General features: G+C 40.5%; 5 protein-coding genes and 1 pseudogene across 5 annotated transcripts; 2 read left to right on the top strand and 4 right to left on the bottom strand.

Annotated features, from left to right (window-relative positions):
• Positions 1–15,067: 15,067 nt before the first annotated feature.
• Positions 15,068–30,953, bottom strand: MS4A7 (membrane spanning 4-domains A7). The gene is made up of 6 exons (XM_004620811.2): positions 30,867–30,953; positions 23,376–23,510; positions 21,108–21,164; positions 18,671–18,877; positions 16,964–17,065; positions 15,068–15,477 (listed from the first exon to the last, which is right to left on the bottom strand). Exons 1-6 carry the CDS (start codon positions 30,948–30,950, stop codon positions 15,409–15,411), a joined length of 654 nt encoding a protein of 217 aa, XP_004620868.2. The 5' UTR covers positions 30,951–30,953; the 3' UTR covers positions 15,068–15,408.
• A 10,628-nt stretch (positions 30,954–41,581) lies between these two features.
• Positions 41,582–43,804, bottom strand: LOC129406060 (glyceraldehyde-3-phosphate dehydrogenase-like; annotated as a pseudogene).
• Positions 43,805–66,783: 22,979 nt separating this feature from the next.
• Positions 66,784–83,376, top strand: LOC101555766 (membrane-spanning 4-domains subfamily A member 4A-like). The gene is made up of 7 exons (XM_004620810.2): positions 66,784–66,902; positions 71,287–71,440; positions 72,663–72,791; positions 76,692–76,748; positions 77,997–78,155; positions 81,438–81,539; positions 83,257–83,376. Exons 2-7 carry the CDS (start codon positions 71,303–71,305, stop codon positions 83,374–83,376), a joined length of 705 nt encoding a protein of 234 aa, XP_004620867.2. The 5' UTR covers positions 66,784–66,902; positions 71,287–71,302.
• An 8,966-nt stretch (positions 83,377–92,342) lies between these two features.
• On the top strand, positions 92,343–103,708 carry LOC101555504 (membrane-spanning 4-domains subfamily A member 6A). Its single transcript, XM_004620809.2, has 7 exons — positions 92,343–92,405; positions 93,853–94,015; positions 95,032–95,166; positions 95,625–95,681; positions 98,702–98,896; positions 102,400–102,501; positions 103,576–103,708. The coding sequence occupies exons 2-7, from the start codon at positions 93,869–93,871 to the stop codon at positions 103,660–103,662; spliced, it is 723 nt and encodes a 240-aa protein (XP_004620866.2). The 5' UTR covers positions 92,343–92,405; positions 93,853–93,868; the 3' UTR covers positions 103,663–103,708.
• A 1,950-nt stretch (positions 103,709–105,658) lies between these two features.
• On the bottom strand, positions 105,659–113,064 carry MS4A2 (membrane spanning 4-domains A2). Its single transcript, XM_004620793.2, has 7 exons — positions 113,003–113,064; positions 111,245–111,377; positions 110,436–110,570; positions 107,853–107,909; positions 107,160–107,315; positions 106,558–106,656; positions 105,659–105,757 (listed from the first exon to the last, which is right to left on the bottom strand). Exons 1-7 carry the CDS (start codon positions 113,062–113,064, stop codon positions 105,659–105,661), a joined length of 741 nt encoding a protein of 246 aa, XP_004620850.2.
• A 651-nt stretch (positions 113,065–113,715) lies between these two features.
• On the bottom strand, positions 113,716–136,370 carry MS4A3 (membrane spanning 4-domains A3). The gene is made up of 6 exons (XM_055143809.1): positions 136,218–136,370; positions 133,762–133,896; positions 132,937–132,993; positions 128,728–128,886; positions 126,056–126,157; positions 113,716–113,808 (listed from the first exon to the last, which is right to left on the bottom strand). Exons 1-6 carry the CDS (start codon positions 136,368–136,370, stop codon positions 113,716–113,718), a joined length of 699 nt encoding a protein of 232 aa, XP_054999784.1.
• Between the last annotated feature and the right edge of the window lie 7,809 nt (positions 136,371–144,179).

Raw genomic sequence — 144,179 nt, 5'->3', positions numbered from 1 at the left:
TGAGGTACAATTACAGAGTTATAAACTTTCATGCTTGCGTTCCAGTCACACAGTGATATAGCACCCATCCCTCTACCCGTTCACATTCTCCCTAATAGATAATCTGCGGGGAAAATAAAGGGAATTTTCTTGAGAGTTGTGGAAGTAATAACATGCAAATATTGTTCTGATACCAACAATGATCGAGCAAAGTCTAGAGGGAAATGGTACATGAGATCCCAGGTGACTCAGCCCCCTTGTACTTTCTCTGATTCCAGTGTGTCATTTTCCTCATGGATCTTTTCTGGGTTATTCACCTTTGAAACCATTGCTCCCGACCTTCACTGCTTTCTTAAAGGAGCTCTGGCTATTGGCTATTAATTTATTGTCAGAAAGATTTGAATACATGCCTGATGCAGCTTCTACACAGCATGCATCTTGATTTTTTTGTTTTGTTTTGTTTTTTGGGTCACACCTGGCGATGCACAGGGGTTACTCCTGGCTCATGCACTCAGGAGTCACTCCTGGCGGTGCTCAGGGGACCATATGGGATGCTGGGAATCAAACCCGGGTTGACCGTGTGCAAGGCAAACGCTCTACCCGCTGTGCTATCACTCCAGCCCCTACACAGCATGCATCTTGAAAGAACAGAGACACTAAGTATTCACCTTGACATTTTTGTCCCTTCTGTGATACCTTATTCTCCCCGGACCCCAACACCCACACATGTTCCAGATGAGTATTTTCTATGCTAATTGGGATCAGTCCAATTCTCTAAAGGTTTATGAAGTTTGCTGTGGTAGAGTGAAGAAGCTGGAGTGAGGTTATGTCTCATCTGTACACCGGAAGACTTATAAGTCTGGACCTTTAAGTTTTAACATATATCAAAGTTCTTATAGCAGTTCTACAGTACTAAGACTGAGGTACAGAATGGTCCGGTGACCTATAGTCAGATATTAAGGGACAGGGAAACAAATTCAAAGTATTTGTCTGCCTCCAAGATTTATGTTGTTTTTATTAAGCCATATTTTTATGCTTTTTTTTTCTTTTTTTGGAGTGGTCACACCTGGCGTTGCTCAGAGGTTACTCCTGGCTTTGCACTCAGGAATTACTCCTGGCGGTGCTCAGGGATGCTGGGAATCGAACCTGGGTCTGCCGCGTGCAAGGCAAATGCCCTACTCGCTGTGCTATCGCTCCAGCCCCAATGTATTTTGTTGTTTTAAATACTAAATCATAAGGGTAAATGGTTTTATAAAACTAGTAAAATGGGGGCTGGAGAGATAGCACAGCGGGTAGGGCGTTTGCCTTGCACGCGGCCGACCCGGGTTCAAATCCCAGCATCCCATATGGTGCCCTGAGCATGGCCAGGGGTAATTCCTGAGTGCAGAGCCAGGAGTAACCCCTGTGCATCGCCAGGTGTGATCCAAAAAGCAAAAAAAAAAAAAAAAAAAAAAAAAAACTAGTAAAACGTATGCATATTATCTTGAGTATCTTCTAGCTTCTGCCAGCCATGGAGGGCAAGGTTTTTCAGCTGTAGTGCTAATAGTGTTTGGGGCCTGGTTATTCTTCATTTTGCAGAGTTTTTTCTGTGGATCCTAGGATATTTGACACCATCTCTGGCCTCTATTCAATAAATTATAATAGAAATCTCCCAATTTTGACAATCAAAGTTGTCTTTACATGTTAGCAATTATCTCCTTGTAAGACAGAACAATTTCAGGTTGACAATCATGAAAATAGAGAAATAATTGCCACCTCTGACTTCCGTTAATTTTATGAAAATAGATTGCCTCTTGTTTTGCATATCCAAACTGCACAGAAGGATTACATTTCTCATTTCAACAGGTAAATTTTAATTAAAGAACCAAAAGTTCAGTGCAGCATTTTTTTATTTTGCATTTTTAACATACGTGATTTCAAGATAAGCTGTAGAGGGTAAGAGGGTAGACCAGAGAGGTAGTACAGTGAAAAAGGTGCTCTCCTTTCACACACTGATCCCAGTTCCGTCCCTGGCACCAAATATGGTTCCCTGAATACCACTAAGAGGATCTTTTAGTATAAAGCCAAGAATAAACCCTGAGCACAGCTGAGTGTGCCAACCCCCAAACACCAATTTCTACTCCTTCCAAAAAAGAGAGAGGGATAGAAAATATTAATGGTTTCTTAGAGATTAGAAAAGGATCAACTCCAAGAGGGAGATAATGGTGTTGGCAGAATGTTGTGTATATTAATTGGTTACATAGCAACAGATTGAACAAGAAAAGTATGGTAATAATGGTGAAAATTATGCCAGAGTATTTTTTTAATAAAATGAGGGAGACTAAGTAACCAAAAGCCAAAATGTACCACAGGTGGAAAATATAGCATCTATACTGTTCTCTTAAGGAAAGTAAAAAGTTATTATGAATGCAAAAAGACAGGAAAATCAGAGATAGCTTCTGTGCCAGAGAGATTGTACAGAGGTTAGGTGATTGCTTTGCATGCACCCACCCTGATTTAATCTCTGGCACCACATATGGTCCCCCAGTACCATCAGGAGTAATCCCTGAACACTGCCAGATATGACCCTCAAACCAAAAATAAATTAATTAATTAGATAAGGCACAAATGTTAGAGATGTGCATTTTTAAAAGTCATAAATAAGCAAGACATAAGGATAACAAAGGGCTTGAAATTCAGTCCCACAAACCATTTTACTGTAAAAATGTATATTATTCTAACAGAAAATGGAATTTACTTCTTTACAGTTTAAAAAATCACAGTCTTTTGGACAAAGTATAGGCAAGATAAATCTTGAAAAACAAAATGTCAAATGCGATAGACATAATGTCAATGAACGATACCTCTAGATGTTTACAAGAGCTAATTTTAAAATACGCTAAATGAATTTATACAATTGATACATATAAGCTCTTTCAAATCTATCCCTAAATTTAAGAAGTCATTAAATCTCTATGGTCTCTACAGCCTAGAGTGGCAGCAGATGGACTGACTGACAGCTTCAGGTGATTCTTTTCTTTTGTCCTTGACTGGTGAGGGGACCTGGCCGAAAGAGGCTGCTCTGTCGGATTACTTTCATTTTGTCTATATCTGATGGTAGGTGCATGAGAGGTTTCTTGTTAATTAGGAAAAACTTCACAAAGTGAAAAGTGAAACGAAGAGGTCACAGTCTTGTACTTCCTTCCTAGAAATGAGACTGACACAGGGTCCTCACCTGCCTGGTTTCCAACCACATCTTTTCTGTGTTAGGATGTTGCATCATCAGCACTTCTGTCATCACACTCCTCTTCTTCCTCACTGTCTGTTTTCTATTCTGAAGCACTCTCAGACATTCAGTCTTCTTTGTCCACATTTATCTGTAGAAAGCTGAAAACTTTCCACTCTCTCTGCAGTATAATCTGTCTGAGTAATATCTGGGAGTTGTCTCTTTCTGCTACCATGACTGAGTAAGTAGGTGGTTAGATAGTAAGCGGAGATATACACAGTGTACTGGATGTCCTGAACAGGGACAGAGACATGAAAGAAACTGATCCCTACTCTCTTCTTTGCAGAAAACCGGTCCTTCTTCATCGCAGCCCTCCCAGGACTCCCCAGTGGGGACACCCCCACCAGCTATGAGAGTGAGCAAGAGCTATATTTTATGAATTCATTTATTTCTTAAAAATCATGCAATGTAGCACTGTAGCACTGTCGTCCTGTTGTTCATCGATTTCCTTGAGTGGGCACCAGTAACATCTTTATTGTGAGACTTATTGTTACTATTTTTGGCATATTGAATACACCCTGGGTAGCTTGCCAGGCTCTGTTGTGCGGGTGGGATAATCTCAGTAGCTTGCTGGACTCTCCGAGAAGGACAGAGGAATCGAACCTGGGTTGGCCACGTGCGAGGCAAATGCCCTACCCACTGTGCCATATAACTTAATATTTCAAATAATTTTGAATTATTTTAAACATTATTAAAGAGCCATGGTTTACTAAGAGTTGAGTTTTAGGCATCTAATTTTTCAACATCTATCCCTCCACCAGTGTTCCTAAATTCCACCCACCCTCTCCCTGCCTATCTCATCCCTCACTTCACCTCTGCCTGTCAACATGAGAGGAACATTGCAAAGTTTCAGTAGTTGCCACTTAGATCTCACGATTCCAGTTCTGTTGAGTCTGTGTTTTGGGTATGTGGCTATACCCCACACTCCCATCATTGGTCTAACTGAAGCCCTGATGCCTGTTGGCCCATTGCTTCTTGTTCTCTTCTTCCCACACTTGATTCCTTTTCTTCTCTGTTCATCTCCTCTCTGAACACTGGGGTCAAAAGTGATATTCTTAATGGAATCTTGACAAAGGCTCTTGTAATGTTAAATTTTGTTCTGTTAGGTACCCTGGAAGCCAGACTGAAGCCATGACAGGCTTCCTGACCTCCCCAGCACACCAGGCCTCAGTTTCGATTCTTAGTAATTGCATAGTTTCAGTTCTCTAGAAATTGTGCAGTCTTCTGCAGACCAACTGGGCGTGATCTGGAAAGTCTCTGGGCCTAGCTGATAAGCCTAGCCAATCCCCTTGCAGCTTTGGTTATACTAGAAATAGAAGCAATATTTACATATTAGTACTACAGCTTATGTAACCAAACCCTATATAAACTGCTTGCACTTGAAGGTCCGGGTGACTATCAAGAAGCCACTTAGTGGGTGAGATAGTTGACCCCAGTTAACTGGAATAAAACTCCCTGCACTTTCATTACTGTCTCTCTGACTCTGTGTCCATTCACGCCATAATCCAAAAACCCGGGTACAACAGTTCAACAGTGCTGTGTATTCACATGTGCACTGAGATGATGCATGTGTGGGCATATCATAAAAATACTTAATAAATGGCTTAGTTGATCACAATCACGATCACGAAATCCCATGAATCATCGATTTCTCGAGTGGGCTCAGTAACCTCTTCATTTGTCCTTTCCCTGAGATCTTAGAAGTCTCTTTCGACTCTGCCCTCCCAATGATGTTGCACTGGAGGCTCTTTCAGGGTCAGGGGAATGGGATCCAGCTTGTTACTGGATTTAGCATATGAATACACTATGGGAAGCTTGCAAGGCTGTCCCATGTGGGCAGGAAACTCTCAGAAGCTTGCCAGTTTCTCCCAGAGGGAGAAGTAGGCTACAAGATATCGCGCGGCCGTGGTTCTGGGAGCTTGCTAAGTCTCTGGATGTTGGCCATTGATGGGATTACACACACCTGGGTTCCTCTGCAGGTACCTTCATGTGAGGCCCGTCCGAATGTGTGGAGAGGGGCCTTGAGCATGGCTGTAGCTAGGTTCCAGTGGTCTTCGGCTGCCGGGAGCTCTGCTTGGGGTGGGGAGGGAAGCTGGAGCCCATCCCCTCCGAGGGGCCCTGGGAAGACAGCCAGGCATGCGGGCAAGAGACTCTCTGGCTTAGTTGATAATGAAAGCTAAATCAACTATTAGTGTTGACTACTGTATTTCATTTGGAGGTCATTTGGACTAGTTGTCCAGAACCCCTTAGGGTCTTTTAAAAAATTTTTTTTTAATTTATTGGCTCTATATAGCTTCATTTAAAAAAATTGTTTGTATTATCATAGTTTATATACACAATAAAATACTATGCCATCAGAAAAAAAATGAACTCTTCTAATTTTCTGTAACTTGAATGGGACTCGTGGGTACCAAATCCTTAAGCAAGAAATTTTAGAGGGAGAAGAACAAATAAATACTAGACGATCTCACTCTCTGTGTCATGCAGAGAAACAGAACATGGAAAAGGACAGTCATACTGTCATCCCATTGTTCATCGATTTGCTCAAGTAGGCACAGTAATGTCTCCATTGTGAGACTTGTTGTTACTGTTTTTGGCATATTGAATGCTCCACGGGGAGCTTGCCAGGCTCTGCTATGCAGGTGGAATACTCTCAGGAACTTGCCAGGCTCTCCAAGAGGGACAGAGGAATTGAACCCGGGTGGGCTGCATGCAAGGCAAATGCCCTACCCGCTGTACTATCAGGACAGTATCAATGACTGAAAAAAAAAAAACAAACAAACCTTAGCCTTGGTTTACAAAACTGAAATTACCAAAGCATGGTGGGTGGATGGTGATGATGAGGTACACATGAAATGATATTAGGGAATGTTGGGGCTGGACTGAGCTACCAGGGCGAGCCCATGTATACTGTACCATACTGTACCGTACTACGGACAGGAACATAGGGACCCATGAAAATGGGCGAGATTTCTCATGTGTCCTGACTGGTTTGGATGAAGCTGAACATTTTCCCCCTTCAAGCTGCCTTCAGAAAAATAATTTCAGTCTACTGAAAAGAGCAGTTTTCCTTCTCTCACAGAAGCCTGGCTGGTCTTTGACATGCAGATGGTGTTTGCCAGGCCTCCCCATTGATATTGTAAATTGTAGGCTCTGGCCCAGCCTAGTCTTTGGGATGTAGATTTCAGGTGCAGGCTCAGTTTTGTCTTTGGGATGTAAATCCAAGTGCTTTTAGCCCAAGGAAGGTTTCAGTTTTGGTTTTGCATCTTCTATCCGAAGGCCTAGATTACTGGCCTGCGGATACAAGGAAATACTGTTGCCTCAATGTTCTTCCTGTAACATCTTTTGATGCCTTTGGTGATGTCACTGTATTGCGCCCTTTAGGGGTACCATGATCAATAAAAGGAAGTCCACGAGGCCCTCTGCCTTTGCTAAGAGCCAGAGCGAGCCTTAGTCCTCCAATCAATGCATTTCTTCTGCGTTCCTATCTCAGCACCTCCGACTGCATGAACGTTCACGCAACAAGGGAATGGTGTAGGTCTGAGACAATTTGGTAGCAATAAGATTTGGTAATTCTGTACAACAAGATCATAAACACTAATACTACTGGGAGCAACATTTTAAATAAAACAGAGAGTTTACAGTTCTGTTTCCTAATTTTGGTGGGGGTGGAGGGCACAGCTGATGGTGCTAAAGGCTTACTCTTGACTTCGTGTTTAAGAAATGATCCTCGGGGGCTGGAGCAATAGCACAGCGGGTAGGGCGTTTGCCTTGCACACGGCCGACCTGGGTTTGATTCCCAGCATCCCATATGGTCCCCCGAGCCCCGCCAGGAGTAATTCCTGAGTGCATGAGCCAGGTGTAACCCCTGTGCATCGCCGAGTGTGACCCAAAAACCAAAAAAAAAAAAACCAAGAAATGATCCTCAATACTATAGAACTGGGGTGGGCAGTATATAAGGCAAGCACTTGGAGCTCTCTACTAGCTGTCCATCTCTGTCTTCCAATTTGAAGCACAATTAACCAAGCATCAGAATCACAGAGAGAAGCTTCTGAAAAGTTTGCTGTGCCAATTAGAGGATGGTGTGCCCATGAGAGGCTGGCTAACCTGCTGCCCCCAAGCTGCAGCCCCAACAACTGACGGTTTCCAACAGTATTGGCTATTCAATGATCACTTTAATTATAAAATTTCAAACCTACCCTGTCAATTTACTAATTTGTTTTATTCACATTAAAAAAATTAGATGGGAATTGGAGTTGTTTTAAGAGCGTGTGATTTCTTTTTAAATAATAGATTCGTGATCTTACCCAGGTCAGAGTCAAGTAGAGTCCGATTGGACTGAAAAATAAGGTATAATGTAGGTTTCCTTCTGGAGCCTCTAGAAAACCATATGTTTTCATGCCTTTTCTAGCATCTAGACTCTGATGATATTCCTTGGTTCATAGCCTCACTTCAAATTGTGAGTCAATCATGTTACGTCTCTCTGACCTTGTTTCTGACACTCTAGATCTCTCTCTCTTCCTCTTTTTTGCCTCCCATTCCTCTTAGAAGGCTTCTTATAATCCATTTGACCCATTCATACAATATTATCTGATGTTATCCCATAACTGCCTTTGCCATGATAATATAGTTATATTCACAGTTTACAGAGATTAGGATATAGGTATCTTAAGGAGTTAGTATAGGCATTTTTTTGCCAACTATATGTTATAATCCTCTTTTTAGATAAAACTGTTAGATGAAAGAGAGGAATTAGACTATTGTCTTTTTGACAAATAACATTATAATATTTTAGGGAGAGGGCTAGGATGGGGGTAATACTGGGGACATTGGTGGTGGAAAATGTGCATGGGTGAAAGGATGGATGTTCGATCATTGTATAACTGAAACTCAAACATGAAAGCTTTGTAACTCTATCTCACCTGCAGAAAACTTTTTTTTGAGCTTGAAAAGTAACAGCCCTTAGTATATGTCAGAGCAGCTCCCTTTATTAAATTTCCCCTCTGCTACATTTCCATGGTGATTTAAAATACTGGGAGGTAGCTTCCATGAACATAACATATTTTAAACAGTTAAGAGATGTGGTTAACTGGGGGCCAGAGTAACTTCTGGAGGAAAAGTGAAAATTCGAACTTTGCTTGTTCACTTCTATTTTCCATGAAACAATCTAGTTTTTATTTGTTTTATGTTGTTGTGTGGATCTGCCACACACTCAGTGGCTTAAAAACACACACATTTAAAAACACACACACATTTATTATCTAGTACTTCTGTTACTTAGGACGTGGGGCAATGCTCAGCTGTATTTAAGAAATTGTGGAGGCTGGGGGAAAAAAAATTCAGGTTGTGGGCAGAACTTTAGTCCCTGAAGAAGTAAAAATAAAGGCCCAGGGCTTACAGCAATTTAAAGACAGTCGTCGTATCTTAGAGGATGACCTTCATCTCTTTCTTCACATGGTTGCTTCTATCAGACCAACAAGGTGAATATTTTACCTTGAGGTTGATAAGATGGCATGAATCATTGGGAAGTTTGTGAGTCACAAGCATCTGTCAATTTGGAAATTCTGAGTTTAGTTCTCCAGATATTCTGGAGAGATTATTAGCAGCAGACAATAAATAAACAAAAATGTTTCTCAGACAAACTACAGTTTTATTTATTTCTTACTTATAGCATGAAGAAGACTATCAAAGAACTTCTCCCCCCCCCCTTTACTATATTTAAAAACTCACAATTAGGAGCTGAAAACCTCATCAAGCAATAGTCAGGCTGCCCTAATGTTTCTACCAGACTCATGAAGGAGATAGACAAGTAATAAGCAAATTGAATATATGTGTATATATTTACATATATACAAATTTATACATGTATGTAGTATATATATTTATGTAGACACAAATTTATATATGTATGTAGTAGTAAGGGTCATGGAGAAAGCAATGAGGAGATGGAGGGAAAATTAAGTTGTAGTTTTACGTAAGTTGGTGGTGGGGAATTGTGTTTGGGCTGAGATTTGAAGATATGAAACAAATAAGAAAGAAGGCAGAAGGCTGGAGCGATAGTACAATGGGTAGTGTGTTTGCCTGGCACACAGCCGATGCGGGTTCGTTTCCCTGCATCCCATATAGTCCCCTGAGCACTGCCAGGAGTAATTCCTGAGTGCAAAGCCAGGAGTAACCTCTGTGCATCGCTGGGTGTGACCCAAAAAGAAAAAAAAAAAAGAAAAAGAAAAAGAAAGAAAGAGGGCAATGGAAATAATTGTGAGAAAGCGTTCCAGATAGAAAGGTCTTCAGTGATCTTTGATCATTGAATGATCTTGGATCAATGACAATGATCAGTGACAGCATAAGGTCAAAATAATAATTAGAGTAGAGAGAGAAAAGAGAAAAGAAGTCATGAGAAAAAATGAGTTCACACCTGTTAGGGATAGAAAAGGCTGCTGAGTCTAATTTGGGCTGACATAGGAGGGGGTGGATGGGGGAATAAATGCCATCGTACCTGGTATAGAAGTGCTCCCAGGGTTCACAGTCGATCTCTTACTGAACAGCTGAGAGAGGACAGAGACAGAGAAGCTTTATTAAGGGACAGGCAGCAGATGCAACCTCACGTAGATAGAGAGGGAGGCAATAGGCTTTCCTTGGGGTGCCAGGAAAGGATTTTTATAGACGGTTCTGGGACTCTCCAGGGAGTACAGGGATTGGGTACAGTGTACAAAAACACACCAACGACTGTGGCTATGCTGGTGTGCCCTTTGGTGGGTGGCTACGCCACGCAGCCTGTTCCCGAGTGCAGGCAACCCTCGGCAGAGTACAACGTTCCCCGGGTCCTTGAGGCTTGTTACTTTAGAAAGGTCTTCTTCCTTATTTGTCCCCTCTTGCCTACCCACTACCCCTGCTCTCATTATGGTCAGATTTTAGACTTAAAAACAAAAAGTCAATCTGCTGTTGGGCTGGAGATATATGGGTTAAGGTGCTTATTTTGCATGCAGGAGCTCTGGTACTCACTCTGCAGGGAGTGAGCACTGAGATAGGATTAGTCCAGGTATGGTCATTTTATTTCCCCTCCCCTCCCCTCCCCTCCCCTCCCCTCCCCTCACCTCCCCTCCCCTCCCCTCCCCTCTCCTCTCCTCTCCTCTCCTCTCCTCTCCTCTCCTCTCCTCTCCTCTCCTCTCCTCTCCTCTCCTCTCCTCTTTTTCTTTTCTTTTCAACCCTGCTCTCTTCTCTGTGAAGAATAGAATGAGTGGTGTAGATACCGGGTTGATTGATCAATACAATAATATTAAAAAGGAATGACAAGCCAGCATATTATATTCATGAGATGAAAAGTAATCAGACTCAATATATTTTGAAGTTAGCATTGGCAAGCTTTAATGATAGATTATACTTGTCTTGCAAAAACATATATAGGAGAATCAAGAAAAGCACCAAGATTTCCAGGGGGAATGATTTTATAAAGGAGTTTGACTATGGACAAGTAGGGGTGACTCAATTACTAGACAGAAACAAGAAGTTAAAAGTGACTTAAAAACATTTTCTTCTAATTATAGTGCAGAACAAAAGAACACAAATCATGTAAGCATAACATCAGCATCCAGATCAAGAAAATGGGTACATCTAGGAGCTTGTAGGCCCTCTGGACTTCTAACCAGCTGCTATACTCTGCACAGGTAGTAATTACTCTCCTGATCCTGACAGAGCTTTGCTTGCCTTGATATTTCAGTGCTATTCAGTTTCTATCTATGTACATAGAAACCAGCAGAGTCAACATACGTGTAAAAATGTGACTTAGCTTACAGAAAGTTAAATTTAAAAACTGTGTTTGCTAAGAAGACAGTGGGAAGAGGGAGGGAACTTTGAGTCATCGTGGGAGGGACTTTGGCACTAGTGTTGGGTTGGGGTTGAAATATCAAATACCTGAAACCTTATCAACAGTTTTGTAGTCACAGTGAATAAAAAATATTAAAAACAAACAAAAATTTTACTTTTTATACATAGGCCCACAGAGAATATATGTCTTTATGAATTATTCTTTACCCCTGAACTTTGTGTTTATAGAACTTATCTTTATGGCTTCATATGCAGTTAAATATTACCCACAGACAAAGTACTTTCGGGAAATCTGTGTGTAATGTTTGTCATTATGTGTAGGATTACATTGGGTTGTTCTTGCTGCTCCCACAGGGAGTTTAAGGTTCATTGAGCCACTCCCACAAGTGCAACAGAGGTACACGCAATTCCAACAGGCACTAATAATAATTGATTTTCTCTTTCCTTTATGTCATTTGTATGGCTTGTTTATCAATGTCCTTTTTGTATAGCCACAGGAAGACAGTTGATGCTATGCTATATAACATGGGAGTTAATTGACTTCCAAATAATATTTACTCCTGGGCATCCATATTTACTTGACTTAAGCCTCGGCTGCCCTTAGTTCCTAGCACCCCAAGATCAGGGTCCTGATGAGAGACTGGGTGGATCCAGGGCAAGCTGTGAGCTGCCCTAAGATCAAAATGGGCCAGGCCAGGTGCCATAATACTTAACTATAAGTTAAGAGCACAGTCATGGACATACTCTGTCATGACCCAAAAAGAAGTAACTGAATGAGGACCCTACTAGGATTAAGAAAGATTAACCTGGCCTGAGGACTGTGGTCTGGAATATATTGTGAGATGTCCCCAGGAAGAGCCAAACTTTAAGCTTAATATATCTCTTACTGTGTTCATACAAAATGACATTGCTAGAAATATTATAAGAAATAAATTTACTATGACTGTTTAAGTGAGGAAAGGATAAAGCAATACACCCTGGATGGAATCCTGCCGTTGAGTGGATGTCCTTGAGTTAATATCCTGAAAGAGAGGCTTTACATCTCTTTGTTGTTATGATAATGTTCAACCTCACCTCTGTGTATCCCCACCTTCATGATTACTATATAACTATGCTGGAAGGGATAAGAGGGAGCCAGACTCTGGACAAGACTCCGGGCAAGAGATACTGAGAAGGAAATGAGGACATGAGGAGTAGAACAAGAGATGCTGAGAAGGAGATGTTGAAGATGTTGAAGACTAGATGTTGGGAACAAGAAAGTTGGGACTAGATGCTGAAGACTGGATGCTGAGGATTGGATGCTGAGGACTAGATGCTAAAGATGAAAAGGTCAACAATGAGATGTTGAAGACAGGGAGGAGAACTGAGACTTTGGAGACTTTGGAACTGGAAGGAGGACCAGATGACAACAATGACTGGAAGCAGAGCACTCTGGGGTCTAAAAAAAGATTAGGATAATATGATGAACTCTGATGACCGGGACTGCAGCCAAAATGATGACTACAACTGCTGAAAGAGGTCAGATGACTGCCGACCAGCCTGGGTCTTGGTTCCCGTTCCTTCATCCGTCGCCTGTCCTTCGCCCATTCTCTGGCCCAGAAAGGCAGTTCTCAGCCACTGAATGCTCTAGTGCTGCGTGTACTGTGCATGGGCCCATCACACCCTCTTTTCACTATATTGAAATTTACAACAGCAAATGGGAGAAGGAGATCCTCTCCCTGGCCAGAGGCATGCACTTGCAAACACAGATCAGAGGAGAAGATTGTCCCTGGGCCAGAAGAATTGTTTCTGAAATGAGTCAGAAAGTGTTGGAATTATCGAGGAGAGATGCCTTTGTTGGTATTTCGGCCCAATTTGCTTAACAATGAAGGCCTCCAGGCTGTTCCTTCTACATCCCTCTCCCAAGAGACTTCCAGATTTCTTCTAGGGCTGAGAGATAGCACCACTGATAGGGCACTTGCCTTGCATGTGTCCAACCCAGATTCAATCCCCAGTACTCCATATGGTCCTGACCGTGTTAGGAGTGATCCTTGAGTATACACCAGGAGCAAGCCCTGAGCACAACTGGGTGTGACCAAAAACAAACCATTTGCTTCTATTCTTCAGAGCTGGAAAATGACTTTTTAATCTTTTGTTTTTAAACAAGATGGTTTTTATTAAAACTTATTTCAAAAGATGTACAGGGAAAGAAAGAAAGAAGCATGTGTTTAAGAGAGAACACAGGTTTCTCCAGAGTGGAAACAGGTGACAAAGGAGAGGAGCAATACAGGATTATTAGTGCCTAATGGAATTGGGTGTGCCTCAGTTGCACTGCTGTGGGAGTGGCTCAATAAACCTCAAGCTCCCTGCAGGAGCAGCAAGAACAACTCAATGTTATCCAACAATTATGAAAATTCCAGATACTGTCACATCCACACCCTAAAACTGCCATCCAATTAAAAAGCTATTCCAGCTTTACTATCCTGATAAAAAATGGTGCCCTGAACAAACACCATGACCTTTTAACACCTGTATTGCAAACCATAATACACAAAAGGAAAAGGAGAGAGAGAGAGAAAAAGAGAGAGAGGGGAGAGAGAGAGAGAGAGAGAGAGAGAGAGAGAGAGACAGGAAGAAGCAAAGTGCCTCCCATAGAGGGTGGGAGTGGGAGGTGGGGTGGGAGGTGGGGTGTTGGGAGATGTTGGTAGGGAAACAAGGGATATTGGTGGTGGGAAATGGTGGAGGGATGGGTGCTGGATCATTGTAAGACTGAAACCCAATTATGAACAGCTTTGTAATGGTCTATCTCATGGATATTCAGTTAAAAATTTTTTTTTTGCTTTTTGGGTCACACCCAGCTATCCACAGGGGTTACTCCTGGCTCTGTACTCAGGAATTACCCCTAGTGGTGCTCAGGGGACCATATGGGATGCTGGGAATTGAACCCGGGTCGGCTGTGTTCAAGCCCTATGTGCTGTAATTTTTTTTTTTTAAATAATGTGTGAGACTCTGCGCCAGGTTGTTTTCATTCAGGGTGTCCCAGAAGGGGAAGGTGAGAACCTTCCCTGCCCCAAGGAACCCAGCCCCAGCAGCTGACCTCCACTACCCAACTACCCCCATGCTCCAGGCTGCTTGAGAGTATTCCGCCCTCATGGGCAGAGCCTGGCAAGCTACCCGTGGCATATTCGATATGCCAAAAACAGTAATAATAGGTCTCATTCCCCCGACCCTGAAAGAGCCCCCAATCATTGGGAAAGATGAGTAAGGAGAGGCTGCTAAAATCTCAGGGCTGGGAGGAATAGATACTTTACTGGTGCCCGCGCGAGTAAATCAATGAACAACGGGATGACAGTGATACAATGATGAAAATGTCACAAAATATAATTGCACAAAACTAAATACAGCCTATTACACAACAAGTCCATAAGGTTCAGTTTTTCAGAACCATAATCCTTTGTTTTTGGTTTGTTGGTGACCAAAAATTCTTTAAGTGATGCTTGGCTATGATTAGAGTTTTCCCACTTGTATTGCTGTGTAACAATGCACCATTGTCTGAATAGACCACAAGTTTTTTTCTCTTTCACCATTCAATAGTTTTTATTTGAGTAGTATTTTGTGAATTATTTTCATGATCATTTTTGTATGATGCTACTTGGAAAACATGAATATTTGCATTTATATTAAACATTTTATTTTGGGGTATGTCCCAATGCCTAAATCTGGGGATAATATCAGGAACGTATTTATTCAAAAGGTCACGTTGTTTAATACGAAAATGAATTTGATATTATTTTTCTATGTAAAATTTATTAGTATAGAACTTGCATTAAACAAATGGTTGTCATTAGTTATAATCTTTCATTTTCTACAAGAAAAAAGTCATTACATGAGCTAGAACAGTGAGCCATATTAAATTGACAGATTTTCAATTCATGTGATTGACAGAAATGAAGTTATACTCATTTTAAAATTATTAAAGTTCCTAATAACTAGTATTTAAGCACATAAACATAAAAGTACAAAACTGGTGTTGACATATACACATGATGTATCACACTCACACAGCAGTGTTCATTTTCTCTTCATCTTTAGATACAGATGAATCGCGTCCAGTTCAGTTTATCTGGTGAAGCCTACCAAGATCATGGCCATTTTTGAAGTTTGGTTAATTAAATTATACTCACCGGGGATTTGGGGAAATTATTTCAAAGGGTATAGTGAGCAAGTATAAAACAGAAGATACTTTTTTATTTCTTTCAGAATGACTCAAGTAGTTGAAATAGCAGAAAAGTTTATGTTTTGCAAGTAGAGCTTTGATCCACTCCTTTCTCCTGAAAGACAAAGAGCTACTCAGACTCAATCTATGGGCTTGAAGAAGTCTTTTTGACATGCTGGATAAGATCTTGTGATTGAGGCAAAGAAAATTCACTCTAGGGAAAAAAAAAGTGGAAAGCTTGTAACTATTTCACGGTGATTCCATAAAATTAAAAAATAAATAAATAAATAAGGGTTCATTATAATTGGATGTTATTTTAATTATCTTCAGTTTTGAGGTTTCTAGAACACATTTACAATGAGTTCTATCTAAATTCTATAAAGGATGGCTACGCTAATATTGCATAATACATAATTGCACGTGTAAGGGCATAAATATTCATTTAAACATGTGTCATTCTCCAAAATGCTAATCACAGAACTATTTTTAAATAAGATCATAGTTAAGATTATAGCTGCATCTTAAATATTCAGTCCATTTGCAAATTTCCTTTAGTTTCACTAGAGCTTTTAAAGGAGATGAAAGTATTTTAAAGACACAAAAGGAAGTAAGGAAGAACATAGGAAAGCATAAAAAGAGCAGAGGTAAACTAGTAGAATCTCATGACATTAGCAAGGTAAACTTGCCTCCGGAGACTCACTAGAAAGCTCTGTACAAGGACAAACAGTTTTGTTTCGAATCACCTTGAGATACAGTTAAGAACTTTCACGATTGAGTTTCAGTCATACAATGATTGAGCACCCATCCCTCCACCAGTGTGCATCTTCCACCACCAATGTTCCCAGTGTCCCTCCCGTCAACTCCCCCATCCCAATCCTCTTTCTCTGTGGCAGGCACCTTCCTTCTTACTCTCTTTCTACTTTGGGGCATTATGGTTTACATTACAGATACTGAGAGGCCATCATGTTTGGTCCTTAGTCTACTTTTAGCACGCAGGAAATACAGTTTTACCCTTAAGTCTGTATCAGTCATTAGCCATATTATTTTATCCAAGGATAGGCCTTGGGAAACGTGATTTCTAAAACCCTCTCACTTTACATTACGAAGTTCTCTAACTGGTTACTGCCTATTCAGCACCAATGCATCCCTGACGATCAGTGTAATTCTTGAGAAACCCATTGATTGAAATGTTTGCTCACTTTCTCATAACCGATTTTTAAAAATATTTTAATTGTTTAATTTTTAATTTTTTTTTTTGCTTTTTGGGTCACACCCAGCAATGCTCAGGGGTTACTCCTGGCTTTGCACTCAGGAATTACTCCTGGCAGTGCTTGGGGGACCATATGGGATGCTGGGGATCGAACCCGGGTCGGCCGCGTGCAAGGCAAAAGCCCTACCCGCTGTGCTATCGCTCCGGCCCCTGTTTGTTTGTTTTTTTTAATTTTATCATTATAAAGTTATTCACAACAATTTACCACATCCAATACTTCAACACCATTCCCACCATGACCACTACACCTTCCTACCACCATTATTTCAAATCCTCTCACCACCACCCAAGCCTGTCCCAAAGCAGGTGCAAAATAATTTGTTTTGTATTGCCTATCACGACCAATTCTTAACGTCTCTTTCTAGACCTGAGTCCTCATAGCTCAAATCAGAGGACGTAACAGGTATCATGTGGCTCGCCAGATGCTTACCCCCAGGTTCTTGGAGCAGTTCTGTTTCCACAAAATCACAGAGGCATATGCAGCTAGGAGGAGCTCCAGGACAGTGAAGAGGAACATCACCACCAGCACAGTCTGCATATGAGGGCACAGAGGGTTGGGGGCAGAGATTAGTCCATAGACCTGCCTGAGAGGACACTGAGAGATGGAGGTTCTAGCAGTGCAGAAAATGATGGACAGGGAACATGATTTAGTCCCATTGTCTCTTTTGTTTCTCTTAACAGAAGGATGAAAGCCTCAAGCTCCATTTCACAAACTTGATATCCCACATTCTAAATAATCCACATTTATCTGGAATAATTATTTTGGTTTTGTCTTTGATGTTTTTGTTTCCATAATGATGTTTCCTACTATGAGATTAAACATCTTTTTAAATATCCATTGTCATTTAGGCAACCTAGATATGATAGTGTCACATTTTATGGTTTTTGACTTAGAATGTTCCTGTACCTCTCCACCACCAAACTACCCAAGGTTTGGGTTTGTTTAGTTTTTGCATTGATCTCAGTACATTCCTTTAGTATAAAATATCATTTTCTTAATTCTGAAAAATTCTCAGGTTATATGTTTCCTCCAGTCCATGTTTCTCTCCTGAAACTCATATAAGATATGGGTTGAACATTTCTTGTCACATCTTCTTTTTTTATTATATAGTTATTATGGTCTGGAGTGATAGCACAGGGGTAGGGCATTTGCCTTGCACGTGGCTGAGCCGGGTTTGAGTCCTCCGACCCTCTCAGAGAGCCCAGCAAGCTACCAAGAGTATCCCGCCCACATGGCAGAGACTGGCAAGCTACCCATGGAGTATTCGATATGTACCCATGGAGTATTCGATATGCCGAAAACAAGTCTCACAAAGGAGACATTTGCCCGCTTGAGCAAATCGATGAACAATGGGACAACAGTGCTACAGTGCTATAGTTATTATATTTTCCAAATGTTTACCTTAGTCTGATGTTCAGTTCTTAATTTTAAGGATAATATATTTATTTCTAATTATATTTTGTCCTGGGGAATCCATTTGCTCTTTTCTATTTTACTATCCAGTTCTTTCTTTTGGGCTTGACTTTATATCTATAAGCATTTAAAATAATTTTCCATTATTGTCATTTCAAATTAATATATTATTCCTAATTCTTGGCAGGTAACTTTCATGTTTGTTTCATTTTTTTTGCTGCCCACTTTTTTTCCTTATGTTCTCTTCTATTTAACAAATTTTGGAAATGAGGTGGAGGGAAGGAAACTGGGGACACTGGTGGTGGGAAATGTATACTGGTGGAGGGATGGGTGTAGGAACACATTATGACTAAAACCCGACCATGAACAGTTTTGTAACTGCATATCTAGAGGTGATTCAATTTAAAAGCAAATGAGGGTGGGAGGGTGGGTAGGTTATACCCGGCACTGTTTGAATATATTAGCTATTTCTGGCTGGTGGTCAGGGTTTTTTCCCAGCAGTGCTCAGTAAGTAGATCATGATTTAATATAATGCATTCCCGTATTATATGTCTTCTGAAAAGCCTTTTCAAACTATACTTCTCACCCCACCCCTGTCCAGCTGCAGGCATTTAATCCAATTCAACTGAAGAAAGCTGAAAAAGCAGGGGTGATGTGGAGGGGGGGCGGGGCAGGGAGCATTCATCTTCCACATGATTCAATATTCAACCCCAACCTACTTACAGTGAGGCTGGACCCCGTCAGGAGGCAGTCCTTGGCTTTGTAGGCTGAATAATGGTATGGAATATTCGAAATATTCGGCAATGAGGCTAGAGAGTCATTTCCGGAGTCACATTGCTTAGAGGCCGTCTTCAGGGCTTTCAGGGTAGCGGCAAGGAGGAAGAGACCGATCCCAGCTACAACAGCGCTAATAAGATTTAAGATCAAGACCTGGAAGAGAAATTCTGCCTTAGAGTTCCACACAGAGTGTGGTATTATCCCCTTCTCCCGTGACAATATTACTTATATTACTCCCCTGGGTTTCTCTACCACTCGTCTGTATACTCCAGCGTCATTTAGTTCTTCGTTTGCTATAATTAAACCAAGTCTTACAAAGGAAATGAGGAAGGGAGGGAGTTAGATCATTAAGACTGCCGATTGGTCCTCATTTGTCCACGGGATCCTATTGATCAGTCCACAAACTCTCATTTGCAAGGGATATGCAAAATCTGATTGGTCATTCTCCCAAATCCTCATTTACATACGGTGTGACCAATCAGCGGAAATGACTAAGCGGTTGGGATAAAGGATAGATGCATCAGTTCAGGTATCTGTAGAGGGAAGTCAGTGGTAGCGGGTCTCGGACCCAGAGCTTGCTGTTCTTGGACTCCTATTAGCGCTGCAACGGAAGATTTCATGGAAGAATCAGTCTGCAGGAATGAACCTCTCTGTGTGCACTGGAAATGGAGGGCTGCAACACGGAAAACGTCTAGCGATTGGCAAGCTAGTCTTACCATCCAGCAGAACCTGACGTTAATCAGATCCATGCAACCCATGATTGCTGAATTTGAAATAATTATGAGTAACCTTCCCCGTCAGAGACAGAGAGAGAGAGAAGTTTTGGTTTTAACACTCTCTTGCAGTAAATGAACATAGAGGTGGAATCGTCAGATCACAGCATGACCTCCTTTGACTTCCTCCATAGGCTCGGAATCATTGAACTATTTTAAGGACTTTGCTCTCTCCGGGGAAATTCCATCTATAGCTTCTCTTTCTGTAAAGCTGCAAATTTAGGCCAAAAAAAAAAAAGTCAGTGACACACTAGAAGAGTTGAAATGGTCACTTAGAGATCCATTTGGAGTATGAGAACCAAGAGCAACCCACACACACCCTACTGGGTAAGAGGACTCACAGAGGACCTTCCTCTCCAAAAGCAATGTTGGGTCCGGCTGTGCCATGTTCCTTCTCTTTGGGTACAGATATTGTGGGATACAGTGACTATATCCCACCTTTGTTTGGGGAAAACAAAGGTGGTGGCTCTGCCTTCTTCACCCTTAGTTCTGTTGTTCTGTCTTTGAATATTGAAACTCTGAAGGAAAAGTGGAATTGAGGGGTCTATGTTCCACATGTGAAGCCCACCCAGAATGTCAGCTCATTCCAAAGATGGTTCCTTCCCTTTTCCGGGTACTCTGAGAACTTGGGGAACTACCTCTAAGAGATGTTGGTTTACCTTTCACATGGTTTGTTTACCTTTCCCATTGTATAAATGAGAACACTGAAGCATCGAGGAGGAAGAAGCTTTTTCAAGCATACAGACAGGATTAGTCAATGGAAGAAGTGGGAGAAGAGAATGTTTCCTGATTCCAAGTCCAGAACTCTGACCCCCATCTCATGCTTTAAAGCTCTATAAAACCCAGTTTACTAGTTCTTGGGTGTAGACTTTAATTTCCAGCATCGGGAATATAGTTCTGTTTCATAGAGCAATTTTTGGAATTCTTATTCCTGGCTAATCAAACATGGATTTACTGGCATTCCACCTGGCTCAGGATAAACATTTCCCACCCACATTATGGGTGTGTGGTTGGTGAGCATAAATGATGAGAGGAGCAAAATACATAGATTCTTTCTCTCCTCTCTTCATACTATCTTGACCTTTGTTAGAGATGTCACAATTATCTTATAGTCTCCTGTTTTGAGGTAGTAGGAGCAAATCACCAGACCTAAGTTTATATACTTCTGACCCTGATACTTGGGAAAATTGACTCTTACAATTTCTTACAAGGCAACTTTTTCCAAAAAAAAAAAAGGATGTATGACCCTCAATGTGGAGGGTCTACCCCATTTATAACCAAGATCATAAGTTTTAAGGAGTCTATGGTATGCTTTAAATTTCCACTATTTAAGCTATAGGGGTAAACTTTCTGCCAACTTACAATAGGATGCAAGAGCACTACTGGGGTGGTGGTGGGGGGGCGGGTTTGTGTTCTACAAGGCAAATAATTGGAACTCTACTGCTTGCTTAGCCGATGAAGCAGAAGGGAGAACTTCACCAGTGGGGAGAACTTAGGAGTCTCTTCTCTGCTTCAATCTGTGCTTTTCTGCAGTGTCAAATGGAACTTTTGAACTGAGGAATCAACTCTGAACTTTATTTTACTCCAATCAGCTGACATGTGATACTTACAAAGGTCTTGGTTGATTTTTTTCCAAAGATAATTGAGAGGGCTCCAGTAATGCCAAACTGCTCAGAGAAGAGAAAAATGATCAGATTAGATAGATTATGGAAGGGAAAGAAACATGTTTTTTTCAATAACTCAATCAATCAGAGCTGAGTGTTTAACGGAGGTAAAGGTAGGTAATACACAATAACCTTTTAGTATCTGTATTGCAAAACATAATGCCCAAAAGAGAGAGAGACACAGAGACAGAAAGACAGAGAGAGAGAGAGAGAGAGAGAGAGAGAGAGGAAGAAAAAAAGTGCCAAGTGCCTGCCATGTCGGGGGGCAGGAGAGAAACTGGGGACATTAATGGTGGGAAATGTACACTGGTGAAGTGGAACAGGTGTTGGAACATTATGTGACTGAAACCCAATCATGAATAACTTTTTAACTGTGTATCTTACTGTGATTCTATTTAAATCAATCAATTAATTAGAAGTTTTTAAAAGAAGATTAACATTTTAGGGAAAGAACACTGTAGGGTTGATATGAGCTCGTATCAATTCCCATCTTCAGGAGGTGTTAAAGAATATGCAGGTGCATAAAGGGGTCGAGCTTCTGTTACAAAAGTCATTCAGAGCTGAGGAGGTCTGGAGAGAAGTTAAACATGGAAGAAGGAAAGTGTTGCTAAATTAAAAGACTAATTACTGGTGATAGAGGAAAAACTAATGAGTTTAATAAGTGAAATATGTGAGTAGTCAATAAAAGCACTGTAGCACTTCATCCCGTTGTTCATTGATTTGCTCGAGTGGGCACCAGTAATGTCTCCATTGTGAGACTTGTGACTGTTTTTGGTATATTGAATACACCACAGGGAGCTTGCCAGGCTCTGCCATGCGGGCAGGATACTCTCAATAGCTTGCCGGGCTCTCCAAGAGGGACGGAGGAATCGAACTTGGGATGGCCACGTACAAGGCAAATGTCCTACCCGCTGTGCTATTGCTCAAGTCCATCAATAAAAACACTTGGGGAAAATGCACTGATTGCACAAAACACAGGAACACAGTGGATTCAAGACATAGGTGCAGGTGGGCTGATTAAGACTGAGGTTGAGGAAAGTGGGAAGTACAAGGCAGCTGTAAAGAGTTATCATAATCCACAGAAGCCAGTGACATCAAGGATACAGCTGGTGAAAAGAGGATGTTAGGAGAAGCTGAAACACTGGTAAAGTTTGTGGCTTTAGGGTTGAGTAATCACAGACAAGGAGAGTCTGGCATGAGCTAACTCTGGCTTTCATAAGAGAATATGAGATTCATAGCCACTGGTTAAAGTATAGAGAAATTGCACTTTGAACCAGGAATAGAATAGTCACACTCTCTTATGTGACTGCATAGGGCAAGTTTATACAAGCACTGTATCCATAGAGAGGTGGTGTGTTGCACGGGATGTACAATTTTTTTTCTCATTTCTTTATGGAAAATATGTACTCTTTTGAGGGAAGTATGAGTCTGATCTTGCTATTCTCCCCCCAGAAAAAAAGATCCACTGGCATCTGTGTAACTACTTGGTGAAATTCTGAAAAAAAAAATTAGTTCTCAAGGGTTTATGATTGCATCTGAACACACAACAAAAGTAGGGGCTGGAGTGATAGCACAGCGGGTAGGGCGTTTGCCTTGCACGCGGCCGACCCGGGTTCGATTCCCAGCATCCCATATGGTCCCCTGAGCACCGCCAGGGGTAATTCCTGAGTGCAGAGCCAGGAGTGACCCTTGTGCATCGCCAGGTGTGACCCAAAAAGAAAAAAAAAAAAAAAAAGTATATCTGCTTCCCAGAAGTCTTATCATTGCAATTTAATTCCTTGAAAACCTGGGGCATCTACAAGTGTTAATAATTTAATTTTTGTTGTTTGTTCTGGACCACACCTGGCAGTGCTCAGGGCTTACACCTTGCTCTGTACTCAGGGATCACTCCTGGCAGTCTTGGGGAACCATATAGGATGTTGAGAATGCAACTTTGGTCAGCTTTGTGCTGGGCAAGTACCCTACCCACTGTACTATATTTCTCTGGTCACTAATTTAAGTTTTTTTTAAATGACTTTTCATTGTTTACTTGAAAAAGGAATGATTCTTAAAATTGGAGGGATTACAATGACTTCATTGACCCCCCTCCCCGCCCTTGAGTTAGAGAAAGATTTCCGGCCTTTGGAACTCAGTTGCTCACTTAGTTATCAATGACTTAACATTCACTTTTCATTCATAATACGCTTGAGGTCTTGGAGACCTCCCTCTACTTACACACAGAGCTCCAGCAAATGGGTACCCAGACATCAAAATGATGGAAACTGCTGTGTTGAAGTAGGGAGGGTAGGGAGCAGAAACCATAATCGCCCCCAAACTGGAAATCATCAGGCAACATAGTATCTGGATAGTCTGCAACAGATGAAGAGAGAATATTCTAGAATAAGGTGCATTAAACTTTTTTCACTTCCGATCTCTCTGCAGCCCAAGTTATTTTCACAAAACTCTGAGTATATAAGTATATAAAATAGTATACAAATCAAATATCTACAGGTCTTAAGTAATTTGGACTCATAGTAAGTTTCATTAAAAATGACCCCTACATCCATTACATGACCTTATATGGGGTCATGTATAATCCAGTTAGAGAGAAGAGATGGATTACAGTTAGATGGATTATAGAAAGTGACCTTATCAAGAGAATATTGATAGAGGGTTCAACTTAAATTGAAATAAAATAAATAGACCATCTTGATTTATATTAACTTCACTGTCACTATCACTGTCATCCCACTACTCAATGATTTGCTCGAGCAGGCACCAGTAACATCTCCATTGTGAGATTTGTTGTTACCGTTTTTTCCATATCAAATATGCCATGAGTAGTTTTCCAGGCTCTGCTGTGTGGGCGAGATACTCTTGGTAGTTTGCGGGGCTCTCTGAGAGGGCTGGAGAAATGGAACCCAAGTAGGCCACATGCAAGACAAATGCTCTACCCGCTGTGCTATCACTCCAGCCCTATATTAATTTATCAGTAGATTTATTTTATTTTGTTTTACATTTCAAGGACCTCTCAAGATACTCATTAGGCTGGGGGTACCCAACTGGGTGTTACTTGATCAACCTAAGTGTCTGTTTAATACAACGTCTCAAGGATGTGGTCTTCCTTGGGCTCTTCAGTTTGGGGAGTCACCCAAACCACACTAGTAGTAATCAGGAGTCTCCGGGATGCACTCAGTGAAGCTTGGGGATTCCTATGGTGTCGGAAATCAAACATGAGTCAGCTGTATGCAACGCATGTATTTAAACCCTTTACTATCTCTTTGTCCCCCTGAGGGTTTTAGTAGTTTTTATATTTTTAATGCACAAATGGTAGCAGAGATCCACCTACATTTGTTGAACATTTGATGCATTACGGTGTTCATCTTATCTTGATCACAGAGGAGAAAAGCAAAGTACTAAGAGTTAATGTAACTTGTACAAACCTGAACAAATAACTAAGTAAAGAAATAGGGACTGTAGCCTTCTTAGTTTGATCTAAGAGTTTCACTCTTACTCATTCTTTAATGAATACATAATTTACAGACAACAGGAAAATAGAATAGAGAGAATCAAATAACCTGTATCACTACTATTTATTTAATACATATTGTATGCAAATAGAAAAAGAACAAAAATGTAAATGAAATTAACTGTCTTTGAGTATATGTTATGTGCATTATCTCCCTTCAAAGATAAGTTCCACAAAAGTAGAATAAAATAAAAGTAGTAGAAAAAGAGTCCTGAGAAATATTGGGAACATAGAGTAAACCACATAAAGCATTATTTTCTTCCTTATGAACTTGTGCTTCATTTTGAATAAAAAAGGGAAGGTTAGCGCCAACCTTACCAGTGTGACATTCCCTCTTATCATTGTCTCCACATTCCCATGCATCCCCCAACCCTGTCCCCTTGGCAGGCACAAAATCATTTATTTTATATTGCATGTTAACAACAAAATGGTAAATGGAATCATCGGAAAAATAGCTCAGTAAATAAAAATTTTGTAAAAAAAAAAAAAAGAGGGAAGGCCACTGGATAATTTTGAGCCAAGAAATTTTTTTGATCATTTAAAACTCTTTCTACCTTGTTTTCATTAGAATAGATAATTAAGGAAATAAAATAAGATTAATAGAATAAATATAAAAAATTTAAAGAGAGAATATTGCAATAAATTCATATATGAGGGGCTGGAGAGATAGCACAGCGGGTAGGGCGTTTGCCTTGCACGCGGCCGACCCGGGTTCAAATCCCAGCATCCCATATGGTCCCCTGAGCACGGCCAGGGGTAATTCCTGAGTGCAGAGCCAGGAGTAACCCCTGTGCATCGCCAGGTGTGACCCAAAAAGCAAAATAAATAAATAAATAAATAAATAAATTCATATATGATATGATGTTGAGTTGAAAGAAGATGGTAGTAACAGGGGTATTAAGAAGTAGCTGGATTCTATGTACTGTGGAGATTAAACCCATAGAACTGCTGACAATTTTAATATGAGTTATGAAAAAGAGTAACAGACTTTTCCTTAAAGGAAATAATTTTTAAAATTATGTTTATTATTTTATTTTACTTTTATTCATTGTCATTTTATTACTTTTATTATTATTTTATTATATATTTCCTTAAATGAAATAAAGGTTTTTCCTTAAAGGAAAAAATACTTAGAGTTATTTTGGCTTGAGCAACAATAATTATGAATTAACATTGATCTGAGATGGGAAAGAATGGTGAGTATTTTAGGGGATGATCAGGATTTCTGTCTTGAAAATATGGGAGACATACCACATAGCCCAGTGTGTGTGTGTGTGTGTGTGTGTGTGTGTGTGTGTGTGTGTGTATGTATGCATATATATATATGTGTGTGTGCACAGACTATGGGATAGATGAGCCTCAGTTTGGAAAATATGTAAAAAGGGCACTGATTGTAGTATGGCATTTGCCTTGCAAGTAGCCAACCCAGATTTGATCTCTGGCACTGCAAATGGTCCCCTGAACCCTATTAGGAGTAAGCCCTTGCACAGAGTCAGAAATAAACCCTGAGCACAGCCAGTTGTGACACCACCACCCCCAAAAGAAACCCAAAATAAGTAAAAATAAGGAATACAGAATTTTAAAAAATACAAAAATGATAAATGGAGATAACATTTAAGACCATATCATTGGATGAAGTTATCATTGGGATAAACAGAGAAAAGTGAATAGAATTAATGCTTTAACTGTGGATAATGCTAAGTTTAGGATCATAGACATAACCAGAAATAGTAAAGGAGTGTAAAAGTAGCATATTAGGAGGAGGAAAATGAGAAATTAGCCCAAGAAAATATCCAATAAGTCACATGAACAAAATGTTAAAGAGAATAGTTCATTTAAAGAATATCTTTTAGCTCAATAAAGGTAACAGAGATTGGGAAAACTGGGTGAGTAATGTGTAGCAAAAGAAACAAGTACCATTGGGTATAATTGAAGAAAGAATATCATTCAAGAATATTTGGGGAAAAGGTGAATAATTAGAATAGTAATTAATCAATCCTACAATTTCTGGAGCAGTGATAAGATACAATGTCTATTAACAAAGGAAGGACTATTTTTTTTTGTTTTTTAAAAATTTATTTTATTTTAGTGTAAAGCTACAACTGTTGAAATTAATTGGATATCAAAGCTCCAATATTAAAGATTGATAACTAAAATTTTAAATTTTTGTGTGAAAGCTTTTATATCTCATGATGGGGTTGTTCAGTCCTTGTCTAAGAATTCACTAAGATGTTTGTTGTTAGTTGAGTCTTCCGTGATATTGGTTTTTTTTTTTTGTTTGAGTTTAGTCGGCTTTTATGTTACTTTCCCATCTAATTTGCTGTGCTCCTACTTGAATATCAGTCTTGAGGAATTAGGAAGTGTGGCCATGTATATGGCTACATGGTCCAGAAACTTCAGGATCTATTGTTTGTTCCATTGGTGAAGTGGTGGGGTCTCAGTGAGGTTGGAACAAGAGTGTGAAGTCAGAGGGAGAGATCTGGAAAGTATGTGTGGATGGAGAGGAGGCTTGGAATATAGACAGTGGTAGGCTTTGCTGGTGTTAGAATTGATAAGGAGCTGGGTGCAACTGAAGGAATTTTATTAAAGGGATACAAATGGGATACTGGGGAGAAGAGGTCAGGGACCTGAGGGTGCATGATGGATATAAAATAGCTAAGGCTTATGAGAAGATCTCCTGGAGCTCTTGAGAGTGAATAACTTAAAGGAAGAAGGAACTGACGTGGAAAAGTGAAAAAAGCAGAAGGCTCGGGAATGCAGCCTCCTGTCTACCTATGTACCACAGGAATTGTGGGAATAGAGTCCTTTTTCTTCCTCCTTTTCTTCTTGATCTTTATTCCCCCTCCCCTTCCCTCTGATGATGACCAGTTTTTGCAGTGACTGAGGTTACACACATACTTGGTCACGGTGCTCACACAGGGGTTTTCTGTGGTTCTCAGGAACCTCAGATCATGAAGCGTGCACATCACATTGAGATACTTTAGGGGGGAGGGGTCACACTCTTCAGTTGTGGTGCTCATGCACATTGTGCTCACCAGGAGTCTCTGAAGTGCTCATATACATGCTCACTTGGGGTTTTACTACTGGCCATAAAGCTCATGAATCATTTTCATTGAGGTGGTTAAGAGGGAGGGTTATATCCTTTAGCTGTAGTGCTAAACAACACAACGGGTTGTTGTGTGGTTAAAAAACTGCCAGCGGTGCCTGAGATCATAAACAATAGAGTTGTCAGGATTGTGCTTGGTGTATGTGTTGGTACTGGTGAATGAACTCATGGCATTGTGCTTGTAAGTCAGATGGTTTAGCCACTAAGCCACCTCCTAGACCCCTCTCTTCCTCTATTCTTTCAACAGTTTGACTCACTGATTATCCTAAGTCTGTAAGGTCGTTAGAATGTACTGGTATATTGAAGGTGCTCAATAAATGGTAGATAAATGTCTGGATGCAAACATATATTTATAATATCTCATTGATACTGAAGCCAATAATGGAATGTGTCTATGAGTCTGTTTAGGGGGTCTAAGGAAAAGGAAGGGAATGCTTCTTCAGAGAGGCAAAGGCAAATCAACATAGAACCAGCCATTTTAAAGTAGTAACTTAAAGAATGAGTACCAGGAAATTATAGTGGAATGACAAGTAGTACTTGGTTTTGTTTTTCAAACAACATATGTATCAAATGGTTTTCTTTTTGGGTCACATTTGGCAGTGCTCATGGCTCACTCCTGGACCTGTGCTCAAGGTAGTGCTTTGGGGACCATATGGAATACTGGGGATCAAATCAGAGTTGGCCACATGCAAGGCAAGAAACTTTCCAGCTGAACTGTCTCTCTCTAGCTCCTCAAATGTGTTTTTGAAGAACAACAATTATTCAAATTTGTCTATATGTCATTTTATACAACACTGATTAATAGTTTTTACAACTATACTCTCTTTGGTCTGAAGAACAATATGCCCAAGTGAGTCTGGGCCACATTTTCTGTAGAAGGTCTTCACTGCTTGTCATCATGTGACAGCTTTTCCTTTTGTTCTCAGCAACACAGATCAGCAAGGACACTTCTCTCACGAGAGCACAGTGTTGAGCTAGTCATGTGAGTGGGAGTTTGCTTCATCTTTAACCAAGAATTATAAAACATTTTATCATCGGCCACATTTCTGCCAGACATCACTTACCCAACCCAAGCGATAGAATCAACAGGGGGCCTGTGGTGAGCAGAACTCACCCAAGATCTTAGCCATGAACTTCCTCAAAAGAGTCAGAAGGACTGGTCCATAGTTGGAAGCCAGCCTGTCACAATTGAAGGGTGGAGGGGTGGGGGCAGAGGGAAGAGGTGGTGGTGAGGGGAGGGCAGAGGGCAATTACAATAGAGATGGGACTGCTGGAAAATTGGAAATTCTGAAATGATCGCTCTGGACAAATATTGAGTGCTGAAAGGAGGTAAAGGGACAAACATGATAACCTATATTAAAAACCAGAATTCCCAAAAGAGGAAGAGGAAGGGGCACTGGGTCACTTCGTATATCTACTTTCTCTTTTTAAAATAATAAACTTATGTGCAAACTCAATCCTTGAACATTAAAGTACTAAAGAAATAAGACTTCTCAGTTGATTCAACAACTCTGTGAAATTAAGTTAGTTTGTCTAAATAAATACCTAAGGTTAGTGTATACTCAGCAAGGAACCAAACTCATTCTCAGAGTCAGAACTTGTTTAATGCTTTAATTTCATTTCGTATCTTACTTTAATTTTTGAAGCATGATCTTCTCTCATCCTATCAAACTCCTGAACTATTTCTTTTTCTCTTAAATAAGAGAAAGACCTGATCCCTTTAAGATTATGTTTTGGACATTCTCAGTGGTTGGACCAGAACTTAGGCTATACTTTTACTTTACTTTACTTCACTGTCACTGTCATCTCGTTGCTCATCGATTTGTTTGAGTGGGCACCAGTAATGTCTCTCATTGTGAGACTTATTGTTACTGTTTTTGACATATCCAATACGCCACGGGTAGCTTGCCAGGCTCTGCTGTGCGGGCGAGATACTCTCGGTAGCTTGCCAGGCTCTCCGAGAGGGGTGGAGGAATCGAACCCGGATTGGCCGCGTGAAAGGCGAACACCCTACCGCTGTGCTATCGCTCCAGCCCCTTACTTTACTTCATTAACAAAAATTCTTGACTATAAAAAATGACAATATGCACAAAGACCTCTTGTGAGCACAGCAAAATATCACCCAAATGATAAACTTCTCTAACTTGGCCTCTTGCATCTCCTGGATCTAAGGAGTATAACCTTCAAAGAAAATCTCTACATCTTGCCCTTCAATAATATTGCTAAGGATAAAGTAGTTCTAAGTTCTAATCCTGATCCCTCAATTCAAGTTCCCAGAAATGGACTCTTTTCACCGAGTAAACAAATAATGCCTCTGACCCCGAAATCTGGGAAGAGGAGTGATTTTTCTGTTTCCTAGCATAACTTCTCTTTCTGTTTGAAAATTTCAGAAGATGGATCTTTGTCTTAACTTTTCCATTGCAGGAATGAATTCAGGACCCAAGAACCCGAATTCTTCCCTCTTGCTGGGTGCTGACAGTGTGTGTCTATGAGTTATGGGTCTCGGTGGTAGCTCAGAAGGTACAGTTCTCTGCTGCTGGTCCACAAAGTCAGTAAGAGACAGAAGCCAGGACAGGGAACAGCATTCTGGGGACTGGAAAGCTCTGGGCCAGTCCCCATATAGTGCATTGATCTGCCACTTAAAAAATAGATTATTTTAATCTTTCTTAATTTTTTTAGATATGAAATCTGTTGACCTAGAACATTTGGGACTCAGGGTTATCCAGACAAAAAGGGAGAAGAATGAGATTCATCCACATGATCTCATCTTGAAATGTTTAAGGAATTACATTTTTTTAACAGAATTATATCTACTATAATATTATTGAGTGAAATGTGTTTCCACTTACATCTCTTTGTTAAAGATGAATTATCAAGGCTATACTGGATATTAGGAAGAAAAGACCTACTAGTTTCAGCTTATTGAAAGATCTGATTATGGCTTTCTTTAAGTCCCATTTCATGTCCCCATTAACCTGAAACCCAACAAGAAAATTTAATAAAGATTCTCTCAGATCTTTTGTAGATCAATTGTCTGGGTTTGTCTACTATGCTTTCCCCACTGTTCCCCCTAAAAGGGAGATATCCTTACCCCAAGAATACTGGGTTCTTTTTGCGCAACATCCTTAAGATTATCTTCTTGTATGAAGCTATCTTTCTCTTCTGGGCCCCTCATGATGGTTTTTGGAGTGAAGATGTCAGTGGTGTTCTTGGTCTTGGGCTCTGTGAGCATGAGAGGGACGGTTCTGAAAGAAGTGGTAGGACTCAGTTAGGACCCAAGATTGACTTTGAGATCTGAAGATCTCAGGGACCAGACTTTGAAGAAATTAAGATTTTTCTGCACTCTCCAAGGGGGACTAGTTCTTTTGGAACAAGCCTGAGAATGGGGACGGGTGTGAGAAGCTGTGGTGTCTGAATGGCCCATTCTCTGTGGGTAGGAATGATGCCACTGGGAGAAATAGGAAACATCTGGAGGAATTCTACGGGTGAGGGATGAACAATCCACACAAAACTTATTTTTCAGCCTGGAGTGCATCCACTTCATTTTTATTCTCTCCCTCCATCTGTTTCTCTAGCTTCCTTCCTGCCCTAATTCATCACATGCCCAGTATCCCCACACCACATGGTCCAGGACTGAAGTCTGATGCTCTTTCTCCACTTCCCACGCTCTCATCAGGGTCTTACTTTCTTTCCATCAAGATGCTGATTAATCCGATTCCATTTTATTTCAGCTCCTATAACATTTCATTATAGGGGCTGCTACACCCAGATTAACTCCCTTGCCTGTAATGGCTCCATATTTGCTTTTTACTGAACCCCTGTCAAAATTCAGGTAGCAGACCAGTCATCCTAGTCCTAAGAACTCTGCAGTTTAGATTTTATTAAATTTGTTTTATACATTAGAAACTTGAAACCAATTAAGTTTAAGTCATTCTCTTTAAATTTAATGGGACAGTTCTATGAAAAATATTATCCTGGAGGTTAAAGAGATTGCAGCGGTCAGAGTGGAGGCCCAGTGGGGTGGCCTTGCATCTTTGCGCCCTAGCATTGAACCACTGACCTGTTTTGCCAGGAATGATCAATGGGCCTGTTGCAGCTTACTGCTAACAAGGACACGTCTTCCTCTTCATATGTCATTGTATCACTGTCATCCCGTTGCTCATTGATTTGCTCGAGCGGGCACCAGTAACGTCTCCATTGTGAGACTTGTTGTTACTGTTTTTGGCATATCAAATACACCATGGGTAGCTTGCCAGGTTCTGCTGTGCGGGTGGGATACTCTCAGTAGCTTGCCGGGCTCTCCGAGAGGGGCGGAGGAATCGAACCTGGGTCGGCCAGGCCAGGTGCAAGGCGAATGCCTTACCCGCTGTGATATCGCTCTATATGTTTGAACCTCCAAACATATGTCATTGCCCCACAAAAATTCTGAACCCATTGGAGCAGGCCAGAAACTAGGACTGCTTAGGCTTAGGAGCACTGAGTAATGGACAACCCCTAGGTCAGCTACTAGTAGTCAGGAGTGGTCAAAAAGTAGACACCCCGGTGGATACAGGGTCTATTTGTAGATGCAGTGAATCTGGTCACTCTCATGCAACAGTGGCCAACTGAACTCAACTGTAGGACTGGGGCTAAGGGGCCGATGTCGTGGTGAAACATGAAGAGATGTAAGCCCCAGCACGCTGCACAGGTATTGGCTACAGGATACCAGCTTACTCTATGATTGAGGGAGCAAATGCCCATACATGAAACAGGACTGACTGTCTTCGGTCTAAAATGGTAAAGACACACACACCGAGAGAGAGAGAGAGAGAGAGAGAGAGAGAGAGAGAGAGAGAGAGAGAGAGAAGAGATCATATAATGATCAAAGGACCTATTCACTAAAAAGATTTAATACTCATCCACAGGATTATCAAACTATGTAAAACAACTACAAGCCAGCCTGAAGTAAAATAATAATAGCAACACAGTAGTAGAAAAAAAATTTAATACCACACTCTCGCCATTTGATAAATCAACTAGACGGAGACTCCATAAGGGAACAGCACCTTTAAAATAATAAATATAACAGAGAGTCTTTATAGACCTTTCTAGACTTCTCTATCCTCCCAAAATTGAGTATACATTCTTCTCCAGTGCTCATAGATCATTCAGTAGGGTAAACTACTAGGAAACAAAACAAATCCCTGTAAAATCATCATTATTTACAATACCCAACATCTGGAAACAGTGCAATTGCCCAACCACAGATGAGTAGATAAAGAAATGATGGCATATATACACAGTAGAACACACCAGGGTGTAAGAAGAGTTGAAATCTGGCAGTTCACTGTAACTTGGTTGGCAGTGGGTGTTGTCATTCTAAATGAAGTCAGAAAGAGAAAGGCAAGCATCAGATGACCTCACCCATATGTGGAATATAAAGAAACAAAGCAAGAAATTAGACAATACCCAATGAAAACAAATCCTGTTATATAGTCACTGTAAGGATTCTAAGGCGGAAAATGACTGAGATCAACTTAAGGATAACAAAATTCTATTGTTTTTAATTTCTTCCAGAATTATCCATATCTCACATACAGGATATGCTAGCTCCTGGAAGTCTGGTTGATATCCTTTAGCTAGCCATATGCTCTGATACCATGTACTTATTTTTTCTTTTATCAGTTGCTAACTATTTGTATAAGAGCAAATGCAATTTTTAAAAATGGGACACGTTCTGAAGAAGCAAATTCAAATTGTTTGAATTTCACCTCCTAAACATTAAATAATTCCTTATGCAGGTCAGAGATAATCGTCGCCATCTCTCATATTCTCTCTATGTTTATGCACAAAGTTTTACCTAAAGAGTCATTTTATCCATGCCATATAGATGGGTTTTTTTTGTGCACTTAATATTATCCTGCAGACATCTCTGGCACTAGCGAATATAATCTTATAATGAAATGGTTAATTCTGAAACATGTTATAAAAGGAACAAACCTTGAAGCTGATATACTAAGTAAAACAAAGCAATGACAAAAGACTAAACATTGTATGAGTTTACTCCTGTGGTTCACCAGGAGGTATACTTTATAGAAACTTAAAATAGGAGTGGCATGCACCTGGGCTGTGGGGATGGGGAATCTGGAATTTTTTGATAGACAGTTTGCTTTGCGAAGACAAAAAATATCTGATTTGGCACCACTGATAAATGTACTTGAAAGTAAATATATTTCATGTAATTTAAAATACTAAATTTCTTGGGTCTCTCTGTCTCTCTCTGTCTCTGTCTCTCTCTTTATGTTTGGGAGGCACACCAGGCAGTGCTCAGGGCTTACTCCTGGCTCTCTGTTGAGAGATTATTCGTGGTGAGCTTAGATTTGGGGACCATATAGGGTGCTGGATCAAACCCATGTCAGACGCATGCAAGATAAGCACCTTACTTGCTGTAGTATCACTGCGGCACCATCATGTTATGTATAATTTATTGTAATAAAGAGAAGTCAAGTCATGTAACAAAATGAATAGATGTTTCAGGACTAAGTTAAGCAATCATATATTTATGATTATTAGGACATTTTTATTTTCTAAGATGGGGAACAAAGCTTTAATGAACATCTTTGATCTTTGGTGTTGTTTCAATTCTTTCCTTAGAGTGACATTTAGGAACAAATTTGCTGGGTTTAAGGATGTGATATTTTAATGTAGACACATAACTGCTACTTTGAGGGAGGAATTTTGTACATGTAATTTCCTCTAAGACTTCAAGAGCTAATGTTATCATGTCCAAACTCCATTGTCTAAAAGAGATGCTTCGTCCTTTATATGCAGCAAGTGGACCAAAACTTTGGTACGACCCATAACTTTTACAAATAGTTCTAAAATTCACGGAAAGCAGGAGCATAACTGCCCTGCACACAATTTTCTCTCTTATAGAATTAAGAAAGACAAGGAAGGATACTATTACTAATATAGAAATCAATCAATCAATAATTACAGTGTTAATGTTTGCTATTTTAAGACGCAGTGCGCGCATGTGCGTGCACGGGCACACGCGCACGCGTGCGCGCACACACACACACACAATGCAGAAACATACAGAAAAGCATAAACTTCCAATCTTGAAGGAAACTTAAGAATCATTCACGTAATTCTCTCATTTGGTAAATGAGCAAAGTGAAACCAGTCAGATAGCGAATCGCAGATTCATGCAGACAACCAAGAGAAGAGTCAAAATCCCTAGCTACCTGTTCAGGACACAGTGAACTTTCTCTGAAGGTGAAACTAAGGTGCCTACCTGTTGTTGAAGCCGGGTTCTGTGTGCTATGCTTGGTGGGCCACCCGGCCTTTGCAGAGCTGCCAGCCAGAACTTCCCACTGGCTGTTCCCGCTGAAAACAACCTTGTTGCTTTTCTCCTCCTCTGAGACTTCCTGTCCCACTCTCAGGAGAGTGTTTGTGATCACACAGGATATGTGTTTTGGCTGTAGTTAAAGTTGATATATCGAAAGTATGGCTGCTTCCTCTTTCTGAATTTCAAGATCTGGAGAAAGACACGAAATAGGAGTAACACATGATCAGAGAAAGAATTGGTGAAGACTAATGAACTCAGTGACATAAAACTTTATTTCCCCATTCCTGCAAGTATGTCAACAAGTTCCTCTTGGCCTGAGTTTTCTCATTCTACTCAAAAGGGATGGATAATTGTAATTCCCCCACAAGGGTGTTAGAATCAAGGAGAAAAGATGAAAGGAGTTTATTTAAAAATTAGGTACTTGATAGCTATTTATACTAATGAAGTTAATTTCGATGGAACTGAAAAGGACTGATTGATTTTGTCATGCTCCTTGTTTTGACAAAGGGGAGCACAGTGTGAGGATTCATTGGCCAGTGGTTATCCTTCCAGCTGCTTCTTCGCTCTCTTGCTCTGGCTCGCTCTCTCTCAGGGAAATGTAGCCACTTCGCAGGAAGGATGTCATGGATTGGAGTCAGAGCACAGCCATTGGAGCTCCAAGGAAGCCTGTGTTCTGGTAAGTACTGGGGGAATGGGAGGGGACTAGGCTGAAAGGACATTGTGGCAAATTCCCACATCCCTCTTGGATAAGAGCCTTTGCTTAGAAAAACAGATTTTGGTACATGCTGGAGTATATAACTTTTAAGCAGAACCTATATTCTACTTTTCAGTTTCCATCAAAGCTGCCAAGATTATTACCAGACACACAGCTGACCTCAATTTAAGCTCTGGCACCACATATGTGCTTCCAAGCCCTGCCGGCAATGATCCCTGAGCACAGAGTCAGAAGTAAGCCCTGAACACAACTAGATGTGGCCCCCAAACAAATAAATAAAGGAGTCAAGGACTTGATTTGGAAGCTCAGGGATGGCAAATGTTTTTCTTGGTTAATACCTTTCCCACCTGAGCTCCCATATGACCCAGCAATACCACTTCTGGTAATATACTCTGGGGGGCTAAAAACACACAGAGGAAACACCACCTGCACTCCTATGTTCACTGCAGCACTATATTCACCATAGCCAGAATCTGGAAAAAACCTAAGTGCTCAAGAACAGATGAATGGATAAAGAAACTATTGCACAGCTACACAATGGAATACTATGCAGCTATCAGGAAAAACAAAACCATGAAATTTTCCTAAAATGGATGGACATGGAGAGTATCATGCTGAGTGAAATGAGACAGAAGCTATAGAATGACTGTACTCATATGTGGTATATAAAAAATAAATATAGTAGAAGAATAATATCCATGATCAGGGAAAACAGGGGTTAAGAGTATTGGTCAATGGTTGGAACCACAAGTGTGTGAGGGACTGAGGGTAGGTAAGATAGAGAGAAGAGACCACTATGACAATAATAACTGGGAATGATCACACTGGACAAGAGCTGAGGGTTAAAAGAAATAAGGTATATTCTGTATACCTTTCAATATCAATACTGCAAATTACAGTGTCCAAAAGGGGGGAGAGAGAGAGAGTGAGAGAGAGAGCGAGAGAGAGCAAAGCACCTGCCATAGAGGCAGGCAGGGGTTAGGGGGTGGGGGGCAATGGGAGAGAACATGGGAACAAAAAGGAAAAAAAATACCTTTTCCATCTGATAGCAGATATCAGAAAACGGAGTATGAGTTATTGTGACTATTTCTGGAATCCATTAGCTATGCCTTCTTTGAGGTCCTAATGTTTTAACTCCACTGGTTTTATCTATTCTTGGTCCCCTCTTGAGTGTCATGGAAGAAATCTCCCACATTACTGTCCTTCATGTCTTCTTGCTCCCGCCATTCCTCCAACAGACTATCCCTGTTATCTTTCAGGTGAACTCTCTGGGCAGATGTATGGATCATCCCCATTTGACCTACTCTTGCTCAGATGTGCAGACAGATTCCATAGCATGATTCCTGACTCCTGGTGTTCCTAACCTTTGGAGCTGAATATAAACAAGACTTGTAGCTTCCTTTAAATAAAGAGAATAAAGCAAAAATGTGTGGAATTATATGATTAAATTACAGAGGGCTAGGCAGAATCTCCTGCTCTCCCACTAGGTTGTCTTCACTGGGGCCCCTTGGAGGGGGGGAGTGGGTTGAGTTTCCCTCCCCACCCCAAGCAGAGCCCTGGAAGCTGAAAATCTCCAGAACCCAGCTGCAGCCATGCTCAAGGCCATTCTCCTCATGCACAGATGAGCCTCACCCATGAAGGAGCTGACAGAGGAACCCAGGTATGTGAAACCAGTAGCTGAGATCTCCAAGTCTGCTCGGATCAGGACTGGGCCTCCTCCACCCAGATCCCCAGTTTTCCAGTAGTTTGGCAGTCACACCCACAAACTTTCCCCTGGGCACCATGTAATCTCATCAACGGCCAAGATCCAGAGACTATAAAACAAAACTCCCGAAAGAGAGTGACACAGTATTTCCTGGAGCATGAGGCCACACTTGTGGCTTCACAACCTCTTATACTCTAGCCCACTGATGCACCTCAAGTAGCACATGTGTATTTGGTTTTAACATACTTGCTTGCATTCTTGTATACACGGGATTAAATGGCCCCAGAATGAAATACAACAACCTTCACACACTTCCCTCTTATTGTGGTTGGGTGGTTGGGTGGGTGTTTGAATATTATTTGTAATGAATTATTGTGAAGTACTTTCTGAAAATAAAATGTATAAAAATCATAAAAAAATAAATAAAAATAGTGCCTTCAAAAAAATTACAGAAGACTGTAGCACTTGAGCTAGGGGGTTCTTTCTCATTTGCTGAGACTTTGAGGAATCATTCAGTCTTGTTGACGGGCTCCCTGAGGCAAGGACTTTGGGAGGACTTTTGAAATTGGGAGTGACATCTAATGAACAACCTGCATTGCCCGCCCCCGCCCCCAGCCAAGGAGAGACTGGAAAGAACCCTTTGTCAACTGCAATTCAGTCAACAGTAGAGGTCTGAAAGTGGATCCTTCCACCATCATTATTCAGTTAAGACCAAATCTTGGCCTCTATTTTAGCCTAGTGAGATTCTGAAGCAAAGAACACAGTTACCTAAAACTCAGAGTTTTAGAAAATAGTGTCTTGCCTTAAACCTGTAAAGTTAGAGTAATCTGTTGTACTGTAATTGAAAGCACAAAGAATACTAGGGTCTGAAGTCTAAGCTGTGGCCTCATTTGGTTCCTCAGACTGTGTTGGAGTGAAGTTAACATCCTACTCAACGTTTCATAAGAAGCCTCACTAAGCACTTTACAGGAACCCACCACAGTCTCTCTGAGTCTCGAACTGAAGAGGAAGTTCTGCCTTTCTTCTCTCTTTGGGGGAAGAACAGAGAAGGCGGATAACCCATCACACGTCGACAGTTTTCTTTGTTGTTCTATAATTGGAAATTTCTATAATATTCTATAATCTTTCTACAATTCTCCAGTTGATTTCAAGTGATACCCAATTTCCAATGGAATTCTCTGCCCTCCCATTCTTTAAACTTCTTTTATAGACTTGTTGAGCCATTTTTTTGTTTTATTCTTCATAATGTCTTCTTGGGTGAATGTAGCACTGTCTGTAGCACTGTCGTCCTGCTGCTCATCGATTTGCTCGAGTGGGCACCAGTAACGTCTCCATTGTGAGACTTGTTGTTACTGTTTTGGGGGATATCAAGTACGGCACAGGTAGCTTGCCAGGCTCTGCTGTGCAGGTGGGATACTCTCAGTAGCTTGCCGGGCTCTCTGAGAGGGACGGAGGAATCGAACCCAGGTCGGACACATGCAAGGCAAATGCCTTACCCACTGTGCTATCGCTCAAGGCCTGGGTGAAATGTATTTATTTGTAAATTGGAAGTGATTTTCTTTTCTGTGGCAAACGGGGTGATGAGAGTGGCCGCTTCAGATATGAGCATTCACGGGGAGGCGTGTCTGCAGAAATAGGTGGTGTAATAACAAACTGCAATCTGTCATTTGTCACCCATGTGTGAACAATTCTTTGCAGTAATAACACAAACTCTGGTGCGATGGAACAGACTCCACTTCTTGGCGTGTACTCTGATTTTTAGAAGGTCATTTTTGGGTTTGCTTGTTTGTTTCATTTTGGGGCCATGCCTGGTAATGCTCAGGGATTCCTCCTGACTTTACACTCTGGGATCACTCCTGGCAGTGCTCAGGGAGCCATATGGGATGCTGAGGATCGAACACCGGTCACTGCATGCAAGGCAAGCGCCCTACCCACTGTACTATCTCTCTGGCTCCAAGATGGTCATTTTCTGAGGCCAACCCCTCCACTGGCATGCCCTTGGCATAATGTATGGTAGCATTGGTTTGACCTTTCTGCCTTGCCACAGGGAGCTTATGTTTATTGGGTTACTCCCATCACAGTGCTCCCATTCCTCTGTGTTTATTTGTAACCTCTTTCTTTGTGCTCTGCTTCCCCAACCTGTCAATAACTTTTATCTCCTAATCAAACTCTGTTAACTTGTAAATATTGCTTTTCTCTTCTCCTTAGGTTCTTTGCATAGCTAAGTCAGAGATACGTCCTTTTTGTATAGACACAGGAGGATAGTTAATGCCATGCTTTTGTAGCTTGGGAGTTAATTGAATCAGGATAATATTCACTCCAGGGCATCTTTTTTCTCGACTTAAGCCTTAGTTGCCCTTACTTCTTAGCACCCAAAAAGCAGGGTCCCAATAAGCAACTGGATGGACCCAGGGAAAGCTATGGGCTACCCTGGCATCGAAATGGGCCAGGTCAAAGTGTCATAACTCTTAACTCTAAGTTAAGAGTATGGTCATGGACAAATTCTGTCATGATCCAAAAAGTAACAACTGGATTAGGACCCTGCTAGGGTTAGGAAAGACTAATCTGGCCTGAGCACTGTAGTCTGGGATCTATAGAGAGATGTCCCCAGGCAAGGCACCCTACAAGCTTAATATATCTCTTACTGTGTCTATACAAAATATTAGGAAGTAGAATTAAGATGTTAAGTTATTGGACTAAGGAAAGGAGAAAAAACCCGTAGGTGGCATTGAACCTGATCAGCAATCCAGAGGGGCTTTGATATGTTGATTTTGCTACCCCCAATGCAGGGGGGTTGGGGAGGAACCACAGAGAGACCAAGGTGGGGAGGAGGAGCACAGAGAGACTAGTAAGTGAGACAGGAGGAGACGGGAATGAGGGGCAGTGTGAGGCTAGAATGGGGAGCTTGGTGAGCCTGGAATAGGCACGTGGGGAGAGTGGGATAAAGGACAACTGATCACCAACCAGTCTGGCCCTCATTTCCTCCTTCGTCTGCCCATGGCATCGGCCGTCCCGGGTGGGAGATCGGCCCGAGATCACTGAATGTAAGCGGTGAAAGAGAGCCACCAAGATTTTGCTAGTTGCTTGGTGATTACACAGCGTAGCACTGGATTACCTATTGTGTTTGAACTTAGCTGAAGGTGAGCAGAATTTGCAAACACAAAAAACAGGAGAGTTTAGCCTGTCAGTTTCCACAATGTGCAGTTAGAGAAACTGCCCTTTCTTGGGACACTGTGTTGCCATCTGCTGGTTAATCTTTAAGAAGTCCATAAATCCATGATAGAGATCTCTATGAGCTTGGGTTGCTTTCCACCTGACCACTGTGATGGACCATGTATGTACATGACTAAATATATGCACATGTATGTGTGCACATATGTATCTGAAACTTTCAAAAGGAAGATATTTCATTTAGTATTATCTGAGACAAAGAATTAAGATTCCATTTTTCAACTATCCATTGCTCTTTTTTTTTAAATTGTAAGTAAATGCAGGGCTTTGGGGGGTTTGTTTGTTTTTATACACAGCTGAGATGTTGGGAATTAACAGGAACCGAAAGACAGATAGATTGTCTCTTTAGACTGTACATCAATTGTAAACTTCTCTATCTTGTTAAAATGTTATGAAAATGATGGTCTGTCTTGGAGGGGGAAGAAGCCACTAAATAAATTGTTAAAGTGCTTCCTCTGTGAAGCTTTGAAGCTTTAGAAAAATTGTAGTTCTTCTTTTTCTGAGAGGCTTACATGATTTATTTTAGTTAATATTATCCAATTTTCTTTATATGGTAAATAATGTGCCTCCTGCCACTTTGCTTTTATTTATGCGTTTATTTATTTTGCGGGGTGTTGTGTACTTTATTGATAATACATGACGACGTGGGACTCCTGAAGCCCTCCCCTTTCCAGGGGGACTGGGACGGAAACTGAGGTTAGGAGATTCTCAGTGGGTTAGATGAGTAGGGGAAGGACTCTCCGGCATCTGAGGGCCTCCCGCTCTTCCTCTGAGTGCTCTCGCTGGAGCTGGTGGTCTGGGAGGGTGGGGACCGGAGGGGGACGCTTATTCCTTGGAAGACATGTGAGTCATGAGGTTCAACACCTTATTGCTGTAGCCAAACTCATTGTCATACCAGGAAATGAGTTTCACGAAGTGGTCATTTGTATGATAAGATTGGTTTGTCCTTTTCTGCCTTGCCACAGGAAGCTTGATTGGGTTACTCCCATCACAGTGCTCCTGAGGCACTCCCATTCCTCTGTGTTTATCTGTAATCTCTTTCTTTGTGCTCTGCTTCCTCAACCAGTCAATCACCTTTATCTCTTAATCAGGTTCTATTAACTTGTAAGTATTGCCTTTCTCTTCTCCTTATGTCCTTTGTGCAATTGCTTTACCGAAATGTCCTTTTTGCATAGACACAGGAAGACAGTTAATGCTATGCTTTTTGTAACTTGGGAGTTAATTGACTCCGAATAATATTCACTCCTGGGCATCTGTTCCCTCAACTTAAACCTCAGTTGCTCTTCCTTCCTCCTCCACCTTCTCCTCCTCCTCCTCCTCCTCATCATCATCCCGTTGATCGTCAAATTTCCCAAGTGGTCTCAGTAACGTCTCCATTCGTCCTAGCCCTGAGATTTTACAAGCCTCTCTTTACTCCTACTTCCCAAGGATGCTGTATTGGAGGCTCTTCCAGGGTCAGAGGAATGAGACCCAACATTGTTACTGGTTTTGGCATATGAATACACCATGGGGACCTTGCGAGGCTCTCCCATGTGGGCAAGAAACTCTCGGTAGCTTGCCAGGTTCTCCCAGAGGGAGAAGTAGGCTATAAGATGTCAAGTGGCTGAAAAGCAGCTGATACTTCTGGGAGCTTGGTTTTAAGCCTCTGGATGTTGGCCATTGGTGGGATTACACGGCACCAGGGGCAGGCCCTGGGTGTAACTGCCTAGCTAGTGGAAAATGAGAAATCTGGGCGGAAGAGGCCCAGTCTCGATCCAAGCAGGCTTGGAAGTCTCAGCCCCGTGTCCCACACACCTGGGTTCCTCTGTGGGTACCTTTATGCGTGAGGCTCATATGGATGTGTGGAGAGGGGCCTTGAGCATGGCTGTGGCTAGGCTCCAGAGGTCTTCGGCCATGGGAACTCTGCTCAGGGTGAGGAGGGAAGCTGGAGCACACCCCTTCCGAGGGGTCCCAGGGAAGACAGCCAGGAGCCTGTCTTCCTGGCTGTCTTCTGGCTGGCTTTTACTTCCTAGCACCCCCAAAACAGGATCCCGATGAGGGATTGGATGGACCCAGGGCAAGCTGTGAGCTACCCTGGCATCAAAATGGACCGTGCCAAAGCGCCATAATACTTAACTATAAGTTAAGAGCATGGTCATGGGCAAATTCTATCATGATCCCAAAAAGTAACAACTGGATTAGGACCCTGCCAGGGTTAAGAAAGACTAATCTGGCCTGAGCACTGTAGTCTGGGATCTATAGAGAGATGTCCCCAGGAGAGCCACCCTACAAGCTTAATGTACACACAAAATGACTAATATTATCAAGGAGTAGAATTAAGATGAATGTTTAAATGGAGATTGGACTAAGGAAAGAAGAAACACATTTCTTCTTTCTTATTTCACCCTTGAGCAGACCTCCTGGCTGCAGGAGATCAGGAAGGGCTTTCGTATGTTGATTGGTGAGTCAGAGCGGGGAGAGAGTGGCAAGGGGAACAGGAGGAGACGGGAATGAGGGGCAGGGTGAGACTGGAATGGGGAACTTAGTGAGACTGGAACGGGCATATGGGGAGAATGGAATAAACAGCAACGGATCACCAACCGGCCTGGGCCCTCGTCTTCTCCTTTGTCCGTCCATGGCAGCATCGGCCATCCCCAGTGGGGAAGTGGTCCGAGATCACTGAACACAGGTGGCGAGAGAGAGCTGCGGGCTTGTTTCAGGAGACAATCTGGGCCTTGGTGTAGCCCAGGAGGCCCTGGAGGGGCCCCCACGAGGTCTGTTTCATGGAGTTTTTGATGTTGTCATATTTGGCAGCTTTCTCCGGGCTGCAGGTCAGATCCACGAGCAGCACGTGGTGCTGGGGAGGATGTTCTGTGCTGCCCCTCAGCCCTCATGCCAGAGTTTCCCAGCGGGGACGCCCACGGTCTTCTGGGTGGCAGTGATGGTGTGGATGGTGGTCAAGAGCCCCTCCACGATGCTGAAGTTGTCATTGGTGACCTTGGCCAGGGGGCCCAAGCAGTTGGTGCAAAAGGTGGATCTCGCTCCTGAATTTGGAGATGGGCTTCCCATTCTCCACCAAGACTTTGGCATTGAACTTGCCTCGATGGGATCATAACTGGGAGATGGAGACCATGGAGTTGAGGTCAGCGAAAGGGTCATGGATGGCCACAATGTCCACTTTGCAGTTAAAGGCAGCCCTGGTCACTAGGCGGCTGATATAACCAAATCCGTTCACTCGGATCTTCACTGTCGTGCCTCGGGGATGCAGCTGGCCCTGAACAGGAAGTGGCTTCTGTCAAACGGGGAGGAACAGAGAGTCACCACTTTGCTTTTATTACTCTTTTAATCTTTTTTTAATTTTAATGAATCACCGTAAGATACAGCTACAGACTTACAAATTTTCATGATTGCGGTTCAATCAAATAATGTTCAAGTACCCATCCCTCCACCAGTGCCCATTCTCCACCACCAATGTTCCCAGTGTCCCTCCTGCCAACTTCACCCCTTCCCACCCCCTGCCTCTGTGGCAGACACAGTCTCTCTTACTCTCTCGCTCCTTTTGGGTGTTATGGTTTGCAATAGAGGCATTGAGCAGCCATCATGTTTGGCCCACAGTCTACTTTCAGCACGCATCTACTAACCAAGCGATCCCTCCAACCATCATTTTCTTAGGGGTCTCTTCTCCATCCTACCGGCCTTTTCCCCCAGCACATGAGATCGGCTTCCAAGCCGTGGGGACAATCCTCCTGGTGTTGGTAGTAGAGCAGAGACCACTTTGCTTTTAGAAACACAAAAAATGATTCACTCATTGTTGCGAAGATTTCTCCTACCAAGATTCAGTAGGTTGTTATAAGCCGTTTCTTTACATCCTTGAAATAAATGGGAGAAAGTGAGGGGAGAAAAAGGAAGGAAATGTAAAAGTTTGCTCAGACCCAATGGTACCACTTGAGACCAAATGGCAATAGGCTAATGAAATAGTGGCATTCCCAGAATCAAAACTCACCCTGCCCCCAGCATGTACTTATGGCCCACCTGGCACCAGGAAGCCACGAGGCTGCATTTCATGCTTTCTTCACATTGACCCCCTACAGATTTACATTAAAGAGAATTCATTAAAGTGATGACCTAGGACAGGAGACAGTACAGGTTGATGTGCTTGCCTTGTATTTGGCCAATTCAAATTCATGTCCTAGTACCATACAGTCTGTGGAGAACCTCCAAGGGTTACTCCTGAGCACAAAGCCAGAAATAGGCCCTGAGCACCTCCTAATATGGCTTAACACTAATTATTTGGAGCCAGAGCAACAGTACAGTGGATAAGGCCATTGTCTTGCCGGCAGTCAACTTGGACTCGATCCCTAGCATCCCATCTGATGACCTACGCCCACCACGAGTGGTCCCTGAGTGCAGAGCCAGGAATAAGCCCTGAGCACCACCAGGTATGGCCCCAAAATAAACACAAAAAACAAATTTAAAAAAATTCATTATTAAAGTAACAATTTACTTAATTAAATTTCATTAAAGTAATAATTTTCCATTCTTATAGCCAGAGTCATTCTGGTCAATTTGATTGGTTCCTTTCATCCATATACCTAAACATCAAAAAATTATATAAACAGTCTAATCTGAATGTTCACAGTTTCCTAATAACCAATCAGAAATTTTCCTGATGGGGGGCTGGAGCAATAGCACAGCGGGTAGGGCATTTGCCTTGCACACGGCCAACCCGGGTTTGATTCCCAGAATCCCATATGGTCCCCTGAGTACCTCCAGGGGTGATTCCTGAGTGCAGAGCCAGGAGTAACCCCAGTGCATCGCAGGTGTGACCCAAAAAGCAAAAAAAAAAAAAATTTCCTGATGGCTCAAAATTAAACATTTTATTTACTATGTTTCCTTTAAACCTGGCTTTAAACAAAGTGAATCCCAAAAGCAACTTTTTAGAAGGATACTATTTTTGCACTGTCTTGCAAGGAAAAAAATTTGTATTTCCATAACTTTCATGGACAGATATTCTAAACATTGATATACAAGTATAAGCACGCTAAAATTCTTTCAGCATTGACTTTATTTTCTCACTTGAAATTAGCAAAAAAATAAACATATCACTTATATGCACTTTGTGGAAATAATTCCCCATATAAATGTCCCTGTCATGTTCTGGAGCCAGCACCAGTTAACCGTGGCAAGAAAAGGTCTTCCAAGACTTACTCACACAAAGCTTTACCTAACTAATAAAGTAGCCTAAATCAAGGCATATGTCACTGGCGAAAATCTTAACCACACAACCATTCTCTGGCTTTCGAAATTCAAGTCTTTTAATTTCAAAGTAATAGTATTTCTTACTGACTAGAGCTAAATTAACTATTTCAAGGGGAAAGGGGCCCACTGATTATCAAGAAGTAGAATAGCCAACATCTAAATATATGATCATATTTCAAACCAATTTTAAATTTCAACCCTACTGCATTCTTTACTGTTCTTGTGATAACAACATTTCTAGAGTTTTATTGAAGGCATGATGTTTCTGCAAGACAAGCATACTTAGGAGAGGAATAAGATTAATATATACTTTATCAGAAGTCCCCACCCAACATCCTGTTCCTGTGAACACATCCTGGGAAGAAAATGCTAACCAAAGCAAGAACAGTGCTTCCTTAGGCACATTATGGAGGGAGCGGAGGTTAGGGCCACCAGGCAGACAGTGAGTTTAACTGGACATTTAAAATCTCACTGTATCACTGTCATAACGGATAACAGAAGGCCAGACCAAACCCACCGGATTCCACCGGCCCTTGTTCCCTTTCCCACCCAGGCCAACTTGAAAGCTCTGTCTTTCCCAGCGGATGCCTCCACCCCAGTGTTGCCAGAGGTTCATCGGGTTGCACCGAGGAGCAAACCCCAGTAAACCAACTATTTCTTCACTTTACTTGTCTCTGTCCCTCTGCGCTGAGTGAGGTCTCTAGCCTACCATGATAGTGCCCCAAAGCCAGCCCGTACTCCAGTTGCAGATATTCTTTACTTTCTTACCCTGGTCCATGCATCGACTACTACTGCTTCTTCCTGAATTCTGGACTTGGCCTCAGTAAGTCTATAGACAGCCCCACCTCCATCTGGTTTTGTCCCATGACCTCTTCCCTCGGATGCTGTGCTCTGTGAATCCAGAACTGCTTCCTAAACCCCTAAACCACAAGCGCGCGTCAGGGTACGCCTCAATCCGGGAAATTGGAGTGACCAGGGGATGCTTGCTCACCCCTCTCTTCCCTTCTGCTTTTTCTCAACAGGAGCTGAGATAGAAGATGTTCGCTATTTTCTGGGATTGTCTTGAGACGTCAGCATTCAGTTGAACTTTCCCCATTATTTACTGCACCTTTCCGTGATTTGGTCAGGTTCAGATGGGGAACTAAAAATTGAAACCTAAGCCCGACATCCCTGAAGACACTTGATCCATCCCAACCATCTGATACGTTTTTCTGATGTTGTTTGGCCTCAATATTCCTTGGTTGATGGTCTTAAGTGGCCTAAAAATGGGACCTTGAGGGGCTGGAGTGATAGCACAGCGAGTAGGGCGTTTGCCTTGCATGCAGCTGACCCGGGTTCGATTCCCAGCATCCCATACGGTCCCCCGAGCACTGCCAGGAGTAATTCCTGAGTTCATGAGCTAGGAGGAGTAACCCCTGTGCAATGCTGGGTATGACCCCCCCCCCAAAAAAAAAGGGACCTTGGACTATTCAACTTTAACGGTCCTCCAAATTACTGCCAGTGCGTGGACCACTGGAGAGAAATACGTGATGTCCTTCTCTCTCTCTTGCACTCCCATCTTTCTCTCTTTGTGCCTATCACACTTTCCAAGTTCTCTTTACTCATGACACTGCTACTCCGTCTCTACCCCAGCTGCCGCCTACTCTCCCCCACTGGCTACGCTCCCACAGCGCCCCCTGCTGTTCCATCTACTCCTGCGGGCTCCTGGCGCATTTCTGTAAGAAGTAAAACGTCCTGTAGCTGGTCTGGAATTCTCGCTTCTCTCACTACCCTGGTGGCTGCCACAGCCGCCACTCCATGACCAGTCCCTCTGCTACCTATTCCAGATTCCAGGCCTGACCCTTCCCCCCTAGCCTGGAACCCCTTCTCTCTCCTGGGTTTATTGAAACGCTGCCAGCCACGTGCTCTGGACATCTAGAGAACGGATTTAAAGCTTTTTAAAGAGTACTGTAGAATTTAATTCAAAGAAGGTCTTTCTCATGTTTCATAAAAATTAATGGTCCAAAGGTTTTCTTATACTGGTTTGCCCAAAAATACATATTTGTGTTGCTTCTACATTGGATTATTAGAATATCTGACCTAGAAAATCTTGTGAGATGAAATATTTGTGGTACATAAAAAAAAAAGATTCAAAAAGCAATGGTTTAGTTTAAAACATGGGTGTCTGGAGTTATAAGATTGATCACAAAACTTTTTTTGAAAACATCTTATCTTCTCAGTGTTTCCTGATGGAGTTCCAGACCAGCTTCATGACTTCTTACTGAAGAAAGTGTTAGCAGTATTTTGTTATTTGTCAATAAATATTCAGCAAATAAATATTCAGCACCAATAAGTAACAGACACTCTGCTTATTCCTAAAGTATCATTAAAGAGTCAGTGACTCATGATCACTGTCTCCAGAATACTTATAGTCTAGGAGAAAAGAGAAAAGAAAGAAAATAAAAGAAAAAAGAAGTAACATAATACCCTGCACTTTCCTAAATAAACTTCATTCCCTTGCTGTAGAAGTGATATATTGAATTGAGCCACAAGAGGGAGGAAGTGGGCAAGAAAATTAATTCGGGATGGCCATCTAATCCCAGTGACTACTTTTCGGGGAAACTTTTCTTGTTTGCTTCCTTTGTTTAGGGCCACACTTAGTGATGCTCAGGGCACACTCCCCAGTCTGCACTCAGGGAACACTCCTGGTGGCTTTAGGGGACCAGATGGGTTGCTGGAGACCCAAATTTGGTCAGTCATGTACTGGGCAAGCGCCTTACCCACTGTCTCTCTGATCCCTGATCCCTTCTTGGAAGCTCTTCTAAAACCCACACCTGTTCTTTTGGATGTGGGCCAGTCTCTGTGGTGTGAGGTGATATCTCATTGTTGTTTTGATCTGAATCTCCCTGATGATTAGTGATGAAGAGCATTTTTTCATGTGCCTTTGGGCCATTTGGATTTCTTTGAGAAAGTTTCTGTTCATTTCATTGCGCCATTTTCTGATGGTATTGGATGGCCACTTATTATCTGTATTGCAAACCATAACACCCAGAAGGAGAGAGAGAGTAAAAGGGAATGTGCCTGCCACAGAGGTGGGGTGGGGGGTCGGAGTGGCGGGAGGGATACTGGGAACATCGGTGGAGAATTGGCACTGGTGAGGGGATGGGTACTCAACCATTGAATGACTGAAAAGTAATTATGAAAGTGTGTAAGTATGTAATTGCATCTTACAGTGTTTCATTAAAAAAATTTTTTTAAAGAAGAAAAAATTATCAAAAAAATAAATAAAATAAAAAGCACACCCGAAGCTCTGGTTTCGTGCATTAGATCTGAGTTGGATCCTATTTCTATGGAAGTCAATTGATTAATTTGTTCCTCACTTTCTTGTTTACTAAATAAAAATGTTGTACTTAAAGAGAAAGGTGTTTGCAAGGATCATTGAGATTCAGCATAAAAATCTTAGGACAAAGCTGATTCTCAGGATAATAGCTATTAATGAAGATACTTCCATTCTACTTGTTGGGTCACACCTGTCGATACACAGGGGTTACTCCTGGCTCTGCACTCAGGAATTACTTCTGGCAGTGCGCAGAGGACCTTATGGGATGTTGGGATTCAAACCCAGGTCTGCCGCAAGCAAGGCAAACGCCCTACCACTGTGCTATTGCTTCAGCCCCTCCAAGATGCTTCCATTCTAGAGTGCTTTTCTGGTACTGTCCATTGCTGTTCCATTCTTTGCTTGTTGGGTAAGTCTGAAACTTATCTTTGACTACTCATTTTGACTTTCTGCTTTAGTCTTCTCCTCTTCTCCTTTGTCTGTTTCACATACTGGAAAGTGGAAAGTTCAGGCACACCAGGATGGACCAGGGAGAGGATAGAAGTGGAGACTTAACAACTTTCTCTATTCTGAACGAATCAAATTCTGAATGGGACACCAGAAACTTGTTGTTGTCTTCTAATGTTTGGGAAATGGACCTTATTGCAGACAGTAGAGACTTGGAAAGCTTGAAGGCAAGTGGCCAGGAAGCATCACTTGTCCTGACTCCCACCGGCAGAGTAGCCACTGACTTCTGATGCAGGAGCAACCAGAACCAGAACCTACTGTAAGGCTCATTACCAGGTGTTGAGCATCATCGGTCACATATCATGAAATGACATCAATGGCAGATATTAGGAACAATCACAAGATCTCTGTAGCTGGAAGTTGTCTTCGGAGATAAAAGAGTTAACCTGTTCATGCCCAGTGAAGCCAATAGATGACAATGGACATGACCAATGCCAGAGAGTGATTGGGTCAATTGAAACTGGGCATTCGGCCTTACATGCTGGGAGAAATGGCAGCTCAGATAGAGAAGGGACCACCAAGTAAAGGGTGTTTGGAGGGCCTACTTGGGATGGGAGGTGCATGTCAAAAATAGACTATCGACCGAACATGATGGCCATTCAATACTTGCATTGCAGACCACAACACCCTAAAGAAGAGAGAGAGCAAAAGGGAATGCCCTGCCACAGAATCAGTGGGGGGACCTAGGAAGGCGGGGAATGGGAGTGGGATGGGAGGGATACTGGGAACTTTGGTGGTAGAGAATGGACACTGGTGGAGGGATGGGCACCATGACTGAAATGTAAGCATGAAAGTTTATAAGTCTGTAATTGTATACCTCACGGTGATTCATTAAAAAATAAAGAAATAAAAATTTTAAAAATCAAAATAAAAAAAATTTAAGAAAATGCTTACATGTGGAACTACTGTCAAAACAACATTTCACTAAATTATATGTAAATGGTGAGAATAATAAATTAAGAGTGAAGATGTTCTAAAAAAAAAGAAGCTGCAGGCATTGGTAGAGGGAAGCTGACGCTGGTGATGGGATTGGTGTTGGAACATTGTAACTCAGACTCCATTTGAAAATCTCAACTATGAAAAACGATATAAATCACAATGCCTTAATAAAAAAATGATCCCTGTCCTTTAAAGAAAATAATTTTTTCACACAATGCAATATTTGTGTGAAATCAAAGCCATAAAATTTTCATGGCAAAAATATGTACATTTTAAATGAATTCAAATCTTGATTGCATTCATCCACTGTGCAGTAACACAGAATGATGATATTAATAAAATTATTTGGATTGCGTGTGAAAAAAAAAATTACTGCTCTTCAATCCGAGGCATGGTTTCAACAAAGCTGACAATGCATTGGGCTTCCTTTCTGAAAATCTTCTAGTTCAGCAATCTTTTTCACTGCCAGACTTGTTGAGATTGCTACAGCTCATGTGAGTTCCCAGAACTTCACAAATTTGATACACCATGTATATCTGATAAATTAGATTTTTTATGTCCAATGTGTGTGTGTATGCAGATGGATGAATAAGTTCTTTAAGTGCCCTGGGATCCTTGCTGGATTATTTTTTTTTGTCAACTTCAGAAAAACATAGCAATTTTTGTCCAGTAAAAAGATCAGGACAACTTGTTATTGTCTTTGAAAGCAAATAGATTCACCATTCTCAGTCTCCTTAGCCTCCACCTTTGAGGTGAGTTTGACAACCTAGAAGAAGAGAGTGGGTTGCTCAGGTCCTTATTGCTCAGGGTCATCTGGGGGCTGATTTCTTCACCTGCTTCTAATAGCAGTGCTCCTCACCCATATTGGTGACCTCTGAAATGAAATATTTTCTTTATTTTTATATAATTTTATTTCTTCCCTTTTAATTTTTGTATAAAATGTCAGAAGTAATGAAAAGGTTTCTATTTTACCTCTAGATCTGAAACCCTGGCATCTCATCTGACACACACACACACACACACACACACACACACATATATTTATACACAAATGTGAAAATACATGTACATACATGTCATACATACATATTTACACACAGTTATGAAGTATGAAGCCCTGGCAAGATCTGAGTATAAGATGATAGTTTTTTTCCCTTATGAATAATACATTCATTAAGCAAAATTTTGTCTGGATTATAATGTTTGGTCATTGACACTTGGCCAAATGAATCGAATAGCAATGTTGCTTAATTGGTTTTGAACTAGAAATGTGTTTGTGAATAATACCGATTTGCTTATAAACCTATCTTGTGCTTACAATCCAAATATTAGCCTTTGAATTGAATGGGTTTTTTTGAGAAATATGTTTCAGCTAAATGGAGGGTTCATATTGTAAATATTATTTTCCTATCTGGAAGACATCTAACCCCCACATAAATATTTCAAAGTCTTTGTAAATATTATTTCTTCTTTATTTTCAAACTTATTGTTCAAATGAGACTCTATTGCTTGCACCAGCTTGGATATTTGAGTGTGCCCCACTCCACAAAGTATTAAAAGTATTGGATTGCAAAGGATGCAGTTCTACAAGAACAGTGAGTACACACAAGGATCAAAGATTCCACCAAACATACTCACTAATGACCCTATCACACCTAGGCACTAGGCCTCTGTGGGGCTTCAACTACCTGGATGTGTTTTTAAAAAACTCTCAACATCCCAATATCAAGCTTATCAAACTTGCAAACCACGAATAAAGAAACTAACCAGGTCCACCAAGATATTTTGAAATTCCAAATAACATAAACATAAATCCCACCGCTTTTATCTGCACCAAGAATCAAAATCCAGGCATTGAGACATCTCCAAATTAAAAACAGAACGTTTCTGGTACAAATTTATATTATCAGCTATCACTTCATGATCACGGCAGAGCCTGGCAAGCTACCCGTGGCGTATCCGATATGCCAAAAACAGTAACAACAAGTCTCACAATGGAGATGTTACTGGTGCCCGCTCGAGCAAATCCATGAGCAACGGGATGACAGTGCTACAGTGCTACAGTGCACTTCATGATATTATTCTTCAACAAATATTTATCAAACATCTAATACATGTTAACTATGTAGCAGTAAACTCGCCAAGTTGTCTGTGGCCTCATGAACTTAACATTCTAATTATCATCTAGATAAACTCTTCTTGAGACTCTCGTAATACAGCAGATGCAGAATTCTCTATTGAGAGTGACGGCAGACCTCAGATGGAGCAGGTGTAACTCTCCCCGCCTGCTCCACGTGAAGCTTCGGTGACCAAGAGCTTCCAGAAGCAAGGCCCAGGTATGTGGGTTCCAGGACTAAGACTCCAGGCCACACAGCGGCATCAGAGGAGTCAGGCTGTCCCTCCCTGTCATCAAGGTTGCTCTTGATCCTGGCTGTCACACCCATAATTGCCCTCTGGGCGCAATCTCAACACATCAACAGTCCTGGTCCAGGGATTCCCAGTTGGATCCCAAAATGGATTACCACCCTACAGAGATGTCTCTGGACCCCAATCATCTACAATCTTAGAATTCCAGAAGAGTGCGGCCACTTTTTCGGCCACACAACATCTCATCATATTCAAAGTGAGCAACGGAAAATAAATTATCTAGCGTTTGCCCCTGACGGGCAGGATTGAAAGGTGGTGGGAAAATTCAAGCAAACTATAATGCCGAAAAGTAGAGAGAGTGTATTGGGGATATTGTCTGCCATACAGGCAGGGTTAGAAGTGGGATTGGGTCTGGGGGATACTGGGGACATTAGTGGTGGAAAATGTGCACTGGTGGAGGATGGGTGTTCTATCATTGTAAGGCGGAAGCCCAAACACGAAAGCTTTGTAACTGTATCTCATGGTGATTCAATAAAAAGAAAAGAAAGAAAGTGACTGCAGAAATCTGACAAGATTTCTAAACATATTTCTTTGATTATCACAGTTTCTCTTAATCATGTCAAACTTTTGTGATCTATTAAATTAATTAATCCATATGTGCATGGATTTGTTTATTTATTCACTTATTTATCTGGCTTTTTGGGTCACATCCAGCGATGCTCAGGGTTATTCCTGGCTCTGCACTCAGGAATTCCTCCTGGCCGTGCTCTGAAGAACCATATGGGATCAAACCTGGTTAACTCATGTATAAGGCAAACACATGCCCTACACACTCTGCTATCGCTCTGGCCCCTGCTTGGGTTTATTTGAACTTAATTTTTATTTTATTGATTTACCATTGGTTTTACATAGTATCTAAATTTTTTTAATTTGGCATCATGTCTCTATACAACCACCACTTGACCCATATTCCCAAAGACCCCCTCTATCTTTCTGTTATCTCTGCTTTCCTCTAGTAACATCTGTGTCTCTCCGAATCGAGGAGCTATTTTTGTTGTGCTTCACCCTCATTGCTTTGGTTAGTTATTTCACATAAATGTGAAACCATCTGGAATTGTCTTTTATTTCCTTCCTTATTGCATGTGGTAGGCTGGAGCGATAGCACAGCAGTTGGGCTTTTGCCTTTCACACGGCCGACCTGTGTTGGATTCCTCCGCCCCTCTCGGAGAGCCCGGCAAGCTACCAAGAGTATGGAGCCCGCATGGCAGAGCCTGACAAGCTACCCATGTGTAATGGATATGCCAAAAACAATAACAATAAGTCTCTCAATGAGAGACGTTACTGGTGCCCGCTCGAACAAACCAATGAGCAATGGGATGACAGTGGATATATAGTGGGTTGCATGTGGTAAAATATCTAAATTACTTCCATTTTGTTTCCAAAGGCATATTTTCATCTTTTTTAATAGATGATAGGGTATGTTTCCACTGCAAGTAAGTACTACAATTTCCTTATGTCACCAGATTCACTTTGAATAATCCAATGTTTTGGCTATGGAGAATGTTACTTTGCGTATATAGGGATGCAACTAAATATTCTGAATTATTTTTCTCAGATCCTTCACATAAATATCTAGGAGTGCGATTGCTGATTCATAGGGTATTTCTATTTTCAGATTTTAGTTTTGGAGCCACATCCAGTTCTCAGGGTGTTCACTGCTCTCCTGATGATGCTTGGTGGTACATACACAGTGTTGGAGATGGAGCCAGGGTTGATTCTATGCAGAACAAGCATTTGGACCTCTGGATTATCTCTCTTGCCCTCATTTTCAGTTTTATAAAGAACTCTCCCTCTTGTTTCCACTGATTCTTCAATAATTAACATCACCCTAACCCTGTACAAGTCTCTTTTCTCCACAACTTAGCCAACTGCCTTGTTTTTGTTTTTTTTTTTTTTGGTTTTTGCTTTTTTGTGATAGACCATTCTTACAGGTGTGAAGTGATGTCTCATTGTGTTTTTGAGTTACACTTCCCTAATAAGTTACATTGAGCAATTTTTAAATTTCCTGTGGGCCATCTGCATATCATCTTTGGAGAAGTATCTGTTCTGGTCTTCAATCACATTTTGGGAATTGGGTTATTTCCCCTTTTCTTGTTGATGTATGTGACTTGTCCCACATGGGCGAATTATTAACTCCTTATCAGGATATGATGTGAAAATGCCTTCTCCAAATTAGTTGGCTATCTTTTGGTTTATGTGCTTATTTCTCTCACTATGAAAACTTTCACTCTTAATGTAGTCCAGTTATTTATTTTGATTTTGTTTTCCTTGCTACACTCTGAAGAAGCGGACCCAAGTCACATCCTGCACCCTCCAGTCCTCCAGATAAGGGCCCAGCTGGCCAGTAGGGCACAGAATTCCAAGAAAAGGAACCCCAGGAAAAAATCACAGGCCAACGTGCTGAGATGTTGAGAACAACCCGAAAACTTCCATCACAGTGCTCACCCACCACTGTACTTAGAACTCACAACCCTGTGTACAACCCTTGCCCGCCACTTCCCCTTCCTGGGACTTTATACAATGGAAACTTCACTCTCCTCTGGAGTCCATCACTTTGAGCACAGGTTATGCTGGACCCACTGGGGTAATAAATCCGAGTTCTCCCAACTCTCAGAGCACTTGGTTTCTTGCTCGTCTACGTTAGCGCTCCCGACAGGCAGGGTGGGCACAGAAACTCTGAACACCAGAGAGAGAGAGAGACCAGGCAAGGGCCAGGGATAAGAAAGTTTGACATATAATCTCATTAGTAGTCATGATCCAGAGACTCAGACATAAAAGCTCTCAGAAGAGAGCAACATAGAATGACATGCCACAGAGTTGCATGCAGGGCTGTCTCACCCAGAACACCTCAGAGAGGGATAGAGGAGTTTCCCTTCCTGCCCCAACAGAGCCCCAGCAGCTGAAAAAAATCCAGAACTCAATTGCCACCATGCTTGTGGCCACTCTTCATGGACTTGGACAAGCCTCACCCATGAATGAGTCTGTAGCCACATGAGATCTCATACTCTACACCATTGATGTACCGAGAGTAGCACACCACATTCGATGGGGTTTAAAGTAGAAGGCAACCAAGCTCATGGGGGGTTAAAATAATATATATTATATATACATATATATATATAAGCGCATGAGGCTCAAACTTTAACAAACATGTTGTAATTGCTTATACAAGGGCTTGATGGCTCCAGAGTGAAATATAACAATCTTCACACACTTTCTTCTAATGAAACTTTATTGAACCATTTTTAACCAATTGTTCATAACAAGCAATACGAAATTAATTATTTTGGTTCTACTTTGGAGCCATGGTTTGGGATTTGGGGTGGAGCATTTGAAATACGGTGGTGGGAATATGCAATGGTGGTGAGTGGGGTTGGTGTTCCAATATTAAATGCAATGATTTACTGTGAAAAACGTTATGAAAATAAAATTTAAAAATTTTTTAAAAGTTTGTGATCGTTCCTTTTTGTGGTTGATTTTCATTTTGTTTATTGTGTTTGGAAATTTTAGACATGATTTGCATCATCACATGTTTATAAACAACTTATTGTTCCATTATTGTTATTAATATTATTGTTGTTCTTTTGGGGGGGACATACATGGAAGTGCTCCTGGAGGGCTTGAGGGACCATGAGGGGTGCTGGGGATTGAACCCAATTTGGCTGAGTGCAATGCAAGTGCCTAACCACAACCACCTGTACTATCACTTTGGCCCCGTTGTTCATGTTGCTATTCTTAGGGTCAGCCTCTGGTGGTGTTTAAGAAGCAGAGCCTTCACCCAGTGGTGCTCAAGGGCTACATGGTATCTGATTTTGAACCCACAATCTCACACATGTGAGGCATGCACTCACCTCTTAAGTCAGATGCCTGGTCAAAGGGAATTTTGTATTTCAACATGTGATTTTCTTGAGACTGTTTCACCTGCATTTGAGAAAAAATGTTATCATGTTGATGTCAGTAATATCTTCTTCTTTTGTTTTAAATTGAATCACCATGATATACAAAGCTTTCATGCTTGAATTTTGGTCATACAACGATCAAACATCCATCTCTTCACTGGTGCACATTTTCCACCACCAAACTCACCAGTACCCACTGTCACTGTCATCCCATTGCTCATCGATTTGCTCTGAGCAGGCACCAGTCACGTCTCCATTGTGATACTTGTTACTGTTTTTGGCATATCGAATACGCCATGGGTAACTTGTCAGGCTCTACCGTGCGAGCGAGATACTCTCGGTCGATTGTCGGGCTCTCCGAGAGGGGCGGAGGAATCGAACCCAGGTCAGCGGTGTGCCGATTTCAATTCCAACCTTTCCCCTGCCTCTGTGGCAGACTATTTTCACAATATGCTCTCTCTACTTTGATTACATTCAATATTTCGATACCAGTCCCACCCTGATTAGTTGGAATTTCCCCACCACCACTCAAACCTGCCGAAAAGGCAATGCTAGAGAATTTGTTTTGTATTGCTTGTTATGGATAGCATATTATGTCGCTCCTGGAATTCTAAAATTTTAATAATCACAGTCTGGAGAGATCTCTGCAGCGAGCTGCTCAGTTCTGAGATTCATTTGTGTGTCTCTGGATCATGGCCATCGAGGAGCTTAATAAGTACCCGGGCGGCATTTTGTGGGCGTCATCTCAGAGTCCCATTGGGACGGGGGTTGGGGGAGCAGTAATATCTTCTTGCTAGTTGATCATCTTAATCATTAGTGTCGACCTTTTCAGCCCGCACAGCAGAGCCTGGCAAGCTACCCATGACGTATTCAATATGCCAAAAATGGTAACAACAAGTCTCACAATGGAGACGTTATTGATACCTTTTCAAGCAAATCTATGAGCAATGGGATGACAGTGACAGTGATGGTTTGCAATACAGATGCTGAAAGTTTATCATGTTTAACCTAAAGCTACTTTCAACACTCAGTTCTTGTCCAGAGTAATCACTTCTGACCAATATTGTCATAACAGATCCTGATCTATCTTAACTATCCTCTACCCCTCACACTCTTGTGGTAATTTCCAAACACTGACCAGTCCTCCTGGCCTGTTTTCCCTGGAATGAATATTAGTTTCATGATGGTTTTATATATATATATGTATGTGTGTGTATATATACATATATATACATGTGTTTTTATATATGTATGTGTATATACATACATATATACATATATATATATACCTTGTGATGTCTCTTGTATGTATAGTATAGATGGATACTATCTTTTTCTGCATCCTGCCATAATTAATTTTTGGTCAGTGACTTCACATCATTTATATTTAAGGTGATTATTGACATATGTGTCTTAATTACTGATACTGTATCCTTCTCACTGGCTATTTTATATTTCTTGTGTTTCTTTTTAATGATCATCTATTCACCTTTGATTTTTTTTTTTGCTTTTTGGGTCACACCTGGCAATGTACAGGGGTTACTCCTGGTTCCGCACTCAAGGAACCATATGGGATGCTGGGATTCGAACCCGGGTTGGCCGTGTGCAAGGCAAACGCCCTACCTGCTGTGCTATTGCTCCAGCTCCTCACCTTTGATTTAGATGTTTTATCTATACTTTCTCAAGTTCTTCATATTTTCTTCTGTATCTATTCCAGATACTTTATTTGTATATGATATTTTAGTCCTTCTATGTCACATATACATTAATTATAGTTTTAGGTGGAATTATTAAAATGGTGTTTATATTTGTTTTGTCCTTTGGGCCATACCTGGCTGTGCCCAAGCTTACTCCTGGCTCTACACATGGATTATTCCTGTGTGTCTTGGGGGACTATATGGGGTGCCAGCAATTGAACTTGGATTGACAGCACGCAAGGCAAATGCTATACTCTCTGTACTATTGCACCAGCCACAATGCCCAAGATTTTCTACCACCTTTCCTAAATTACTTCTAGTTCTTCTCTTCATGTGCCCCCAACACACACATTCCTGCCACAATTTCACAATCTGAGTTATTTTTAAATTTTTTTATTGAATCACCATGAAAAAAGTTACAAAACTTTCAGGTTTGAGTCTCAGACATACAATGATCAAACACTCATCCCTTCATCAGTGCACATGTTCCACCACCAAGAACCCCAGTATACCTCCCATCCCATCCCTGCCTGTGTGGCTAATGATTTTCACTTTACTTTCTCTTTACTTTGATTGCATTCAATATTTCAACAGAAACTCGCTATTATTATTTGGAATTTTCCCCCAACAATCAAACCTGCTGAAAAGGCTTCGTTTGATAATTTGTTTTCCATTGCTGAGAATGAAGAACATATGAAGTTTTGGATTTCTGGTATTTTAGTAATTAAGTCCAGAGAAATTTCTGCCAGAAGTCACGTCACTGCAAGCTTGTACCTCTGATTAGTGGGCTCTATAAGATGGCGGTCGAAAGGAAATGCCAAGAAAGAAGAACCTTCCCCTTCCCATGGAGGCATGGGGCTGTAGCTCAGTTCACAGTCTAGAGGCATTTCTACAAGAAGTCACCGGGTGCTAAAAGTAGTTAGTAGGCCTTTGGGATCATGGTCTTTTAGGAGCGGAGGAGCCGTTTGTGTGTGGCCGCTTGGGAGCTCGTCTGGGCGCGAGTTTGTAATCCAAGGCCCAAGGTTTGTTTTTGTTCGATATTGTATATTCTATTATCATTATATTTTTCTCTCTAATTCTATACACTCATTCTTGTGCTAGCATCAACTCACTCATTAAACTAAATAGTGTGGCTCCTCACTTTATTTTGTCTATGTATCTAACGCTGTACTAGAGAATTTATCAGCTTTCTCAAGGTTTCATTTTTTGTTTTTTTCTTTTCATATAGAGTGGTCAATATTTCATATCACAGGATTGAGAATGGTAAAATTCATTAGCATCTATTTATCTGTAAATTATTTTATTTCTCCTTCATATATGAACCATTATTTGTGAGATAGAGCATTTTTGACAGTTTTTATCTTTTAGAATTGTCAATATTTCACTTCACTTTCCCCTGGATTCTAATGTTTCTGCTGACAAATTTGATATAATCAGAGTTGAGTGTCTATGTACACTATGTATTCCTTCCATTAAAAACTATGTTGAAGTCTTTCTTATAACTTTGGGTAATTTAACTTGTAACTTTGGATAATTTAACAGTGCTGTGTTTTGGTGCATGTCCTTTTGCATTAAAAATCTGGGCAAAGGAGAATTAGTGGATAGTAGGAAGCTTACCACAATTGGGTATGTCTGTGATTAGGACAGAAAAGGGACCACTATAACAATGATAGTTGGAAATGATCACTCTGGATGAGAACTGAGTGCTGAAAGGAGGTAAAGTGATATGCGTGATACTCTTTAAGCAGCAATATTGCAAAGCACAGTGCCTAAAAGGAAAAATGAAAACAACAAGAAGAAAAAAGTATCTGGCAAAGAGACAGACTGGGGAGTAAGAAGAGAAACTAGGGACATTGGTGGTGGGAAATGTAAACTGGTGAAAGAATGGGTGTTAGACCATTGTATGACTGAAACTCAATCATGAACAACCTTGTAACTGTGTAACTCACAGCAATTCAACAAAAACAAATGGGGCATTATATAAGCTTATTGATTTGTAGGATGATGTTTTCCTTAGGATTTGGAAATTCTTAGTTATTATTCCTTTCGATCTTTTCTTTGCCATCTTCTCTTCTCTCTCTTTCCACTTTCCAGTTTACGAATTATCCTTCAATTTCCTCGTATGCAATCTGACAATTCCTGAAGGATTTCTTCACTATTTCTGAACCTCATTTACTATTATTTTTCCATAAGATTATTGCTATTTTTTTGCCACTGGACTCTGCACCAGGCTGTTTCATTCAAGATACCCTGGAGGGGGGCGGATGAGACCCCTCCCTGCCCCAGGTGGCCCAGCCTCAGCAGCCGAAAACCTCCAGAACTCCACCGTTGCCATGCTCACGGCTGTTCTCCGCACATTTGGACTGAGCCTGAGTAAATCTCTCCCTGGACTGCACGGCCACATTTGCGACCACATGATATCTCATATCTCGCACCACTTATACTCAAATAGTAGTGCACCACATTTCATGGGTTTTAAAGTTGAAGGCAACCAGTTTTAGAGATAAATATATTTTTACAGATTTATATTCATATATATACACACACAGAGAGACTTGTAACAAGTCTCACAATGGAGATGTTACTGGTGCCCATTTGAGTAAATCAATGAACAAACGGGACGACAGTGTTACAGTGCTACACACACAAGTCTCAACCCTTAACAACATATTAGTAATCTCTTATAGAAGGGCTTAATAGCTCCTGGATGAAATACCACAATCTTCACACACTCGTCTCTAAAGAAAGTTTTTGGAGCACTTTCAGCCATTTATTCATAACAAACATTACAAAAGAAATTATTTTGATTCTGCTTTGAGGCAGGAGTTGGGGATTGGGATGAAAGCATCCAAAATATGTTGGTGGGAAGGTGTAATGGTGTTGGCATTGGTGTTCGAATATTAAATATAATAAAATATGTGAACTGTACCACTGTCATCCATTGTTCATCGATTTGCTCAAGCAGACACCAGTAACATCTCCATTGTGAGACTAATTATTACTGTTTTTGGCATATTGAACATGTCACAGGGAGCTTGCCAGGCTCTGCCGTGCAGGCGGGATACTCTCATTAGCTTTCCAAGAGGGGCAGAGGAATCGAACCCGGGTCAGCCGTGTGCAAGGCAAATGCCCTACCTGCTGTGCTATGTATACATATAGTAATTGAACGACTTTACAAAAATAAAAAAAATCTAAAAAGAGTAATTCCTATTTTAACTTAAATATTTTATTTATTTTGGTGCTCTGATCATTGAACCCAGCGTCTGACACATGCGAGATGTCCAGTAAACATGGTGTCGACATTCCCAGCTCCATGACTGCATTATGATCTTGGCTCCACTATTTTTTTAGCTTGCAAGTAAAAGCCTTTACGCTATGATTTCCATGGATATTTTAGAGTTTTTCTGTCTCTGGCTCATCCACAAATTTCTAGTTACCTTTCACCTTCTCCAGGCAATCTTTTCTGCACACTGACAAAGGGTTAATTGCTCCTTCTGTAAGATCTCTGAGAATGATTAATTTAATCATATAAGGGATATGCATAGTTCTTCGGTAAACTTCTGGGGTCTGGTTCTATTTCTTACCCTTTGCTACCATTTGATTTGTATCACTCAGATATGTGAATTGAATGAGAACTAAAATCCTCTTTGTTTTTCTCTTTCAGATAAATTTTTTATTTTATTTTGAAAACAAGAATCTTAACTTCAACAAAACAACAAGAGCATGCAATGAATGATTGTATTTGCTTTGGGGTTTGTTTTAGCCAATGGTCAGCTATATCTGTAATTTCTAATGGCATTATATAAATTACTACCACACAACAAATTACTTTGTTGCCATTTTCTTGCCATCTATCTCTAATGGTAACATTTTTGTAATCAGTGTATTCACTTTGTGTATAAAATGACAATAAATAATTACTTAGAAAGGCAATGAAAATTTGTAAAGTTATGTGAAATTATGAAAAGATTTTTTTCTATTAAGGATTGAGTCTCTTGCACGCACGCCTGGCTGTCTTCCCCGGGGCCCCTCCAAGGGGATAGATTCCAGCTTCCCTTCCCGCCCTGAGCAGAGCTCCCGGCGACCGAAGACCACCGGAACCTAGCCACAGCCATGCTCAAGGCCCCTCTCCACACATTTGGACAAGCCTCACGCATGACGGTACTGGCAGAGGAACCCAGGTGTGTGTAATCCCATCTATGGCCAACATCCAGAAACTTAAAAGCAAGCTTTGTGGCCACGCAATATCTTATAACCTACTTCTCTCTCTGGAAGAAATTGGCAAGCTACTGAGAGTTTCCTGCCCACAGGGACAGCCTTGCGAGCTTCCCATGGTGTATTCATATGCTAAAGCCAGTAACAAGCTGGATCTCATTCCCCTGACCCTGAAAGAGCCTCCAATGCAGCATCATTGGGAAGGCCGAGTGGAGGAAAGCTTCTAAAATCTCATGGATAGAACGAATGGAGAGGGTACTGAGCCCACTCGAGAAATTGACGATTAACAAACAGGATTTCGTGATTCGTGATTTGTGATTTGTGATTCATGAAGGATTGAATGAGAACATCAAGTCAGGAGCACTGTTGTGTGGCAAAGCCTTGCATGTGAGAGCTCTTGGGTTTGCTGCATATGCTGTCTGAGCCCAAGTGCTGATTGTGTCCATGTGGCCAAGCACATGTGTGCCCCACAGCTCCCCCCTTGAGATGTGTACTGAGGTTCTCTCCATTTCTAGGAATGCCCATGTTCTCTCTTGAGCGTATTACTCTGTATCCCTTTTCTCTCCCTCTTTTCCCTTTCTAACAGCCTCCAAATAAAATTTGTTTTGACTTCACTGCTTGTCTCCTCCTGAAATTCTTTTCCGTGGGATAGGACAAAGACCTTGAAGGCCTGGGCAAGGCTTAGGACTGGTTTTCCTTTCTGGCAAAGAGCAATTCCTCTCTCTCCAGCCTGAGTCCGTGACTCTCGGAGAAACCCAGTAGTGGGGATTAACTCCCATGCCTAGAGGTCAGATGAAAGTCAGATGTTGCTTGATGGCCACCTTGTGAGGCTGGCAGGACCCACGGTCTGTGCGTGAAGGGGCTCATTGCAGATTTTATTAGTTCCAGCTTTCCCAGCTGGTCCCAGGGGGCAGAGGTGGATCAGTAGAAAGTGACCATCTCTCTCCTCTCTGCCTCACAAAAGCTACCTATAGGGGCCCACCGACTTTGTTCTTGGCAAGCCAGCCAGGAGATTGCAGTGAGGAACCCCACTAGGAAGGAGGCAATCTGTGAAATCTGCTGTGGAAGTCTGCTCCCTTTGAAAACTCTAATGGGGGAGGGGAGAGCACTGTAATAACCTCTATGTGAATGTGCACCTCACGGGCCCTCATTTTGGCATGATTCTGTAGTACTGACCACTATGGGGGAGACAGGAAGACACCCACTAGTGAAAAGATCCTGGGAAAAGAAGGCAGGGAACTAGAGGCAAACAGATTTAGCTCTAGATGATTTAAGGAAGAAAAAAAAAACAGAAAAGGAAAAACCCAGCAAAAGACAGCAAGCCAGCAAGCCAGTGGAAAAAGATGCAGCAGGGAAGAATTTTTTTTTTTTTAATTGAAACATCGTGAGAGCAGTTACAAAGTTTTCTGTTTAAGTCTTGGTCATACAACGATGAAACACCCAACCCCTCACCAGTGCACATTTTCCACCACCAAAAACCCAAATATCCCCCCCACACACACCATCCCACACCCTCCCCTTACTTGTTGGGATACGATTTCCATGCTACTCTCTCTCTCTACTTTGATTACATACAACATTTCGGCACCAAACCCACCATTATTATTTGGGATTTTACCCCAACACTCAGATCTGCTTAAAAGACAACATTAGAGCATTTGTTTTCTATTGCTGATTATAAATTGCATATGATTATGTGCAGCCACTACTGTGGCCATGTTATTTTGGAATTCTGAAGTTTAATAATTAAATCTAGAGAAATTTTTTGCCAAAAGCCACTGTGTTCTGAGCTTTGTTTCTGAGTCTCTGGGATCATGGCCGATAAGCAGCTCGATCAAGCAGCCAGAGGGCTCATTCGTGGGTGGCAACTTGGGGTCTTGTAGGGGCGGAGTTGGGGAAAGGACCGGCTCTGGCCCCACCCAATGAGGTCCCGCATTCCTCATCACTGTGGGCCCCTCTGGCTGTCCCTAGGCCTCTGGAAGATGGCAGTGGCCACCGAGCCACCAGGGAAAACAGGCCAAGGCACGAAACCCATTCCCACCTCTGGGGTGGTCCGGCGCTGGAAACCTAATGTGTAGTCCGGATGCATTTCAGCAGGGCAGAATTTTTTCCCACTTCTTTCGATCTGTAGCAAGTTTTCTTAAAAGCCACAGCCCGAGTAGATGAGGCTCCACAAATAAGCTGAGGTTGTATGTTGGAAGTCAGGTCAGGCCCCAGGGATGCCTGGGGGTAGATGCAGAGATCATTGTGGAGACATCCAATCAGATGATTCTCTGACAATCTGGGCCACGGGGGTGGCATCCCCTCCCACAGCTTTCAGAGGGTTCTGTGACAGGGTATGGGAGGGCATCCCCTCTGGCAGCTACTAATACCCCATGCCAGGGTTTTGGGAGGGCATCTCCTCCAGCTACTTCTCCAGAGTTTAGGAGGCTGTTTCCTCCAGCAGAGTTAAGGGATTAAAGGCTCCCCCACTGTCTCTGGGTTCAATGGGACCGGGACTGAAGATCCTCTGCCTATTTCCCCCCATCTCCAGAGACCCAGAGGTCACACCCATGAGCCACCTCTTTCAGGTGCCAGATAATCTCATCACCATCCAGATCACACGGTTTCTTTCCCAGAAGGGAGCAACATGACGCCCGCCATAAACACCATGCCATCAGACCCCCACACCAGACTGTTTCACTCCAGGCACCCAGAGGGGAACGGATGAGAGCCCTCCCCATCCCAAAGCAGTCCCAGCAGCTGAAAACCTCCAGAACCCAACTAACGGCATGCTCAAGGCTGCTCCCCACAAGCTCAGGCACAAGTGAACTTACTCCTGGACTGCACAGCCACATTTGCGGCCACACAACATATCATAAGACACTCCCTACCCATTCTCCAAGAATACCACACCACATTTGATGGGGTTCAATTAGTAGGCAACCAATCATAGAGGAAAAAATATATATATATACATATGTATATATATTTTGTCATATATATATATATATATATGAAAGTTCACATTACTCAACCTTTAACAACATGTTAGTGATATCCTAAAGAAGGTCTTAATGGCCTTTGCCAAAATAGAACAATCTTCACACTGTTTCCTCTATGGATACTTTTTTGTAACATTTTCAGCAGTTTTTGATAATAAACAATACAAAATTGGGACAGGGCTTGGGGCTTGAGATGGAAACATCCCAAATATGGTGGTTGGAAGGTGTAATGGTGGTGGTATTGATGTTTTAATATTAAATGTAATAAAATATTGTGAGCTATCTTATAAATTTAAAACACTTTTTAAATTAAAAATAAATTTAAAAATAAATAATGGTTCCCTCACCACAGTAGCGAATCACATTGGAAAGGCTAATGTAGGAAGGGGTCAGATCCTCTTGGGAGAAATTAGAGACTTAGAGAAGAAAATGTTTGCCAAGGAACCATCCTATTTTAAAGAAGTGTCTTACCGATCTTTGTAATATTACGTGGCCTAAGTATAAATTAGAGCACAGGGAAAGATGTCCACTAAATGACAACCGGCACTATTATAGTCGTGCAGTTAGACAGTTTTGTGAGAGATCCTGGGTTTGCTGTCACCACAAACTACAACAAAAATCTCTATTTGACAGTCACTTTTTACTCAGCAAATTCACAAAAGATAGCCTCACCCTTGTTAGAGTTACAAATCTCTTCTCATTTCCTAACATAAAAAGGAACTAGTTACCAAAATAGGGAACTGATTATGAACTTTAGAAATACTCAGCTCAGTGTTTGGGTTTAGAAAAACTGATGCGAGAGAAATACAGATTTGCACTGAGTGAGGTTTGGAGTTTGAGAAATTCAAACTGAATGATTGCACCCGAACTGAAGCCACTTTCTCAGTCTTGACACTCAGCAGACATCGAAGGCTTTAAAAAAAGGTAGGCTCAGGGAAGTATTTTCCTAAGCTTTGTGTAGGATGAATTTTTCATTCATTGACAGTAGGATCCCTGTGGTGGAATAAATGGGAAGACTACCTTCCATGATAAAATTGATATTCTAGATTGAGATACATCCAATATGTTTGGGGGAAGAAACAATCATTTCTGCAGAGAGCAGCTTCTAAAGGTCATAGAAGATTCTTAAGTTAAAGTATCTTAAATAAACTAAGATAATTTATTTTTTATTTATTTTAGAAATAAAATTTATTTCTAAATTTTCAGGATCTCTGAAATTTAAACATTACTCTGCCATTAAAAAAACTATATGATGAATTATTTCATAGCTCTTGATGTTCCTTTTCTCATATTTCTTTTCTATCTCTGATGTGTTATTTTTAGACATTAACATTTAAGATAAATTTGTTGAAGAAGTGGGAAAATATGTTTTAGGGCAAAGATAGGCTTTTCATATAAGCCTTGAGACATATGTGGCCCTTTTTAGCTCTCTAACATAGGAACCATTAGTGAGCATAAGGTGAATCTAAACTTCTCGTGAAGAAGTCTCCTAATGGAAGAGATTTCATATATTTTCAGCATTCCTGAGAGCAGCATAGAGAAGCTTATAGGTAATGGTGTCCAGTGCAACCCAGAGAAGGTAGATAACTTAGCAGAGTTGCTGTTATGGAATAAAAGAACTAGGAGTAGATCCCAGTTTGCAGTCTAGGTCTTATCCTCATGGGTCATGTTCTCTATAATGCCATCTTTTCCACCATCAAACCCAAGGAGTCATTTTAAGACTGTTGTGTTTTGTATGCATGTCAAAGAAAGGGCTGGAACGATAGCACGATAGGGTGTTCACCTTTCACGCGGCCTACCTGGGTTCGATTCCTCTGCCCCTCTCGGAGAGCCCGGCAAGCTACCAAGAGTATCGCGCCCACCTGGGAAGCTACCCGTGGCGTACTCGATATGCCAAAAACCAGTAACAGTAAGTCTCACACTGAGAGACGTTACTGGTGCCCACTCGAACAACTCTATGAGCAACGGGATGACAGTGACAGTGACAGTCAAAGAAAGAGGAACAATCCTTTCCGACCATCCTCTTCATGTTTCTTCTTGGTAACCTATGATGGGGATGAAGATGTGGGGGAACAAAACAAGTTTAAAAAATAGTTTTGTACAACAGACCAGTGAGCAGAAGAAAGAAAAAAAATTGTCTTTTATTCACCTTTGTAGCAAAAAGAGCAATAGTGAAAAGACAGGAAGAAATGTCTATAATTTTCTCTGTTGTTTGGGTTTCTCTGGTATTTGAGTGGCTGAGCCTAGGAGAGGAAACATAAGCTTTTGTCTCTAGGGAATTTATCTTCTCTCATTTACACATGAATGTCTATAGTCTGATTGTCAGGCACAATCACATGAATTTTTAGCTAGAGTCCTCTTGAGGGACAAAGCAGCAGCCTTTAGTGACTAGGATCTGATGATAATACCATAGAACTATGCACTGACCATTAGAACCAATTGAAAATGTTATGTTCATGTAGTGTCTCTGCTCCTTGTAGACTCATGTTCTAATTCAAGAACGTGAATAATCACCAAAGATGTTTGAAAATACAGAAACTATCTCCTAAATACTTAAACTGTTTTTTTTCTGGCATGTGAAATATCAATGTGGAGGTTCCTTTGAATTAAGGAGAAATTAACTGAAGTACACATTTAATTGGTCTAAGAATAATCATCAGTTAATTATTTTAATACTACTTCTGGCTTCTATGATGCAAGATGAAAATAATGGATATTTATTTAAAAGCTTATTATCATTATTGGTTAAGAAAGTGGAAATGGAGAGTTCCTTCTGAGAGAGATCAAACTTTGGTCAAGATCAAATTCTGAGGTCACTTGTTGCAGGCTTGAAAGGGTGGAACTTTCTTGATACAGGGTCAACATAGGTAAATGCTCTCATGTAGAAATGAAACTTGACTTGAAAATACAGAGATAAATTTCAAAAAGCATTGATTACTCTAAAATAAAAAATAATAGAGTCAAGATAAGGTTAAAACTTATCTTGATGTGGGCTGAAGAAACAGAATCCTTTTTGATTTTATATTCCAGCAAGAATGATGGAATGCCATAGGTAGACTGTAAAGATGGAAGGGGGGACACAGTTGTTCTTTCACTTAACATTAACACTTTTGCTACAAAGGAGGGAATTAACTGGATTTATAGGGTTATAAGTGGATACAGGAGAAGAGCAAATGGCTATGAAGCATTCTTGATCAATTTCCACTCAATTGGTCCAAGGAAGTGAGAGAGAGAGAGTTTCCAAAGTTCAAAGTGGTTGTGTAGAATCAAAAAGAAAAGAAAAGAATGACTCACTGAATCTGAATTCAATTAGGATAGATAGACTCAAGGACAAGCTAAAGGCTGTTAAACATTGATAACTGAATGAATGATGGAGCCTTTCACTGAAAAAAGAAGCTACCTGGAATCCCTAGTCTAGCCATGGTCCCTTTTACCCTTTGCTCCTGTCACTTAGTATTAGGATAATTTTAAGGCTATAGATTCATGTTTTATAAATATACTTTGTTGCAACATATTAATTTTTTAAAAGAAAATTGTCAAGGAAGATAGAAGTAGCTTCTGCTTATGCCTAATGTTTTAAGTGAAACATGTTTTTCTTAAACAAGACGGAAATGAGCATTACTATGAAATTTATTTACAATACTCTTTCTCAGTGAAGCTCAGTAAAAAGATTTCCCAGAGGGAAATACGAATTAGAAGACTTACATTACATTTAAAAACCAAAAGAAATATTTCGATTTTCTCTAAAGCAAGTCCTTTCATTCTCCTGGGAGGATGCTCCAAATTACAAAGTCTGAATACACATAATAGAGAGCTTGTTAGGCTTAGTTCATTTGTTTACTTTGGTTTAGAGACCATATCTGGTGATGCTCAGGATTTAGTTCTTAAGCACTGGTGTGGTCCAAAAACCAAGGTACTACTACTAATAAGTTAATAATAACATAACCATAATTATTATTAAGATGAAACAAAAGAAAGAGATATTATTTTTGTGTTTTATATATATTAGATTTATTTAGTTTTTTACCATTTTATATTTGCACTATTTCATTTGAAATGGACTGAATAATGAGTTATAGTTTTTCCTTAAATATTTAACAAATTTCTAATCTAATGACACCAATCATCTCTCATCCTTTTGATCAGCAATCACAAAGGGAAAAAACTTTTTCAAGACTTCCTCATCACACAACTGAGAGTCAGACTTGGGGGATTTGGACCTTAGGGCTCAAGAGCCTATTTTGACTTCCTTCCTTCTTTTCTTTCCTTCCTTTACTCTGACACTGAGCCAAGAAAATATTGCCATCTGTGTTTATCCCAGACAATTTTAAGGGGAATCACCTTTCAGACTGTTGAATTACTATAAAAAATTCAAATTGCTGCATAAGGTTGGAGAAGCCTATGGAATTTAAATCCATAATTAAAATGGTCCAATGAGGAGGAATTCAAAATTTCTTTTCCTTGACAAGAATCTACTTCCCCATTTAAGAGTAGATATAAATTAGGGAAAAAATAAAGGCTCAGTAGAACTCTGCACAGGTCTAAGCTAACGCAAGATATACTCAAATAAAAGTTAAATTCCTTTGCTAATGTTCTTGACAATCATGTTGCCTTATAAACTTCCTTGCATCAAAGGGAGAGATTAGTTCTATGGAGACTCCTCTTTGGAACATGGATCAGTATCCTGTTGATTTAGAAGTTACTGAACAATTTGAACTACCCAAATGCTTTCTAGGACATCCAAATTCCCCATTCTACTGGTTCATCTGGTTGCATCTTCAATTTTCTGATCATTTCCAATTGTTTAATAAATAGCCTACATGCCCTACTAAATTAGAGGAGTTACTATCACACTTCAAGTGTTGAGTCACATTTCTCACTATCTTAGGTTGCTTGAGTAGGTGCATTCATCAAATCCTGAACCTCCTTATAAGTTTGAGATGCAAATGACTGTGTTCAGTTACTAGTTTAGCAGCTATCCTTCAAAGAGGACAGGGATAGGGTTTTCTAGTGAATACATAGAACAGAACGGAATATTCAAGTCAGTATGCATAATAGTGGTTGAGATAAAAGCTGAGTGCAGATCTGAATTCACTCTCTAATCTGAGAGCCTCCCCCAAAAAATGTTACTTACCACCTTCACCTCAATCCCAGCAATATTTAACTCTACAATAATTTTTCGAATTTTAAAGTCACATGGTATTTGCAAAGATGTCCTGATAGTTATAATGCAGAGAATCGGAATCATGCAGACTGAGGCTGTCTTGTCATTCCCATAATCGTATGCTAAGTTGCATTTCTATTGTAGCCCCTCCTTTGCTGCCATGACAACCATGAACGGACTGGAACAGACCATATCAGCAGCTGGAATGTCCCAGCCAGGGAATCCTGCTACTCTACATTCATATTTTTGGAAAGGGATGCCAGAGAAATTCTTAAAGGGAGAGCCAAAAGTCCTGGGGGTAAGTTATGGATCTGGGTAAAGAGCAGTGGTTTTGTGAACTCCCAACCGATCACACCTAATTCCCACTCATCTCTCCACCAGCCTCACACTATGTTAGCCTAAGGTTCTGTGCTTGATGGCCAGCCTTTATTGCTTAAAATGGGATATCTTAGTATGCGGAATCATTCTTCTAACTTTATTGGATTTAAAAGGTGATTTAGCGGGGCTGGAGCAATAGCACAGTGGGTAGGGCATTTGCCTTGCACGCGGCTAACCCGGGTTCGATTCCCAGCATCCCATATGCTCCCCTGAGCACCGCCGGGGGGTGATTCCTGAGTGCAGATTCAGGAGTAACCCCTATGCATCACCAGGTGTGACCTCCAGCCCCCCCCCCAAAAAGTGATTTATCTCCATTGTAGTGTTGTGGACCCTGCCTAGAAACTGAATTTCACATTCACAGGAAGAGTACAAAGGAAATGGCTGGACGTGTCCTAGGTCTATACCTACCAGATATTGGTAGCAGTCTATGCTTCTATATTGTTTCTTCCTGTCTGCAAAGTTTTTCCATGTACTCTTCAGAGGATGAAAATTCTTCTGACACATGGTCTGTCTGTGTTTCAGGAGGCTATCCCTAAAGAAAGGGATCATTTAAAGAAAGACAAGGTAGTTCAGGTGAAGACAGTGGATAGAGAAGTTTATGTTTATCCCAAGATTGAAAGCAGTGAGTCTAAGTCATAGTAATACCATATAACGTCCTTATTACTTCTGGTCAGTTACTACAGTTCCTCAGGTTTTACACCCAGTTGTCATGTCTGCTGTACACAGACCTCATTATTATGTCACGGTATTCTTCTCTTTTCTTCTAGATATATTTTAATTTGCAAAACTTCCTTTAGAATCAGCGCTTTTTAAATTACAGATTCCATTTTCCTGAAAAATAGTGAAAAGGAACAATAGTTGTGAATGGAACTGAGCATTATTTTTAGAGCTTCTCTGAGAAGTTTTGGTACATACATTGTTTTTAATGCCTGAAAATAAGTGAAACCATATGTAGATATGCTAGAAAATGATTTTAGTAATATAGTATTGAATATAGTATTGGACACTTCTTTATATAATAAATCTTACACAAACCTATGAAGAAGATTCTCCAAAGAAGAAATGAACAATAACTTCGTAGAGGAACGGACTGATATAGGCATCATTTTTTGCAGTGTGTAATGATTCTTTACCATTTCCAGGTTGTGCAGATCATTATTGCCATGGTGAATTTCAGCTTTGGAATAATAATGATGTGCACCTCATTTCCTTTTTATGGACCGGATCCCTTTATTACGTACACTGGGTACACAGTTTGGGGGTCTGTGAAGGTGAGCAGAATTCCTTCTAATACAATTAGAAACAAGAAGACCGTGTTGTTAATGTCCTGAATTTAGATGTCACATCTCAATCCCACATTGTGGTTTAACATTTGAAAATAGTTAGGGAACCTACTTGTAACTCATTTTTCTCCTGTTTATTAATAATATGTAATTTTAAAAAAACACAGAAAGCTATGCAGACTTCACATATAATGTGTTTCATTCAGGAATATTATAGCATCATTAAGTAAAAGACCTAAACCAGGATGGATAACATATGAAAGAACTGGCTATTTTCCCAAGAATTCCAGTGGCTAAGTATTTCCAGGTTTAGTTCATTTATAAGGAAGTCACGAAGGACAGCTGACATACATATCAGAGTTGTTGAAGACATTTGTATGTTTGTTGTTATTTATATACACAAACATTTTCATTTCTTTAAGCAAATCTGAGTAAATCTGAGTAAAGCAATGGTTGTGCCATTGTTGATTTTGTGTCATGAGGCTTCACCTCCAGAATTGGGAAGGGTTCACTGAATCTCAGGGGAAACTAAATTAAATACTCAGAAAAGAAGAGAAGATATAGATGGTATAAAGGCAAATTACACTGGTTGGTCAATACACTATCAAGACAGAACAAATAGATAACATTCTAGTAGATTTTCTCTTTTTAGTTGTATCAAAATAATTGTAATTAAATTAAAATTTAAGAAGTTTTTTAAATCTCCTAAAACAAAATTCTGGAGGGTTTCTCTGCAACTTGAGCGTATAAATTGAATTTGAAGTATTGTGTTGTTTACTAATGAGGAAATTGTTCTAGCGTCTTGTGGTTTCCAGTTATTAACAGTTGAGAATAAGGTACTTATTGTACCTTACTGGAAAGTCTTACTGAAAAGGCTTGTTCTTCATCTTCAGTTTATGGAGTTCAAGATTCATTTTATTTTTTCTTGCTTTTATGGTCACACCTGGAGATTCACGGGGGCTTACTCCTACTTCTGCACTCAGGAATCACTCCTGGTGGTGCAGGCGATCAAATGGGATGCCAAGGTTTAAAACCGGGTTGACTTCATGCAAGACAAATGCCCTACCTGCTAGACTATTCCAGCCCTCAGTTTAAGATTTAAACTAGGCACTAGTTTAAATCTCTTCGGGCAGTAGTTTACTTTTGAAAAAGGATCAGTCACTGTCCTCATTTAATGGTGGAGGAAACTGGGAGTTGGGGCAATTAAGTAATTTATTCAAGACTGAAGTGATGGCACAGCGGGTAGAGCATTTGCCTTACATGCAGCTGATCTGGGTTCGATTCCTCTGTCCCTCTCAGAGAGCCTGGCAAACTATCAAGAGTATCCGGCCGCACGTCAGAGCCTGGCGAGCTACCCATGGCATATTCGATATGCCAAAAACAGTAACAAGTCTCACAATGGAGATGTTACTGGTGCCCTCTCAAGCAAATCCATGAACAATGGGACGACAGTGCTACAGTGCTATTCAAGATCATGCAGTTGTTGTATCCAGGAATAAGAACTCAGTTTGTGTCAGTCAATTCCATGTTGTAGACATCTAACCACACTGATAGTCTATTCCTTTTTTCACTTCCTTTCAAGACCACTTTGGAAATCAGCTTTTAGAATTTATGATTTGCATTAAGAGACTGCTAGGAATTGCAGAAGCCGTGTTTGTCAGTTGAAGAAACACTTGGTGTTATAGGAATCCCACTAAATGAGTCTCTACGTCATCAGTAGAACAATTTTTGAGCACTCTTAAAATTCTTTCAGTTTTATTTTGAAAACTCACCCTGAAAGTGACTTCTCTTAATTGCTGGCTCAGTACTAGAACCAGTATCAAGATGCAACCACAAATTTCTCTTACATTTGTCCCTTTATCCTCCAATGCAGTGATAAGACCTTTATAGGATTAAGATAAAAGGGTGGTGGGAGGGATACTGGGAACAGTGGTGGAGGAGAATGGGCACTGGTGCAGGGATGGGTAAACAATCACTGTATGACTGAAATGCAAACACGAAAGTTCATAAGTTTGTAACTGTATCTCACGGTGATTCACCAATAAAAAATAAAAAAAGAATTGATAGGAAAAAAAGGATTAAGATAAAAGGGAGTGGAGGGAATGAGAGGGAACCTGGGGACACCGGTGCTGGCAAATGTACACTGAGGGATGGGTGATGGAATACTGTATGACTGAAATCCAATCACGAGCAGCTTTGTAAGGGTCTATCTCACAGTGATTCAATAAAAAAGTAAAAAATAAATTAAAATTTTTTAAAAGATTGAATATAACTATTCCCACATAACAAGGGTTTTTTGTGTTCTTTTGGAATATTACATTATCATAAATATAATTTTTCTTGTTTTTTCCTCTCAGATACCTCATTTACAAATTTGTAGCTATGATAAATGAAGTCCTCTTTATAATTACTATGTTCAAACACATGAATATTTATATTACATATGCATAATTTCTGTTTATAATTTTGCCTAATTTTTCATGGTGTCTCTAAGCTGTTTATTAGTTGATAATCTGGACATTGCCTATAGAACTTCTATTTGTGTTTCAAGTAGAGTAATTGTAACAAATTACTTAAATTTTCTTATATAATTATTTTTACTAATACACGATAGATCACAGACTTACAAGATTTTATTTTTATTACGTTTCCCCATGTTTTCCCATTTAGACAAAGATAAAGATTTCTAGACTAAAAGGTGTTTAGTCTAGAAAACACCTATGCTATAAAAAAATCAGACTTGATAGTCTACAAATTTTGTTTGTCAATGTTACAGAGGCTGCCCTACCAAAATTTGTTTAGAACTGTAAACTAGTGTTTAAGTCATAAGTTTTGATTAAAAGTGATTAATTTGGAATAGTAGAAATGTTGGATTTTATTACATGTCTTCTCAAATTAAAATATTAATATTCATTAATGCTAATGAATATTCTACGATTTATTAGTTTCATGAGTTACAATAATTTCAAATTTAAAAATCTATACAATTAAAGAAATACCGATATGTCTATAATGGATTTTTAAATTATAAGATAAATAATTCTCTGCTATTTTTCCCAGAGGTTATTTCACATCTGTTAATCCTTTCTGTACCTTTTGAAGTTTGTTGAAGATCATACTGTTTCATTGGATTAGTCTCTTTTTCTTCTTGTATTAAGATGCAATGTCTAAAACTTCAAGTACAGGGGCTAAGGCATCTATCTTGCACAAGGCTTATGCTGATTCAATCCCCAGCACTGTGTACGGTCACCTGAACACCACCAACAGTTATCACTCAGCACAAAGCAAGAAGTTTCCCTGAGCACTGTCCTGTATGGCTCCCCAAACCCAACATAATTAAATAATTTTTTAAAATAAAAGAAAATTTGGAAATCCAACACAAAAACCCCATTATTTTAGGACCATGAGTCCACTCAATATCATTCCAGTTATTTGAGCTAAATGGAAAATAATTTCCCAGTTGATGGAACCAAATTGGAATAACCTAGTGATGATCTACTATGGAATTTAAAAGTTGTCTGATACTATTTTAGTTTCAACATCTAATAATCAGTTAAAGAAAATAGTATTTATTTTTGATTGGCTTATTAATCTTGACATTCATTAATCTTTAGAGATATCAGGAAGTTGGGTGCTTTTAAATTATTTCAAGATCTTCAAACAGTTTAAATGTCATCACATCTTACGCATCTGTATAGCTTCATAAATTCCCTGAAGCCATCTAGATTTCTCCATCCTGGGGGAAGGCTTAATTATTTACAAAAATTTATGCTTCTTCAAATATAATTTAGTCTCTTACAGACATTTATTTATTTTGAGGTAAAGTATAGTTATGACTTCAATTATTTAGTAAAAGTTTTTTACCTGCACTTTTATTCTTGTTACTAGTTCATTGTTTCAGGATCTTTGTCAATTGCAGCAGCAAAGAGAACTACAAAAGGACTGGTGAGTGACATTTCTTGTTTGTTACCATAGTTGTTCCATCCAGAAGAATTATATTGTATTAGAATTATATTAGAATAGAAAACATGAAGCTGCTTTCTAAAAATCCCAAGAGACTGATTTAAGTAATTCAAATATTATAAGTGGGAGAAAGTAGAATTCCTACTATAAGAATGAACAATTTGGGTGACAGTTGTAGAGACTCTATAAAAAACTTAGAAATTCTTAAGAAATATCCAATCATATGAGTCAAATTAACCGGCACAGACTTTTTGGTATGGCATGGCATTTATTGACTTATTGATAGAAAACACATCCCAACTCTATGCAAAGGAAATTTTTATTCCATTTTCAATTGAAATAAATTCACAATAAGGTCACTAAATGAAAAGAAACTAAGAATAAGCCTCAGACAATATGTCTTTTACAAAGCCAATGAAAACTAAAAGTACAGAACAACAGATTTTTTTCTTGGATAAAGATATTTGTGTTTTCCTCACTCAAAGGATAAATATCAATCAGTGATTATCAATATGAATTTTCTGAATGTCTCTTCAATCTGCCTCTCTCTCATCTCCTGCAAAATCTGTCTCATGTGGGGCTGGAGTGATAGCATAGTGGGTAGGGTGTTTGCCTTGCACGCGGCCGACCCGAGTTTGAATCCCAGCATCCCATATGGTCCTCTGAGCACCACCAGGAGTAATTCCTGAGTGCAGAGCCAGGAGTAACCCCTGTGCATCGCCGGGTGTGACCCAAAAAGAAAAAAATCTGTCTCATGCTACAACTCTTAAACCTCACACTTCCCGTGGAATTTTAGTTCATGCAAAAGGCATTCAAAACTTCACTATAAGCAGAGCGTGTGAGGAAAAGGAATCCAAAGCACAGGGAGATAAGATGGAGAAATAATGAGGTGTGAGAGTTAAACTTAATGTAGAAAATAATTGAAGGTTAAACATCTGAAACAGACCATGCTAAGAAACGAACTCACTTGGAATTACACAGTTAAAGGATAACCCGTCTGGCAAGACTACTGAGGAGATAGGAGTTTGCCCCAAAGACTTAACTGTGGAAGCTAGAGGGTCATATTTTAGTTTAGTCAAGTGTTTTGAAATGAAACACTATGAAGCAAGAAGCAAGTTTAAGAGACTGAGATAGAGAGAATGGACCTTGGTGACCAAGAAGTGTTGAGCATAAGGTAGGAACAACTAAGGGTGTTGTTGGATTGTTTAATTTATTTTCATTCCTTTCTAGGTCCGAGCTAGCCTAGGAGTGAACGTCACTAGCGCTGTGTTGGCTGGAATAGGGATTATACTGACTTCAATCAGCTTGAGTGCTTTTCCATTCCGTTATCATTACTGTGGCTATTATAAGGTGTTACCCAATTGTCCCATGGTAGCATTTATTTTAATGGTAAGTAAATATTCTAATCATAGAATACTGGAACCATGTCTTAAGAGTCTTAATTCTGATAAAAAGTAACAAGCAGTATATCCTAATTAGTGAAACACTTCAGAAATTTGGATATGATTGAGAAACGAGATGATATGTTATTGAGGAGCCGGACACAGATTTTATTATATCCTCTGAATTTTCTCTATGTTGTTGAAAAATTGATAATAGCATTCATAGCTATATAACATAGTTCCTAATAGTATTTTAAAGATTTTGCACATATTTTCTACTAATTTTAAAGCACCTATATGTATGCAACACTAACCTATATAAATGTCAGTCCTTTTGCATCCCTAAACCTCCTGATGGAAACTGATCATCCATTGATTCTCTAATCATCAAATTAATTTACTCTTAAATATTACTGACAAGCGGTAAATAATCCAGTATCTCTCTAATCATCTCTAGATGTTCTGACAAGATTAACCACATTTAACCGCAACATCTCAGTTGTGGCAAATTCTCAACCTCTGTTCTGCATTTGCTATTTTTCTGCATCACATTCCTTCCTCTAGATGTTATTTAATTACTGTATTTTTCAAATTCCGTGTATACCAGATATCATAGGTAATAAAACTTTTGGACATTTAGACCATTGGTCAAGGAGGAGTGAGAAAGTTACTGTAACACAGCATAGACACCTGATAATCAATTAAATCTTTATAATGAACATACAATTACCTTTCATGACGTCACTGAGTTTTCTGGTATTTCCCTTCCATATGAGCCACTGGATTATCACTATACTGTTTACTTTTTTCTCATTGTCTCCTTATCTCACCTGAATTGGAAACTTAATGCCCTTCCTATTTTACTATTAAGATTGGTTATTGTATTTTCTTTATTCCGAGCCCTTCATAGATGAATATTAAATATGTTAACATCAATAGCCTGTTTAAGTGACTTTACTAAACTAGTTTACTCCCTTTGATATTACTATAGGATATGAACATCTTTTTTCTTTCTTTCTTTCTTTTTTTTCTATTGAATTACCATGAGAACAGTTACAAAGCTTTCAGGTTTAAGTCTCAGTCATACAATGAACAAACACCCATCCCTTCACCAGTGCACATGTTCTACCACCAAAATCCCCAGTATACCCCCATCCTAACCCCCACCTTGCCTGTGTGGCAGATGATTTTCACTTTACTCTCTCTTTACTTTGATTACATCCAATGTTTCAACAGAAAACCCACTATTATTATTTGGAATTTCCCCCTAATCATCAGACCTGTCGAAAAGGCATCATTTGATAATTTGTTTTCTATTGCTGATACTGAAGAGCAAATGATGTCGTATGGCCTCAATAGCAGCCACGCGGTTTTGGGTTTCTGGTATTTTAGTAATTATGTCCAGAGGGATTTCTGCCAGAAGCCGCTGGGTTCCGAAATTGGCTTATGTGCCTCTGGGATCATGACCATTCAGGAGTGGAGGAGCCTTTCGTGGGTGGCCACTTGGGGTCTCGTCCAGGTGGGGAGCAGCACCGGTTCTGTCCCCCCATCCCCAAATTTCCCATGCACCCCCGTCACTGCAAACTCGTACCTCCGTCAAATAGGCTCTGAAAGATTGTGGTCACCATGCTGTCATAGAGGGGAAAGGCCGAGGGACAAAAACCCTTCCCTTCCCGGGGCAGCACGGGGCAGTAGCTTAGTTCACAGTCCAGAAGCATTTCTGCCAGAAGCCAATGGGCTCTGAAATTGGTTTGTGTGCCTCTGGGATCATGGCCGTTCAGGAGCGAAGAAGCCGATCATGGGTGGCCACTCGGGGTCTTGTCTGTGTAGGGAGCAGCAGGATATGGACATCTTTGATTCATTATTTTGCCTACAGCTAGTTTGGTTTTTTGTTTATTTACCATTTGTTTACAATTCAAAATATTTGTGCAGTACAGTTTCATAGCATACCAACATAAAGTTCTAATGCCATTTACCATCTTCCGATGAAATCTCTTTAGTCATTTCCCCCAACCACTTCACCTTCCTCTCTGTTAACCACCATGTTTTATCAGTCTGAGTTCATTTTGTGGTGTTTTATATTGTTTGTTATATTCCATATGTGCATATGATTATTTGCATCTATGACTTGTTTAACATAGTATAATCACTTCAAGTTCAATTCATACTGCTCAATGGCAAAGATTTCTCCTTTACAGGAGCTGACTCATAGTCCACTGGGTGTACGTACCACAGCATCACTACCTACTCATTTTTTCATGGAAATATTTTTGATTTTTGTCTACTATGATTAGCGTTGCAATGAAAATGAGTTCATATACATTCCCCAAATAATTTTATACTCTTTGGATTAATGCCTAGTATTAAAATTGTTGGATCATATGCTATTACGTTTCTTAATACTTTTAGGACATATTGTTTTCCATAGAGATTGCATCAATTTATCTTATACCAATGTCAGATGGAAGCTATCAGTTTGTTTACATTTACCCACTTCACTAATACTTGTTTCAACTCTTTTTGGTAGAAGAGATTCTCACAAATATGAAGTGAAACCTCATTGTGGGCTTTTGCACTTCTGTGACGTTTAAGTGATGTTTAATATTTTTCTCTGTCCCTTTGAGCCATTTGTTTGTATTCTTTGGAGAAGTCTTTATTCAAATCTTCTGTCCCATTTTTACTGGGTTATTTGGTTTTGGTTGTGTTTTATGAGTTTTTTTTTAAGATAGTTTGGATAAAACCCAAACTGTATTAAAAATATATTTGAATGAAAATATATTTGGATAAAACCCAAACTATATTAAAAATTTATGAGTTTTTTTTAGTATAGTTTGGATGTGGGATAGACAATTACCCCAATTAGTAGTAACCATTTTAATTTTGAAGTTTCTTATTTCATAGCACAGTTATGATCTCATTGTAATTATTATGTACAAGATCATACTATCGTATCAACTACACAAGCGTGCCAATATTTGAAAGGAATTTGTTGAGATTGCCTTTTTAATTTCACCCTTTTAATAGAACTTTCACATTCCATGATTACAATATAACTGGGGTGTAAAATATGAGGTAAGTGATGATTTTGTTAGAGAAAAAGATGAGAAGTGGAGGATAAGTCATATTCAGCAAGTGTATGGTGTATGTTTAGGTCATATTGAAGGCAATTAAGAGCCAATTTTTCTGATATATGGCCAATGCTTTTTCTTTTTAGAGTTGCAATAAGTGGTCAGTGTTTTGAACTTGTCATCTCCAATCCTCATATTTCTTTCTATGAATTTGTTTCAAGGGACTAGATGCAGTAGTGCTCATTTTAAGCGTGCTGGAATTCTGTATTGCTATATCCCTCTCAGCCTTTGGATGCAAAGTAATCTGTTGTAACCCTGCTGGAGTGAGTATTGGTCTCCTTTGGGGATGTTAATATTTATTTCCTACTGATGTGAAATATTATATATAAATTCACGGGTTTAGAATAAAACACGTTTATCATCTCCTAGATTCAATGGGTGAAAAGCCTGAGCACCAAGACGAAGAATGGGACTCTAAGCAATCATTCATATGTACTTTGCCAGGTTTAATTCCAGCAGTTAATGCATACACTCACACCAACACCTCCTGGTGTAGTCCTTGTGTCGCCTACACATTGTCAATGTGGCCTCCCCACAACAACTAACTACAACAGAGAGTCAGTTAGTTTGATCAGCTGTCAACACACACTAGTGATATCACATTATACACACAGGTCCCACCCACACTCAAGGGAAGATATTCATACAAGGCCATGAATCACGTGGATTATAGTCTTAGGCTCCTGCCTACTGCAGCGGATAAAAGCTGATTTTCCCCATTCTTACTCCCTCAAAGTTTCTCTCTTCCCAGTGTGGATCTGGGAAAATTCACAATGGGAAACTCCAGAAAATCAGATTTTAGAGATTTTAGCTAATATCTTAGCTTTCCCTAGGATACAGAAGTCAGTGTTCAGCTTAGCTATCAGTGGAGGCACATCTCCCTGTTCTCTTATCCTAAGACCTACAATGGTTCTCCCTCATTGCTAAGCAGATGGAGTTTGACATAATAACTCGAGATCAGAAAACGGAAGGGGAGAAAATCAAGCAAGTCACTAGGAAGAATAATATAAATATTTTCCAAGATCCAGGGTAGACAAATCCCAACATCAAATTATAGAATAACCATACAAGGTTAATTGGTGCTTGTTGCCATACATTTGTACCTACTTTGGTGTATGTGTGTGTGTGTGTGTGTGTGTTGGGGAGGGGGGAGACATATGTATTACTTCACCCTCTTACAGTCCTTTTCCCCAAAAGAGACAGAGTAATTCCATGGACTTTCGTATTATAAAGTTTCTTGAAGTTAGAGGGTATCAGAGATTCCCAATGAGTTTGTAATTTCATTAAGGGATGCATTTAATTTTTATTAAGTAAAGCATTTGGTCACGGATCTAAGTTCTCCTTAATAACCGTCATACCATAGCAAATAGGTTTGTCTACCCTTCTGCTTCAAAAATAGTTACAGAGTTGGGAAATCTCAATAAAGTTGATTCTACTAATCCCACTACTCAAAGAATTGCAAAACATCAATACAAAAGGACTGATTTTAAGGCATATAATGCCAAAGTCTTTTTCTCCAGGCTTCTCCCAAATTTCTTTATCTGATCATGTCACATACTGTGAATGAAGAGATAGGCCACAAGTCTATAGTTTCCCAATGACTCCTTCCTATCATTCTGAGTCAGTGTGGGTTTTGAAATGTCTCGGTCATAGTCAGCAAACCATGATTTGAGCAAGTTATTGCCATTAGCGATCAACTTTATTTTGAAGAAAAGCCTATATTTTCTATAGAACCTAAGTTTACCCAGTTGTTGGAGACCATCACCCATACTAAAATCAACTTACTGAAAAGGCAGCAACTGTCAGTAACTCATCTAGATAGATTTGATCTAGAAAATGCCTGAGTAATAATGTTACGTTTAGCTTGAGACAGAATTCAAAGAAAACTTGATTCTGCAAATGATGCCATTCTGTGAACAAGAGAAATCCTAGGAATAATTGATTTACTCACCATTTATGGTTTTCTGATTGATCTCACAGGTTGTATTCATTATGCCATCAAATTCTCACACGGCAGAAATAGTATCTCCTGAACAGATGAGAGGCAACTTGATGCCAGCAACGGATCAACAGAAGAATGTTCCAGAAGACTTATATTGATTACAGTGCTTAAACCCCACTTGAAAGCATATATAATTTAAATCATGTTCTTTTTTATCCTGCTTCACAAGAACTCATCAACTCATTTCATTGACATTTCATCAACAATAGCAAAAGTTAAATAAAGAAACTGATTCACGAGTCACTGGTGCTTTGAAAGTTTTTCATGCATCTTTAGAACCTGATAAAGTGATATTAGGATGATAAATATTTGACAAAGGGTAAGAGGCATTGTTCCATTGAGATTTCCCTGAAACGTACATATTTCTACTACCCAAGACATTTTCCAACACTACAGCTTCCTTTCTGTAACTTGGAAATATAAGATATTTCCACTTGAGAATCATGGCTTCCTCCACTTTTCTCTATGGCTGCATAATATTGATTTTTGATGTTTCTTGCTAAAATTTTGTGTGTGCACAGTTTGGGAGCCACACCCAGTGGTACTAGGTGTATTGCTCTTTGTGACACACAGGGGACCATGCTGGGTGCAAGACAAATGCCCTACCCACCATACTGCTATATTGTAGCTCCAGCCTCTTAAATGCTGATTTTCTTAAGCCACCTTATGGTAGGTGCCTTAAGAACTAATTCATAAGACACTTGCACATTTCAGCATTACATTTACATTAAAATCTGGTATGCTGGTACCTGTTTATCTCAATGTCTTTGTTTAGTGATTCAAACTCATGCTCAAAAATAGTCTTCTCATACAATACTATAAAATTTTCAGATCAAATATGTACATATTAAAATTAATTACAGGGCTAACGAGGTTGTAACAGGTGTTAGGCATTTGATCTGAGCATCACCATGTGTGTCCCCCACAAAACAACAACAAAAAAATGAAATGGCATCTTTCTTGAATACCATCTTTTAATTTGTCAGATAAAAAACTATTTTTTAAAATTATATCATCTTGATTGCATGGTGAATAGGAAACAATGTTAACCACATTAAGTTTTGTATATGGTTTTTAAAAAGCTGATGAGGCATTGGACTTCCTTTTTGAAACTCTGAGCTCAGTAATTTTTCAGACCGAGTTTTTCACTGACTTTTGAGATTGCTACAACTCATATGACTTCTAGGAACTTAAACTGATTAATCATGCAGCACTGATAACTTTTTTGGTGTCCAGTATGTACATACACTAGGAAGAGGAATAAGCTCCGTCATTCCCCTGTGAAAACTGCTGTATATTTTTGTTGTTCATTTCTGCAAAACATAGCAGTTCCACTCATCGAAAATGTCAGAGAAACTTGTTCTATCCTTTCTCTGTCTCCAAATACAGTTTCACACAAATCAGTAGTGCTGGCATTCAGTTCTGGAATATCCACATACCAATCCACATCACAAACTGGAATCATCCCAACTGGAATCACCCACTTCCCAACCTGGAATTTGTAATTAACTTCATTTATGTCATGAGTTCCCTCTTCTTTCTCTATCTTCATTCTTTGCACTCTCTTTCTTCCACTATTTCTCACTTGCTGAATAGACAATATTACTTGTTTTACTTCCCAAAACAAGATTACAAGATTACATTCAGAGTAAAAATTTGATTTCACAATTAAATGGCCTCAACATAATTCTAGTTTGGTTCTAGTTTAGTTTGTTTTGAAGTTAGGAATGAGCCTTTGAATGATGCAATTTTTTTGCTTATTAATTGCTCATGTAAATGGAATCTAAGTTCTGACATTTCAAGTAGGCACCATTAGAAATTTTACAATAAATTTGGTTTAGTTCACTTAATATAAATGGACGTTCTATATTTTTTTCAAATACTTTCTTAACATGGATGACAGCTGGTCCAAAAAAGAAGATGGTTTCAAAGTTTGTGTTGATATTTTTGCTATCTATGCTTAATTAGATTATCCAAATCAGAGTCCCTCTTTGGACATTTGAAAGGAATCATCAGACTCCACAGAGCTAAAGGCAAAGAATAAAGTAGAGCAAGAAAGATAGTACACGCAAGAACTGAAACATTTGAAACATCCACAGTACATATACTCCACACTATTCCTCCCTAACCCATGAGCCATACCTGCCTCTGACTTTACTTACCCAACTCTGCAAGGTTTCTTCAAGAAACCCTCAAAGTTCCAATAGTTAGACAAGCCCAGCTTACCAATTCATTAGTAAGTCTGAGCCTGGGAGGTATCTCTAAGCACTGGATGCAAACTTTGCATCTGGAAAGTCTGGATTCAAGCTCAGATGCTGTATGGTTCTCGAAGTACTTTCTGGAATACCCTGGAGCACTGATTTTGGAACACCACTAGCTTACCCCTGATCCCAAAACCAAGTAAATTCTTAGTAAAACTGATGGGAATCCCTCAAATAAAGGTAGAGCTTTTCATTGTAGCCATATAGCCACAATATTTTTATTTAACAAATATGTGTTGTCAATCTACTACCTGCCAATCGTAGTGGTGAACTAGCCAAGCTGTCTATGACCTTATCACAGACATTCTAATTATATTCTTGATGTACTCTGAAGTACATTCTAATTATACCTAATTATGTAATTATATTCTGATTATATTGCAATAATGTCTAATTAGATATTCTAATTATATTCTTGATTTACTCAGGAGGCAGTTCTAACAGGTTTTTACCAGCAGTCTCCATTAAAAGTGGTTACAAATACTGATAGCGTGTCTACATTGAGTTTTTCAGCCTTATAACTAGTAGCCAGTCACCATATTAAGACTACACGTATGCAGAAATTCAAGAGAGGTATAAGATATTTAATTTAATGACACTGTTTTTTAGGTTGTTTATCACTCCACAAAAAAATAAGGCAAACTTAGAATTTGTGTTCTATGAAACTATGGAGTAAAATATTAAAACCTGAAAATCCATAACTAGTATTAAAAAATCTGTACAGGGTTACTCTTGGAGGGAAAGACAAGTACAGTGTGCTTTCTTGTGCTTAAATCTTCTGATTTTTTGATCTAGGAGAGATTGATACAGGTATAGATATTCTGTGGCAAGTCATTGAGTTGTCTATTTATGATCCGTGCACACTTTATGTTCTTCTAACTAAACACCAACACTAAATCCTTGTCTGTGGTTCTACTTTCGAAAAGCCAGGGCTAAGATGATCAAGTACTGTCATTAGAAAAATATTATGCATCCTATGTAAATAGATTACACATCCAGAGAGTTCGTACACGTATGATACACCTAATTCTTTCTGTGTGTTAATGATTTTTCCCAGGATGTCTAGGCAGGGACAGAAGCAATACACCATCCCTTATGTTTTAATTCTTAGTTAAAAAGGAAAAAAAATTTACAACAGTCATCAGTGAAAAATATCACATTTGAAATTGGAGGATTTCAAGGTATGCAATTGTTTTTGTTTTTGTTTTTGTTTTTGCATTTTGGGTCACACCCGGTGATGCACAGGGGTTACTCCTGGCTCTGCACTCAGGAACCACTCCTGGAGGTGCTCAGGAGACCATATGGGATGCTGGGAATCGAACCCGGGTTGGCCGCATGCAAGGCAAATGCCCTACCCACTGTGCTATTGCTCCAGCCCCAAGCAATTGTTTTTTAACTTTGCAGTTTTCAAGGAAACAAATCTAAATCTACTTCTTGTCTAAGTGTTTTGGTACAAATCTATGCATTCAGTCAGAATATTATTGCATTTCAACTTCATTTGAAACCACCCTTCCCACAGATCATAAAATAAACCCATCTCTTCTTTTGTTTTTAAATGTCTCTGTTCTTGTCCTGGAGTTTCAGTACAGCAAGTAGGATATTTGCCTGGCATGAGGCCAACCCAAGTTCTATATCTGGCACCACCATATGGTTCCCTAAGCACCACCTTGAGTGATACATGAGCACAGAGCCTGGATTAAACTGGGTGTGACTCAGAAGCAAAAACAAATAAATACATAAAATTAAAAAAATTAAATTCATTATTTCTTCTAGTGTCTGATATTACTGTGATAAGAAGTCAATAAACACATTTCCAGCACAACCAAAAAAGAAAGAAAAATATAAATATATGTAAACGTAATATATATTAAAATATAATATATAAACATATTAATGTATACACACATCTTACTGATCTCAGAAAGATTTTCCCATATCCTTACTCTCTACAGACTATACACATTAATCAAGAGATGGAAGCCAAGTGAGTTGTACCCACTGAATGAAGTATATACACTCAGTAAGGCAATATTCAGTCTTAAAAGTAAAGAAAACCCTGTCTCATGCCACAACATAGATGAAAATAAAACTTGAGGACACGATTTTAAGTGAAAGTTGGCAGTCACAAAAATTTGAATTCTATGGTTCTACTGAGGAGATGTATCTAAAATAGTCTACCTCAAAACATAAATAGAAGAGGGACTTTGGGTGGAGGAAAAGGAAACTGAGCTTGCAGGTGTTGTTTTGTTTTTTAAGAAAATGAGAACTTTCTAGAGTTGTGCCACTCAGCAATGTTAATATACTTCTGATATGAAGAGTACACTACTGAGACAGGCAGCTAAAAATGGTTACAGTGGTACATTTCATGTGCTTTAAAAAAAACCACACAATTAAATTTTAAAAAGTAATTGGCATGAAAGGCCAAAGAGATTGTACAGGTCTTAAGGCACTTGCTTTCCATAAAATCAACTCTAATTTCTTCCCTAGCACCAAGCACTGCAAGAATGAACCCTGAGCATAGCTGGGTTGATCCCAGACCTCAGTAATAATAAAAACAATAATAACTACAGTTACTGTCACTGTCACCCCATTGTTCATCGATTTGCTCGAGCGGGCGCCAGTAACGTCTCCATTGTGGGATTTGTTGTTACATTTTTTTTTAATTTTTATTAAATCACCATGTGGAAAGTTACAAAGTTCTCAGGTTTATATGTCAGTTATACAATATTCAAACACCCATCCCTTCACCAGTGCCCAAATTCCACCACCAGAAACCCCAGTTTACCCCCCGCCCCCACCCCCTACCCCCTACTGTATAACTAATGAATTTCACTTCATTTTTTCTTTACCTTGATTACATTCCATAATTCAACACAAAACTCACTATAGTTGACATAACTCTCTCTCTCTCTTTTTTTTTCTCTTTTTCCTTTTCCATTTTTTTTTTTTTAATTTTTCCCCCTCATCCCCCTTCCTGCGCCTCATAGTATGGTGTACTCCACGCCACGTTGGCCAGCGTGGGGCTTTTGCTTAGCTCATAGTCCAGAGGTGGCTGTTACATTAAGAACCTTCAATATTTCAACAAAAACTTACTGTTATTATTTGGAGTTTCCCCCCCAAGTCTGACCTGTTCAAATGGAACCCTTTCACATTGATGACAATTATAAATGTTAAGTCGTGCGGACGCGGCAGCGTCCGCACGGTTTTGGATTTCTGTATAAAGTCCTGGGAAAATTCTGCCAGAAACCAATTCCTAAAGCTGTCTCTGGTTCCCGCTTGTTCCACATCCACCGGCTCTGCAGGGGCATGGGCGCCCGGGCCGAAAACCCGGCCGGCCGGAGCCGAGCACGGGCCCGACTAGGGCTCTGTTGTTACATTTTTGGCATATTGAATATGCCATGGGTAGCTTGCCAGGCTTTGCCATGCTCTCGGTAGCTTGCCGGGCTCTCTGAGAGGGGCAGAGGAATTGCACCCAGCTTGGCTGCATGCAAGGCAAACGCCCTACCTGCTGTGCTACTGCTCCAGCCCAATAACTGATAAAATTTTAAAATAAAATATTTGGGCCCAGGGAGATGAGACAGCAGGAAATTTGATGACACTATTTAACTCATTTGCTTAAGTTAAATAAAAGCAAAGTTTTGTTTCATCTGCATTTGCCTTTACACAGGAGTCACCTAAAATCCTTTTGTTTCTTGATCAGTATTTCTCAGTATGGAACCGAGAAGACTTTGTTCCTCTTCCTTCAAGAAATATTTAGTAACATCTGGTTTCATACGTGATTGTTACATCTGTTTGTGGGTTGTTACTACATCAGGAAAGGACCACAAATTGTGTTAAACATCCTGTAATATACAGAAATCGTCAGGATTTCTCCATGACGAAGAAATATCCAGTCTAAAATGTCATTGATGCTTCTTTGGAGAATCACTGTTCTGCATTGTAAACAAAAGGTATTACCACCTTGTCAGTCCTTCCTCTCCTCGTGGACCTCATTGGGTTGGCAGAGCTGACTCTAGAACTAACTGATAATGCAGCCAACGGTCAAAGAATGATGAATCTAAATGGAAAGAATAGAGAGGAGATTCTTGTTCAAATATCACTGAAATACAAAATGAAAATAAAAGGAGGGAGAGAGACATGGGATTAATGGCTGGGATGCTTGCTGGTTTGGAAAGATTGGATAGGGAGAGGGAAAATAAAGTAGATCACTTAGGGGCCATAACTTTGTAGGAGTGTGCAGTAAAAACTTTGCATCCATTGCCTTATGCAATCCTTGCAACTTCTCTCTATATTTTAAGTAAAATTGTGAAAAAAAGTCAAAGAGAGAAAAATTTTTCTTGGGTTGATAAGTTTGATTGGTTTGTTGGAGAATTCCACCAAAGGAAAAATGGCTGTGATTCTCACAAAGATGGTGGGATCCTTCTTTGTTAAAACCCACGAAGAGCACTGCATCCCACTACCTGGGCACATTGAAATAGTTCAAGGAATAATGGGATAATGGCAGAAGGCTCCAAAGGAAATGTGAAGGGTTACCAGGAGCTCAGACACAGGAGGGCTAAAGGTCCTTCTGTCTCTCTTCCAGTTTTCTGAGCAAGTCCACTGCTATCCCCAGGTTCATTTGAGAAATAAAGACAAGGTGGTTGCATTTAGTAAACCATGGCATTCTGGTTCTGAGGCCTAAAGCAACTTTGTAAATGGTTTTCTCAACTTCTTTCTTGAGCAGAAGAATGAACATATGAATTTAAGCATAGAACCCAGAGCCTCCGGAGGGGACACTGACAGTTTGAGCCCTGCTCCTGGGCTCCTTCCTTCTTGCATGCCTGATGGAAGCAAGCTTGTGAGTGTTGCTGCTCAATGGCTATGACTGGCTCAGGTTCTGGTACTGTTACCCAAACCATTAAAATTAGCTTGGCTTCACAGAGCTATCCGATGTGGGAGTTTGTTAAACATGTGCAGAACCTTTCCCATCTATGTGCCATCCAATTCAACAATTCTCTAAAGAAGTCAATGTCCATCCTTTGGGGAGAGTGAAATATCCATAAAGAAAGAAGCCAAAGAAGGAAGAAGATGCTGGAATGGCTTCTAAAAGACTGGGAATAGCCTACCCAGAGCCCGAAAAATTGAAAAAACTAAAATCCCATATAGACAACAAATAATATTTTCATGTTCTAGAATTACAATTAGCTCTACGTTATTGAATTCTCCTTGAAAACAGAAACATACTGTAGACTGTCACTGCTGATGGGAATGCCAACTGGTTCAGCCCTTTTGGAAAACAATATGGACAATTCTCAAAAAATTAGAAATTGAGCTCCCATTTGACCCACTCCTGGGAATATACCCTGGAGAGGCAAAAAGGTATAGTAGAAATGACATCTGCATTTGTATATTCATTGCAGCACTGTTTATAATAGCCAAAATCTGGAAAAAAACGGAGTACCCAAAAACAGATGACTGGTTAAAGAAACTTTGGTACATCTACACAATGGAATACTATGCAGCTGGTAGAAAATATGAAGTCATGAACTTTGCATATAAGTGGATCAACACGGAAAATATCATGTTAAGTGAAATGAGTCAGAAAGAGAGAGACAGACATAGAAAGATCGACTCACCTGTGGAAGATAAAATAACAGAGTAGGAGACTAACACCCAAGAGTAGTAGAGATAAGGACCAGGAGGTCTGCCCCACAGCTTGGAAATTGGCCTCACATGCTGGGGAAAAAGGCAGCTGAGATAGAGAAGGGAACACCAAGTAGAGGATGTTGGGAGGACCCATTCGGGTTGGAAGATGCGAACTGAAAGTAGACTATAGACCGAACATGAAGGCTACTCAGTACTTCTATCGCAAACTACAACACCCCAAAAGAGAGAGAACAAAAGGGAATGCCCTGCCTCAGAGGCAGGGTGGGGTGGTGGGGGATGGGGTAGGGGTGGTGAGAGGGATACTAGGATCATTGGTGGAGGTGAATGGGCACTGGTGGAGGGATGGGTTAAGGATCACTGTATGAGTGAAATGCAAACACAAAACTTCATAAGTCTGTAACTACAACACAGTGATTCACTAATAAATAAAAATTTAGAAAAAATAAAAATAAAAAAAGAAAACAGAAACATATTACTGGCTAGAGCGATAGCACAGCAGCAGGGCGTTCGCCTCTCATGCGGCCAACCCGTGTTCGATTCCTCCCCCTCTTGGAGAGCCTGGCAAGCTGCCGAGAGTATCGCGCCTGCACAGCAGAGCCTGGCAAGCTACCTGTGGCATTATTGGATATGCCAAAAACAGTAATAATAAGTCTCACAATGAGAGATGTTACTGGTGCCCGCTCGAACAAATCAATGAGCAACAGGATGACAGTGACAGTGACTAAATTTTTATCTATCAAGATTACTACTATCATCAATAGTACTACTAGTAATTACATACTAGCCCATCTTCTTCAGAAGCAACAAAGGCCTTTCAAAAATGTTTACTGTAATCTTTATAGGATCCAGTGTGGATATTGTTTCTTACTTAACATATTGGAAAGCAGAGAAGCAGATAATGGATGTGCCATGCCTAATGATACAAGTAAGTGCTGGGATGACAATTCAATTCACATGCAAAACCAGTTATAGCTTGGCTTTTGGGGGTGACTTCTGAAGAAGCAAAACGTTTAGAAAAAAAGGAAGTGCTGGACAGCCCGCAATCAAAACGTGAAAGGATCACATCCTGTTTAGTCCTAAACCTCAAGCGAAGGCAAAGCTGGTAGCTTTCAGAAGATAAAGACAAGTGCGAAATTCTAACAAGTGTGTGTGAGAGATCCCAGAGTTAAACTCTCCCAGAATTCTGAGAATTCCGCTGGAACTTTACAGGCTGCCCACAGGTAGGTGATGCTGAGAGATTATTTTTCAACTCAGCACTCCCCTTGCTGTGATTTCATTAGAGGGGATAGTGGGTGGTCGTATCTTTGAGAGAAGTTAAGAGACTCTACATTATTTTGGAATGTGGGCAAAGGGAAAAATGCATCTAGTTTGATTGCTGTGCATCTGCTGCTTCCTGTGGATCTACCTTAGTGCGGTTCCTACCTAGTATCATGTTAATAGGAACACAGTTTTTGCCTCTTCAGATTTCACCAGTGTTCAAACTGGGCTGTCTCTGGGATGGAAGTGGTGCAGCGAAAGGGAAACCAAGCCCTAATCCCAAAGATTTTTCTGGTTCCAAAGGTTGAGAGTGCAGTGTGCAGGTCCCGAACCCAGGTTGTACAATGCCGATTTCTATTCTCATATCCCTGTATGCTGCAATTTCCTCAGACTAATGTCTGACACAGGCTACTGTCATCAGAAGGAAAGGAGAAAGTGTAACATGATCTGATGGATGGTGCAAAGTGTCCAGATTCAGGGATAGCTGGGGTCCAAGCTCTGCAGTTGTATGGACATACCTGAGCAAAACTTGCATCTACAACTATTTCTTCAGTACTAACTCTGCCATGTGTAAAAAGAAAATGTATATTTTCTCATTCATAGACAATTTCTTTTATTCTGAGTTTTCATTTTGCGTGGTTTTACTAAAGAGCTAAGTACCCAGTTATAAGGATTAATGGCATTAGAGAATATTGCCTAGTAAATATGATGAAAAGATACCTAGAATTAATTCTAATATATTCTGCTGTTAGACATTAAAAGTAAGTAATTAGGTGATTTGGACAATATAGAAGATCATTAGGAAAAGCTTCATGAATAGAATCCTTACTGTGATCAATATGATAAAAATTATATCTCATAATTGGAAGTAAAGTTTGAGGATAAAATTTATCAAATATATGGCAATTCAGTTGTAGGAAAATAGAGATTTTGATGTATTGCAAATTTTTGTGGCCTCTTGCCTCTGGACACTATGTTCCTGCCTCCTTATCACCTGTTTATTTTCTGTGTGGGAAAATAACCATAGAATCAACATTTGGGTTTTTCACAGTTTCATGCTTCCCTAAAGGGCAGGAAATGATTAAATATCACTGTATCACTGTCATCCTGTTGCTCATTGATTTGCTCGAGTGGGCACCAGTAACGTCTCCATTGTAAGACTTGTTGCTACTGTTTTTGGCATATCCAATATGCCACGGGTAGCTTGCCAGGCTCTGCCGTGCAGGCAGGATACTCTCAGTAGCTTGCCAGGCTCTCTGAGAGGGACGGAGGAATCAAACCTGGGTTGGCTGCGTGCAAGCCAAACACCCTACCGGCTGTGCTATTGCTCCAGCCCTAAACTGGCTTAAAATCTGGGAACCAAACTTGGGAGCTCTCTGATGTAAAACCTGAATTTATTTTCTCTTCCAGTGTTGCTAGCCTCATCATGACATCACAACCCATGACCCATGAGAATATTGTGATCATCACACCAAATGGCATCAATTTCCCCCAAACAGAGAAACCCGTGTCGACCAACCAGAAGCAGGACAATCTGTGGAAATATCTAAAGTCAAATATCAGATGTATTGGGGTAAGATCTTCAAGGCATGTTGGACTGGAATGGGGGGTGGGGTGGACAAAGGGGAGAGATTATGTATGTCTTGGGATGTGACAATTACTGTGAACATGGAGACTCCTTTGTTTTGTCAGAGGTTAAAGCACGGAGCAATGGAAGCTACTTAGAGAGCCATCTCAACCATTCTAAGGTCCTTTCCACAGGAGACAGTGTCAAACATGCTTTTCCCCCTGCTTCCAAATATGAGCAATAATTGAGTTCTTTTTTGTTTATGTATTTTTGGATATGCCTGATCAATAATTATATCTACAACTTCTCAGCATTGGAAAAAATACTTTAGAAGTCAGAGCGAATACAGGGGTTAAGGTATTTTTGCCTTGTGTATGATTGAACCTGATTTGACCACTTCTTATGCCCCTCCCCCTTGGCACCCCTAAAAGCACAATCAGGAGGGAGCCTGGGTCTAAGTATAGCTAGAGGTGGCCCAAATTTCTCCCCCTTGAAAGACCACTTTATTGATATATAATGGCATACAAAAAAGATGAACATTTGTCTTTTTAATTGTGGTGATAATGTATATTGTAGCACTGTAGCACTGTCATCCCGTTGTTCATCGATTTGCTCAAGCGGGCACCAGTAACGTCTGGTGAGACTTGTGAGACTTGTTGTTACTGTTTTTGGCAAATTGCATACGCCACGGGTAGCTTGTCAGGCTCTGCCATGTAATGTAATAATAATTAGTATTAATGCAATCAAAAAGCAAAACAGAACAGCATGCTGATCAGGGGCAGACAAGGGCCATAAAAGCAGAAATACTTGAATGCAAGCTAAGCACTTGTCTAGATGTCCTAACACAGCAAAATTCAGGGATGCAATAACTTTCTCTTCCAAAATATCTTGTACATAGCTCTCACTCCAGAGTTTTTCCAGCATATTCTCACTAGGATTCAATAGAAAATGATCGTGCATGAGTTGTATGAGAGGGATAAAGTCCTGTCCTTCACAGAAGCTGTCCTTTTCTCTTCCAACAGAGTATCCAAATCATGTGTGGAGTGATCGTGCTGAGTTTGGGGATCATTTTGGTGCATGCTCTCTCCTCTTCAGATTTTTCTGAAACATTTTCCTCCCTGTGGAAGACTGCACACCCTTTCATTGGAAGCTTGTGTGTGAGTAGAAATCCTTAAACAGGCAAGTTGGGAATGTAAGTGGAAGGAAGATGCTAGAACTTAGGTGTCTCACCTTTACTTGCTTCCTTTCCATCTGCCAGGACCAAAGAGTTCATGGTAGAACTCATTCTCCTATGTGTGAGCAGAAGTTGTTTGGCTTGACTTCTTTAGAAGGTTGTCTAACTCTTCACCTCATCTTGAGCTATGTTGAAGTTAAAATATAAGCTTTAGGCTAAAATTCTCACTTGTCCTTTGAGCTACCTACCCTCACCCTCCTTTCTCTGTGCTTTTCTAACTGTCCTAGACAAAGAAGTTACATCTATGAATTTAATTGTATCTTGCATTAATATTCATTTGTTCCTTCCTCACCACTTTGTTCTCCATTAATGTCCTGAAAATATTGTAACTACGTTTGAATATAGAAATTTACCTAACCAAGATCCATCTTTTCTGAGTAGCTTATCATCTCTGGACTACTGTCCATCATCACAGAGCGAAAAACAACTAAGATTTTGGTGAGTATAAGAGACATCAGCCACATTGTATGTACTGAGGAGGAATTTAGGAAGAACTTTTCAGGGCCAATTACTGTGTTGAGTTGAAAAGTAAGTCTCAGAGCATCTGGTTAGAAGAGTGGGGAGTTATTCCTACCCGGGGCACATTTCTCCAACTGCTAGACCTGAATCACAGCCAACATTCAGAATATTGCGTCATTTCTTATACCAATGTTAAAGAATACATTCTAGAAAAAAGTCTGCCTCATAGAATTCCCTTTTGGTGTTAAGGGAACTTCAGATTTAGAACATCATGATGAAGAAGATACAGGATTACAAACTTTCACTCATGTGAATTCACTATTTAAGTCCCTTTATTAAAACTCATAAGAAATCCAATTAAAATGCCCTACTGCTCAATTTGACTTCTTTATTTTTCCAAATAACTTTTTTAACTTTTGTTAAAATTCAATGGGATCTCTCGACTTCTAAAAGTTGCATTAGTCATTAGTCATTTCTCCGACTCTTTGTTGAGGAAACCTATTGGAAATGATGAGGAGAGAAAAGCCAACTGACTGGGAGAAGCCTAATCTATAACTGTCACTGTCACTGTCATCCCGTTGCGCATCGATTTGCTTGAGCGGGCACCAGTCATGTCTCCATTGTGAGACTTGTTTGCTACTGTTTGGGGCATGTTGAATATGCCACAGGTAGCTTGCCAGGCTCTGCCGTTTGGGTGAGATACTCTTGGTAGCTTGCTGGGCTCTCCTAGAGGGGCGGAGAAATCGAACCTGGGTCAGCTGTGTGCAAGGCAAATGCCGTACCCACTGTGCTATCACTCCAGTCTGGTTCACTAAGTCTTCACTCGATCCTATATCTTTCAAGTAGCTGAACACAGCTGGACCAGATGTAAGAATGTCATACAATACAAGCAAGTAAATTTGTAAACTCTGGCTTAAGAAGTTTTCCAATGCAGTCAGAAGGTATTTTTTTTAAAAAAGTGTTCAAAACTTGCTAGCACTAGAATGCTAGTATCTTTTCTTTTTAATCAGAATTATTAGAGGTATGCTTTCCAATAAAACTTCTGTGATAAAGTAAATATGATCACTATATTGTCTGACATGATATGAACATATGTTTATGGATCATTTAAATTATAGCTAGAACAATGAAGAAATTGAATTTAAAGTTATAATTCAAAGTAAAGTGAAAGTAAAGTGAAATTTACCAGTTACACATGCAGAGTGGGGGCTGGGGAGGTGGGGGGAAGGGGAGAGGTATATCGTGATTCTTGGTGGTGGAATATGTGCACTGGTAAAGGGATAGGTGTTTGAGCATTGTATAACTGAGACTTTTTTTTTCTTTTCTTTTCTTTTTTATTTTATTAAATCACCGTGTGGAAGATTACAATGCTTTCGGGCTTAGGTCTCAGTTATACAATGCTGAAACAACCATCCCTTCAACAATAACTGAGACTTTAACCTGAACGCTTTGTAACTTTCCACATGGTGAATTAATAAAATAATTAAAAAAATAAAGTTATAATTCACTTCAAGTATTTATAGACTGTAGTGACAACCATATTGAATGACATGCATATGCCATATTTTTGGATTTTCAGATGGGAGCATACAGGGCTCTTATCCTAGAGAAGATGATCTCAAAGATGCATTTGGGGTCTCAAGGAAAATCTAGTCCTGTCACAACCATTTACTGTCTAATGATTTCTGCTATGATCATACAGTATATAAACCCTTTTAACAGTTGAAAAATAATATGCTGTTCCATAAAGAACTAAATTATCCTAAAAAAATATGTCTTAAAGAATCATGTCTATTGCCGAATAGCAGGACACTGGAAGCATATACTTTAGTCTTTATTTGGAGGATCTGAGGAGCAAAATGTCCTGTCTGTCCTCTACTTTGACCCCAATTCCCACTGATGAATCAACAGAAGGGAGGTGGAGATACGACTACATAATGGTCGAATTTTAGCTACTAGGGGATAGCTCAGACTGTACCTACCTATGACTATAGCTTTCAGTACGATCTTAGATCAGGTTCCCCTTCTGTGAGTTGGAGAAAGAGAGAAACAATGTCAACAATCATTTGATTCATCCTGCTCGCCCCATAAATGTAGACATGAGACCACGTAACTGGTATTCAGGTTGACAAAGACAGTAGAGGACAAAGCTACTTTTTCAGACTTAGAATAGCTTCATCAGTTTTCTGACACCCTGTCCAGATCTCTTTCTCTTCCCACACACTGCCCCTCATTGCACCGTACTGGGATCTAAGTCTGGAACTGTTAGTCTATAGCTGATCACACGTGCCCCTCAAAACAGTCAGCTCCAATAAACCTGTCCAGATTCCAGGCCCAAAACTAAAAACTACAAACCCATACTTGTGTGTTTGTGTGTATTCTTTTTTTTTCTTTTTTGGTCACACGCAGTGGTGTACAGGGGTTACTCCTGGCTTTGCACTCAGGAATTACTCCTGGCGGTGCTCAGGGGATCATATGGGATGCTGGGAATAGAACCTGGGTAGGCGGCATGCAAAGCAAGCACCCTACCCGCTATGCTACTGCTCCAGCCCCATGTGTGGATTCTTAAGAGAAATTGCGCACAAGGATGTATGACTTGCTTTGCCCAGCACTCGTATGGCCAATGCTTCCAGAAGTAATTCTGAGTGATGGGAATGAGAAATCACATTAACCTTAAATCACACTCTCCTAGGGATCTTGCAGGCCTAACTTAATAGACCCCTGTTGTCAGCTCAGGACAAAGAATTTAGGAAAGCAATATTCTCTACTACCTTCGCAAAATTTTGTCTAGAGGGAAACATTTCATTTATTTATTCACTTAATATCCTTCTATAGTCAGAGAGGTGACAAGGCACCAGGATACACACGGGCTAAGTTCTACCAGTGCTAGACTAGCCGAGCAATACAAAAAGAAAATAAAATTTGCAGTGCACTGAGAAATAGACATAAGACATTTGATGTTCACTTGTAAATATTCTTACTCAGGACTTCTCTTTCAGGTTCAATGCAGCCTGGCTACAAATATTATGAGCTCTTTATCTGCTCTAGTGAGTTTCATTATCCTCTCCATCAACCTGGCTGCTTTGGGTCCTGTTACATCGAAATGCCTGAATGAAACGAGTAAACCAGAAGAGATCCATCATTACCACCATGAAGAGACTGATTACTGCACAAAGAGCAAAACTATTCTGGATGTAAGTATTTTTAGGTGAAATGCTTTAAGACTTGAGTTCTTATCACTTCTTTTGAAAACTTCAAGCTTTCTGAGTTTTGGGCATCTGGAGTAAGGCAAGGGTTATGCAAAGGATCAGGGAGTGCTGAGATAAAGGAACTGGGCAAAGGGCTCACAAGAGAGTGGAATGGAACCATAAGTACAAGGTGATGTTGTGATGAAAAAATAAAAACTTTTGGTTAATTTTTTTTCTAGTCAAATAGATTTTATTCTTTGAGGCATTAACTAGGAGTTTCATCAAGGCAAAATATGTAATTTTCTTCAAATATGTAATTGAGAATTACAATTATCAAAATATTCTTCAAATATGTAATTGGGAATTACAAAAGGCAAAGATGGCAGAAAGGTGGGGTGTTGCATGAACGTTCGTGCAATCGGAGGCGCTGAGATAGGAACGCGGAAGAAATGCCTTGATTGGAGGACTAAGGCTCGCTCTGGCTCTTAGCAAAGGCAGAGGGCCTCGTGGACCTCCTTTTATTGATCATGGTACCTCTAAAGGACGCAATATAGTGACGTCACCAAAGGCATCAAAAAATGTTACAGGGAGAATATTGAGACAATGGAAACATATTGTTTCCTTGTATGCGTAGGCCTATAGCCTTGGGAAAAGAATACAGAACTGAGAAGGAAAAGATACAAAACCGAAACTGAAACCTCCTACAGGCACCTGGATTTACATCCCAAAGACAAAGCTCAAAGACAAAGCTGGGCCTGCACCTGAAATCTACAATTTACAATATCAAAGGTCAGGCCTGGCTAACACCATCTGCATGTCAAAGACCAGCCAGGCTTCTGTGAGAGAAGGAAAAACTGCTCTTTTCAGTATTCTGAAATTATTTTTCTGAAGGCAGCTTGAAGGGGGAAAATGTTCAGCTTCATCCAAACCAGTCAGGACACACGAGAAATCTCGCCCATTTTCATGGGTCCCTATGCTCCTGTCCGTAGTACGGTACAGTATACATGGGCTTGCCCTGATAGGTCAGTCCAGCCCCAACAGTGAGGGGCGGTAGTACAGTAGGCAGGGCATTTGCCTTGCACACCGCTGACTTGAGTTTGACCCCATCCCATATGGTCCCTTAAGCACCGCAGAAGTAATTCCTGAGTGCAAAAGGAGTAACCCTTGAGCATCACTGGGTGTGACTCAAAAAGCCAAAAAATGAAAACCAAATAAAAAGATAACAAAAAAGTCCCAAGTGATCATGAAGTGTCAACAGGAAACATGATAGATATATATGATTGGGGTTTCACTTGGTCTTAGTGGACATTAGTAGCAATTAGTGAAGAGCAAGAGTTGAAAGCTAGGGCTCCTTCTTCCTGACACCACAGTGATAAATGTTATTTAATAGATAAGAGGCCAACATCACTGTCATTTTTGTTTTTGTTTTTTTTGCTTTTTGGGTCACATCAGGCAATGCACAGGGGTTATTCCTGGCTCTGCACTCAGGAGTTACTCCTGGCGGTGCTCAGGGGACCACATGGGATGCTGGGAATGGAACATGGGTAGGCCACGTGCAAGGCAAACACCCTACCTGCTGTGCTATCGCTGTTATTTTTGTTATACCATAGAAAGGAGGTCTTTATTAAATTAGCAGATAATGAATATGGGCAGAGTGAGAATAATAATGATTATTATTACCGAAGGGGGAGAAGAACCATAAGTTTAGCTAACAAAATAATATATCTCACATTAAAACATTGAGCCGAGGAGGTTGGTCAGAAATATATCGAGGGAAAGAAAAACAGACCACGTGGGAGCTAGAGATAAGACTATAATAGGTAAGGTAGATGCCTTGTACTTGGCCAAGTCTAGTTTAATCCCTGGCACTGCAAAAGGTTCCCTGATTACTACCAGGAATGATCTTGAGCACAGAGCCAGGAGTAAGCCCTGAACATAGCTGAGTGTACTACTACACACCAATAAATAAATAAATAAATAAATAAATAAATAAATAAATAAGAGACTACATAAGGATAAATGTGAATTAAAAGTGAGTTAAGAGTATGATTGGAGGATCACTGTCACTGTCATCCCGTGGCTCATCGATTTGTTCTAGCGGGCACCAGTAATGTCTCTCATTGTGAGACTTATTGTTACTGTTTTTGGCATATCCAATACACCACGGGTAGTTTACCAGGCTCTGCCATGCGGGCGCGATACTCTCAGTAGCTTGCCAGGCTCTCTGAGAGGGGCAGAGGAATCGAACACGAGTCAGCGGAGTGAAAGGCGAATGCCCTACCGCTGTGCTATCGCTCCGGCCCATGATTGGAGGATGACCAGACAAAAAGTAGAGCTGACGGAGTTCATGTCTGCTTACCACTCCAAATGGAGCTGGCCACAGACATGTCTGCCAGGTCAAGATGCTGAGAAAAGGTACAGAAATGAGGACAATAGTAACTGGGACAAACCATCACATAGCAAAATCAAGTTCACCTTGGGAACAATTCTTCAGAGAAGTCTGGGAAGGACATGCATGGGGTGTGTGTGGGGGAAAAGTTAGGATTTATGGGATAATTTTACACTGTAAAAAACAGGTATTATATTGAGTTTGTCTGATGGAATAATTTCAAGGTCATATTCAAGTTTTATTTCCTCTTCAGGTGTAAATAAGCTAGAAGCATATGCAATCACATTTTCTCTCCCGTTCTATCAGATGGCTAATTCTGCAGGAACAGTTAGAATGGTAGAATGATGAAATCTATACTCTCGCAACCTTTTTGAGTATTGATTTGGATTATTAGCCATTACAGCCATTTACAGATTCAATTATTCTGTACAACTCTGACGGCCTTCAAGAAAAGTTAAGGAAAAGGGCTCAGAGATACAGAAGGGTTGTTAAAATTGGGTTCTTTAAAAGTACCTGCCCAGGGACTGGAGAGATTGCACAGCGGGTAGGGCGTTTGCCTTGCACGTGGCCGACCCGGGTTCGATTCCCAGCATCCCATATGGTCCCCTGAGCACCGCCAGGAGTAATTCCTGAGTGCAGAGCCAGGAGTAACACCTGTGCATCGCTAGGTGTGACCCAAAAAGCAAAAAAAAAAAAAAAAAAATCAAACAAAAATACCTGCCCAGTGAAAATCTCAATCACCCTCATAAATCTCTCAGAAGGAAATAGCATGCACCCGTGATAAATGAAGGAGAAGCTAGAGAAGCTGAAACAGTTCTAGACTCACAGCTGCTACTAAATAATCGAGATGAAGCTGGACTGGGAACCATAGCTCCTCAGAGCCTTGTCTTCACACTGAGTGACAATGTAATCAGAGACAAGTGTGTAAAGGAGTTGATTTGGTCACCACTACTCAGCTCCCCTCTTCTTTTCAAAGTCATAAATGAGCAAAGGCAACCACTAATCTCAGAAGGAATCATGCTCCCTTTCTGCGAGTGCGTTGGCTCCCTATTCTGAGAGTTCAGATTCCACTCCTGTCTTCTAACAAGGCACTGCCCATTTCCTGTTTCCTGCATTGTAGGGAACTCTGTCTGTGATGCTGATTTGTATTGTGCTGGAGTTCTACCTGGCTGCTCTCACTGCTATGGTGTGGTGGAAACACGCTCAGTCTGTCTTTCCTGGGGTGAGTGCGCTGACCAGCCTCCCTGAGTCTTACCAGATCTAGTTCAGCTTCTGATTTCTATTGAACTATGTTAGCAAGAGTAGCAGAAGGGACAATCAGTGCCATGCCATGAGGCAGACAATGGTGTGATGGGGTGAAAGACAGATGAAAGAAGGAAGTGTAGTGCAATGGGAGACTTACTGACTGTGAAGACAGCTCAACGGGAGAAATAAACTACTTCTCGTTTTGAAAATGCAGAAATCTGAGAAGTTGACTTGCTCATCATTGTGGTAAGAGTTTGTGCCTGGGCTCAGCTCACTGGAACGTGGTGTACCTTTGTTCCTGGCAGGAAATGCATTCTGCCATAGCCTCTGGCCTCTTCAACAGTCTTAACTTGGTAAAGGACGTTTGCACATGTGACTAGATTCAGTCAATGTAGTACGTTCTGATTTTCCCTTTAGGTGATTCAAAATTTATTTGACCTGAAAGTGCATTTTAAAAATTATTCAGTGAAATTCAATGGGCTACCACTACCATGAGCTCCTGTTTTTATTTATATAAATTAAATTATTTATATAAACTTTTACTATAGGTAGCAGAGTGAATATAGATTAAGAATATAATTATTTAAAGAACTCAATGGCTTGATATGATCTCAGAATAGCTAAGAATTCTCTATGCATAACATTTGGAAAATAGATAAATTTCATGAAGAAATCTCATAAAGACATTTTATAAAATTTATTTATGCACTGTAGCACTATTGCCCGTTGTCCATCAATTTGCTCAAGCAGGCACCAGTAACATCTCCATTGTGAGACTTGTTGTTACTGTTTTTGGCATATTGAATATGCCACGGGGAGCTTGCCAGGCTCTGCTGTGCAGGCGGGATACTCTCGGCAGCTTGCCGGGCTCTCCAAGAGGGATGGAGAAATCAAATCTGGATTTTCTGCATGCAAAGCAAACGCCCTGCCCACTGTGCTATCGCTCCAGTCCTTAATGAAGATATACGTGTATATGTGTACTCATAATATCAACTTATTGGCGTAAATGAAATATTAAGTTTGAAGAGATAACATACTTTGTTTCTTCTAGAGTGTGCATTTCATGCCTAAGGTTCCCAAGGATACATTTTCACCAAAGGCAAGATCTTCATCTACATATCAAGAACTCTTAAATTAAGAAATCAAGAAAATTTACCCAGAAATCTGGTCTTGCTACGAAAACCAACCAAAGAAAACCAACCAAAAAAAGGTTTTAAGTTCTCTTAAATGTAAAGTTTTATGTAATATAACATTAAAAGAAAATATTTTTGACTCTCAATGTATGTTGAATAATTTGATAACATAAGGGGGGGTGTCTTGATTTGTTAGATACTGGTTTCTGTACAATCCCAGGACTGCAAATTACCATTGACTAAACTGACCAAATAATCACATTATCCCAAGAAAACTAGATAAAATAATGAAGTAAGAGAAGCAATCATTTTCAAGTGTTTTTTTATCCTAGATATAACATACTAATCAGTTCTTTGTACAAAAATTTTATCTTTTAATTTGCCTTAACAAGATTTGCCAATTAAAGACCTTTTCCATACTTTAGATATGGCCATTTTTTACTATTATTTACCCCAGACGTTCATTACTTTATTCTTTTTTTATTTCAAATATATCAGTAAATGATCTTTCCAGTTATGGTTTCCAAAATACTGAGTTACTTTCTACTGCCTATAAGCATTGCTGAACATTACTGTGCCAGTAAATATGCTACTGATTTAACAAATACACATAGATTTGTGAGGCTTTAATAAATTTATTGCAAAAGTGCACTTTGCATTATTGATGGGACACAAAACATATGCTATAGAAAGTAATGTATGATGTGTATATTTTTGCACATATTTTATTTGACAAACTGAGGGAGGGGAACAATCTTAACTGGAACAACTTAAATATTAAAATAGAATTTAAGATAAGTGTCAAAAGAAGAAGTGATTCAGGCAAGCAAAGAACATTTCACGTCAGGAAACAGATGTGAAGTGGTGAAATATAAAGTACATTAAAATTGAAGTTGTATTAGAGAATAGAGCTTTTTGAATTAAAATAAAATGTACTTAAACTTAATACTATAAGAAATTATTAAGATTTGGGTGTTGCTTTTATATACACATGAATTAAAGTAAATTTTACAATGATATCTTTTTTAGAACACTTTTAATTTATACCATGTCTGTTTCCATAATATCCTTTTATGGCTGGCAGAAAAATTATTTCTAATATTTCAATTTTACATGTGATATAACCCAGACTACGTGAAAAGATAAAGAAATGATGTGATAACTCTTTCAATTCAAGAAATAGATCTAAGATTCCAGTGCATATTCCCTGAATTTTATCACCAGTGATAAATGTACCATAAGAATGAACATAAATAGAAATCATCTATTGATAACTTGATATATTAGGTTCAATACTTGCCTCCTGAGTCTGTAGTCAAGTTTCCTCTTAATTCAATGCCTGTGATCTGACATTTTGTCTTCCTGATTGCCTCCAAATTAACTTCAGGGTAATTTTTTTTCCTTTTTTCTTTTTATACTTTAAGATTTCCATCCCATAAATATGTATTGGGCATCCACAAAGTGCGAAAACTGGTGCCCACAATGAGAAAGAGACAATTGTGGTCGACATCAAATGCTATTGCATTCTCAATGAACCCTCAAGATGCCCATGATCCAGCAGGCATATAATTATCAAAATTATATTCCCAAAAAGTATTTCCAAAAAGAATTCATAAATAATTCCCAAATTATTTCCCAAAAAGGATTCATAAATAAATGCTATCAAACTTTCCAAGTGTAATGCAACTCTCAACCAATCTTCTCCTGTTTTTCTATTCCCACAATTATTAGCACATGGTAAATTATGACTTATTACATATTGAATTCCCAGAAAGAATGGGTGTGAGACAACAATAGAGAACTATAGGAGTCTATCACATCTGAAGGTGTCAATAATATGTTTAGGTCAACCAAAACAATTAAAACTAGAAGATTCTAGATTAGCAATGCTGTGAATATCCCCTTAAGCACAGATGAGAAATTTTGTCAGTTGCCCTTGAAACACAGATCTTGGATTTTTGGACCATTTGCTATAGTTCAGACTATCCTGGAGACATGGGTTTATGAATCAGTGGGAGAAGACGTCTTCCCTCTATCTTCCAACTCACTGTAAATCGATGTATATATATTTACTTCTTCATAAAGACCATCTTCTGGAATCTAATAAGGGAAAATTATTATATGTTAATAACCAAGGAATGTCCACTATTAGAAATCTTTTTGAGAAGTTTATATCATCCCCCTTTCTTTTTCTGAATCTTCTATTCTCTACACTTGGTTCTACACATTCCCTCTAACTCTAACAAACCAAACTGACACATTGGTGAGACTGTTGCATCTAAACTTTGCTGTATCTTCCATCTTATTTATCTTCAAAGGAAATGATCAAGAGAAACTGTCAGACTTGAATCTATCAGCAAGTGGACAGTTGGAGATAGTGTATTTATTTTGGAGATTTGAGACGTGTATGTGTATTAAGCATTGGTAATTCTTTTTCACACATGAAAGGTGTAGTGACTGGGACAAGCAAATTTAAAGGCATCTTGTAGTGTTATGGACTAGGGAGAAAGAAGAACGAGACAAGAGCAAATGAGAAGGTGAAAGTTAAGGAAAAGGGAGGGAGAGTTAGCAAGTATAGGCACTATCCTTGGACAGAAAATAAACCCAGATACTATTTCCATCACTACAATCATATTTGCTTCTCATACTCAACACACTTTGAAGTATCTGCATTTCCTAAAATTACTAAGATCCTCTTTTCTTAACCCTCAGTTGAAGGCCTAGGCTATGAGATGTATGCTGATTTACAGTATGAAATTGGTAAACCAAAATATTAAAACTTGAAGAAATAATCACCTGGAAGAAATGTTCAAAAATAAACTTGTGATTTTTTTCCATTGTACAACTCAAATCCTTTTAGCTTGCCTTTTAGTGGGATTTAAAGCCAGCTGACTCCTTACCTTATTTCGTTTGAGTATGACTCCAACTCCATAGATTGTAAGTGACATAGCACAGCAAAACTCCAGAATGGTGAGACACAGGATTATTGCTACAATTTCCTGTTGGAAAAAGAGCCAATGAAGAAAAAAAAAAAAGCAATGAAAGCATATTCTCCACAGTGGGTTCTCTTACAACTGTACTGTAGTCATGATCAACCCTTGGCCCCCAAGATCACTTCTTATAAAAGTGAATGACTGAAACACAGGAAAATAATCAAGAGTTGGTAACTCAAGGTTCTCCTGGGAATAAAGGAGCTAGCACCTCTGGGCATGAACCGACAGCCCTGAATTATGACATCAGCAACAACAGCAACTGTGTTTATCCAAAGAATGTTTTCTTACTTAGATTAAGACCTCAGGGGCTGGAGCCTTAGGACAGCGGGTAGGGTGTTTGCCTTGCACACAGCCAATCCAGGTTCAATTCCCAGCATCCCACATGGTCTCCCAGCACTGCCAAGAGTAATTGCTGAGTGCAGAGCTAGGAGTGACCCCTGTGTATCGCTGGGTGTGATCCAAAAAGAAAAAAAAATCTCAAATTTTAGCATTTAGGAAGTAATACATACAGTGGAAAAAGAAGCGAGAAAACAGAATTCATCCTCATAAGTTTCCAGGCAATTGTGAATAGAAGCGAGACTCTTCTTTAGGTTAATGGTCAGGAGGACGATTCCTATTCCTGCGGCAATGATGCTGATGCTGTTTGCTCCCAGGCGTCCACCCACCTGGGGGTAAAAAATGCATTTAGACCTGGACCACCCTGCATATTCAACAAGTCTACTGCACTGCAGAACTGCTGGCAACTGGTAAACTACACTGACTCAAAATACAGATAGAGGAACTGGAGCAATAGCACAGCGGGTAGGGCGTTTGCTTTGCATGCAGTCGACCCGGGTATGATTCCCACCATCCCATATGGTCCCCTGAGCACCGCTAGGGGGTAATTCCTGAGTCTAGAGCTAGGAGTAACCTAGAAGATCACCTTTTTTTATGATAGAGAGTTTATGCAAGGACAAGCATGAGGTGGGTGCATTTTTAAATCAAGTGTCAAGGTACTGACACTTGGTTGTTTTTCAAATGACATCATTGAGATTTTAATTTCTGTTTTAACACTATATCCAACATAAAAAAACTAGTAATAAAAAGCCATATATCCTCACAATATATCTCCCTAATATAGGAGATGCTGTGTCACCCCTCAAACTCCCTCCAAATTCTGCTTTTCTTATCTTCTCCAAGACGGAAAAAATATCACCACTCACCAGACAGATTTCTTGCTTCTTCTCACACATAACTGATAAAATTCCAGATATAGCAAACTGTTCAGAAAGAAGGAGGGATCACAGTGAGCCTGGAGTTTTCTTGGTCACTTTACCCCTATCCCCCGATATAAGATAAAGTCATGGGTATTCATGCTACGGAGTTATCCATTAATGTTTGCCATGAACTCTTCCTCTTCTGACTCTTTTTCTTTCCCCTACAGATTCCTTCTCAAAATTAAGTGAGCATATGAAACTTTCCTGTGAAAATGCAGGTTGTTACTCTGGAAGGTTATGAATGGGGCTTGAGATCCTTCATTTCTTCCAGGGGCCCATGACATGAATGGTCCATGGAACACCGTTGCCAGTGCCAACTGCACCTAGACCACGATAACACTCCTCTAATGTTATAACAACAATTTATTTGTATGCCTTTCCTATGAGTTAGTAATGGCTCCTTCAGGCAAGAAATATGTGTTTGTGGCAGTATATATTTATATTCATGAAATATATTATATATAAATGTAACATTAAATTCAAGTGCATATAATGTATATTTCATATGTGTGAGATATTTATAACCATATATCTCTTTATATATGCATGTATATGCACAAATCATGAAAATATACATGGCACTTTATTAGAAATATAGATAAACTGCATAGATTCAAACCTGTTACAATGTTTCAGATTCTGTGGTGGGTTGAGAGACACTTATAAACTAAGTATTTGGGATAAAGTGACAGTAGAAAAGGGTTTCAAATAAAATATGTCAGTAGTCCCAGGATAGTCCTGAATAAGTGATCTAAATCATAAAAACTAGCAAATACAAAGCTGATAAGATAGATTTTAGAGTTATATCTATGTTTATTACAGCATTTTTTTGTAATGGCCAAAATCTGTAAAAAGAAGAAAATTTACAAGAAAAGATGAGTGGATAAAGAAATGGTGCCATATAACACACAATGGGAGTACTACTCAGTGATGAGAAACAACGAAATCTTGACGTTCTTTTTTTTTTTTTTGGCTTTTTGGGTCACACCCGGCGATGCACAGGGGTTACTCCTGGCTCTGCACTCAGGAATTACTCCTGGTGGTGCTCAGGGGACCATATGGGATGCTGGGAATTGAACCCGGGTCGGCCACATGATGCAATGCAAATACCCTACCCGTTGTGCTATTTCTCCAGCCCCAAAATCTTGACATTCTTGATGTTCAATCACGTGGTAGTATTAGAGGGGCTTACATGAAGTAAAAAAAAATCAGAGGAAGAAGAACAATACCAGATTATTTCACTCATATATGGCATATAAATAAATCAATCAGGGGCCAGAGCAATAGTTCAGCAGGAAGGATGTTTGCCTTGCATGCGGCTGATCTGGGTTTGATCCCTGGCATCCCATACAGTCTCCCAGGCACCACCAGGAATAATTCCTGAGTGCAGAGCCAGGAGTTACCCCTGATCATTGCTGGGTATGACTCAAAAAGAAAAGAAAAAAAGAAAAAATCAACAGAAAGGACAGTGTAAATGGTAACAAACCCATGGACTTTCACTACAGAACTGATGTTTCCAAGTTAATGGGGGATGAAGGTGTGAGAAATAGAAGGGAGAAGCAGATTAGAGGTGATATAAAGTGGAGGATCTTTGACTTTGGTGGTGCTGGAGGTGCAGTAACCTAATATACCAGTAACTAACTAAATAAACCCAAATCCCATAGATACTTACACTATTATAATCATGCCACTGATAATGTTACTTCAACTAAAATAAAGAACAGTGTTAATTTAACTACAATAAAGATAAATAAGCAAAAATAATATAATTGTCCTTGTGAATGAAGTGTTAATAGAAAAATCAACATGAGATGATAAAAATGTGCTGAGCAGAGAAACCTAGAAAGTAAGGAAAATGGAATGTGCTTTTGAATTCCTTTTATATAGAACTCAGGCAATACAGACTACTCTTAATAACTCAAAGTGATAATGATGACTTAAGGAGGAAGATAAGGGACATAAGAAATTTTGGGGAGGTGATATGTTCATAATAATGATATAATAAGTTTTCATAGTTTGTACATATGTCAAAATCCAAAACACTTCTCAAATTTGTGAAATTGATTTATTATATCTTTTTAAGACCACTGTTTTTATGATCTTCATCAATTTTCTAGTTTCTAAACAGTACTATAATTACATGAATATGATGAGAAGATACCTTTTCTAGGGCATTTATAGGTCTAGGTGCATCAAACATCTTTTGACCGATTCTTCTCACTGAAATAGTCTTCCCTACTTTCACTAAGTTAATTGACAAATTGTGTAAGGAGAATTTTTTGTTTTGAATTTGGATTCTGAAAAGTTAGATCCAACTTTTAATCATTTAACTTTTACTAATCTCAAGTATTTCATCTGACAAAAGTGTGACAGCTATTATGACAAATACTTTATAAATTGCATATATGTTTACATATATAATCAAAATCCAAATACTGTAGGTAAATAACAATTGGTTAGAAGGTCTGATCTGAGTAAGTAATAAACCATGTGCAATATTTTTTCAGAGAATTGTAGATATATACTCACAAGGACCGCTCCCCACAATGGGAAACCTACTTCAAATGATGAAAAATATTCTCCCTTAACTTCTGAAAAGTTGAGTATGGAGCAGATGATTATTCCAAAACAAAGACATATTAAAGCAATTATGATTTGTGTTACCTGTAGAGAAAAGCACATGTTTTGTGAAATACAAATATTTGTCCCAAACGGTGTATAGATGTCCTTAAAATTGAGACCAAGAATGAGAAATTGATTTGGTGTCTCAAAGATGCTATTCATTTATTATGTCTAGCCTTCCAAAAATTGATCCAGGCATGACATAATGCAGGGATGGTCGCTACATTGCTTTCTCCTGTGTCTTTATTACCATAATCATGACTGTCAAGGAGCGATCTTTTCAGCTAAGTGAAGATAAAGATTAAAAATTCTTCACAGTGTCAGAGAAATGTCTCTGTGGGCAGAGCACATGGTCCCTCAAACACAAGGAAAAGCCCCCCACCCCCCAGTGCCAGCAGGAAGCAGCCCCTGAATACCACCAACTATGGCCCAAACCACTTTCCTCCCTCTCACCCTACCCACTTCCACAAAGTCCTAATAGTAAGATGTTAAATTAATCCACCAGCAATTGGCAGATCCCATTCAACATTCATATCCAAGTGTTCATGAAGAAATCGTTCCCTATGCTTCTCTACCCCACAGGGCCCAGGAACATCACCTTTTCAGGACGTTTTCACACCTCATGAATCAAAGTGGGAAAATTGAATTGGCCCAACCATCCACTCTTTCCTGGAATCCATCCTTACTATCACTGAGACTATAGGAGGCTCACTCACCCCCAGGAATTCCAGCTCCCTCTGCAGAAATGTCATCCAAGTGCGACGGGGTGGGGATGGGGCAGTAGTAGTAACCTTCTCCAGGAGTGGGTTATCATGGAAAGATTCTTCTGCATACTCAATTACAGATGCGCTATAAATTTTTTAAACATCAGTTCAGTCATTCAAAAATTCTCTAGGGGCTGGAGCGATAGCGCAGCAGGTAGGGCATTTGCCTTGCATGCGGCCGACCCGGGTTCGATTCCCAGCATCCCATATGGTGCCCTAAGCACCATCAGAAGTGATTCCCAAGTGCAGAGTCAGGAATAACCCCTGAGCATCGCTGGGTGTGACCCAAAAAGAAAACAATTTTTTTTTTCTAAATCCCTCTGCAAATTTCTCAGTTGCGGAAAGGAGAGTTCTACTTGTCTTGTTTTGGGGCCACACCCAGTGGTGTTGGGCTGGAGCAATAACACAGCGGTAGGGTGTTCGCCTTGCACGCAGCCACCCCGTGTTCAATTCCTCTGCCCCTCTCGGAGAGCCGGGCAAGCTACCGAGAGTATCCTGCCTGCATAGCAGAGCCTGGAAACTGCCCGTGGTATATTCGATATGCCAAAAACAGTAACAATAGGCCTCACAATGAGAGACGTTACTGGTGCCCCCTCTAGCAAATCGATGAGCCACGGGATGACAGTGACAGTGACAGCGATCCAGGGGTGTTTAGAGGCTGTTTCTGCCTCAGGGAAACATTGTGTCCGGGATGAAACCTAGTTCCTCCTCCTGCAAAGCATGAGCTCCAACCTATTTAGTTATCTCCCCAGCTCAATTGCTTGTCTGAGAAACAATTCTACAGCTGAAATCTTTATTGAACTTATGAGAATCTCAAAAAGATTGTGGGTGTGCAAATTAGATACCAGTATCCTTGATTAGATGGAACAAAATGAAGGAAAAACCACGCCAAGTTTTCTTATGATTAACCCAGGGTCACTATCAAGCTCTTTTTAGTTATTTTAGCAAATCAGTGAAAGTAAAACCAAATAAATGCTTATGCATCTCTCTGCCCCTTAAACATAGCAATGTATCTGAATGCTGTTTTGTTGATTGAACACCCAATTTCACATGCGTAAAGAAATGGCATTAAAGGATTAATTGAATTATTTCTACTTGCAAGTGATAAGGAAACTAACAAGAAATATTGCCCCTTCTACAGCCTTGGAATATAATGAATATTTTGCAGTGATATTGATGCCCAGAACTCTGCATTCCACACCTCCAAAAACCTTTAAAAATGAAGTTTATTCTACATTAATTTTTGGTATTCAAAGGAAAAGTAAATTATGCACCAGTACCAGCTTGTACTGCAAGGACACTTCTTCTCTAAACAAATGGTAAAATCCCAAAGTGTGAGATCTACGAAGACTAACCAGGTAAAAGTCCACAGTCATTTTGTAAAGTTTCTATCATTTAATACACATTAGACACAGAGACATAAAAATATATTTGCAGCACAAATTCCCTATTCCTCACACTCAAAGTAGATTATTTTGTTTGAAAATGTAAGTCATTCCTCATTCATATACAGAGTAAAAATGCTTCCCATGCACCAACGAGAGAAAACTCTTGGGAAAGTATATCAGATAGCATTTTGATATTTAATATTTTAATTTAATACGTTGGGCCCGTGCCTAAGTACACTAATTGTCTTCTCCCCAGCACCGTGGCCATCCCTGGTTTACTAAGTGGCTAGCAATAGGGAAAAAAAATCAATCCTGTACCTACCTGGAGGGAACTTGTGGAGTTGGGAGAGCAATATCTTCTCTGCTCCTAATTTCCTCATCCATTTCCGAATCAATCAGCTACTCAGTGAGAGGAAATTGTTTAATGAGCCTTGGAGCCGGCCTTCACAGCGTGTTCCCAGATGAGCAGTTAAGAGGTTGCCTCACACATGACCATGATGGCTATCTTCACACTTACGATATCTGTCAGACAGAGAATTTGCTGTGCTGATTAATATCAACAGGGTTTTTCTTGTTATAATTAAGAGCAAAACTAAATAGGTGACTGAATAGGAACTATAGTGAAATTAAGGACAGTTGAGGCACCTGCAGAACAATTCTGGTGGAGATTAGTAGGAGATGCAAAACATAAAATCAGACCATTTATTTTTATTTATTGTTATGAAGACACTGTAAGTGACAAAGCTGTTCATGTAAACAATGTTCCAACATTAACATCAGACCATTTGTAGGGACTAGGGCACATACCTTGCATGCAGTTGACCCCAGTTGGATCCCCAGCATTGCATGTGTCCCGTGAGCATTACCAGGAGTAATCCCTGACCACAGAGCCAGGAGTAATCCCTGAGCAGAGCCAGATGTGAATCAAAATCACCCACCCATCCAACCCCCAGACCATTAATCAGAGATTTAGAAGGTGAAGAAAGAAGCACAGTCTAGAAGACAGTGCTTCTTCTAGCAGACTGTTTCTTCTCTCTAGATCTTTCTCTCATGTTCCTGTTCAATCATGTCGATGTCATAAGTGCCTTTAAAAAGCTTTATGAGTGGATAGACATGTAGAGTAGCATGCTATGTGAAAACAGTCAGAAAGAGAGTGACAGACATAGAAGGACTGCACTCATTTGTGGAGTATAAAATAACATAACACGAGACCAACACCAAACATAACACGAGACCAACAGTAGATAGAAGGGTCAGGAAGATTGCTCCATAATTGGAAACCTGCTTCATGAGTGAGCAGGGAGAAGGCAGCTGGAATAGAGAAGGGAATGAAAATGAAAAACTAAGAATATGAAGGTTGGAAGAATCAGTCAGGATGGGAGATATGTGCCGAAAGTAGATAAAGGACCAAACATGATAACTTCTCAGTATTTTCATTGCAAAACATAATGCCCCAAAGTAAAGAGAGTATGGGGAGTATTGTCTGCCATGGAGGCAGGGGGAAGGTGGGAAAAATGGGGGTATACTGGGGATATTGGTGGTGGGGAATGTGTATTGGTGGAGGGATGGGTGTTTGATCGTTGCGTGATTGTAATTCAAACATGAAAGCTTGTAACTATATCTCACAGTGAATCAATAAAAATTTTAATTAAATAAATAAATTAAAAGCCCATCATCCCTAGTTAAACCATACTTGATTTTATACATAATCTACTAGTGAAGTCATTTGCAAGTTTAAGTTTGTCTTTTTTTTTTTTTTTTTTTTTGCTTTTTGGGTCACACCTGGTGATGCACAGGGGTTAGTCCTGGCTCTGCACTCAGGAATTACTCCTGGCGGTGCTCAGGGGACCATATGGGATGCTGGGAATTGAACCCGGGTTGGCCACGTGCAAGACAAACGCCCTACCTGCTGCGCTACCGCTCCAGCCCCAGTCTTAATCACTGAATCTCTTGATTTACCTCTGACTTTTTTTTCTTTTTCAACAAACTAGTGAGGGCAGAGACCTCACCCAGTGCAGACAGAGGGACAGAAGTTAAAAGTGAAGGGATAGGAGAAGTTTATTGGAGTGCGCTCCGGGGTGGGGCCCCACCAACTTCATTCAAGGTTGGGGCAAGGGCCCAGCCTGGGAAAGACTCAGCAGGCTTTTAAGTTGTCTTGGGTGGGAAAAGGGAAGAAAGACCAGTAGGACCAGTGGTTTGGCCTGGCCTTCTGTTATCTGTAGGCAGTCGATGTGAGTTAGACAACGGCCCGTGTCACCATCACAGGCCACTCCTTCACCTCACCCACACCTCACCCCTCTCCAACTCCTCCACAGGGTTTTTACCAATACCTCATACTAGTCGGTGTTCTTTGTCAGCTGCAATTCACCCCCCTCCAGCTCCCCAGTGTGGGGAATTTTTGTCCTCACACATTTGTGTCTCCAGTGTCCCACTACTATTTGTTGTCAACAGTCACCAGGCTCTGATCTTGTTTGTCTTTCTACACTGTTTTCTCTGTCATTTGGCAAATCTCCTCACCCATGTTGCTAATCTAGGTCCAGCAGAATTCCCTGCAGGCATTCAAATCATGGTCTACACCTGGTTTCTCTCTCCAGATGGGTCATGCTAAGAAAGATTATTCCTGGGGTGCCCCATCATTTGGTCATCTTGGCTCCCTCTTTTCATATCCTAATTTTACCTGAAACTTGTTCTTTTGTCTCCTTCTCAAATGTTTATCATTTTCTGGGCCCCTAAACTAGGTCTGTATAGCACAAGAAAGGCACAGACACATGTCAAGAAGTGAGTTTCTGGCGGGAAAAAAAAAATGTGCTTTGAACTTGAAACAGCCGCGGGATACCGGGGCAGTCTCAGCCCGGGCCGGAGCCCGGGCTCTGGCCGAGTTTCGACCCCGGGTGCCCATGCCTCTGCACAGCCGGTGGATGTGGAACGAGCGGGAATCAGAGACAGCTTTAGGATTTGGGGTTCCAGCAAGTGCTTGCAACCATGTATGGAGACTGTGAACTAAGCTTTTGCTACATGCTCTTCCAGGATGGGAAATGATTCATTTTCCAACTTAAATCTCCGCGGACTTAATTACTAGAATACAGAAATTGTACTTTTTGTTTTGTTTTGTTTTTGTTTTCATTGGTGGTGGAATATGGGCACTGGTGAAGGGATGGGTGTTTGAGCATTGTATAACTGAGATATAAGCCTGAGAACTTTGTAACTTTCCACTTGGTGATTCAATAAAATAAATTTAAAAAAAAAGAAGTGAGTTTCTTTGGGCAAGTGCAAAATTATCAGGTAGAGTTTTGTGGGATACAGTTGAGCCCACGAGAAGCAAATTTGCAGGTCAGCCATAGAGGAAAACATTCCTTCTCTTTTAGGCTGTGACAGTCCTGCACCTTTGTCCCCTCTGCTTTCCTTCCTTCTGCTAGGATTGTATGTAGAGACCAAACCCACAGCAGCAATAATAAAGATAGGAGTCAAATGTTCATCTAACATTATTCTAAATGTTATTGTAATTCTTAGGCTAAGCATCTGAATATAATTCTTAGGATAAACATCTTTCTTAATGAGCCAATGTATTAAAATTATCATATAACTATGAGAGACAAAATGCCTGATTACTTTGAAATTATTAATATGATATAAACATTTTTTTTTGCTTTTTGGGTCACACCCAACGATGCTCAGGGGTTACTCCTGGCTTTGCACTCAGGAATTACTCCTGGCGGTGCTTGGGGGACCATATGGGATGCCGGGGATCGAACCCGGGTCAGCCGCATGCAAGGCAAACGCCCTACCCGCTGTGCTATCGCTCCGGCCCTAAACATTTTTCTATTAAGAATTACCTACCTATTATCATAGTAATGTAAATTGGGGTTTCCACTGGGAGGATAAAGAAGCAGTTCATCAGAACTCTTTCTCTCTGTCTTAGCTTTTTCCTCAAAGAAACCCTAAATGTATGCTTTGGGGAACAAGGAGAAAATTTCTTCCCTTCCTGGGGCTGGAGTGATAGCACAGCGGGTAGGGCATTTGCCTTGCATGCGGCCGGCCCAGGTTCAAATCCCAGCATCCCATATGGTCCCCTGAGCACCGTCAGGGGTGATTCCTGAGTGCATGAGCCAGGAGTGACCCCTGTGCATTGCTGGGTGTGACCCAAAAAGAAAAAAAAATTTCTTCCCTTCCTCCATGCCACAGTGATATTTTACTTGAATTAACAGTTTGATCATGCGTCTATCTGAAAGGAAGAGATAAGAGAGCCAACTCCTCTTTCCTACTGAGTTTCCTCCTTTTGTTGTAGAAATAGTCTGGCTGAGGTTAAAGTGGTTAGGCCTGGTCTGATGACCAGCTCCATAGAGAAGATTCCAAGCATGAGTCAGAGAAATACCGCAGAAAAGGTTTCTTAGAAGATAGCATTTGCTTGGGGATTAAAGAGCAGCATTATTTCTAAGATAGGCAATTTACTAAGGAGGAGCGTATACTTGAAGAAAGTATGAGTATGCATCAGAGAGAGCAACATTATTTCTACCCAATCCAGGTTACAAAGGCTTAGAAGTGAGAACAATTTGTAAGGGGCAAAATATTCATGACATTTCAGAGAAGAAGGAAGGCTTGATGAGGGTGGTTTCCTAGACATAAGGTGCCACTCAGACTGTAAGCATATCTGATCATCTCCTGGGGTAGCCGTGGTAATTATCAACTATTATTGCCACGCATTTTTACTATGCTACTGAATTTAAATGAACATATAATGAGGCTGTGAATCAGCCACAGCTTACTTTGTCCCATATCTCGAAGTTTCTTCATTTCAACTAAGCCCTGGTTTCAACGGATCTCAGTCTTCATTGTTCTTACCTTTTAAGACGTTTAACATCTGTGGCATTTCAATTTCTCTGGCAAAAGCATACTAAGCCTCATAGGTTAATTATGTAGGGATATGCAAGAGAAACAAAATCAGAGATGGAACCATGCAAGTGGAAGCAAACGTAAACAAATGGGACTACATCAAACTAGGAAGCTTCTGCACTTCAAAAGAAACAGTGACCAAAATACAGAAAGAGCCCACATAATGGGAAAGAATATTTATTCAAATACCCATCTGATAAGGGATTAATATCAAGGGTATACAAGACACTAGTAGAATTGTATAAGGAAATAAACCTCCAACCCCATCAAAAGATGGGGATAAGAAATGAACAGAAATTTCCTCAAAAAAGAAATGCAAATGGCCAAAAGGCACATGAAAAAATGCTCCACATCACTAGTCATCAGGGAGATGCAAATCAAAACAACAATGAGATGTCATCTCACACCACAGAGACTGGCACACATTCAAAAGAACAAAAGCAACCAGTGCTGGAGTGGAGGTGGGGAAAAAGGGACCCTCCTTCACTATTGGTGGGAATGCCGACTGGTCCAGCCTTTCTGGAAAACAATATGGACAGTCCTTCAAAAACTAGAAATTGAGCTTCTATATGACCCCGCAATACCACTTCTGGGAACATATCCTGAGGATGCAAAAAAACACAGTAGAAATGACATCTGTACCTATATATTCATTGCAGCACTGTTCACAATAGCCAAAATCTGGAAACAACCCGAGTGCCCTAAAACAGTTGTACCTAAAAAGAAACTTTGGTACATCTACACAATGGAATACTATGTAGCTGTTAGGAGATATGAAGTCATGAGATTTGCTTATAAATGGATAAACATGGAGAGTATCATGCTAAGTGAAATGAGTCAGAAAGAGAGGGAAGGACATAGAGGGACTGCACTCATTTGTGGAGTATAGAATAATATAACATGAGGCTGACACCCAACAACAGTAGATACAAAGACCAGGGGGATTTCCCCATAGCTGGAAGCTTGCTTCATGAGCGGAGGGGAGAAGGCAGATGGAATAGAGAAGGGATCACTAAGAAAATGATGGCTGGAGGAACCAGTTGGGGTGGGAGATGCATGCCAAAAGTAGATAATGGACCAAACATGATGACCTCTCAGTGTCTGTGTTGCAAGCCATAATGCCCAAAAGTAGAGAGAGAGTATGGGGAATATTGTCTGCCATGGAGGCAGGGGGAGAGTGGGAAAGGGGAGGTGTACCGGGGATATTGGTGGTGGGGAATGTGCACTGGTGGAGGGATGGGTGTTTGATCATTGTGATATTGTAACCCAAACATGAAAGCTTGTAACTATCTCACAGTGACTCAATAAAATTAAAATTTTTTTTAAATCAGAGATGGGAAATGATCTAAGATAGAAGGAGCAATGACATTGGCATGTTACAGGGCAGGGCTCCTCGTTCATGAATAAACACGGGGATATTTTCTAAGGGAATAGCAGAACATTATAGTTGTTGGCTTTGCAGTCTCTGCAGAAGGGAATCTTTTATTCCCATGAGGGGCAATGTTTTATGATTCCTTCTCCACAGAGGCCAATCTTATGTCTTAACTTTGTAGACTTTTGCACATTTGGTACATCTATTCACTTAATTTTTGACAAGTAGAATTTCTTTCCCCTATTTCCCTCAAGTAACACTTATTTTCCAAGTTCAAAAAAAATGTGCTTTTATACTCACATGGACAAACGTTTCCTCAAGCTGAACGCTCAACTTACTTAAAGTACACATGCCTAAATCAGTAAAAATGGAAAATTATTCTCCCTGAGAATCAGTTTCTGTTACTTCCAAGGAGTCTAGGCACCAGTTCTTCTTTTATTCTCATCAGGTCTCAAGTTCTCTCCCACTCTGGATCCCACTCACAAAAGTGGTTAAGAGGCCAAGAGAGGGTGGAACTTAAACTCACATTTCCCATGCTCAAAAGTTTCATGGGAAATTTGGTTTCAAAAATAAAATTTTTGAATATAATTCTTTTAATCAAATAGAAAAGATAAAATATTGTTTACAGAACAAGAATGGTAATTCTAAAAGAACTTAAGTGACTGAGTAGAAACACAAAGAGGAAGCCTTTGATCACTTCATTTATGTGACTTCAGCATGCAAAAGGATTTATACAGACTATCCAGATACTTGCCCCCGTGCCTGGCTGTCTTCACCGGGGCTCCTCAAATCGGGGTGGGTTGAGTTTCCCTCCCCACCCCGAGCAGAGCCCCCACAGATGAAGACCTCTGGAACCCAGCCACAGCCATGCTCAAGGCCCCTCTCCACACGTCCAGAGGAGCCTCATGCATTAAGGTACCGGCAGATGTGTAGGGCTGAGATCTCTAAGCCTGCTCAGATCAGGACTGGGTCTCTTCCACCCAGACCCCCCATTTTCTGGTAGCTTGGCATTCACACCCAAAAACGGCCAAGATCCATAGCCTAGTTCTCCCTCTCAGAGAACCTGGCAAGGTACTGAGAGCATCCTGCCCACACTGCAGAGCCTGGCAAGCTCTCCATGCTGTATTCGATATACCAAATATAGTAACAATAATGGGGCTCATTCCTCTGGCCCTGAAAGAGCCTCCTATGTGGCACCGCTGGGAAGAACGAGTAAAGAGAGACTGCTAAAATCGCAGGGTTTGCATGAATGGAGACATTACTGGTGCCTGCTCAAGCAAATTGATGATCAACGGAATGACAGTGATACAGTAATACAGTAATCCAGGTACTTAAAGTCCCTTTGAACTTTTTCTGGTATTTTTGTGGGAGGACAGTGGGGGTGGGGGGGTGCATACTCTGTGGTATTCAAGGATAACTCCTGGATCTTCTCTCAGGGATCAGGGATCACTCCTGGCAGGGCTTGGGGGAGCAGAGGGATGATGGAGATAGAACCTAGGCTGGCCGCATGCAAGGCGAGTGCCCTATCCACGGTTCTATGGCTTTGGTTAGAACCTTTCCTTAAACTAAAATTTATCTGCTGTTAGGGCCTCTGTACCACTGAATGGCTTATGTCCAGTGTTTATCTGCTCAACCCCTTTAAAATTTTAAGATGATACTTTTCACAAAGAAAATGATATGGCTGTTATATTTGCTCTCTTGTCATGAAGGATATATCCTTAACAGAGTGATGAAGAGGGATAATTAAGAAGAAAATTACAAAATAACTAGAATCATAGACAAAAGGTTATTAACTGTTCTATGCCTAAATATAATAATTATGACATGTTGGTGAAGATGTTAGTTTTCTTAAATATAGTCTTCCTTTCCCCTATCTTTTTAAAAATAAATTTTAGTATTATTCTAAAACATTCTAATAATTTACTTTTTACTAACTTCTTTTTACAACACTTTTTTTGTTCTATAGTACCTTTTATGTGGACTGCAGCAATAGCACAGTGGGTAGAGTGTTTGCCTTGCACAGGGGCGACCCAGGTTTGATTCCTCTGTCCCTCCCAGAGAGCCTGGCAAGCTACCAAGAGTATCCCGCCCACATGGCAGAGCCTGGCAAGCTACCCGTGGTGTATTCGATATGCCAATAACAGTAACAACAAGTCTCACAATGGAGACGTTACTGGTGCCCGCTCAAGCAAATCGATGAACAATGGAATGACAGTGACAGATCTTTTATGTATTGTATAAATTGTCTTTCAATGCTCTTCTTCACATTGTTAGCCCTGGATAGCAGTGTATCATTCATTTTCTCCAAGAAGCACTTACCCACTTCATGTTTTAGTCTGGATTGCTTGCTTCAATGAGGCAAGTTGTCAAAAAAAAAAAGCAACAGCTGAGTTTAGATTACAGTGATAGACTCAGAGAAGTGTTCATTTACTAATTTCTTGGTCTTCCTTGTCAATTACTAATTGGTTGTAAGCACAGGTCTTATTTCTGGGCTCTATTCTATTACATTGACCTATGTGTCCAATTGTTATCTTGGTATCATGCTGTTTTTATTTCTCATAGTTCAGTGGTTTTATTTGAAAATCCAACGATGCCTCTGGCATCGTTCTTTTCTCAGGATTGGTGAAAGGACAGATATTGGAGCATATTATGACTGAAATGCAATCATGAACAATTTTGTATCTATGTATCTCATGGTGGTTCAATTTAAAAAAATTTTTTAAAAAAGAAAACTGATTGAAATTTTGTTAGAAATTGCACGAACTCTACATAGGGTCTTGAATAATATTGAACATTTCACAATATTAACTCTTCAAGTTTTTTATTTGTATATTCTTCAATTTTTTTAATTAATTTTTTTACATTGGGTAGAACTCTATGCGTGATTCCTAATAGACATCGCTGGCTGTTTTGCAAGATTCAGACAGAATAGCGTCGGGGTGGGGGGGGGCATAAAGAAACCACAGGTGTGGCCACAGTGTCGCTGCCTTCCCCAGCCCATTATACTCAAGGAGATCAACCTGAGGCCGCAGATGTCCTAGATGCTGCCCAGAGATGCAGGCAGGTGTGTGTTTGTCAGTGTGCAGATCGATACAACATGCCAGTCGACCAAAAGCTTACATTCGGTAACTCGGTAGACTGGGAACACCTGTAAAGGTGATCAAAGGCTGCCCCAAAATCCTCCATCTCTCTCGGAGAGCCCAGCAAGTTACCAAGAGTATCCCACCTGCACAGCAGAGCCTGGCAAGCTACCTGTGGCATACATGATATGCCCAAAACAGTAACAACTACGGTCCTCATTCCCTTGACCCTGAAAGAGCCCCCAATATGCCATCGGGCTACACAGCATGCAATAGGGATGGATGGAAACATTACTGGCGCTTGAGAAAATTGATGAACAACAGGATAACAGGGATACATTGATACAATTAATTTCTGTTGGTTTTAAATTTTGAAATTTACTGAGTTCATTAATTAGTGCCAACAATTTTTTTAAACTTTTAGGAATACACACACACGTAAGTATGTATGTATCTATGTATGTATTCTGGGATAGAGGGGTATATCAGAGGCAATATTTCAGAAGATATTTCTTATTAACTGAAACATTAAAATGATTAGGAGTTAGCATGTTTTAGTTTTACATCTAACTAGATTTGTATAGAATATTGATGCTAAACATCAGAAACCTATCTTGTGCTTTTTTGTTCTATAAAATTTAATAATTGTGTTTATGTTTTAATGATATGAGTATTTCAGTCAGTTATAAGTATCTATAAGTATTTGAATACTTATGAGTATTTAAGTATAAATACTCAATATATGACTGTTTCTCAATACATGAGCATTTCAATACACACTGGCTTTATTCCTGAATTAAGGAATTCAGGTTACCGTTGATCTTGGTTCTGTAATGGCACTGCTTCAAGGAAAAAGGAAATCATTTCTGTGTAACTTGATATAGAAATTATTCTACTTTTATTCTTTACACTTAAAAGGCAGTAAAGTACATGAGGACAACAAAGAACTGATTTCTGGGAATAGTCTTTCTCTCTTTCTTTTTTTTTTTTTTTTTGCCTTTTGGGTCACACCTGGAGATGCACAGGGATTATTCCTGGCTCATGCACTCAAGAATTACTCCTGGCGGTGCTCAAGGGACCATATGGGATGCTAGGAATTGAACCCAGGTCGGCCGCATGCAAGGCAAACGCCCTACCCACTGTGCTATCGTTCCAGCACCTGGGAATAGTCTTGAAGTATGATGATGGGAATTACAAAACTAAGAATTCCTAAAGAATTATATTGTTAGGAGAGAAAAGATGGAGTTAAAGGTCCAATTGTTATGAGGTGCAAATCAGAGACTCAGAGAAACAGAGAAATTTTGAGGAGTTTATTAGCTGCTGGTGTGGGGCTGGAGCAATAGCACAGCAGTAGGGTGTTCGCCTTTCACGCAGCCGACCCGTGTTCGATTCCTCCGCCCCTCTTGGAGAGCCTGGCAAGCTACCGAGAGTATTGCACTCGCATGGCAGAGCCTGGCAAGCTACCCGTGACGTATTGGATATGCCAAAAACAGTAACAATAAGTCTCACAATGAGAGATATTACTGGTGCCTGCTTGAACAAATCGATGAGCAACGGGATGACAGTGACAGTGATTAGCTAGTGACTGCTAATCAGACCCAAATCATGCAGTCTAATTGCACTTTCTCCAGCCTTTTAAGGGTTTCCATATGTCCCTTTATTAGAGCATCAAGCAAGCGGGAAGCTGATTTACAGAAGCGGAATATTTGCATCAGCCTCATGGTTTAACTACAATGGTGGGACATCTGGTCACCATCCCATGGTTAATTTCTGCAGTTAGCAATTTGGAAATTCTTGTCTCTGGTCATGATCAATAAGTGATTATTTCTGGGGCTTATTGTCACAGGAAATCCCTATCACTGGATTTAAAGATTAGGCGTTACAACTTCAGTTATAGTTTTCAGGAAGTGTCATTTACTGGTCACAATCACATCTGTAGGCAGCTATTTATGGGGCTTGCTCTAAGTCAAAATGAAAGAACAAAATGGTGATCAGAGGACAAGATGGTTGCCCTGATGCTAAGCTAATATACAATGTTTTCATACTTGGACGTCTGAGAAAATTTCCAGGTGAAAGTTTCTCGTAGTTTGTGCCGAGGGTTCATGTCTGAGATTTTGAATAGGGCTGTGACTCATTGGAGATTTAAAGTTGCATTTTCTTGATCTCTGATTTATTTCCATCAGGAGGCATTCCCTTTTCCACTGAATATGGAAGTGAGGAAGTTTCCTGGTAAAGAAAACATCAATCTTTAAGAATAGATTATCACCTTTCTTTTCTTCTATCCTTTTCTATTGTGTTTGTCCTGGGTAATATTCACTCATGCATTATCATTGTGCTATATACCGCATTATCTACACATTCCTTACAACAAACATCAGAAGATAACAATATTCACATTTTGTGATTAAGATACCTCAAATCTAGAAATAATTTGTGATTTCTCTCTTTCCTGGATGTATAGCTTAAATAAAAATAATTAAGTTTAAACCCATTTTAATTTAGAAATGTGTGCCGGAGAGAAAGAAGAAAAGTGTATGCCCTAGAGGCAGGCTGGCAGAGGGGGAGACACTAGGGGCACTAGAATATTTGAATATTTGGTGGTGGGGAATAAGCACTGGCGAAGGTCAGGTGTTGGAACATTGTATGACTGAAACCCAATCATGAACAATTTTGTAGCTGTCAATCTCATGGTGATTCAATTTTTTTAAAGTATGTGCCATTAGATAGTAAGTACACACACCATAATCCTTTCCTAGCTTTATTTCATCTCTAGCATTTTTTTTTGGGGGGGTCACACCTGGCGCTGCACAGGGGTTACTCCTGGCTCTGCACTCAGGAATTACTCCTGGCCGTGCTCAGGGGACCATATGGGATGCTGGGATTTGAACCTGGGTCGGCCGCGTGCAAGGCAAACGCCCTACCCGCTATGCTATCACTCCAGCCCCCATCTCTAGCATTTTTATAACTAATTCCAGAAGCCCCACACAATATCACATAGAAGTTTGAGTCATTTAAACAGGGACTAGAGTGACAGCACAGCCATAGGGCATTTGTTTTGTGTGTGGTTAACCCGGGTTCAATTCCCAGCATCCCATATGGTCCCCCGAGCACCGCCAGGAGTGATTCCTGAGTGCATGAGCCAAGAGTAACTCCTGTGTATCGCCGGGTATGACCCTAAAAGCAAAAAATAAATAAATAAATAAAAAGATAAACAAACTCACCCTCTTGCCTCTTTCTCTCTGGGGATGAAGGGCGCGGTGGCCGCCATATTAAGATGACCACAGATGGGATTTACGACAAAAACTGCAGCAAAAGGAACACGAGGATGCTCTTGGGAAGGTGGGAGGCACCGGCCCCTCCCACCGCCGAGATGTGATCCCCGGGGGCCGCACGCATGTGCGGCCTCTCCGCAGCTGTACAAGCGTGAATCCAGACCCAGCAAAACCTCTTTCGGTGTGAGCAACTCCTCGCAGAATGTCTCCAGCCTGAGAACCAAGCCTCGGCCCCGTGCCCGCCCGGGAGGGGAAAGGTATTTCTCTCTCTCACCTCTTTCTCTCCGGGGATGAAGGGCGCGGTGGCCGCCATATTAAGACGACCACAGATTGGGTGTTCAAGCCTGCAATTATCTAATATCTGGAAGAAATCTCCCTGGACTTCTTGTTAAAGTACAGAAATTCAAAACCGCGCGGCCGCGACAGTAGGTCTGAATCTAGTGGGGTACTCCTAACAACAATAGTGAGGTTTGTGTTGAAATATTGAATGTAACCAAAGTAAACAGAATGTAAAATGAAACTTATCAGTTACAAGGTAGGGGGTAGGGGGGGCGGGATGGGAGGTGTACTGTGTGGGTTTTTTTTTTTTTTTTTGGTGGTGGTATATGGGCACTGGTGATGGGATGATTGTTTCAGCATTGTATAACTGAGACCTAAGCCCGAAAGCATTGTAATCTTCCACACGGTGATTTAATAAAATAAAATAAAAATAAAAAATAAAAAAAATAAAACATTAAAAAAAAAAAAACCAAAAAACTCACCTGTCTTGAATTACAGCAGTTTACTTTGAACCACATGATAGTGATATACATGGTGATGCCTAATTCCAGCAAGGTCAACATCAGCATTAGACACACGAGGCCCTAGGAGGAATGATGCCTTATATCAAACCCAGGAAAACCAAATTACAAGCTCTCATTCAACAGAACCAAATGCACCACAAGCTAATCTTAAGACAGCAGTTCTTTAGAATAGAGGCAATGTCAGTTCAAAAGACTGAAGATATTTTCCCTGGACAAATGTGTTATATTTCTATGATAATCCATTGTAAATAATCATGGGGGACAGAAATGATAGCAAAATTCTGATATTACCGCTCATATCTACCAATTAAAGTAATAGTACACTAAGGACATGAGTAAGCAGTTCAGGGAAATGGACAAAATGAATCCTCCACCAATTATTAATAGTACTTCAAAGAGCAAATACTGAGATTTGTTCTCAGTTTCAAGGGAACTAGGAACTGAGAATTCTAAAGATATGGGGGTGCAAGTGAGAAGCAGTGGTGGCGGGATTTTAACTCATTAGTGGAGGAACAAGTGTTGCTGAATGGCAAGCATGAAAGAATGATTTCAATGCTATTATAAGCTATGATACTGCAGTAGAAAAATTAATTCAAATAGTAGTATTTCAAAGATTTAAGGAATAGCGTTTCAAAGATTCCTGGGAACTGAAACACTGATTTAAAATATTAAACACAAAATTATTGTTCCAGTAATCTTTCTAGTATCACTAAAATATTAACATTGCTCTGCAGAAAAAAATACCATTGAACGCATTTAAACTAAGATAAACTAGGATAAACCCATTCAAAGTAGGATAAGCTAAGATGATTAAAAACATACCAAAGCAAAAGACATAAAGATTCATGAGGAACGTCAGCTAGAAATGAGTCTATAAAAGTAATTCATAAAAATCACAGGCAAATGAACAAATTTTAAGGAAAATATTAATTTCTGAGTTATCTTTAAGAGAGGGAAATAATTAAAATAATAATTTGAAAAGGTTATTTAAAATCTTTCCCTTTGAGATGGGTGTTTGAGCATTGTATAACTGAGACTTTAACCTGAAAGCTTTGTAACTTTCCACATGGTGAATCAATAAAAGAATTAAAAAAAAAAATCTTTCCCTTTGAAAATATAAATTTAAAAGTGGAAGCACTCTGAATTTCAATCACTATTTGAAAATCCCAGATCACAAAGTTGTAAAACAATCACCGAGGCTAGTTTCAGTAAGCAAACTACTGTATACGTTTCATTTTCATTATTTATTTAATTATTTATTTATTGGAGATGTTACTGGTGCCCGCTCGAGCAAATCTATGAGCAACAGATGACAGTGATACAGTGATACAGTGATTATTGGTTTAGGACTCACATCCAGCAATACTCAGGGGTTATTCCTGGGTGTGAACTTGGGAATCACTCCTGGCAGTGCTCAGAAGACCATAGAGGATGCCATGGATCAAACCCAGATGAGCTCTGTGCAAGTCAAACATCCTACCTGCCGTACTATCACTCCACCCCACTATTGGGTACGTTTTAAGTGGTCAAAGATAGCCGCTGCCATGTGGACTCATCCACCGACCCTACTCTACCGATTCAGGGCTACGGCTCCAAGGAGATGCAAACCAAGCAGCTAAACTCCATGGGCACAGGGTCCTCGGAGCTGAAAACTCTGGGGTGCCTTTAGGACGTGAGCAGGCCACGTACCAGAGCCCTAGCAGCCACACCACACGCCAAAGGCTCAACTCCTCTGCTTCACTAATATTCTTTGCAGAGATGCCAAACTGCGAATAGTTACAGGTACCCTGGTGCCCAGACTTCTGGTGGCTTCTCAGAGAGGGGGGAGGGCAGAAGCCCTGGCATCCACACCCACCTCCCACAGCCACTACCATGTCAACTCAGTGGCCCAGACCATAGATCCGGAAGTCTGGATCACATGGCAACATATGCAGCTGGGTGACACCTCCTAGTTCCTCAGGACTGAGACTCCAATAGGAGCACCTCAAATTTGATGGGAAAGTAACATAGAAGCCGACTAAACTCAACAACTAAAAAACAATAACACAGAAGGCTTGACTAACAACAAACAGCTTAGTAAATTCTTAAACAAGGACTTACCAACCTTGTGATGAGCTAAAACAATTTTCGCATAAAAATTTGATTTTTTTATACTTACTGATTTTAACATTAGAGCTTTGTTTTCTAAGCAATTTCAATTCTAGAATTGTATCAAAATCTGTGGGTTTTGTCTACATTAAAATAAAAATATATTTTTAAAAATTTGATCTACAAAATTTTAATAAAGCTTTTAAATCTTTGTGAGTGTAAAAATGGAAGTAGTCGTAATAATGTTGCAACTATTATTGCTGGACATGTGACCTCTCAAATATGAACTAATTAATTTTATGGCAACCCTGTGAGAGTGATACAATTATTATCCTCTCTTCAAATATTAAAGAAATTGGAGCAAATTTATCTAATTTAAGGAGCTATTAAGTGACTGAGCTAGGATTTAAATCCAGTAAGCATAGTACCTTTATTCCTTGCCTTTGGGATCATTTGGCATATATTATGATTAAACATCTAAACATATTAAACATAATTGACATATTTTATTATTTAATTAATTGTTATCTTTTAAGACATACAGTTGATGAGGATCCCATGGAAATGCATAAGTCCTTTGACTGCGATGACTGACAGCTCTGGAGTGACTTAATATTAATTGCTAAATTCAGTGAGAGGAAAATAACTCCAGTTAGTGCAATTGCAGCACTGGAAATGTTTATCCCAAAGGCATTTTGCACCTAAAAAAGAATAAGATTTTTTGGTTAAAATAGGCATCATATAGATCATTCCTTTGATTACTATTCATTCAAATAAATTGGACTAAGGTTGTCTCTACCATCTTAGATGTTGGGCAAACATCAAGCAACAAACAAGAGCCCCTCTACCCTCTCTCATGGAGTTTAAATTTCAGTAGCAGTAAAATCATTGAAAGCACAGATATCACAGAAGACAGTGACATAATAAGTCAACTAGTATGCATTTTAATTTATTTTTCTTATTGTTTGGGGGCCACATCCTGCAAAGCTCAGGGATTACCCCCAGCTCTGCACCCAGGAATTACTCCTGGTGGTGCTCAGGGAACTATATAGGAATGTAGGGGATGGAGCCTGAATCCACTGGAACCCAGGTCAGCTGTGTGCATGGCAAGCTACCTACGTGCTATACTATGGCTCCAGCCCTACTGTACATTTTCACTAAGTGACTTAAGTAAGTACTATAGGATAAGAGAGTTGAATAAGGAGGACCTAGAAAACCAGAGGGAGGAGTGTAGACGTGTAGCACTGTAGCACTGTCATCCCATTGTTCATTGATTTGCTCAAGCAGGCACCAGTAACGTCTCCATTGTGAGACTCGTTATGTTTTTGGCATATCGAATATGCCACGGGTGACTTGCCAGGCTCTGCCCTGTGGGCAGGATACTCTGGTAGCTGGCTGGGCTCTCCTAGAGGGATGGAGGAATCGAACCCAGGTTAGCCATGTGCAAGGCAAATGCCCTACCTGCTGTGCTATCACTCCAGTCCATCAACATAAAGCAAACTAGAGAAATAGCCAGGAGGATTTTGAGCAAATGGGTGACCAATTAAATTTACATTTAAGTGAGAATACTCTTGATGTCTCAAATGAGACCAATTTAGAGAGGACCAAGGATGGAAGCGTATCGACCAATTAAGAGAGATGAGGTGCAATCATCATAAAGATGAGAAAAGGCTAAACTCGGGTACACTTACAACACAGGAACCTGGAATTTTGTTGACAAAGTGCAGGAGGAAGCAGAGAAGGGAAGAGAGGATTAGAATAGAAGGAAGAAGATGAAGAAGGAGTGAAGGGCGCATGGGGAGGGTTAGGAACAAGAGGAAGGGAAAATGATCAAAGAAAAGGAGAAAGGAGGAGACTTGGGACCAAGTTAGGAGAAGTTGTGTAAAAAAGAGAAGGTAAAGAGAAGAAACGAGGAGAAAGAAGAAATGCAGAGAAAGAATGAAGTGGGGAAAGGAAAAGGAGGAGAATCCTGAAGCCTCAGAAATCAGAAAGCTAAAATCACCATCTGCTGACATGGGGCAGACAATGGATATAGAAAGTCTGAGGAAGAGCACTGAGGAGTTGAGTTTTGGCTTCCTGGATGTTGCTATTGTTGTTGTTGGGCCATGCCCAGCCGTGCTCAGGGCTTACTCCTGGCTTTACGTTTGGGGAACAGTCCTGGCGGGATTCAGGGACCAAATGCAGTGGAAAGGATCAAACTTGGATCATTTCTGCAAGGCAAGTGCCTTACCCACTGTACTATCTCTGGGGCCCTTCTATCTATTTTACAGTAACTAGATATATTAGTCTGAGGCTTAGGAGAGATCAGGCTGAAATATTTATTTCAAGGTTATAGAGACAGATTTTTTCAAACATAAGAGAATGCACGAGGTGATCAGAGAGTGAGAAGATCACAAAGAATTGAGCTCAGGGAATCCACTGTAGCACTGTGGTCCCGTTGTTCATCGATTTGCTCGAGCGGGCACCAGTAATGTTTCCATTGTGAGACTTGTTGTTACTGGTTTTGGCATATCGAATACACCATGGGTAGCTTGCCAGGCTCTGCCGTGCGGGCGGGATACTCTTGGTAGCTTGCTGGGCTCTCTAAGAGGGATGAAGGAATCAAACCCAGGTCAGCCGCATGCAAGGCAACGCCCTACCCGCTGTGCTATCGATCCAGTCCCAGGGAATCCAACAGTAAAATATTTGGGAGCGATAGTACAGCAGATATGAAGCCAGTGGGCCTCCTTGGGTGGCAGATGTGTGGTGGGGAGAAGAGATGGTCACTTTCTCGGGATCTGCTTCTGTTCCCAAGGCTGGAACAGAAGGCTACGACTGGTAGAGTCTGCGAATGAGCCCCCCAGCATGGCAAGGGGCCAGAACCCCAGCAAGCCACACCTGTCTTCTCGGCACGGGAGTTAATTCCCACCACCTGTCAGCCATGAACTCAGACGAAGTGCTCTTTGCAGGAAAGAGCAAAGTGCTCTTGGCAGGAAAGGAAAATCAGTCCTAAATCGGACCCCGGGTTTTCAGGTTTTGGTCTTAGCTCTCAGACAGGAATTTCAGGAGTGGGCAAGCAGTGAAGGTTCAACAAACTTTATTTGGAGTTTTTTTAGGAAGGGGAAGAAGGGAGAGAAAGTGAGAGTAACAGGCTCAAGGGAGAAGGTGGGCTTCTCCCAAGGTGGAGAGAGAGCTTCAGTACACAACTCAAGATGGGAGATACGGGGGCTGGAGCGATAGCACAGCGGGTAGGGCGTTTGCCTTGCACGCGGCCAATCCGGGTTCGAATCCCAGCATCCCATATGGTCCCCTGAGCACAGCCAGGGGTAATTCCTGAGTGCAGAGCCAGGAGTAACCCCTGTGTATTGCCAGGTGTGACCCAAAAAGCAAAAAAAAAAAAAAAAAGAAAAGGAGGTGCGGGCACCACGTGTGCTTGGCCATGTGGGCACAAGCGGAACCTGGGCACAGGCAGTATATGTGCGTCCTCCCTTTGTTCAAGGTAGCTTTTATAGAGTTTTTTTCCACCCTGTCCCCATGTGGAGGCTTCTAGCTTAGGAAAGAGTTCGTTGCTAGGGCAGTTGCCATGGGGGGGTTGCCTTGGTCTGGATTTTCTCTGGCAGAGGTGGGGGGGTCGTTCAGGTGTCATAAATCTCCTTCAGGTCCTTAACTGCAGTCTCTGTCTCTGCTGAAACTTGTGTCTCTGTGGGGTCCAGCCTCCAGCAGGTCTGTCACTGGCTCCAGGGAAATCTTATGAGGCCCAGGCCTTAATTCTTGCAGCTTCAATGTTATTGAATTTATTAATTCTCAGAAATCCCATTGCCAGAGACCCTCTCCTACTGACCTCCCAGCCTCAGATCTTGCACAGGGTCCATCCAGGTGGAATCCCCAGCACCACATATGGTCTACCTTATTAGCACCACTAAGAGCAATCCCTGAGCACAGCAGGATGTGGCAAAGAGAGAGAGAGAGAGAGAACTGGAGAAGGAGTTTTACTGTCACTGTCATCCCGTTGCGCATGGATTTGCTCGAGCAGGCACCAGTAACGTCTCCATTGTGAGACTTGTTTGTTACTGTTTTTGGCATGTTGAATACGCCACAGGTAGCTTGCCAGGCTCTGCCGTGCGGGCGAGATACTCTCGGTAGCTTGCCGGGCTCTCCGAGAGGGGCGGAGGAATCGAACTCGAGTCGGCCGCATACAAGGCAAACGCCCTACCGCTGTGCTATCTCTCCAGCCCAAAAGGAGTTTGCTACAGAGAAACTAAGAGAACAGGAGAAAAATAAGCTGATCAAAAAATAAATAAAAAGGCATCCTGAAAGTCAAATAAAAAGCATTACAAGAATGAACACAGCAACTGTGTGCTAAACGCTGCTCAGAGAACAATATTGATGATAAATATATGATTTAGTGAGAACATAGTATAGAAACTTATCTCTATTTAAGAAATCATGGAAAGAGGATAATTTCGGTTTTTAGTTGTGGAATTGTAGAAATCCATGTGAAATAATTAGATTTGGTCAAATTTAGTGACACATAAAGATCAAGAAAATTTTTCCTAAGTTTTAGATGCATCAGATATTCTTAGTTAACATGCCAGTAGTTGCATATAGTCCCTCACGCTCTTCTGGTGATTTACCATCTGAATGCTATAAGGAATTTTTTTCTTTAAATGACACTGCATCAGTTGGATTCATCAACCCTAATTATCCTATTATTGATGGAAAAACTCTTCTACTCTTTTGATCATAATGAAAGAGGAAGAACAGCCTCTTACCAATGTTTTTGTGGGTTTTCTGCCAGCTGCAACAGAGATGGATCCTGAACTAATATACTGTTTAAAAAAGGAAATGAAACACATAAAGAACTCTCCACTCTTTTGTTCTTGGCCCTCCCTTTTATCAACATACATCACACAAACTTAAAAAAAATTAAAAATCCCAGAACACAAAAATGATGCTTGATATTGCTCATCATTCTATGTAAGTAAAAGTTTTAATTATTTATCTTTTGAGTAAGCTCTTCATTTTTATTTCTTGCAAGTTTGTGTGAAACTTACTATATTTAATACATACTAAATAAAATATAATGCAAGTATCCTTATGTTTATATAAAATATAAATATTTATTTATATAATTATGCATGTATAATATCACCTTCCTACTCTTACCCAAGCTTCCTGTCAGGGTCTAATTAATTAGAATAGATGTTTTAAAATATCATTTACAGGTTTAAGTGTCCAAATCTACCCACCCACGGTTCAATTCTTTTTTTCTTTTTTAGTATTTCTTTTTTTTTTTCTTTTTGGGTCACACCCAGCGATGCTCAGGAGTTACTCCTGGATTTGCACTCAGGAATTGCTCCTGGCAGTGCTTGGGGGACCCTATGGGATGCCGGGGTTTGAACCCGGGTTGGCCGCGTGCAGGGCAAATGCCCTCCCCACTGTGCTATCGCTCCGGCCCCTCAATTCTTATTTTCACATGCTATTGTTTTTCTGTTTTTTCCAAACAACCTAAGAGTAATATGTTGATAATCACATTTCACATTTCTAGCTGTGATATCTAAGAAATTCTGTCTGCTCTGGGGAATTTGCATACTCACAAACACGGCACCCCAGAATGGGTACCCTACGTAGAAGGTATAGAAAAAGGCATGTCGGACATTCGATAGGTACTGTAGCGTGCCCAGAATGGCGCCAAGAGCCAGAACCAGTACTCCAGTTAGGATCTGGACGGCCTGGAAGGTGAAAAAAAAAAAGTGACAGAATGATCATATCATATCCCAGTGTACATTGAGAAGACATTAACTTTTCTCAGAAAGAATATGTCAGTACTCAAATTGGTTTAAAATTCATGCCTAAGTTAATTGGGCAAGAGTGCATCCTGGGAGATTTTATTCCTTGCAATAAAGCCATCAATTCCTGGGGAGCCCTTCATCTTCAGCTTTCTCTTTATTTCTGTTCATTCTCAAGTTCTTTCAGAAAGTGGAAAAAGAACAAAGAAGATGGTACCGGTAAAAAAAAAAAATCACTGTATCACTGTCATCCCATTGTTTGTTGATTTACTTGAGCGGGCACCAGTAACGTCTCTATTCCTCCCAGCCCTGAGATTTTAGCAGCCTCTCCTTACACATCTTTCCCAATGATTGGAGGCTCTTTCAGGGTCAGGGGAATGAGACCTATCGTTACTGCTTTTGGCATATCGAAAACACCACAGGCAGCTTGCCAGACTCTGTCTGTGTGGGCAGGATACTCTCGATAGCTTGCCAGGCTCTCTGAGAGGTGTATATATACATACGTATATATGTATATATATGTATATATAACTCTCTATGAAAAATAAAATAAATAAATAAACAAATAGACGATCAAATAATCTCAGCATGCTTTGAAGACAAACTATGTTGAGGGCAAATGGATGCTAAGCAGTTTCCTACATGACTTTGCCCTCAGTTTAAATTTTGTAATATAGAATTCACAGCGTTCAGTCTTCTGCCAGAGATGATCAGATTTAAGTCCATTTTCCTGTGTTGGTAGAATGCTTCCTACCACGAGATGGTGCCTCTTTACAGCTACCTCCAGGTCTCAACTGCATTCTCATCTTTTCATAAGGCAGCAACATCCTTGACTCAGTAACGAGTACTTCTGAAATTCCCCCTTGGGAAAGTGAGCATGCATTCAAGATTCCTTCTGTGCTCCACATCTATGCTTCTTGCAACCCGTCACTCACCCTAGACTATGAGCCTCTCTCCCATTAACTGGGGGCTGCTCTTCTGCATTTAAGGTTAAAGTCACTTTTTAAATTAGGTCTCATCTATGCTTCTTTTCTTCTTCTTCTTCTTCTTTTTGGGTCACACCCAGCGATGCTCAGGGATTACTCCTGGCTCTGCACTCAGAAATCACTCCTGGCGGTGCTCGAGGGACCAAATGGGATGCCGGGGATTGAACTCGGCTGCATGCAAGGCAAATGCTCTTCCCGCTGTACTATGGCTCCGGCCCCCATCTCTGCTTCTTACAGCTGTTATTCACCCTAGACTTTAACCCTCTCTCTCGTTAACTGACGTTGCTGTCTTGCATATGTCAAAGTCACTTCATGTTAAATTAGGTCCAGGATGGGAAATCACAAACACCAAAGAAATCCCTGAGGCTATCACCTGGCTCTCTGGAAAAATCTGATGTTTAATAATGCTTTCTCAAGGGCTTGCCCGGAATCTGTTGTTTGACAATGCTTTCTCAAGGTTTTTTCAGGAACTGAAACCCTTAGCACACTGACTCCAGCTGAACAAACAAGACTGAAACCCTCTCTCCCCGTCCCCCCTTGCCCAGATTTTATTCCCGTTTCTTTTCCTCACCGTCTCCATATAAACCTCTTATTCCAACCTAAGAGTACCATGGCGTGGTGAGAGAAACAAGTCCACTTTCTCAGATTGAGTACATCTGTTCATACATGACTATTCTCATGTTGGCTTTTTAGCAGCAACCCTCCATATTTTGGATTCTGTAACACTTAGAAGATTCAATTAGGTTGGCTTCATAACATTTATTTTGTTCTATCTTAAACCCATTTTTAAAATTTTTAAAAAAATGTTTAATTGAGGGGCTGGAGTGATAGCACAATGGGTAGGGCATTTGCCTTGCATGTGGCCAACCCAGGTTCGATTCCCAGCATCTCATATGGTCCCCTGAGCACCGCCAGGGGTAATTCCTGAGTGCAGAGCCAGGAGTAACCCCTGTGTATCACTGGATGTGACCCAAAAAACAAAAACAAATTAATTGAATAGTCATGAGATAGACCATTACAAATCTGTTCATAATTGGGTCTCAGGCATACAATGATCCAGCACCCATCCCTCCACCAGTCTACATTTCCCACTACCAATGTCCCCCGTTTCCCTACGACCATCATCCAAAGCCCCACCCCACCCCCAGCCTCCCTCTATGGGAGGCACTTTCCTTTTTGCTCTCTCTCTTTCCTTTTCCTTTTGTGCTTTATGGTTTGCAATATAGGTGCCAAGAGCTCATGGTGCATAAACCCATTTTTAAACAAAAACTGGCTTACCCCAAGGGCTTGTGTTTCCATCTGGTAGGTGGGTAGTCCGTCAGTGGGCGGGTAGGCAGAAGCGTTTGCCTCCTCTGGTTCTGCCATGCTTCCTGGGCTACCAGCTTCTGAGGCTGTGCCCTGCTCTGCGATATCAATTTCTCGGGAGGCCATGGGAGCTCGACAGCTGGATGGCCTTAGAGAAAAGAGATCCAAAGCCTCAATGTTTTTCTTTAGACTGCTGTTTAATATAACAGGAGAGGGGGCTGGAGCAATAGCACAGCAGGTAGGACGTTTGCCTTGCATGCGGCCGACCCGGGTTTGAATCCCAGCATCCCATATGGTCCCCCGAGCACCGCCAGGAGTAATTCCTGAGTTTCCTGAGTGCATGAGTCAGGAGTGACTCCTTTGCATTGCTAGGTGTGACCCAAAAAGCAAATATATGTATATATATATATATATATGTATATATATATATATATGTATATATATATATATATATATATATATCAGGAGAGTCACTGTCACTGTCATCCCGTTGCTCATTGATTTGTTTGAGCTGGCACCAGTAACTGTCTCTCATTGAGAGACTTGTTGTTACTGTTTTTGGCATATCCAATACGCACGGGTAGCTTGCCAGGCTCTGCCTCTTGGGCTGGATACTCTTGGTAGCTTGCTGGGCTCTCCGAGAGGGGCGAAGGAATCAAACTCAGGTCGGTCGCGTGAAAGGCGAAAGCCCAACCGCTATGCTATTGCTCCAGCCCATATCAGGAGGGTGTGACCCAAAAATTACAGGAGGACTTAGTGCTCATCCTAATTTCAAAAGAATCCTCCACACGGGGCACAAGGTGGGAGAGAGACTGAATATTGGAGGTTTTGCATCATTTGATTCCATTTCTTTTGGAGTGACAAGCTTAATTCACTAGATTTTCAAAACAAGCCTGACTACTTTGCTTAACTTTGGAGTAATCAAGAGCATTTCCTTTTTAATTTTATAAGCACTGGTAGTCTGTGTGGTCCCCCGTCCCTCTTCCAAGAAATCCCATCCAACTATGTCTATGGTTTCACTCTACAGTGGTATCGTACATCACTGTCACTGTCACTGTCATCCTGTTACTCATCGATTTGCTCAAGAGGGCACCAGTAATGTCTCCACTGTGAGACTTGTTACTGTTTTTGGCATATCAAATGCACCACAAGTAGCTTGCCAGGCTCTGCCATGCGGGCGGGATGCTCTCAGTACCTTGCCAGGCTCTCCGAGAGGGGTGGAGGAATCAAACTCGGGTCAGCCACGTACAAGGCAAACGCCCTACCTGCTGTGTGGTATTGTACATATGTGAAAAAAATGCCTTAGTCACATTCCCATGATACCCATGACTGTCATTTATTAAGCACTAACTGCTACGTGCCAGACACTGTCTAGCGTCTTTGACTGCATTCATGCATTTTATTTTCCCAACACCTCTGTGTTGCATTCTTGTTTTATTTTATTGGTTTTCAGGCCCCACTCAGGGATTACTTCTGGTTCCCACTCCCCAAGAGTTGCTTTTGGCAGTGCTCTTCAGACCATATGGGTTCCTGGGGATCAAACCTAGGTTGGCCATGCTATACTATTGCTCTATTCCTATTTTAAAGAGGCAAAAACTAAGGCATAGATGGGTTGAGTAACTTTAACTTATACAACTCATTCATGAGTTCCTGTTCTACCAGAGACATTAAGGTCTTGCATTTAAAAATAATTCTATTGTGGGCTGGAGCAATAGCACAGTGGGTAGGGCATTTGCCTTGCATGTGGTCAACCCGAGTTCGATTCCCAGCATCCCATATGGTCCCCTGAGCACCGCCAGGAGGAATTCCTGAGTGCAGAGCCAGGAGTAACCCCTGTGCATCGCCGGGTGTGACCCAAAAAGAAAAAAAAATTCTATTGTATAAACTACTACAGGGAAGATATTTTCTGTATATAGCAAAAGAGCACTATGGAAAGAGCTGAAGCAGAAGAAAGAAGTGACATTCAAATCCAGATTTGGTCACTTAAAATTGAGAGTGGAAGCTTGAATTTCCCCTTGCCAGTGAGAGAAAAAGCCTGCTTCCTCTCTCCAGATGTTTCATCTTTCACCCATCAACCTGCCACATGTTCCTCCCCCAAGGTTCCGTCTCAGCATTCCCCGGGCTTCCCAGGAAGATAAAGCTGGACTCTAGGTTGAAAGAGGAACTAAGATAATGAGTAATCTTGGAGTCTAGACTGACGGGGAAACTGAGAGAATCGACAATTAGGCATGGGAGATTTGTCTCATCTTGCCAGTAAAGAAGGAAGGCACAGTTTTCCACCTTGCCACCTTCCCCCCATAGACCTGAAACATTTCACTCCCAAAGTTCTGTTACAGCAGTTCTAGAGATTTCCAGGACCATGAAACGCTGTACTGGAGCGTTGGCTGACAGGGAGACTCAGATAAAGGGGCAAGAATGCCCAGAAAGATGCAGACCAGCTAGACATTCTTATGATTTTCTGGCATCTTTTATAAACACTTGCCAATGGATAAAGGATGCCAAGAGCCCTTTAAAAAGTCTCTACTAATATAAAATAGTATAATCTGAGGCTAACACCCAAGGACAAAAGAAACAAGGACCAGGAATACTATCCCATAGTTGGAAGCTTTTCCCATGAGCTGGGGGAGAAGACAGCTGGAATCGAGAAGGGCTCACTAAGACAATGATGGTTGGGGGGATCGTTTGGGATGGGAGATGTGTGCTGAAAGTAGATAAAGTACCAAACATGATAACCTTTCAGTATCTACATTGCAAACCATAATGCCCAAAAGTAGAAAGAGCGTATGGAGGAAATTGTCGGCCATGGAGGCAGGGGGAAGAATAGAAAGGGGGGTAATACTGACTGGGGACATTGGTGGTGGAGAATGTGCACTGGTGGTGAGATGGGTGTTTGATCTCTATAAATTCACAAAGTAATCCTCGGGGCTACTGCTGCTGCTGGACACATGTGTGCGTTCGGTGGCCCTCAGCTGCCTCCCCGCCTCCCCACATCCCCAGGGCTCCCCAACAAAGACACAGAGAGATGGTGAGATGGGTTGGCTAGGGACCATAGTCTAGATAAACATTTGGCAGAGAAAATTCTCTTAGGGAGATCAACTCAAGAAGACACTCTGTCTCCCAGGGACAACTACATTGCTTTTATGTTTCCCTCTAACTATATAAGTTATCAATACTTGCAGTTGTTTGGATAAACACAGTAAGAGACAAAGATCCCAATACTTAGTTCTCTGGCTGAGAGCCAGCAAGGCTTTTAACACTTAGTTGTCCGGGCTCTGAGAGCAAGCAAGGCTTTTACCGTAAATCCCAGACTAAGTCCTCAGGCCAGTTCAGCTAGCCCTTCCCCAGGGGGATCCTGTCCCTTAGGTTGTACAGTTTGCATCAAGACCATGCATTTATGCTTTCTAGAATGTCCCATTTGGATGCTGGGTAGCTTTGCCACTCGCCCCCCGGGTCCATCCCAGTCCCACCACGGGACCTCCCTTTTGAAGTGTTAGGAACTACAGAAACTGAAGCCTGAATCAAGTAATTATGATCAAGTAATTATGCCCAGGAGTAGATATAGTTTAGCGTCAATCAACTCCCAAGTATTAGGAGCATAGCATTAATGATCTTTCTGTGTTTAACCAAAGAATATTGCTCTATAGTAAAATATAAAAAGGCTATAGGGGAAATAGAAAAGCAGGTACAAACATACAACACTTCAAATACAAAGCAGTACAAACACAAGTTCAGAACTACCAGAAAGTTTTGGCTTACAAGTAATCAAGGCTGACTTGGGGCACTGTGACAATGAGAGGTAAAATACATGAGAAGGGTTAAAGATAAACTTTAACTAAATTAGGGATGCTAGCAAGGGCATGTTTAACTCAGGGAGGAAGAAAGGGGGCAATTCACTGATGAAGTCTAAAGCACTTAGGGTTAATATCCAACACAAAGGGAAGGTTGAAGATAGACTTTAACCAAATTAGAGATGTTAGCAAGGGCATGGTAAACTTCTCTGGGAGGAGGAAAGGGGCAATTCACCAGTGAAGCCTAAAACACTTAGGGTTGATATCCAACAGATCACTGTATCACTGAAACTCAAACATGAAAGCTTTGTAACTGTATCTCACGGTGATTCAATTAAAAAAGAAAGGAAAAGAAATATACATAAACTGTCAGAAGGCAAAAAAAAAAGTTGAGCTACAGAGTTGAGAAAAAAAAAAAAAACTTCCACAAAACTCCCTTACCTTATCTTAGTCCTATACTAAGTTCTTCCCCACACAATAAGCTTCCTATCTTCTCCTCTATAGTAGGGTGTTTGCCTTGCATGCGGCCAACCCGGGTTCGATTCCTCCCTCACTCTCGGAGAGCCTGGCAAGCTACTGAGAGTATACCGTCAGCACGGTAAGAGCAGGCCTGGCAAGCTGTCTGTGGCATATTCGATATGCCAAAAACAGTAACAAGTCTCTCAATGGAGACATTACTGGTGCCCGCTCAAGCAAATTGATGAGCAACTGGAGGACAGGGCTACAGTGATACTTTCCAATAAACGTTTTTGCTTTTCAACTCTGTCTGAGCATCTTTATTATTAAGTTCTTGAAAATATTGAAGAACCTGGGAATCGTGAATGAACAGAAACCCGCTGCTGCCACTTCTGCCTCAACTGCATCAAAATTACACAATCTAGTAGAAAAAAACCTCCTTTATCATAATGGAAACTGTATAATGGAAATAATTTAAATTCAGCATTTATATTGCAAAGGTAAACTTTGATGATACATGAAGTGCCTTGTCTAATGAACAGTGGAGAAATGTTGATCTAATAATTACTTCATCTTTTTGACAAAAAAAAGAGAAAAAAACCCAGAAACTCAAAGTACTGTGCATAAAGGTTATCAACTGTCTCAATTATTACAGCAAAAAAGTGTGCTCAAAATACATATATGACATTTTTTGAGTTGTCAGCAGCTTTTATTTATTTATTTATTTTTAATTTTATTGAATCACCATGAGATAGTTACAAGCTTTCATGTTTGGGTTACAATCACACAATGACCAACACCCAACCCTCCACACCAGTGCATGTTCCCCACCACCAATATCCCCAGTATACCCCCCCTTTCCCACCCTCCCCCTACCTCCATGGCACACAATATTCCTCATATTCTCTCTACTTTTGGGCATTATGGCTTGCAACACATACACTGAGAGGTCATTGTGTTTGGTCCGTTATCTACTTTCGGCACACATCTCCCATCCCGACTGATTCCTCCAGCCATCATTTTCTTAGTGATCCCTTCTCTATTCCAGCTGCCTTCTCCCCTCCACTCATGAAGCAGGCTTCCAGCTATGGGGCAATCCCCCTGGCCCTTGTATCTACTGTCCTTGGGTGTCAGCCTCATGTGATGTTAAAATACATATATACCTCAACTTGAGCAATATAACCACCTGGTACAAAGTGTCCTCAAAGGATTATAAAGTGCTTATCTTCTTTTATAACTAATGGAGTAGGTGGTGGGAAATTAATCATAAGCCCATTTTGCCAAAACGATAGACTTTTTATTTAGAATAGTGTCTTAATTTTTACCTTTTGCTAGAAATTATTTCACAGATCCACTTTAATAACTTTATTAATTTTGCCAAAGTTAATACATAATGCTTTTTTGGGATAAAATTCATATTGCTAATTCTCTATTATGGGAGAGGAATGTCATACTTATTGACGTATGGAAACAAATCATGGAATGCATGACAAGAAGGTCAGAACACATTTTTACTTTAATCACACTGCCAGGTGTTACTTTACCTCCTCAAAAGTTTTGCACAAATGTCAATATTCATGCTAGCATTAAAGAACATTGTCATTTTAGAGATAGATATGACATGACAAGGAACTCTCATTTCCCATGCTCAAAAATATGCAAAGAATTGAGGGAGATTTTTAAAATTTACAAATTCTGACGAGTGTCAAATGTCTTTTGTACAAGAGGTATACGAGCAAGAATGTCGCAATGAGACTCTCCCGCGCTAAATATCACAGCCCTAAATTATATCCTCCAGGAAATATGTTTATATCCTAGATAAAGCATCTAAGACAGTGGAAGTTATGTGAGTTGAGGAGTGTCTGTCCAGTTCATGGTTCGTTACAAGTGTCCATCTCCACTTTCATTCCTCTCCCCTCCCGAGAGCAAAGCTGAGTCTAGTTTTGTTTTAGTTCAATCCTCCCTTGAGGATTGAAGTCTTGCAAGGTTGAAGTCTCTCACACCAAGAAACTCCTGAGAGTTCAGAGAAAAACAATTTATTCTAGTCCCATTATTTGACTTTTTAAGATAACCATCAGGGCAGATTTGCAGGCTTCAGGTATAATTAAACTGTTCCACAATTCGGTCCAGTTATCTTCTGCTTTGAATGGATGCAGTGTAGATAATGTTTAAGGGCCAGTTCCATTTCTTTTCTACTTCATGTTACTTCATGTTGTAGACCTAGTTCTAAAAAGAATTTGGTGGGCGGGGGGGTATCTAACTTATTTAGCTCTCAATCTCTATAGAGTTATTTTTGTGATCCTAGGAATAAGGAAAGGAAGTAACAGCAGAGTTAAGTAACTTGCCCAAGGCCACACAATCAGAAATTTGAAAAGCAAGGAACCCAAAACCCCAAGTCTACATGATCTCTTCTTGATACTGTCCCTTTGAAACTCACTCTTCAAATCCCATTCCTACATTATCTCTTCTTCCCAGACCTCACACCCAAATTCAGGCGCAGACACATGAATTCAAAATATCTAGGGTGAGAGTGTATGTGTGTGTGTGTGTGTGTGTGTGTGAGTGAGAGAGAGAGAAAACATGTATACTTTGTTTTAAAAACACTCATAGGCCGACCCAGGTTCGATTCCCAGCATCCCATATGGTCCCCTGAGCACTGCCAGGGGTAATTCCTGAGTGCAGAGCCAGGAGTCACCCCTGCGCATGGCCGGGTATGACCAGAAAAGAAAAGAAAAGAAGAGAAAAGAAAAGAAAAGAAAACCACGCATAACCACATGTATAATTATATAATTATGCATAATTATAGAATGCATAATAAACACACATAATTATATGATTTTTTTTACCATGGCATCAGGCAACAATCAAATGCTAAGGGAAAGCCATCCCCAAAGTAAAATATTCCAAACCTCCATGCTGCAAACCAACTAAAAACTTTCAGATATCCACAGTGGCAAAGGAGGAGCCACCTTTAGCAGATCATAGAAGAAAGAGCACTTTTTCTGTGGAGAGGAAATCGAGAACGTTACCTTGGAGGCTTCAGGCCTTGGCTGATGTCTCTCCTCACAAGCCCATCTTGTCCTGAGGAGGAGAAACTCAGGAAAGATCACTATAGTGTCTTTTTGGAGCAATCCTTATGCAACACCTTAGTGAAGTCAGTAAAAATGTTTTGCGGGGGGCCTAGGGTGTGCTAACCACATCCCATCTGTTCTGGAGGCCTCTTTGATTCACTGTGTTGATGTAGAAACTGACTTCACAATAACTGTTTTCTGTCTTTGGGATGTTACTTAACTCAAAATAGGAGAGAGAAGCAGGAAATGTGGGTAGATGGGTAGGGAAGGGTTGTGGGACACAGGTACAATGGCGCTTGCGTAATTAAGAATAGATACGGTCTTGAGATAGTGCTAGAGTTAAGGTATATGTCTCTTCTTTGCACACGGCTGGCCCCAATTTGGTCCTCAGCACCACATATGGTCCTATAAACACTGCTGGGGGTTACCTCTGAGGACAGAGCCAGGAATAAGCACTGAACCACCATCGCAACATCTGATGTGGCCCCAACTAAAAGAAAAAGAGGCTCAGTAGTAAGGATGATTCCTAGAGGTGGAAGGGTGGTCAAATGCATTATTAATACATTCAATACTCATTGGATTTGAGATGTTAAATGATTTGCTAACATCATGAATATAAA

The sequence above is a fragment of the Sorex araneus genome, chromosome 6 (assembly GCF_027595985.1).
Source record: "Sorex araneus isolate mSorAra2 chromosome 6, mSorAra2.pri, whole genome shotgun sequence".
NCBI lineage: Eukaryota > Metazoa > Chordata > Mammalia > Eulipotyphla > Soricidae > Sorex > Sorex araneus.
This window is presented reverse-complemented; position numbering and strand designations above follow the sequence as displayed.

Excerpts from the sequence above, each read along its gene's own strand:
- LOC101555504 (XM_004620809.2), top strand. The coding sequence starts at position 93,869 with ATGACATCACAACCCATGACCCATGAGAATATTGTGATCATCACACCA. Across the intron at positions 95,682-98,701 it reads GAAAAACAACTAAGATTTTG|GTTCAATGCAGCCTGGCTAC; the intron begins GTGAGTATAAGA and ends CTTCTCTTTCAG. Across the intron at positions 98,897-102,399 it reads AGAGCAAAACTATTCTGGAT|GGAACTCTGTCTGTGATGCT; the intron begins GTAAGTATTTTT and ends CCTGCATTGTAG.
- MS4A3 (XM_055143809.1), bottom strand. The coding sequence starts at position 136,370 with ATGGCCTCCCGAGAAATTGATATCGCAGAGCAGGGCACAGCCTCAGAA. Across the intron at positions 133,897-136,217 it reads TGGAAACACAAGCCCTTGGG|GCCGTCCAGATCCTAACTGG; the intron begins GTAAGCCAGTTT and ends TTCACCTTCCAG. Across the intron at positions 128,887-132,936 it reads GAAAACCCACAAAAACATTG|GTGCAAAATGCCTTTGGGAT; the intron begins GTAAGAGGCTGT and ends ATTCTTTTTTAG.
- LOC101555766 (XM_004620810.2), top strand. The coding sequence starts at position 71,303 with ATGACAACCATGAACGGACTGGAACAGACCATATCAGCAGCTGGAATG. Across the intron at positions 72,792-76,691 it reads CAGTTTGGGGGTCTGTGAAG|TTCATTGTTTCAGGATCTTT; the intron begins GTGAGCAGAATT and ends TCTTGTTACTAG. Across the intron at positions 78,156-81,437 it reads TGGTAGCATTTATTTTAATG|GGACTAGATGCAGTAGTGCT; the intron begins GTAAGTAAATAT and ends ATTTGTTTCAAG.
- MS4A2 (XM_004620793.2), bottom strand. The coding sequence starts at position 113,064 with ATGGATGAGGAAATTAGGAGCAGAGAAGATATTGCTCTCCCAACTCCA. Across the intron at positions 110,571-111,244 it reads GGGAGCTGGAATTCCTGGGG|GTAACACAAATCATAATTGC; the intron begins GTGAGTGAGCCT and ends TTTTCTCTACAG. Across the intron at positions 107,910-110,435 it reads CATTGTGGGGAGCGGTCCTT|TTTGCTATATCTGGAATTTT; the intron begins GTGAGTATATAT and ends CTTTCTGAACAG.
- MS4A7 (XM_004620811.2), bottom strand. The coding sequence starts at position 30,950 with ATGAGGGGCCCAGAAGAGAAAGATAGCTTCATACAAGAAGATAATCTT. Across the intron at positions 18,878-21,107 it reads AAAAATCAACCAAGACCTTT|GTCTTGATCTTAAATCTTAT; the intron begins GTAAGTATCACA and ends TTTCTCTTCCAG. Across the intron at positions 15,478-16,963 it reads ACTGCTCCAAGAACCTGGGG|AGTGAATTTTCTTTGCCTCA; the intron begins GTAAGCATCTGG and ends TTTTTTCCCTAG.